The sequence below is a fragment of the Lissotriton vulgaris genome, chromosome 6 (assembly GCF_964263255.1).
Source record: "Lissotriton vulgaris chromosome 6, aLisVul1.2, whole genome shotgun sequence".
Classification (NCBI taxonomy): Eukaryota; Metazoa; Chordata; class Amphibia; order Caudata; family Salamandridae; genus Lissotriton; species Lissotriton vulgaris.
Window position 1 is genome coordinate 168,605,348 of NC_141694.1, and position 144,179 is coordinate 168,749,526.

A 144,179-nucleotide genomic window follows, 5' to 3' on the forward strand; every position below is an offset into this window, starting at 1 on the left:
TAGGGGATGATTCATCAAAATTCCTCATGGAAGCTTCACCAGTAGTTCTGGTACTGGCCAACGTCCCTACTCTATCCGATGGCCAAATAGAAACTACTCAAGGACTAAAAGACAAAGCCTTACACTGGCTCACTAATAATATGCAAATGGAATATCAGGGGACTGACCAGCTAGCAGGAGAAATTGTAATGACAAGGAGGGTATCATGTATTGGGAACAAGCCAAAGAAGTTTAAGGGGGACTGCGTAGTATTAAACTTTGCTAACACAGAGGTACTCCCAAATGTCCTGGCCAACATCTTCCCACCTCAACGAAGAAGTGGCTCCATAATCCCGCTTACTTTGAAATTCTTTTATAGCGAGAATCAGATCGCGACCTCCTCTAAGATCCCTAGACCTAGTAGGAATACAAGAGTCACTAACTGGGGAGGGGATACTCGACCCAGATATAACAACGACCGTTTCCATCCTATGATTAGTCGCGGGACAGGGCAATGTAACTACCCAACTGGGATAACTGCCAGAACACCTAGGTCAAATTGGCCCATTATAAACAGGTGGGGACCAAGCACCCCGGGATATGATTACAGAGGTCAGGGAAATGGGTTTATAGCCCAGACGGGAAATGAACAGCTCTTGATGCGCCCAAATACCCCACGACCCATGTGGAACACGACAGCAAGTGGATGGGGTCAGGCGGCCACCCCTTTTGACTGGGGATTTGGAACGGGAAATAGGTTTGGAGTCTTATCCAATTTAAATGATTGCGACTGACATATGGAGGACACTAATTTGGTAAAAGATGCCTTAGATCAGCAACTAGTTCAGAGCACCCAAATGATTAATGGCTTAGATCCCAGTGAGTTCATCTCCCAGATAGGGCAAGTAGACCAAGCTACATCAAAATAAGAACATCTCCCCACTTTAAATTCAAACTCGCTTGAGCACTGTGCGGATCAGAGCCTCGTAAGTGTTAACCTGCAGAGCCTTTTGAAAGTGGGATCCAATGAAGGGACCCAACTGCCACGAGCAGCTGAAGGAGTATTGGCACGGTACCCAGAGCCTAAGACACCCACAGATTCTTGCAAGATGATAAATTGGAACATAGCAGTGCTAACTGCAAAACGACAGGATAAGGCATGGTCAAGCTTTGTTTTAGACCACCATATTATTGCCCTCCAGGAAACCTGGGACACATCCGCCAATCTTTGGTGGGATGGGTTTACCAGTTTTACTAAAGCAGCTGTCCCCAGTCGTATGGGGAGAGCTAAGGGGGGCCTTGTAATTCTGTTTTCCATAGATCTGAAGGGAAGTTGTAGGCAGATTAGCACTGATTCCCATAACATCCTAATGGTAGAAAGAGTGACTAATAATACTAGCAGGACTATATATATAAACTTTTATAATTCTGGGAACAGCGACCATAGAGGATGTAACATTGCTAACCTAGATAGTATTTTAAAATTAGCCAGCCAGAATACCAAGTATGATTTAGAGTATATTTTATTAGGCGATTTTAACATTCACCCATGTAACCTAGTCTGTAGGAGAAGTAGTGATGATGGGGACGAAGATCAGAGGGACCCCACTTCGAACATACTACAGAGGGAGAGGAGTTAGAAGATTTTCTTGCCAACTTCGATTTGCACGAACCAGATGGTGGCCCTAGATTGCCAACTTTTACTGGTGTCCTCCAAGGTACAATAATAGATTATATCTTTGTAACCCAAGGTATTTTAAACCGGGTTATTGCCTATCGTACGGTACAAACACATTTTAGCGATCATAACCCGGTAGTACTTGAAGTGGCTTGGGGAGCCCACATGGGGTTACCCCCAATGTTAGCAAGGCCCGCTCACCCCCTGAGGACTTCTGATCAAGGCAGGCGCGTGAAATGGGCAAAGGTGGTCCCGGGAGAATTCTATGCAGAAAATTTCCTAAAGATTAAGGACCTGGTTGAGATTTGTAAAAATCCTCGTGCCCAGGGCAAAGAAATTGTAGCGGCATTTGAGGCAATATGTGGGCAGGTGTCACAGGATCTCTTAGTTAAGCCAAAAAAAGGAACCCCAGGAAATAAGCGCTGGTTTGACTCAGCATGTTCTAAAGCCCATAGATTACTGCTGGCAGCCCTTAAAAATACCCCCAGAGAAAAAGATGAGATCACCAGACTAAGGAAAACTTACAAGCTAGCCGTAAAAAAACGAAAGGAAACCATTAAACATTAAGCGTGGGATAACCTTCTTTCGGTAGCAGTCCTGAAGGATAGTAGGAAATTTTGGGAGATTATTAAACAGCCCTTTTTCTCAGATGATAATAATGAATCCATGGACTGTGTTATCCCTGACGAAAAATGGTTGTCTCACTTTAAAAATGTATACGGGGATACTGACGAAGTAATTAAAAGTGTTCCGCCGGTAACCTTAGCCGCCCGCCCCATCTTTTTCAACCATCAAGAAGTGGAAAAAGCTATCTTGGCTACTACAAAGCATAAGGCACCCGGTCCCGATGGAGTCCCCGCTGACTTTTTCATGTATTCACCAAAATTGTGGGCAGAGGTTTTGGCAAACGTGTTCAATGCAGTCAATGGCAACCCAGCACCTGCCTCATGGGATACCTCTACCATCGTCCCTATTTTTAAAAAACGCCAGCGGAATGATCCCGGCTGTTATAGGCCTATATCCCTCCTGGATTCATCTGTAAAAATCTTAGGTAGAGTCCTTTTATCTAGGTTAAGGGAAAATGTTGAGAGCTGTGGTGGGTTGTCTGAGATCCAATATGGTTTTAGGGAAAGAAAAGGGACCATTGAACAGTGCGCCAACTTACACTTGCTCATCTCCAAATATACCGTGGCCAAGGAGGGGTCCGTGTTCCTAGCTTTCATGGATCTCTCCTCGGCTTTTGATCTGGTCAATAGGACAAAGTTGTGGGCCATTTTGTTGGAGATGGGTATTGACGAGGCATTGGTTACCTTTATGGCCACTCTGCACCAAGAGCTCTTTGCGGCCGTACGCGTAACGAATGAGGGTAGGTGTACCCCCCTCTTTAAATCATTAAAGGGGGTTCGGCAAGGCTGCATATTAGCCCCCTACTCTTCACCATTTACATCAACGGCCTGGGCGCGCACCTAGGGGTGCAGGAAGCCGACGTCCCGCATGCAGGAGCCGTTAAAATCCCGGCGCTCCTATATGCGGATGACGCCGTGCTGATCGCTCGCACGGGTGTTGGCCTCCAGCGCCTTTTGAATGCCTTTGGTTCGTTTATGGAGCGATTGGATCTTAAGGTAAACGTAACAAAGTCACATACAATGGTAGTGGGCCGTGAGTGTTGTAAGAAGAGAAGCAAAACATTCACATGTAGGGGGGACACGGTTTCAAGGGTATCTACATTTCCCTATTTAGGCGTATTGTTTGATCAGAAGGGGACCTGGGGCCCGCAGGTAAGAGCCAAGAGGTTGGCTGTCATTAGATCATCATCAGCACTTTTGAGTTTTGCTGGTAGGCTAGGGGCGAGGCCTATGGAAGCTCTGTTAAAAATCTATAAGCGTAAACCTGTGGCCATTGCACTATATGGTTCTGCATTGTGGGGTTATGTAAACTTGGACCCAATCCAGAGAGCAGAGAATAGATTCATTAGAACCCTGCTTTCTGTACCACAGTCAACCCCAACCTACTCCATTCACAAAGAAGTGGGCCCAAACTTTTTGTCTGACATGCTGAGTATGGCTCCTCTGATCTTTTGGTTAAAAACGTGGATGAATGAAGAACTCCCATTAAACCATAAGATCATGTCCGATGTTCTGTCCCTGGACAAATCTAATAAGATCCCCTGGCTGGCCTATCTGGCTAAGGCGTTCTCAGACCTGGGACGCCTGGAGCTTTTTTCCTCCCCCGAGAACATCAAGGTACATGATATCGATTTTGTAAAAAAGTCCTTCATGGGAAGGAGGGAAGTGTGCCGTGAAGAATGTGAACTGGCAAAACCGTCAGTGAGGGAACACTGTCTTCTTGTTAACTCATTTTCACTAGCACCTTATCTTGGTTTTGTGACAATTCCTTTCCATAGGTTCCTCTTAACTAAATTCAGATTTAATCTATTACATTTTTATTTAGGTTCTTTTAAAAGTTGGCAGAAGCCGGAATGAGCCCCGCCTTGTAGTTGCGATCAGTTCTCTGTACAAGATACAATGCATTTTGTCATGTTTTGCGGGCTGTATCTAGAGCCAAGGAAAAAATACTTGTTGCCTATTCTTAAAGAGGCAGGCTTCACTCAAGTGAGACCGGCCCTGCTCTTTTTACAATTACTACCCAATCCCTACATCACTTTTTGTATAGCTAACTTCCTGGTAGCCGCTTCAAGGGCGAAAGCTGCCTGCCTAGATTCGCCTTAAAGCAAACGTTTTACTATTTATACTCATTTTTGAATGTAATACTTTTTAAACTGCCTGTAAATACTTTTTAAATTGTCTGTCTTTATCTACCGTTTTTAAGAAAAAACTTTGTATGAAATGTTTTTATTCTTTTTTTCTCTTTGTATGGCTTATAAATAAGCCAAATAAAGATATTCTGACTGACTGACTGACTGGCAATTTTCTTAAAAGTGGCATTTTCAAAATTGTAACTTAAAATCCGACTTTGCTGTTAAGATGATTGTAAATTACAATTTCTCAGACCCCAAACATGAAATCTTTACATATTTCCAATCAAAAGTTAGCGTTTATTAAATGTAATAAGGCAACCCAATGCTATCCAGTGGAACAGTTAGTCCTTACAGTAGAGAAACACAAATTTAGGAGTTTTTGACTTCCAGGACATGCAAATCTTAAAAGTACATATCCATCCTTTTAACTACAAAACATCCTGTCCTGCCCTATGGGCTACATAGGGCCTACCTTAGTGATGACCTAATAAAAGGGAGGTTTAAGGCCTGTCTAGCAGGTTATATTGCCAAGTTGAATTGACAGTTTAAAACTGCATTCAGGCTTCAATGGCGGGCCTGGGACATATTTTAAAGGGCTATGTAAGTGGATGGCAGATGTGCTGCAAACCCACTAATAGCATTTAATTTAGAAACCCTGGGTATATGGTATAACACTTTACTAGAGACCCATAAATAAGCCAATTGTCTATGTTTTATGGAGTGAGCACAAGCACTTAAGCACTGGTTAGCAGTGGTAAAGTGCACAGAGTCCTAAAACCAACAAAACCTAATTCAGCAAAATAAGAAGGTGAAGGCACAAAATTTGGGGGAATACCACCCTAAGTCTGACAACTCTCACAGGTATTCCTAAGGGAGTGTCAGGCAAATCCCTACTATTGCTTATGTTGCAGTGGAAATAGGAAATTTGACCCATCCAAATTCCAACTTTTTTTCCCTACGTTTGCTTACGTTGGCATGGGAATAGTAAATCTGACCCCTACAAAATGTCACACTTTCTCTACTATTGCTCAAGTTAGAGTAAGAAAAATAAATTTAGCCTTTCCGAATTCCAGCACTTTTTCTACAGTTATTTACATTGTTGCAAATTTTCCCTACTGTTGGTCAAGTTGTGGAGCGAGTAATAAATTTGACTCCTCCAGTTAAAATTTTATTAATCTGAATTTAAAAAAAGTGATTGTTTGGAAACTTTTTGTTTAACTTATAGTTAGTTCAATGTAACTTAATTATTATCATTTTTATTCACAATATTATTTTCATGAATTTAATTTTATCTTAATATTGTTATTTTTTCATATGTGGAGGATTATTTAAAAGTATATATGTTTGCTTTATGTTTGTAAGTTATACATTTTAATATATTTTTCATATTTTAAGTATATTTGTTTTTTTACTTTATATGGTGATTTGTAAGCGCATGGCACCCTAAAAATGGTTTTCCTATATACAAAATATGTAAAGTTGATATTTTTGTCCTTGATATCTTTTTGCAATATTTTTGTAAGCAATATTTCATCATACAACAATGGTGAGGACCATTTGCAACCAAAGACATTGAGGGAGACTGAGAAGCAAGTCAGGAATATGAGGACACTGCTTTCAGAATATATAACAAGAAATAGCCACTTGATTTCTCTGCCAACCATTCAGAAACTGAAAAAACTAACCCTACATTGTCTCTCAATTTAAGCTTTTTGCCTGAAAGTTCATTGGTACAGTGTGACTGCATTATCTTCGTCTCTTTCCTTATTGCACACCTGTTAGCAGCAGCACTTCATAGTTGTCCTGCTGGAGATAAACTATGCCTAGAAACATTTCTAAGTCCAAAGTGAAAACTTCAAGCTGAAACAATAATCACCTTGTATTCAACCACTTTCATTCCCAAAGTGTGCATAGGGCCCAATCAACTGCATAGAGAGCAATCTGTTATTTTTTCACAGTCATTACAATTCTCATCATATAATATCAGCACAAGCTGCAAAAGATAAATAGACTTTCTTTTTTGTGTTAAATTTTTTCATTGAGTTTTATAATATGATACAAGGTAAGAACAATGCAATAATACATTTGTTGATAAATATTATAAGAATGAAAGCCATTAATGGAGGTATAACATTTTGGTGTTGGATAAAACTAATACATATGGAGTATATAAATATATGATACATAAGTAGTTAAATAAGCAAATTCATAAATAATAAAAGTCAATGTAGACAATAAATGAATGAAGCATATAACATCAATGGATAAATATAAATGGATTGGATGTAAATGGGAAACAATGGCTATACACAAGAGCATCGTAGAAGGAGCATAAAAATGTATTATTATATAAAAATACACATCTATGAAAGGTTTAAGGTACAAAAGGAATGGGAGGATAAGAAAGTAAAAGGAAAATTAAAGTTGAAGAATAATGTGGAGAAGTGGAGCCAGAGTACAGAAAGAGAAAAAGAAGTAGAAATATAATTAATATGGTATGAGTATAACAAGATGAGAGAAATAAATAGTAATTGTAAGAGCATGGTGGGCAAGTAATAAAAGCAATACATTAGACTACTTGAATGAGAGTATTAAGAGGGACAGGAGAGGTGTCAGTTTCCACAGCCTTGACTTTAAGGAAGGGTGACCAGGTCTGTAAAAATATATCAACTTGATCCTGTAGTTTATAAATCAATCTTTCATGTGAAGCTGTCTGAATCCTTGCCATTTACCATTCTTCTAGAGAGGATGGTGATGATGATTTGCATTTGCATAAAATACAAATTTTAGCAGTCGCCAAAGCAGTGTGGAAGAGATGGTGTTGTGGTTGGGAGAATGACGCAGGTCATGCAAAAGAATGTTGGCAGATGTCAATGTTAAATCTAAGGGCATTGGAAAGTGTAATGGTTTACCAACATAATTCCAAAGAGATCTAATTCTTGGACACTCATAAATAATGTGAGTTATGTCACAGCCAGGAGCGGAACATCTCCAGCATTCAGCATTTGAAAGTAAACCATGTAGTGTAGTTCCTATTTTCCCTATAGGCCCTGTGCATTGGAATAACATAAACAGCAGTGTCGACGTAGGACTGCGGTCTTCTAGGTCTCTACTGACTATGTTAGACTTAATTTAGGTTTGCGCCAGCTAGCTCAGAGGTCACTGGAAAGTTCTTGACTGAATAGGAAGTGATCAGATTCCATGGCTCAGACAAGAAGGGATTCAGCTCCCAACAACCGCATAAACATGACAACTTTGCTCCTCAGAATAAGAGTCAATCTCTAGAGTCGTGTGAAACAATAGACAGCTATTTCACTCAGTCAGTTGTGCAGATTTACTTTCACCAGAATGCAGAGAATAGAGAGACTAGCGTTTTCAATAAAAGATATTATTTATTGAGCAGTCTTCCTTCTCATACAAGAGAAATGAATTGCCACAATTGCAAGACTTGTTAATATGAAAAGTGCGTACAGTAAAAGGAGTATTACGAAATAATACTGTAAAAGCATTGATATGGTTTCTTAGCCATAAGATAGTTAAAATGAATAAAAATATATACATTCATATATACATTGGCTAACGACCTCAACTGGTGCTTCTAACTGCGCCTACCCCAGTGCACCCGACCTAAGCCTAATACAAGGGAGGGAGTAAGTAGCAGTTTAAGTTAAGTTGGTTTTGCCAAGAGTTTGTTTCAAGAATTCTCTCTAAGGGTTTAGTCAGCACTGTACCTCTGGGATAGAATGCAGGAGGTCTGGTATGTCCTCTTTAGGACCCGATATCCCAGTCACCTGCAAGGGTAGGCTGGAAACACCGGAGCTGGATTTTCTTTCTCAGCGTGTCAAGGAGGAGGGGCGGCGTCCGTGGGCTTCTCGCATCTGCTGGGCTCTGCAAGGGGACAGCCGATCTGCTCCAGTATTCACCACCACCGTGTGCTTGCTTAAGGCAACATTGGTATTGCAGGTTGTAAGAGAGGAAAGCACTATCTACCAGGAACCCACAACCAAATTCCCAAAATGACTACTCTTATAAAGTACCATAACACATCACAGGCCAACTACCATCTGTAACCACTTTACATTTTAATTGCACAATCTAAAAAAGCCACCAGCTACACTCCTCCTCCCCCTAGCAGATACCAAGAAATAGAAATACATGAACATTAAAAAATAACCCATAACAAGCCCTTCCTTTTATACAACAACTTAAACAATGATAAATGAATCACAATATTTTCGACAGCAGATAACTTACTACAATTGAGGTATTGTCATACTTGGATGATGGATGGGACCATTAAAATGTGTCCCAAAATATTCACTCAGACATACACCATACATGGTGAATATCAAAACAGCAATATCCCTTTTTTAAGTTTCCTACTACCAAATTAATAAAGTAGCACTTACTATGAACTGTTAAACCACATTAAACATAAAACAAATAATTACTACCAACCAAAAATATTCATAGACTATGTACAAGCAATGACTCAAACCATTTTAAAACGTTATCCCCTCACAGCTATACAAGGCTGTTACTACCATTTCAAATAGTGCATATGGAGACATCTCCAACAATCTACACCAAGGCCCTGATTACAATTTTTGGCAGAGCGGTGGCAGGTGGTACAAACTTCCACGCCACCATTCTGCCAAAGGTTGCCCCTGCCCACCAAATTAGGACTTTTATGTAGTCTGGTAGGTGGGTGGCATGCTGGTCCCACAGCGGTGACTTATTCGAAGGTGGCAAGGCCTTTGAAAAAGGCACCGCAGTGGGACCCCACAACAATTTTCCTGTACGGCATGGACTTGAAAGCCCATGCTGTGTTGGAACCTATGTGCAGGCCCACAAGAGGGCACATGTTATGCTCCCCTGTGTGCATCCACATGTGGTGGAGGCACAAGGGGGCCCCCTTTTTTGCTGTTCTGCCAGGGTTTTCATGCAGGTGGAACCACCATGAAAACCATGGTGGAGCGGAAACTCATATTATGCTTGGCAGGACCACGGTGGTCCCACCAAGCATATTGCAACCTCAGGACTGCCACACTACCTCCAGAGAACAGCAGTGGCCGTCCCAGGGCAGTCCAACTGCTCAAGGCATAATTGGGTGGTGGGACCACCAGAGCGTCAGTGACTGGAATGCCACTGCCATGCCACCACAAGGATCGCCAGACTCGAAATCGGGCCCTAAGTGTAGAATATGCTACAAACAGTCAATTTAAAAAACAGGAATAGCATTAGCCTATGTCCCTATCACAGAGGTAACTAACCACTACAATTTACTAATAGAAAGCTCTTTCTACCAACAAAATGAAGAAAAACTAAGCCCCCTAATGTATTATTTCAATGGCACCTCAGTTGGCAGACTGCGTTGCTCTGGACACAGACGCTAACCCAAGTTTTAAATACCATGGTAGAATGTCTATGACAGCACCTTGGCACAAGAAGCCAAAACAAACAGTGCAGTGGAAGGATGGCACAATGTATTCCAATCCATGCCAGGCAGAACCCAACCTACACTAAAATTCATAGAAGCATAAAGAAAAGAGAAAAGCTACCAACAACTATGAATGGAGCAATCTGTAACCCAAATTGCACCTAAACTTACCTAACACACCAAAATAATGTAGGAGATACTACTGTTTAAAGTGAAACTCTTTATAACCAGCAAAAGAGTAGATTACTTAAAATTAATAGGTAAAAGCATATTACAAAATAAAAAGTAACCTACAAAAGTTTAAAAAAAATGATACCTAAATCGTAACCAGCATGACAAACCATGTTTATATAATTAATCATCATAATATTGTATTACATCAGTAAAAACATTAAATAACATTCCAATCCTAATTTAGACTGATATAATAAAATAATATATAAAATATTTACATGAGAAACGTAAACCTCACCAACCAAAAACCTCAAATAACAAACTAAATCTATCATCTAAAAATAGATACATCATAAACTACACACTTCCTCATAAAAATCAAAAAATAAGTACATAAACAATAAAATATAACATTTCTGAGAGAAAACAAATAAAATAAATCTGACTTACTATTCTGTAGCTACAGATCCTTCTCTGTATCCCTGTAGTCATAAATATTAAGCCTCCAAAAACTGGAAAAATAAAATGGAAAAAGGTTGAAAAAATGCTATATTGTACCCAATCCTATAGAGATCCCTTGAAGCAATCCAAAGTATATAGGAACCAAAAACGCCAGAGAACATGTTTTTAGAAAACAGATATGATCCTGTAAACCTAAATCAAAGGAAATCAAATTAAAAATATTGGTATATTATTAACCAAACGAGATTTCCTTAAAAAAATGGTAAATCCAAAAGCCCGTAGGACACATTCGTAGAAAAAAACGTGCAAAGTTAAACAGAAAAAAAACCTACAAAAGACATTACATTTCCCAAAAAATCATTTACATTTCACTTAATCATTATAAGTAAATTAACACAAAATAACATAACATAACAATACATTACTAAAAAAGTATTCAAAAACCCCAAACTATACACTAGTGAAAACAACCAAGAATACAAACTAAACGTAAAAAACCACAATCAGTATAACTAACCTATGGCAAAACTATAAGAAAAAACTTTCAAAAGGATTTACCTGTTCTGAGGAACACCAGCACCTTACTGCAAAATATAGCCCGGAAAATAGACTAAAAAATGACACAGATAGACTGCAAAATAGAGGGTAGCAATAAAAGAAAATGGCGCTAAAAGACTATTTTCCCATTTAAATGAAAAGGAAATAATTTAAAAAAATTGAATAAATGTATTAAATAATGTATACGATTATTAAACATCTAAAAACATGTTAAAAATGCTATAAAAAAGCTAACAGTTTGCGGAGTATAAATTAAATTATAATAATATACAAAATATACAATAATTTTGTATAAACTGAAAAACTTGTGTTAAACTGATTTTGAAAATATGCATAGGAAACAATTAAAAAATATGTTTTTTATTTAAACTAAAGAAAAAAGTGGAAAATGTGCAAAATATAATTCTATTTAAATATGTTTCCATTATTTTATTTAAAGATACGAATTTATTATGAATTGTTTTATTTAAATATATATAAAACTTTATCTATAAGTAGTCATAAATACGTAAACATTTACATTAAATACACTTTGAAAACACAAATAAAAATTATAAAAAATTTGAATCCTTTACCCCAATTTTCACAATCGGTTACCTCTGGTATGAAGTCTTTCTGCAAACTAATAGTGAGTATCCTTTGTTTTTCTACAGGCATAGTATTAGGGAATACTGCTTCCAACTGGTCAATTTTTTCAGCAAGCCAATAAGGTAAATCGTCCTTATTCTGGGGACGCTTGCACATAACCGAATTAACCATGAAGGGACGACACCCCGACCAGTCCAGCTGGATGCGCCGCAACCCAGGTGCTCCCGCTTGGAGATTGCGGGAAATGTATTGAACTAGAGCCTGATGTACTCCAGCTAAGGAGGTATGTAGAACACACAATTCACCTACCGGGACTGCTAGATAACGTGGATATGGTGTGCACCCAGCCAAAACTGGCCAAGCGGCCCCAGGGATCGACAAAGGGCCTAAACGGACCAGAGTCACAGAGTGGGGGAGATCACCATTAAACCAAATACGATGTTGCCATGCTGAAATCTGATCTTCGAGTGTCGTATATGGCCGAAATACTACAGGTATTGCTGTGGGAGTATATGAATGGAATAAGTTATCATCACCATTCACAGCCTAAAATGTAACCCAAGAGTAGAAAATATCAAATTGGAACTCTGAATTGGCACCAACCATAAAAATAATCGCAATACCTGCGTCAGGCACTCCGTATTGTGTCAAATGACGATGGAGTGCCGCACGACAATGCAGTGCAATTCCGACTGCCCTAACGACTAAGAAAAGGAAACTACTTATATGTGTGGTAGCAAAAAAAGGGTTAGCAATTCAATATAATAATGTGAACCATTTTAAAATCCCAAGATTGAATGAACTTATAACTCATCTATATAGGTAGGTCATGCCATCACAACTGTTTTCCGGAAACAGGAGTGAGGGCATTGTGGACAAGTATGAGCACTACTAAAGTGTCTAGAAAATAAGTACCAGACCAAATGTTAGGTGCGCCATGTTGCAGGGATTCTGCTCATGCACAGAACTATGCTCAGAAAACCAAGATCTCTGTGTATTGTGGTGTTCCATACAACGCACCTCAGTGCTTAGAACCCCGATCCGACTAGCATTAGTGTCTCATACGTTCTCTGTACTACAGCGAAGCTACCAATGATTGGACAACCTAGAACATGTGACTAAGTAAACTCTAAGGAATAGTGGGAATTATGAACACTCTTTCGCTCTAACATTCATACTAGTCCACAACATGAGCAAACAGACACAATATAGTTTAAAATGTTTATTTTAACTAAAGTGCTCTAAGGTGCAGTACTCTCGCCTATACTAACAAAAAGATGCATAAGAATAATACAATCGGCATTGTTACAATTCCATAAAACACAAAAGGGGAAATCATAATATAAATGACAGTGGAAACAGGATTATTGCGCCGCTACCACCCTCCCCTTGCTTGGAACTAGTCTTAATTAATAATAGAAGAAGACCTCTAGGTTTTGACGGTGGACCCCATACCTCCAAGATTAGATGGAATTAATCACATCCCAGAACAAGCACAGCTCCTCTAGGTTGGAAAAGTTGTATTCAAGTGCCTCCTCATTCATGCAATGCAATATTAAAAGCACCTGAGTTTGAGTTTGAGCAGCTGCGTTTTCTGTTCTGTCCAATGTGTGTGGGACTGATATACATGAATTAACAGCATACATTGTTATTCGACCATGGACGCGCTGTGCAGACTGAGGCACAAAGCGCAAGCAGGTTATTTACGAGAGCCATATAGTGTTGTGTGCAAAAGCGGCCAAAGCAGCAAAATGGCGTTTAAGCATATACCTCACTTATGCTAACATAGCAATGTCTGCAGTTAATCTCTTATCCTCACTACAGTATCCTGAACGAACCCCTCGACCCTCACCCACCCCGTGGGTAATTTTTGAAAGGGGCAGAGGATCCCCACATGCTCCCCTCTGGGAAAGGGGTCAAAGGCTGCCAAACTTCAAAATGCCATTACTCTGACCCTGTTGGGCAAATTTTGAAAAGCTTCTGCTCACCCTGGGAGATTTAACCAGATCTCCTCACCTACAAAGCAGTGTAATCCACAGAGCATTTCTACTTCTGGCTCCCTGTGCCAGATTTTTTTCTGATCTTTTTTTCTGGTAGGCCTGGGTGGTGAACTTCGCTCCATTCACAGAGTTTACAGAGTTTTCTGCACTCTACAGAGCTCACGAAGTGCAGAAAATTCCTCTTCACGATGTGCAACAGAGATTTTTGCCCGCTCGTGATCGTGTACTGTAAATTTGCGATCGCGAACGGTAAGCTCGCGAGTGCGAGCTGCTGCCTGGGTAGAATTTCTACCCGAGCATAAGGAATACCAGCACCAACTGCAGTTCGCACTGCACTCCGCAACTCGTTGAACTTCGCAGAGTTTTTTTGTTACTTCGAGGAGTTCTGCAAAGTAAAACTCTACGAACTACACCAAGGCCTAGTTTCTGGGTGCAGATGTCCAGAGCTTTCCCCCAGCTGCTCCTCAGGGAATTTAATAGGGCCAGATTAATGAGGCTGGCCCTTGGGGAGACCCACTGGTCCTTGGATGTACTGGGCAGTCGTTTGTGGGCATTAGGGTTTTTTCCTTCCAGTTGTCCATGACGGCCCCAGGGTTAAGCAGAGAAGTGTATAAAAGCACCAAGTGAGGGAACTGATGTGCAGGCCCTTTGTATACATGTTCACATGTAACCAGCTAAGTGCCCTTACCGTTACTGCATCGCAGAGGCCTTATCTTAAAAAGGGGCCACTGGCAGTAAACATGTGTAGTCTATTTGCCATGTTGTTACCAAGGCTGAGACACATGTAGTGAGACTCACCCCCAGTAAAAATTCCAACAACGGGGTGTACCGAATGGGAGAAGCATATTGCAATTTGTAACACAACTCCAAACAAAAAAAATTTGAGGAAGGTGTTGGACACTAAAAGGGTGAAATCTACTATTCACACTCTAGCCTAAACCAATTTGGGCAACGTGTTGGACACAAAAGTTATTACATTTACTATAGCCACTCCAATTTAGACCAATTTGCAGAAGATGTTGGACATTAAAGCTGTGAAATTTACTCTTCCCACTCCAAAGTAAACTATGTTGAAGAAAGATGCATTACTTTGGAAAGCTTTCCAAGACAAATCCTGCTGTGCATTGGATAGTAAATCCCACAGTAACACCTTTGCATCAGGTTTAAGATGCCATAGTAATAGAATCCTGGTGCAAAGCTTAGCAAATTTGGGCCCTGGTGTTTTAACCCTGAAGCACCCTCATCCTCAGCCATGAGAATGACTAAAGAAGATCTATGTGCAGGGAAATGCTCACCATTCAGTAGCGGCCGGTATTGTACGGGGGTGGCAGACAGTGAGGGGGAGGGGCTCAGAAAACAAAATGTCACTACCTGCTTGCCGCATCCCTCCTCCATCTCTCCCATATTGTGTCTCCTCTGCACGTCCTCCATGAAGCACCCAGGCTCCCCTGAACCAATCACAACATTTCCGTGCAGTGTTGTGATTGGTAAGCACCCAGGCTCCCCTGAACCAATCACAACGTTGCCATGCAGTGTTGTGATTGGTAAGCACCCAGGCTCCCCTGAGCCAATCCAAACACTCAATGCTTGAAATGGAAAAGTAGAAGTGCAGGTACTCTGTACTTAAGTACCTGCTTATTTCTGAGAAGTGTCAATACTCTCCTTTTCAATATATAGCATTTCTCTTGAGATGTGCCGGTACTCTCCCTCTCAAAATAAAAAAGTGCTGTTACTCGTACCGGACAGTACCGGCCATTTAAAGCACTGACAACACTGCAATGCAGCATTGTGATTGGTCTGAGCACCGTGGTTCGGTGCTCAGATTGGGCAGGGAGTCTGGCTTGTTGGCCCCCCAGGCTGTAATGCCTGTGTAGCCTGTGTAGAGAACACGCAAAGTGTTGGCCAAAGCATCATGCGCACTTTAGAGTGCAGCAACCATTCCTTCTCCCTGACGTCAGGTAAACCAAGCACCGCCCACCCTAACCTGACGATACTAAAAATAAAATGATAATAACTCCAATTATTATAAAAAAAAAATCTTTGACACTGCACCGTGAGCAGTGGGGCGACGCTCCTCCGCCTTAGTGGAGGAGCTGCCACTGCTACCATTGACACCTTTGTTTCTTAACAATGCAAAAAGGGGGCTAATGCCAACTGTCCTGGACAAAGAAGAGGACACCTAGGTTTTATAGATAATTGGCTTCAGAACACTATCCTGTATCTGCGAATTTTTCTCAATTGGATTTGGCTGCACGAACATCATCACATTTTAGCACCCTAATAGGAGCTCGACTTTGTTATGTTATGTTATGGTGAATATTTTATTGAACATGCCTGTTACCCTTGGGTGTCCTGGCGCTAACTGCTATCCTCATGAAGATAAAAAATTAACGAAGAGACTAAAACAACCAGGTCTTCAGCATTTTCCTGAATGACGGCAAATCAGTACTGTTCCTCAGATGCAAAGGAAGCTGGTTCCACACCTTTGCAGCACCTACCACAAAACTTTTCCCACCCCAGCGTGCTCTTTTTACAGGTGGAATTTTGACCAGTTTTTGAGCTGATAAACGTAGCAGTCTAGTAGGGGTGTACCATAGAAATTGTTCCCGCTGGTAGCGTGGTCCTTGATTGTGAGGCGATTTAAAAACTAGACAAAGGAATTTAAATTGCACTTGTTGCCTTACTAGTAACCAATGAAGTCTACGAATTTCATTGGGAATCAGGGCATATTTTGGTATGCCAGATAAGAGCCTAGCAGCGGTGTTTTATAAAATCTGGAGTCTGTGCATTAGGCTCTCTTGCATGTTTAAATAGAGGCTGTTACAGTAGTCCAGACGTGACATGATCAATGCAGGAACCACCGTCTGCCGACTCTCCTTAGGCAGAAAAGGAAGAATTTTCTTGGTGGTCCTGAGAGTGAACATAGTGGATGATACAATCGCGTTAACCTGCTTTTTTACATCCAATTTATCATCTAAGTACACTCCCAAATTTTTCACTTGCTTGGAAGGTGCTGGGAGGGGCCCAGGAGAATCAGGGGTCCACAAGGTTGAGGTCATTCCCAAATAGAATTACTTCAGTCTTGCCTGAATTAAATTTTAGGCAATTACTGGCCATCCAACTACCAACTGCCTCCATACAGTTGTGTAGCCTGTGGCTTGTATTCCTTTTAGATCCTGGAAGAAGTGATACCACTATCTGCGTATCGTCTGCGTAGGAGGTAAGATGGAAACCAAAAAATCTAATCAATGGAGCCAAATACGATACGTAGATATTAAATAAGGTAGGACTTAATGATGACCTCTGTGGTACCCCACATGGCAGGCAGAAACGGGCGAACAAAAATCACCTAACACCACTATTTGCTGACGATCGGAGAGAAAGGATTTTAAGACCCTCCAGACCGCCTTCCCTACTCTGCAGGCTGACAATCGGTCCATCAAAATACCATGATGGACCGTATCAAACGCTGCAGAGAGATCCAACATAATCATCGCCGCTCTGCCCCCCTGATCTAAGGTTTTCCTGATCTCATTAGTGGATTTCAGGAAGGCAGTTTCCGTGCTATGGCCCTCACGAAAGCCATATTGGGTACAATCAAGTATTTCAGCATCTTGAAAGTAAGTACTCAAATGACTGTTAATCCATTTTTCAAGCATTTTAGCTGGAAAGGGGAGGCGAGAAATGGGTCTAAAATTATGGACATTTTTAGGATCGAGATTAGTTTTTTTTAGGAGAGGAATAAATGATGCTCTTTTCCAACTAATGGGGATCCTACCTGCCTCAATTATTGAAATAAAAAGAGGGGTAACTTAGAGTTACAGTTCCTCAGACCATCCGCCTAGAAAAAGCCCCAGCTCACGGGCCACAGAAGGCGAAACACGTGTTGGCTGTGTCTCACAACATGATTGTTTTGTGATGAGCACAAGAAGACTCCAAATAAAACTTGGAGAAACAACGAGTTCTCAACTACATTATTTACTAGTTTCGTAGTGATGACGCCTATTGCTTATGGATACAATTGAATCTTTATAAATAACAGTACTTGTCTAGGAACCTCCTCCACTGCAAAAAGGAGACGTGTTTGTGCTTGCGAGCTAGTTAAACACACCAGTAGTAACAACAACAACAAAAAATACAGGAATGGCAAACAACTCATTAAAAATAAATAAATCCATGAAAAAATCAATTAAAAACTATAAATAGCAAGTATATTGCATGTATATAATACATTAATACATCCTACGTAGCAACCCTTGTTTATCAGCTTTGACTGCAAGGTCAACTTATTTATTACCTTTAATATAAGGTATACAATAAGGGTGTACCCTTGAGTCTTGTCAAGTAATTACATAAGACGTAATTGCGCACTGCATGTGCTAATTAGCCCCCTAATATTTGTTGTAATTGTAATTGCATTTATTTAGCGCTAGCTATCACTGACGAGGCGTTGAAGCGCTTGTAGGATTGGTGCGCTGTATATAGTATAGTCAGAAGAACATACATGCTAAAACTCCCAAAGTACTTGGGTCATGTCTGATTTTTTAAGCCAAAAATTACTTTATTTCATCTTTCTCCTACTTAATAAATATATCAATTGAATGGTCGACGACATTGCAGATCAACCGAACAAATAATTTCCCCGGCGTCTTCATATTCTCTTGACCAAAACATGGCATGTTTGAAGGAATGCTAAAAACATATGTATGTACATTTAGTAGAAACAGCACTAGATGCTGGTTCAGCTGTCTGTATACATTTGGGCATTTTGAGTTTTTGTGAGGCTTTAAAAACCACTTGTTTCTTTCTTTCTCTGTTATATTTTACATGTCACTGCAATAAAGTTGGCTCTGGCCCCAGGGAGTTCTGGTAAAGTACACTGCCCTGGGCTATAGGAGATGGAACCCTCGATAACTGATATGAAAAGGCCCTTAATTAAGCACTTAGCATTTCAAGGCAGTTATCACAGCCAGCCCACAGACCGAGCTGGCGGTCCGTCAGCACCGATAGGCCACCTCCATGGCTAACGTGACTTGAGTCGAGTCTTTTGTACTCGAGGCGAGGAGCCCCGAGGCAGACTGCTGATCCGGTGACCCTCCCAGACACACTTTCTCTGCCGGAAAGAACTGCATATCGGATGTGACAATGCTGGCAGGCTGGGGAGAGGATATGTTCCCTTCCCCCGGCCCTAAAGATCAAGCAGAGAGGAGAAAGTTAGACAGGCAGTGAGGGGCATATTCTTGCTCCAGCATCAACGTGAGCAAAGCAAAAATAATTAATTGCGTGTGCGGAAATGAAAGTGAAAGGAAAAACACTAAAGTGTCGGTGCGTGGAATTAGTAAAGAATCCGTACGTCAGCTTGAGGGGAAGGGAACTCAGCAGAATATCCCCTCTACGAGTAATGCTGTTTGGGCTGCGTGGACGGAGGAGCTGTTTTTGTCAAAAGTTTATCTCGATATTAAAGATACGGAAGACTTTGAGGCAGCTTTAAAAATGAAGGGGTTAATGGAATGAACTATATAGATTAAATTGTAAAGCAATCAAAGAAAACGAAACAGTTTATAGCAGACGAGCATCGGCTGGTGTTTGGGTCTGTGTCAAGGCATGGATGTGGAAAATTAAAGCCATACTGAGGCGGGAAATGAACCATGTCTAATACATCCCCGGCAATAAAATGGCTTCACTAGCACTGTAAAACTCTGGCTTACATTAGGAAAAAGAAAATCAAACTATATGTCAATTCCACATCATGGGACATGAAGTGTCCACAAAAATTTATATTACTATTTAGAAGTGTTTCATTCGGGTGTTTTATTGTGATTGGATGCGGCCTTTCCCTTATCTTTTGACTGGTATGAAAATGATTTGAACTAGTTTTTTGGCATTTATTTTACATCTATTACCTGTTCTATTACTTTTTATTATTTTATTGTGCTTGTGCGAAGGATTTTTTTGCACAGTTTTCATTATAATGCCGCATTAAGTCAATTTATTTGCGTATTACGGGCTGTATAATTGCACCTTTTTCTAGAGCAATTTGGTTTCCATTATCTAACAAGTCACAGTCCCAAAGCTGGATGTATGAAGTCAAGTGCGTTTTAAAAGCATAGAAAATGCAGAGGTCATGTTTTCACCAGCAGAGTTTTGAAATTATCTATTAATGCGCCCATCATTTATTCAGCAGTGGAAGACATGTTGGAAGGTTTATATATGAATTCCTTCAATGCATGCACAATTCGACTACCGTGAAAGAAGATTGAAGTAGTGCAATTTAATTTATAAAGCAATAAATAGTCACAATTGTGAAAGTATGCCCAAAATAGGACGTCTTTAAGCAGATGAGAGCTCTAATGCTATTTTGACAGTCTGAGTCAAAACCAATTTGTGTCTCTTTAGCAGAAATTAGAGTGTTCTATTGAAGAGTGCTTGAAAACAGACATTGCTCATTCATGGATCCTAATAGTGCTAAGATCTCCTACCAGGGACCATGGAGTGAAGTTCTGAACTTTGTCTACTTAAAAGCAACCCAGAATTTCCTTATACCATACATTTTGGACCATATATACAAAGATACTTGTCGTCAAAAGATGTTGCAATTTACTACCGGTCCTTTTTGTGAGCATGATCAATTTATGTAGCTAATGGGCCAGTTTGCAAACTTCCGAATCGGAGTGGGTTGCAGTACGAATTGCGTAATTGATATTCATTAGACAGGTCACAAATTGTGACTCATTCCGATGGGTTGTATTCAAGGCATGGTGGCCTGCAAAAATCAGCAAGCCCCTATGCCTGTGATTGCTTTTTAAGAAATAAATTCGATTTTAGAAGGCTCCATGTCATCCATTGATCCACGGCTCTGAGACAACTGAAAATTGGTGAGTTTCCGATGTCTTTGGGGCATTCCAGTTGAAGAAGTATTTGTGCGTCATCTGCATAGTTATATCACATGAGGTGAAATTGATTGAATGTAGATGTTGAAAAGCATGGGTGAGATGATAGAGCCTTGCGGGACCCCAGCTTTTGTGAAGTACTGTTTGGAAGAGAAAAGGTGGGTGTGGATGACATTAGGTCTGTTGTGAAGGTAGGATGTGCTTTTTAAAGCTGCCTGAATTCCTTAAAGGAATCATGGCTGCCTTAAATAAAAGTTTTCTTTAAAAATAAGTTTCAGTGAGAGTTGGCGGTAATCCCCCTGAAGCTGTCATCCCAATTCACTAGGAGGAAGGGATTGAAGGGGGCCCTTCTATTTTGGTAAGAAGTTATTGCCCCAACTTTGAAATCAGTAACTTTTGAATGCTTAGTGACCACAACCCTCAATACATCTGATACCGAAACACTATTTGGACGGCACACCCACAACACGTCACTTTCAAATTGCGATTCGCTATCCAGATGCAAACACCTTTTAGAAGTCGGTAAATCTTTACTGACTCCTAAAATTATTTTTATATTCACAAACTTCAAATTGGAGTGTTTGTGACTGCAGAGCAATTTCATTTATATGGCCCTTAGTTGTTTAACATCAGGGTTTAGTATAGATTTCCTTCATACATATTTTTGAAATATGTCTTTTTTAACATGAAGTATATCCAGATAACTTGATGTCATCAGGGGAATCATACTCCATTTATTCAAAAGACATGAACCAAGACCACAGCTCCCGCAAAGCTATAGCTTGTCAAATGATCACCCAGGACTGGAACATGATGTCCCCAATGTCAGTAATTTGCTAAATATTTACATATTTGTTTAAATCTATTGTTTAAAGGAATACGCTCCAGTTTTATAGCTTCTGTCTAACAATTTGTTGCAAAGCTAAGTACATAGTTTAAAAATGATGTATATTATATGGACGTAGTTTTATTTATTTATAAAATTTCATATAGCGCTAGCTAGACCCATGGATATCAGAGTGCTTTACATTCACAAAGAAAAAGAAAAGATTGCATAACATCACAGGACATGAGGATGCATAAAGATATAAGCAAAGACATAATACTTATGTATCCAGTGAAGGGAGAAGTTTGCAGGTGGCTGACACAGTCAGAAAGTCACCATCCTTGAAGGTCAAAGTGAGTGGGGATTCCATTCGTTTATTGATGCCTAGGAAGGTTTCCTTGGTCGGTAAAATATTGGTTGAGGAGAAGGAGATTTCAGGTCCTTTTTGAAGCAAGAGAAGGAGGGGTTGCATCTGAGGTCAATAGGGAGTGCGTTCCACATCCTGGGTACGTTGCCAGAGAAGGACCGGCACTGGGTCGTTTTCTTTTTCAGTTTCGGAGGATGAGAAGAAGAGAGTTGGTGCTTTTCAGAGTTCTGGATTTTACTGCTTTTACTTGTTTGCTGTTTAGGTAGTTTGGGGATTACGTGTGAAAGGCCTTGTGTGTGACCCAGGCGAGTTTGTAAATACATCTGCCTTCCATGGGAAGCCAGTTGAGTGCGTTGAGGGTTAGGGAGATGTGTTCAAATCTTTTTACACCTGTTATGAGTCCTGCTGCCATGACACCATGTGTTAAGCGTTAGTTGTGTCAAATGCCCATTTTGGTCTGTGCCTGCCTCAAGGTATATTGGTATCCTGGCCCATAAATATTTGATGATCAGGATGTATTTGGCACTGTCAGCGGTAATTTTACCAGGAAAGGGGGTGTGGGTGCACACATACACCTCACTCATATCCATTCACACACGCACTGTAAGAACTGGTGGGCTCTAGTTGGCAGAGGTAGGTACCACTGTCCAAACAGTGACCCTTGCTTCTAGTCAGGGTAAGTAGGAAACCCTCTGAGGTAACCCCTGCTCACCCCCTTGGTAGCTTGGCACGAGCAGTCAAGGCTTATCAAAGGCAATGTGTAAAGTATTTGTACCAACACTCACAGTAACACAGTGAAAACACCACAAACTGACTCCACAACGGTTTAGAAAAATAAAGGTATTTAATCTAAACTACACAAGACCAAAACGAGAAAACTCCAACGTACACAGTTCAAGAATATGGTTGCAAAAGAGTTCTCAAGGGTTGCGTTAAAATAATCCACAGTTGCGTGAAAACAGTTCACAGTTGCTTCACGTTTAGCCAACAGTACCTTTAGGTGCGACAAATTTCCAAAACAGAAGCTGGTGCGGTGGAAAACAAGCGATGCGTCACTCCTGAAACCTTGGGGAGGCAATGCGACAACCCCGCTGGACGCAACAGGCGTGTTGCGATGAATCCGGTCTGTATGGGGAGGAAAGCGATACCTTGTATGGATTCCGGTGCGAAGGTTCCGTAGGAAGAGGCTCGCAAAGGCACAATGCGATGATCTTTGGGGGACTGCGACGATCTCGGTGCGGCGGCGATGCGCGGCTCAGCGGCGATCTTTCTTTTGTAACTCCTCGATGCGATGGCTCTGCGACGATTCTCGCAGTGACGTGATGCGGTCCGCAAGCAAGCGGTGTGACAATCTCACCCAGCGACGACAGGCTCTGCGACGATGTTCGCAGCAATGGTAATCTTCCAGCAAACGAAGGATGCAACATCTCTGGCAGTGGCAGCAGGCGCTGTGACAATCTCCGTCTTCGTAGCGGCAGGATTTTCTCACACTGACGGGGATGCGCTCCACAAGCGAGCGATGCGATAAAACTTGCAGAAAGTTCCTTAAATCTTGGTTTCCAGATTCCCAACACAGGTACAACTTCAAGAGGCACCACAACAGGCCCAAGCACTCTAGGAAGGATAGACCTCTCTCAGCAGAGTACAGGGAAGCTGGGGGTGAGATCCTTTTGTTCTTGGGACTTCTTAAAAGGAAGCCAGCTCTTCTCAGGCTGTTGGCGGTTCCTTCAAGCAAGGGGACACAGCACAAAGCAAAGTCCTTCCCCTTTCCTTGGTAGCAAAGCAACAGGAGGGCTGTCCAACAGCGCAACAGCAGGACAGTCTTCCTTCCTCAGTTTCAGCTTTCTCCTTGGCAGAGGTTCATTCTTGATCCCAGGATGATCTAATTTTCTGTAGTCAGGGGTCCTTTACTTTACCCCTAAAGGCCTTTGTGTCCTTTGTGCAAGAGGGCTCTGAGCCCGGTCTGAAACAGTTCTGGGTGTACCATGAGCACTTTGTTTTCCTGGCTTCTTCTTTCCTTTCAGAGTGAGGGGCAGGGTCGCCAGCTGCCCAGCAGGAGGTGGAGCCAGCACTGTGGAAGGCAGCAACAGCCTCTTCAGGCCCTGGCGCGATCCCCTCCCACCACTCAAGATGCAGATGCAATCATTCAGCCTAGAGCTGACTCATCCAGCCTCCTGGGGGCTCCCCAGCCCCTGTCACTCTCAAACCAGACAGTCAATTCACAAACAGGCCAAGGCACACATAAAGGTCAGACAAGAGAACAGAACAGCCACTTTCTAAAAGTGCTGTTCTCAAGCACAGGATTTAAATAGCACCTTTCCTAAAAGATGTGTTCTTAAATTCTGAGTTCAGGGATACCAGACTTTTATGTCCTATCTTGCTCCTATGGGAAGATATGCTGGTAGCCACAGTAGCCAGCTTTCCCCATGATAGCCTATGGGACAAGATAGCCTTACAATAGTGAAAAACAAAAATGGCTGTAATTCACTTGCAGAGCATGTCACCTGCACAAGTACATGCTCAACCTTTCACATACACTGCACCCTGCCCAAGGGGGTACATTGGGCCTTCCATAGGGGTGACCAATGTGCACAGAAAGGGAAGGGTTAAGCCTGGTCAGTGGGGACACTGACCAGAAGGACATGGCAGTTAACAAACTTCACACAGGCACTGTGGTGGTAGGCCTGAGACACCATTTTAGGGCTACTCATGTGGGTGGCGCAATCAGTGCTGCAGGCCCACTCTTAGCATTTGAATCACCAGCCCTGCACTTTACTAGGGACTTTTGGTAATTCAAATATGCCAAATATGGATAACCAATCACAATAACAATTTACACAGGGAGCATTTGCACTTTGACACTAATCAGCAGTGGCAAAGTGCCCAAAGCATCTAAACCATCAAAAAACGAAATCCAACACAGCATCAAACATACAGGAGGTAGAGGCAAAGAGATAGGGGGAAACCATGCTTAGGATGCCAGGTCTAACACGTGTCCCCGACAGCTGAAAGTGGGGAGAACTACCCATTCTCTTGGGAGTTCTCTTCACTAATGCGGAAAAACCTGGACAGACCATCAGCATTGGTGTGTTCTGTGCCAGGGAGGTGTTCCACCATAAAGTCCATTCCCTGTAGGGAGATGGACCACCTCAACAGTTATGCGTTCTCACCCCTCATCATCATTAACCATCTGAGGGGCCTGTGGTCTGTCTGAACACGGAAGTGAGTCCCAAACAGTTAGGGCCTCAGCTTCTTCAGAGCCCAGACCACAGCAAAAGCTTCCCTTTCAATTGCATTCCACCTCTGTTCCCTGTGGAGTAGCCTCCTACTAATGAAAGCTACAGGTTGGTCCCAGCCCTCGTCGTTGTTCTGTGAGAGTACTGCTCCCACACCATGCGTATTTCTGCACTATGAACTCACTGGAGAATTCAGGTGCCTTGAGCACTGGTGCTGTGCCCATGGCAGTCTTCAGCGCATCAAAAGCAGTTTGGCAGGCTTCGGTCCAATTCACTTTCTTGGGCTGCTTCTTGGAAGTCAGCTCTGTCAAGGGGGCAACAATGGTGCCATATCCCTTGACAAACCGTCGGTAATACCCGGTGAGACCTAAAAAGGCTCTCACCTCTGTCTGGGTCTTGGGGGGCCTTCAAGCCAGAATGGTATCAATCTTTGCCTGTAGGGGCGCCACCTGGATGCTCCCTACCTGGTGTCCCAAATACACCACAGGAAAGGGTTGGAGGGGTGCCTTGCACTTCCCTCCGCTCTTACCACTGGCCTGACATGTTTGGCAAGTTCTACAAAAGGTACCAACGTGCTTCTTCATCTGGGGCCAGCGGAAGTGAGTGACAAGCCTTTGGAAGGTCTTGTCTTGCCCCAGATGTCCTGCGAGAGGCACGTCATGAGCCAGACCCATTAGGAAGTTCCTGAAGCGCTCGGGTACCACCAGCACATGGGCTGCACCAGGCTCAGCAAACTTAGGCTCACTATACAACAACTCATCTTCCCAGTAAATGAGATGATCCTTGGACTCTCCACCTGCTGCCTGGTCTGCATCCTGTTGCCGCACACCAATGAGGGAAGGGCACTCTTTCTGCGCCTTGCAGAATTCCTCCCTGGAGGGGCCACCCTCTTGCTGCCAATGGGTCAGCTCAGGTAGGTTTCCCTGTTCGGCCGCCTGTTCCCCTGTAGGGTCCAGGGCATCCCCCTCAGGTTCTGCTCCATCCTGGACCGTGGGAACGTCTGGGGCAGGTTTCCAGCGCCCCCTGCCTCTTCCTCTCCTGGAAGGTCTCTGGGCCACTGTTTTAGGCTCCAGTTCTGCTGAATCACCCTTACTGGCTGCCATAGCATGCGTGGTCACACAGATCCACGCAGGCAAACCCAACATCTCCAGATGAGCTTGGTGCTCCACATCCTTCAATGGAGAACTCTCCAGGTCATTACCTAGCAGACAGTCTATAGGCAAGGCTTCACTGACAACAACTTCCAAGAGACCAGAGACCCCCCTCCACTCAAAGGGAACACACACCACTTTGCAGCGGTGCACTGAGCTGTCAGCTGCAACTACTGGGTGGAGTACATTGGGAATGACCTGCTCTTCAGACACCCACTGACACCTCACGGATGTCACGCTGGCTCTTGTGTCTCTCAGAGCCTCTATCTCCCTCCCATTGATGGTCACCTTCTGCCCCTATTTCTTAGTGTTAGGGGGCAGGAAGGTTTCCTGGACAATCTCTTGGTCTCCTAAAGAGACAAGGGTCATGACTGCTAGTCCTTCCTCCCCACTAGAAATTAAATCCCCTCCCAAATCTGCACTTGCTAACCCTGGGGCTGGAGCACCAGTGGGTGCTGGAGGTTTCTTGGGACATTTAGGAGCAAAGTGGCCCACCTCATTGCAGTGATAGCAGGTAGGGGGACCACTGCTGTCCCTGTTGTCCCGCCTGCCCCTAAGGGGCCATGGCTGTTTAGGTCTGGGGGGTTGGGATTCCTTTCCCTGGGATCTATTTATTTATTTATTTATTTATTGACATTTGTAGAGCGCGGCGAATACCCGTGGGCGTCTCGGCGCTAATTAAGGGATGGATCAGCAACTGGGGTAATGAAGATATACAAGGCTATTGGTCAAATAACCACGTCTTTAGCTGTTTGCGGAATGTGAACAGGCAGGGACTTGCTCGGATATGTGCAGGAAGGGTGTTCCAGAGTCTAGGGGCGGCAACCAGGAAACGCCTGTCGCTCCAGGTGACTGTTCTAGTGCGAGGCACAGCCAAGAGGTTCTGAATAGAGAAACGAAGAGATCGGGTTGGGACATGATGGAGAAGATTCTGTTTGAGAAAGTGGGGACCTTGATTATTGAGTGACTTGTAAACAATACACAGCGATTTGAATTTGATACGGCTGCGTATCGGGAGCCAATGGAGATCCCTAATGATGTTTGTAACTGGTTTGTAATTTTGGGGCCCTTGTGAGAGCTCCTTTTGGTTACCCGTGTCTCCCTCACTCTTCTGCTGGGGACCCTTCCCACCTTTGGCTGTGGTATCCACAATTCCTCTGTGGTCCCTGGTACTGGTCCAGTGGTCCGCCTCTTTAGCAAGCTCAATGGGGTTTGTCTGCATGCAGTCTAAAAGATGCTGGCGCAGCTCTGGAAAACAAATACTACTCAAGTGCTCCCAACTAATTAAAAGCAACAACCCCTTATAATCAGTTACTTTGCTGCCCTTCATCCAACCTTCCAGTGCACGCGAGTACACATTCACACACTCCATCCAAGTCTCAGACTCTCTCTTCTTAGAGTTCCTAAACTGCAGTCTATACTGCTCTGGAGTAAGTCCATACCTGAGACATAAGGCCTCCTTCATATTGGGGAATGTCATGGTACCTGCTAACTTTAAGGACTCTAGAGCACTCCTCCCAGAAGACTCGAAATGTTTCCACAGGCCCGCCCCCCAATGTTGCTCAGGCACACCATTCATTCTTAATGCAATCTCATAAGAAGTAAACCAGGCATAGATATCCACACTCCTATGGTAATTCTGTACCAGATCCTTGAGAATATATACTTTACCCCCCTGCACTGGCTGTGCGCTGCCACCATTTGAACAGGTGAACAGGAATCCACCTGCTTGGCCTTGATATCCAGTTCTCTCATGCTCAACTCGTGAGCCAAAAGTAATTTCTTTTCCTCAAAGGCACGGGCATTTTTGCTTTCTTCCGCCGCCTTTTCTTTCTCCATTTCCAATTGCTTCATCTTTAACCTCATGATTTCCAAGTCATAGTCTCTTACTCTCTGCTTCTCCTCTAACTCTTCTGGAGTGAAACCCCTATTGGAATGGTTGCTGCCAGGCCTTGAGCCTGGTCTGCCCATAGGCAGATCTAGGGGTTGAAAACCATTCCCTCCACTTGCATCATTTTCCTCTTGTGCCTCCCACCAGGCCTTCAAGACGCTCTGCAGCTCCTCCTTCCTGAAGCTGCTCTTTATGGGGCACCCAAATTTGTTGCAGAATTGTTTAAGCTGTGTAACCTTGTAGGAATACAAATCTTCAATAACAAACTCTAATTCTGCTTCCACACTGGGTGCCTTTCCATTCACAGACATAATGCTTTGAAGAGTTAGTAAAAAATAGAACCAACCAAAAACAATAGTATGCGGTGGCATAGTGGTCTGCACTCACTAGTGATGTACACCTATCACTGTGGGTCTAGTACAAATACAAGTTCAAATCCCACCGATGCTACCAATGTTAGAACTAGGGGGCTCTAGTTGGCAGAGGTAGGTACCACTGTCAAAATAGGGACCCTTGCTTCTAGTCAGGGTAAGGCGGAAACCCTCTGAGATAACCCCTGCTCACCCCCTTGGTAGCTTGGCATGAGCAGTCAAGGCTTATCAAAGGCAATGTGTAAAGTATTTGTACCAACACTCACAGTAACACAGTGAAAACACAGCAAACTGAGTCCACAACAGTTTAGAAAAATAAAGGTATTTAATCTAAACTACAGAAGACCAAAACGACAAAACTCTAACATACACAGGTCAAGAATATGGTTGCAAAAGAGTTCTTAAGGGTTGCGTTAAAATAATCCACAGTTTGCGTTAAAATAATCCACAGTTACATGAAAACAGTTCACAGTTGCGTCACGTTTAGCCAACAGTACCTTTAGGTGCGACAAAGTTCCAAAACAGAAGCTGGTGCGGTAGAAAATAAGCAATGCGTCACTCCTGAGACCTTGGGAAGGTGATGCGACAACCCCGCTGGATGCAGGGGCGTGTTGCGACGAAACCAGTCTATATGGGGAGAGAGGTGATAACTTGTATGGATTCCGGTGCGGAGGTTCCGTAGGAAAAGGCTCGCAAAGGCACAATGCGATGATCTTTGGGGGACTGTGACAATCTCCGGTGCGGCGGCAATGCGCGGCTTAGCGGCGTTCTTTCTCTCGCAACTCCTCGATGCGATGGCTCTGCGTTGATTCTCGCATCGACATGATGCGGTCCACAAGCAAGCACGGCGACGACCTCACCCAGCGACGACAGGCTCTCTGACGATGTTCGCAGCGATGGTAATCTTCCTGCAAACGAAGGATGCAACATCTCTGGCAGCGGCGACAGGCGCTGCGATGATCTTGGCCTTCGTAGCGGCGGGAATTTCTTCGCACTGACAGGGATGCGCTCTGCAAGCAAGCGATGTGATAAAACTTGCAGAAAGTTCATTAAATCTTGGTTTCCAGCTTCCCAACACAGGTACAACTTCCAGAGGCACCACAACTGGCCCAAGCACTCCAGGAAGGACAGAACTCTCTCAGCAGAGTTCAGGGAAGCTGGGGGTGAAGTCCTTTTGTTCCCGGGACTTCTTAACAGGAAGCTAGGTCTTCTCAGGCCCTTGGAGATTCCTTCAAGCAAGGGGACACAGCACAAAGCGAAGTCCTACCCCTCTCCTTGGCAGCAAAGCAACAGCAGGGCAGTCCAGCAGAGCAACAGCAGGACAGTCTTCCTTCCTCAGTTTCAGCTTTCTCCTTGGCAGAGGTTCCTTCTTGATTCCAGGATGATCTAATTTTCTGTAGTGTGGGGTCCTGTTCTTATACCCCTAAAAGTCTTTGTTCCCTTTGTGCAGGAGGGCTCTGAGCCCGGTCTGAACCAGTTCTGGGTGTTCCTTAAGAACTTTGTTTTCCTGGCTTCTCCTTTACTTTCAGAGTGAGGGGCAGGGTCATCAGCCGCCCAGCAGGAGGTGGAACCAGCATTGTGGAAGGCAGGCACAGCCTCTTCAGGCCCAGGTGCTATCCCCTCCCACCACTCAAGATGCAGATGCAATCATTCAGCCTAGGGCTGACTCATCCAGCCTCCTGGGGGCTCCCCAGCCCCTGTCACTCTCAAACCAGACAGTCAATTTACAAACAGGCCAAGGCACACAAAAAGGTCAGGCAAGAGAATAGCCACTTTCTAAAAGTGCTGTTCTCAAGCACAGGATTTAAAAACCACCTTTCCTAAAGGATGTGTGTTGTAATTGAAGTAGGGAGGCGGATACCAAAGTAGAGATGGATAAAACGTATTTATTAAATGCTACAGAGAATAACTGGTGCTCCCATCAGAAAGCCAGGGAGCTAACTGACAAGCCAGAATCCCGACAAACCAAAGCACCATATGACATCAGAAGCATAGAATGTAGATCTTAAAGTGATACAACAAAATGCAAGTAAAGGAAATACAACATATCCTCTTCCCTTCCCATAAGAGGAAAATAAAAACAAGAAAAAAAACAAAATAACAAGCTCATGCCCTCCACTACGCAAACGACCATCACTCACAAACAAAATCTTGCAGATACCTCGGAGGTCTCCTTTCCCTCTGCTCTCTACCAGCATCATCACAACCACTCTTATTTGATTCCAACGCCCGGTTAGACTGAGACAAACCAAACCCCTCTTCTGCTTTCTTGTGCAGTGCCACCCGCCTCAAGTTCCAACTCTCTCCATTAAATAGAGTCACAAACCTCTTATGTACAGGCTTGGCCTTGAACGGGCCCCTGAACTTCGTCAATCCAACACCAACACGTCCAGGTTTCACTTTCACCCAATCATTCACCGCAAAATTACTCTTACTCACCGCCTCCTTTTCATCTTCACACTTCTCCAAAACTCCAGTACGCAAACACTCCTTCATCCATGCAGCAACAAGTTTGGTACCAGCTAAACGCCCTCTCATCATACAAAAGGGAATCTTCCCAGTCACACCATTCTTAGTAGTTCTATAGGCCCAAACTAGATCATTAACCAACTCTCTCACATTCACCCTAGATGACAGGGCCATCTGGATTGTCCCTTTAACCATCCGGTTCGCCCTCTCAACCATACCATTACCCTGTGGGTTGTATAATGATGTCCTCGAATGTACAATGCCACACTTCTCCAAAAAATTAGCCATCTCCACCGAAGTCAATTGTGTCCCATTATCAGTGATGATCTTCATGGGAAAACCTTCCTCCCTGAAAATATCCTTCAACATATCAATCGTGCTGCTCGTAGTGATTTCTTTCATAAACTTGACTACCAACCACTTCGAGCAAACATCTACAACCACCAAACCAAACCTCATATCTTGACTCACTTGATAAAAAGGACCAATAAAATCAAGGCAAATAGTGTGCCACGGACATCCTGGGTCCTCTATTGTTCCACACCCTCTCTGACCACCAACCTTAAGCCTCTTCTCACTCTCTAAGCAATCCGTACATCTTTCCACCCACTCGGAGATCTCCGGATCCATGCCCGGCCACCAAAAATGCTCCCTCACTCTCCTCTTGGTAAGAGACTTCCCCAGGTGACCCTCGTGAGCTATTTTGAATAGGGTGAACCTCACCTCCTGTGGGGGAATAAACTTGTCTTCCTTCAGAATAATGAAACCTTCTTCGTCCAAAATCGACAAATGTTCCAAAACCTTCAAGTACGGGCGAAGAGCAGGAGATAATCAACTCTCTCTCCTTGAACCCTTCACAATTAAATCCTTCACCTCTCTCAACACCTCATCCTTCACCATACAGGTATTCCACCAACTCCTACTCACTGCCCCAGCACACATATCCACCACTTCATCCACAGCTGCCACAGACCCCTCCGAATTAAGTGATTCTACTCCCGACTTATCCACCATCTCCCAAGGTAGCGGAAGTCTAGAAAGACCATCAGCTTGGCTGTTCCTCCAACCAGGAATGTACTCTACAGTGTACAAGTACTCCTGAATCCTCGCAGCCAGTCTAGCCAACCTCGCTGATCCTTTTCCAGCCCCGCCGGGTGATAAAATGTTAACCAAAGGCTTGTGATCCGTCAACAACGTAATCTTGAACCCCCACAAATACATCCTATAGTACTCTCAACCCCATGCTGCAGCTAGAGCCTCCCGCTCGATTATAGAATAATTCCTCTCTGCAGTTGTGAGAGTTCTTGACGCAAAAGCAACTGTCTTCAACCCGGAATCATGCATCTGAGCTAACACCGCACCAACCCCCACAGCACTCGCATCCACTGTCAAAACAGACTTACGATTGGTATCAAACGGTGTTAAGATACCAGCATCACATATTTCTCTCTTGATCTTCTGAAAGCAATCCTCCTGTTCCAAATCCCACACAAACTTACATCCTTTCCTAAATAGCACCTTAATCTTTTCCATTTTCCCTGCAAAATTCCTTACGAACTTCGCGTAGTACTCAATGAGGCCAAGGAAAGACCTCAACTGGTCTTTGTCACATGGAGCTGGTGCATCTCTAATAGACTACAACAGATCCCTCTTAGGTCTCACCCCATTAACAGACAGAGTATAGCCCAGGTACTCCACTTCCTCTACTGCAAACTTACACTTCTCTTTCTTCAATGTCAACCCTGCTGGTTCCATCCTTTCCAAAACTGCTTTCAAAATTAAATTGTGTTCTTCTACAGTCTCTCCAAAAATCAAAACATCGTCCTGAAAATATACTACATTGCTCACCCCCTTTAACACAACACCCATCATTCGTTGAAAGACCCCTGCCGCAGATCCAAGCCCAAAGGGCATACGCGTGAACTGATAAATTCCTTCAGTTGTTATGAAAGCAGTCAGTGCCTTTGAGTCATGGTGCAATTTAATTTGGTGATATGCACTACAGAGGTCCAGCTTAGAAAAATACCTCCCACCCTTTAGCGACAAGACCAACTTGTTGATATTCGGCAGTGGGAAGTTGTCTACGATAATGTTTTGGTTCAAGGTGCGAAGGTCCACACAAAATCTGAATTTGCCGTCAGATTTGGTTGTGATGACGACCGGAGAAATCCATGGTGAAGTCTCAATCTGCTCTATCACCCCTTGATCTAACATCTCCTTCAGCATCTTCTTCACCTCCTCTCGTGCAATAAACGGAACCTTCCTAACCCTGTGTTGCATGGGTACAGCATCATCACGCAACACAATCTTATGCACGTAACCTTTCAATTCCCCAATGTGTTCATCAAACAAACCTGTCATACCTTCAACTATTGACTCCGTAGTTATGTTGTCTACTACCATCACCTGCTGTTCAGCCCTCGGGTTAATAATAATACTGAGGTCATACTGTTGTCCCCAACCCAATATAGCAGGTCCTGACTTTGCTACATAAACCTTCCCCTTTGCAGAGCGATCTTTAAACGATATTTCACATACCATGTATCCAATCAATTCTATGCTCTCTCCCTGATATCCACAAGGGCTAATATCACTGGCCAACAAGTGTACCTCTTTCCAATTTTCTAAATACATCTCTTTTGGAATAATAGTCCAAAACGACCCGGGATTGACCATTAACTCTACCTCCTTCTTATCAATAATGAACTGCGCCTAGGGCCTCTCCCTTCTACCTCGTTCTCCTTGACATGTATCATCTTCACCCAAACACAATATCTTATTGGCGCCCTCAACACTAACCTTGCCTCTCCCTATTTCTCTTTTCTCCACAACTGCTACCTTTTCACTATTCACCCCTTTGCACATTTTAAAGAAATGACCTTTCCTCCCACACTTCCTACACATTTTGTCTAAGGCAAAGCATTTTTTATAATCTGAGGTATGAAACGTACTCCCACACCTATTGCACATCCTTCCCTGATATCTACTTCTCTCACTACTGGAATACCCACTATTAAATCTCTTTATACCTTTCTCTCCTGAGTCCACACTTTTCTTATTAATAGCAGCTACTTCTTCCTGTTCAACACAAGAAACCCCATTTCCTTGCCCACCCTCCTTTACACTATCTTTTTTTTCCATTTCTTTCATGCATGCATTCGATTCCTCGACCACCTTCGCTATATCTATAGCCATTTGAAAGGTAGGGTTTTTTGCTGCCCATAATTTTTCCTGCATTTTTTTATTCCTGTACTGTACCATTAACTGGTCTCTTATCATTTCATCTCTTATTTCCCCGAAATTACATTTAATAGACAGTTCACGCAATCTGATTACAAACTGGTCAACCGATTCCTCTGCTCTTTGCGGTTGCGTGTAAAATTTGTGTCTCGCCATAACGATGTTTACTTCTTTTGAGTATTGTTTTTTCATTCGTGCTTTTGCCTCAGTATAAACATTAGTTATCATTCTACCATCCTGGTTTAACCCTACTGGTAAATATTTGAAAGAGTGCTGACCCTCTTTCCCTAGTGCACTTAATAGAAGAGCTTTTTTTCTTGTGGCACTGAAATCCTTCCCATCCAGCGCCTCAATGTAGTTCTCAAAAATGTCTATCCATTCATCCCACTCAATGGGTGGATCTCCGCTTGTTTGTAAGAACATAGGCGGCATGATGACATTATGGTTCTCCATCACTGCTTCAGTTTTTGTTGTCTCTTCTAGTACTAGTCTTTAGGTTGTTCACAAGATACTATCCCTTGTTTACACGCTTGCAGTTTTTTTTAAGGTTGACACTTCGATGTCCTCTCTCTCTACAATGTTCTGCACACCCCTTTCAATAAGGTACTTCTTTCCTTTTTTTGTTTAGTGTAAACAAGAAGTCAGTCTTGCACTCTCCTCGATGTTCTGCACACTCTTCCTTTCTCTTTATTTAAAATTTCAAACAAGGAGTCAAAATCAGGTAAACGGCACTTATTTCCACTCCACTCACCAAGTTTTGATTTACTATTGCGTTCCTTCTCTGAGACGCGTTGTTTCTCCAAGACGCGTTGCTTCTTCAAGACGCGTTGCTTAGTAACCCAATATTGTCTTAAAATGGCCGCCACGTAGCGTGGTTACGTCAGTACCGCTTCCTGCTGTGATGCTTACCTCTTCTTCCTGCTTCCGCTGTCGACCGGATTCCACAGAATCCTCCAGCCTCACCAGTGCCAATGGCTCGATTCGAAAGATGCCGTCGCGTTGAAGATTCCAACAGTGAGTCAGTAGTGGCTCGCGTTTCTCTGCTCGAGCCAAACTTCCCTTAATTTTTCAAAAGGCGCTTTTGCTCACTGTCTCTGTCTCGAGCCACACTTTCCTCAAATTTTCAAAAGACGCTTTTGCTCACTGTCTCTGTATCGAGTCACACTTTCCTTAAATTTTCAAAAGGCGCTTTTGCTCACTGTCTCTGTCTTCACTCCAATTACAGAATTCTTACACATACACTGCTGCACGCAAATAGTAATTTGTTGTTAAATTACTTGCTGATTACAGTTTGATGTTAAAGTTCAAAAATAAAACTATGCCATCAGTCATTTCACGCTACGGTTTAAACAATCACACAAGCAGGTTGCGCAGAAGTTTCTTTGCTTTCTCAGACAGAGTCTATTATTTTCTCCAACTCACCAGTTGTTGGAGTAGATAACTGGCACTTCTTCCTTTCCAGCTTTCCTTTCAGGTCCTGGTAATTTCCTTACGGATAACATTTTCTATTCTTGGCCACAGCTTATCGTTATAAAACTTCTCCCTGCTACAGCTTCGCAATTCTTGCTTCTTAAAATTACGCCAAGTAAACAATTTTCAAACTTGCGTGGTTCTTTTCTCACCAGTGGAGTTCTCCTCCCTCTGTAGTCGTTCAGCTCCCTTCACTCATCGTCGCCATGTGTTGTAATTGAAGTAGGGAGGCGGATACCAAAGTAGAGATGGATAAAATGTATTTATTAAATGCTACAGAGAATAACTGGTGTTCCCATCAGAAAGCCAGGGAGCTAACTGACAAGCCAGAATCCAGACAAACCAAAGCACCATATGACGTCAGAAACATAGAATGTAGATCTTAAAGTGAAACAACAAAATGCAAGTAAAGGAAATACAACAATGTGTAATTAAATTCTGAGTTCAGGGATGCCAGACTTTTATGTCCTATCTTGCTCCTATGGGAAGATATGCTGGTAGCCACAGTAGCCAGCATTTCTGATGATATCCTATGGGACAAGATAGCCTTACAATAGTGAAAAACGAAAATGGCTGTAATTCACTAGCAGAGCATGTCACCTGCACAAGTACATGCTCTACCTTTCACATACACTGCACCCTGCCCAAGGGGGTACCTTGGGCCTTCCATAGGGGTGACCAATGTGCACAGAAAGGGAAGGGTTAGGCTTGGTCAGTGGGGACACTGACCAGGTGGACATGGCAATTCACAGACTGCACACAGGCACTGGGGTGGCAGGCCTGAGACACCATTTTAGGGCTACTCATGCGGGTGGCACAATCAGAGCTGCAGGCCCACTAGTAGCATTTGAATCACCAGCCCTGGGACACTCAGTGCACTTTTCTAGGGACTTATTGGTACTACAAATATGCCAATCATGGATAACAAATCACAATAACAATTTACACAGCAAGCACTTGCACTTTGACACTGATCTGCAGTGGCAAAGTGCCCAAAGCATCTAAACTAGCAAAAACCGAATCCAGCACTGCATAAAAAATTCAGGAGGTAGAGGCAAAAAGATAGGGGGAAATCATGCCAAGGATGCCAGGTCTAACACGCACACAAACCCATTCATAATTAAAGAATACACACACATTCATACATACATGCATGCACCCACAAAAAACTCATAAAACTTACCTCAACAGCAGCTTTCTTACAGGTAAGCCTCAAAGGTCCCGGGGGGACCACAGCAGTTCCAAACCTCACAGGTTCCAGGAAGGTTGGGAATGCTGACTTTCAATGAGAAGTCAGGAGTCCCAATTTTGATACAGAGTGGGATAAAGTCAGTGATACTGCTGACCCCACCCTCCTCTGTGACAAGATGACACTGATGGACACTTGTCCCTGGGCACTTTAGGGCTTAAAACTGAAGTTCCCTGGTCCAAGGCTAACCCTCCGCTTCATCATGATGGTTGGGGCCTTGAGGCATATTTGCCTGGCGAAGGTCAGCTGAGGCAGCCAGGAGCCTGAGCATTTAGAGAATGTCTAGCTGCTACCTGCCTGACCTGAACCAGAAGAGTTTCTGCCAGGCTGACCTTTCTTCAGCTTGAGAGACACTCTTATTGCCTGGAAAATGTGGGGTGCATAACCCTCAACCTGTACGGATGGTCCACTGCTGGTATTTGGCACATAAACATTAAAGCAGTCTCTTGAAAGTTTCTAGATTTCATGGCAAAGGTTTGCTTGTAGACTCTTTTCTATGTCTAAGCACTGCAGACTCAGACCAGCACTGGAATGAAGAGCAGCTCCTGCCAAGTTTGTCTTGCACTAAGTCTGTACTGGACCTTGTTAATCTTGACTTAATCTACTGGATAAACACTCAGTCAGAAGAGCGAATAAACCTCTGTCAGGGCTGCAGTCAGCCAGGCAAATCTGTGACCCTAACTACTGAGCTGGACTTGCTGTCGAGGGCATCCAGCAATTCACTGGGAGACTGGGTGGGGTCCGTTTTTTGGAGCAGTGGGTTCAGTTTTGTTACTGGGGGCAAGTTTGTAGTGGTGGTGCAATATCGGACCCCAGTAACAAAAGCATATTTGCTTCACAATTGCACACCCCCCCAACACCCACCCCTGGGGGCTGGTCTGGCAAAATTGCCAGGGCTGCTTTGGGTTCCCAGTCCTGCCTAACTAGACAGTTCATTTCCAGTGGCAATTTTAATGGGGTTGTTTGGTCTTCACCCAAGAAGCTATTACAGCCACAGGTGGCAGGGTAGGATGCTGACACAAGCACTGAAGAAGCAACATGTGGTGATCATCAGTGAATATCAATGCATTGCTTTTTCTTGAAGAAATGAATCAGTTGACATAGTGCTATCATAGTAAGTAAGTAAGTAATCAATATTGTAGTGATTATTTAAAATCTTACAATATTACACATCTAAAACGAGAAAACAGTAAAAGCTATGTTCAAATATAAAAACACTTAAAATACCTTTACATCGAATAAATTCATTTGGTTTCGTAGTAATTTACATATTAAAAGTAATTATTCTCCTAATTTCTTTTTAACTGTCAATAAGAACTTTACAAAGGTAGCATTCAACATTATATCACTTGATTGTAGGCACCTAATCAGGGCCTGCCAGCATGTCCTTATGCTGCGTTCATTAAAAGGTAGCTTAAGCAATTCTCTTCTCTCCTGTAAGAGCTCCTGGCAAATACATAATAGATGGAGGATATTCTCTTCACCGTTGTTACACAGTCTACATATCGTTTGGGTTTCCACTTTCTCCCACGGTGGAAGATGACACAGGCCGGGCAATATTCCAAATCTTGCTTTAAGGAGCACCTGCTTATTTCTTTCCGTCCAGGGTGTTTCCAAATATTGCTGTATTTCCTTTTTCTTGTACCCATCTATTATTGACCAGGCATGTTTTCTCTTTGTAAGGACCGTTTTGTCATTTACAATGGTTAGTTGGTTTGCAGTTCTATTAATTATTTTCTTAAACAATGCCTTGGGTATATTATTTTCCCAAATAGGCGAGACTGCAAACTCCCTTATTGCTTCCTTAAGATAGTGCCATGCGGTAGAGTTTGCATTTTTATTTATCTCCCTCCTTATTAGCTGTGATATTTCATTGTCATGATCATTTTTTATTCGATTACAGATTTTTATAAAGTGACCCTACCATACATAGTGCTGATTTGTTAGTCCAAACTCCAATCTTATTTGTACAGGTGACGCATTTGCTGGGAGATGAAAAAGGGTCCGATATGCTCTTGTTATAGCTTTGTTCAGGGTTTCAGTATCCTTGCCCATTGCTGCTTCACTACCATATGTGATGGTTGGTAGGAGTCTTGCTCCTATGATACTCAGGAGAGGGCCATAAGTTAGGCTGGGAAGTGACTTCTGTACAATTCTGTACGCTGCAGTCAGTGCATTAGTCTTCCTTTGAATGTCCTTTTTATGTAGCTGGTAATTACCCTTCTCATCGAATAGCACACCCAAGTATTTGTATGCCTCTACTTGTTCTAGTTGCGTTTCCTCCATGAACCATTTACTTTTGTATCTTGTCTTGATATTTCTATTTTTTGTAACTACCATGATCTTAGATTTTGTCTCGTTTATCACCATCCCATTATCGTTTGCGTACATGTGAGTCCGAGTGATTAAGCGCTGTAGTCCAACTTTAGTGTGGCTTAACAGTATGACATCATCCGCATACAACAAGTTAGTGAGACGCTTATCAGCTAATTTCGGGGGGTGAGCATTTACATTGTCCAGTATTCTGGTTAGGTCTGCCAAAAACAGATTAAAGAGGAGGGGGGCTAAAACACATCCTTGTTTTAAGGCTTAATTTGCTGGAATCTCCTTAGATAGTGTTTGTCCATCCCCCATCCTCACCCTTACCCAAGTCTTGGTATATAAGAGGCAAATCAACTTCAAAAGGGCTGCCGGAATTTTCATTTCCTCAAGTTTTTTCCATAGTACATTTCTATTGACACAGTCAAATGCAGATTTAAAATCAATAAAACATAGGTAGAGGGGTTGCTTGGCTCTGATTGATTTATCCATAAGCAGAGCTAGAATCATTATATTTGTTGTTGTCCCCAAGCCTTGTATAAAGCCTGTTTGGTTCATAGGCAGTAGCTTGCTTTCTCTGACCCATTCGGAGAGATTAGTCAACAAAATCCTGGCAAACAACTTGGCATCCGTGTCTTGCAGAGTAATCAATCTGTATTTTTCTGCAAGCGCCCAGTTTCCTTTTTTAAAGATTGGGGTGATTAAGGATCCTTGCCATGACTTGGGTACAACTCCTTTTTGAATGTCGAAAGGTAAGTCGCCCATAGTTCCGGATTTTCTCTGTAAAGTGCGAACGGTATCCCATTTGGTCTGGGAGCACCGTCCTTCTGTTTTTTTATTAGCTTTATTATCTCCTCTTTTTCTATTTGTATGGGTGTGTCCATGTCGTTGTCATGGGAAGAGGTTTCCTTGTCCGTATCGTGTTTGCACCTGGGTTGCGTTTCCATTTGCCATAACTGTGTATTATCCTGGTTTAGATGCTTCCTCAAAAACGTCTCCCATTCCTGCTCGGTTAATGGTGATGAGACCACATGCCTATTTGGTCTTGCAAGTCCGTTGATAATTTTCCAGAATTCCCTTGGATTCTTTTGCTTGCTAGCGTGAAATAGTTTTGCCCAAATTGCCTGTTTTGCTTGGTTTTTCTCGCTCCATATGAGTTTCTTCAGATTTTGATTTAGTAATTTCATCTTTCCCAGGGTTTCGACTTTTATCCCAGGTTTCTTTGTTAGCCTAATAGTCCTATTTCGCTCTTTTTTCAATTTCATTATTGTGTATGGAAAGTTTATGTATTTTTCCTTGTCCCTATTTTCTTCTTTCCACTTTGGGTCCTTTTTTGTTTGTGGTTGATTTTGCGTTTTAATTATCTTCCCAGCGAATTTTTCCCACTGCTCTACCACTGTTTCTGATGTGGTGTCTTCAAAACATACCTCCAAAAGACTTTTCACCCCTTCATTCATTTCTTCTTTATTTCCAACATTCCAGAACAGTTTTTTATAATTAGTTGTTCCAATTGCGCCCTGGGCAGTTTGGTATGCTTTATTTGTATTCGTTTCGATATTCATTGTAATTATCTGCTGGGCGTGGTCACTCTCATTTACTTTGTGTAATTGATACGAGATAATGCTATGAAACATATATAATGAGGTCATAGTATAGTCAATCCTGGATTTTGCCTTATGCCCAAAATAACTATATGCTGGTGGCACATCAGTTTTTAATCTACAATTGAGAATTCGCAATCCCATCGCTTCAATGTCATTGACGAATTGTATACCCATTCAGGTCGTAGTGGAGTTAGTCTCTTTCCCTACGTCCTGCTGGGGAATTAGCCATTGGTGATTTTGCGATTGTGTTATGTCGTCTCTTGCATGGGAAGACATTAGGTTAAGATTAAAATCGCCAGTAATCAGGAAATCTGCGAACGGATCCTCCAACATTTTATTAATTAAAAAATTGTTCAAAGTTGAACAAGTTGTCACCCTACTCGTATGAGTTGGCAGGATATATATGTTAATCAAATATAACGATTTAGATTTTTGGTTATTTATTTTGTAGTTCAGTTTAACTATTAGGATGTTCAAACTACCTACTTCCACTTGCTCGTGGTATGCCTGTATGAAATAAATATTGCCTGACCCCCACTTGCTTGGCCAAACCTTCGCTTTCTCTTTGCATTTTTGTAGTAGCCTGCGTATCCGTGTAACAAGAATGGATTGGTTTCCCATGTTTCTTGTAACATAATAATCTGACATGGTCCCACTATAGAATCTATATGAGCATTCTGGATCTTACCTCCCAATCCATTAATGTTCCATGAACACATTGTTATTAGTTCCGTCTCATTGCTATTAAACGCTACTTGCCTCGGTCTATCGTCTCATTGTTTGTTGTTACTATGTAATGCCATATTTATCCATTTTTCGTTTATTTCTAGGTTCCCATCTACAGCACTTTGCGGAGGGGTCCGTATTTTTTTCGTAGGGGATCTACCAAGTGCGTTTTTTAGGACTGAAACGATCTTTGTATCTACCTTTTCATGTTTTAGTTTTGTTTCATCCCCAATAAAAGGGGTAGGGTATACCTCTGGGGTTTGTTTGGTTATTGCTATACCCCAGGTTTTGAATGTCTTTTGCTCATTCATAATCTGTTCAGCTACTATTGGTGATATCAATGTTATTAGTGTTGGAGTCTGATTGCTATGTTTCCCCTCCATAAACTCAATTGAGACAATATCCTCACTTACAATGTTAATTAGTGGTGCCATTGATTTGAATAATCTGAGTAAATTCCCACGGTTTAGTATATCGTGCCTACCTCTAGACTCAGTCAGTCAGTCAGTCAGAATATCTTTATTCGACTTAATCAAAGTCATACAAAGAAACAAAAGCAATAAAACATGACATAAAAAGTATACTTAGAATTCCTAGCATCTAAAAAGCATCGAGCTCAATGCACATTATAAATACTATTTACACAATTTAAAAAGATACATTTATATATAAGACAATACATATAATCTCATTACGGTTAATAATCTCTTAGGGCGGAGATTGGCCAACAGCTTTCGCCCTTGCTGCGGCGACTAAAAAATTTGCAAGACTAAATGCTGTACGTGGGTTTGTCATAAGCTGTAAAAAGAGCAGCGCGGGGCGCACCTGTGTGAACCCTGCATCTTTAAGTATGGGGAGCAAATATTTTTTCCTCTGCTCATGATATAGACTACAAAACATGACGAAATGCATTGTGTCCTGCACTGAGAAATGATCGCAACTGCAAGGGGCGGCTAATTCTGGCTTCTGCCAACCCTTAAAAGAGCCTAGGTGAAAGTGAATAAGATTAAACCTAAGTTTAGTTAATAAAAACCTATGGTAAGGGATTGTTACAAAACGGAGGTAAGGAGCCAAATAAGGATCGCTAACCAGTAGATAGTGAGCCCTTACTGCAGGTTTCTGCAGCTCAACTACCTCGCGGCATGCTTCCTTCCTTTCTTTGAAGGCTTTTTTTGTATAAGCTATGTCCTGAGCCATAATTTTCTCTGGGCAGCGGAAAAGTTCTGGGCGACCCAATTCTATAAAGGATTTACTTAGATAGGCCAGCCAAGGGATTTTACTATGGTAATCCAGAGATAGGACATCCCTCAAAATTTTGTGGTTCAATGGTAGATCAGCGTTTAGCCACATTTTCAGCCACAGGATCAAGGGTGCAACGCTTAGTGAATCCGACAGATATGGCAACCCAACCTCCTTATGGATGGAATAGGTTGGGGTTGATTGGGGGACAGAGAGGAGAGATCTTATAAATCTATTTTCTGCTCTCTGAATGGGGTCAAGGTTTACATAACCCCACAGAGGAGATCCATATGAGGCGATGGCAACAGGTTTACTCTTATATATCTTCAACATCGCTTCCATGGGCCTGGCGCCAAGCTTGCCGGCAAAACCCAAGAGTGCGGAGGCAGATCTAGTAACTGCCAGCCTCTTTGCACTTATCTGTGGACCCCAGGTGCCTTTTTGATCAAACAACACTTCCAGATAGGGAAATGTGGTTACCTCGGACACAGGGATCCCACTACAAAAGAATGATTTATGTCTTCTCTTCACGCACTCTCGGCCCATAACCATTGTGTGGGATTTGGACGCGTTGACCTTTAGGTCCAGGTTTTCCATAAAGGAACCGAAGGAATTAAGAAGAACCTGCAGGCCAACACCCGTGCGGGCGATCAGCACGGCGTCATCCGCGTACAGGAGTGCCGGAATATGGGTATCCCCTGCGCGTGGAACGTCCGTGCCCATGCCCCGCAGGTGCGCCCCCAGGCCATTAATGTAGATGGTAAAAAGCGTGGGGGCCAGAATGCAACCTTGCCGTACCCCTTTCAGAGATTTAAATAAAGGGGTACACCTACCATTGTTGGACACACGGACGGCTGCAAAAAACTCCTGGTGCAGTGAGGCCATGAACATAACCAGGGCTTTATCGATTCCCAGATCCAACAGAATCGGCCATAATTTGGACCTATTAACGAGGTCGAAGGCTGACGAAAGGTCCATAAAGGCCAAAAACACTGAATCCTCCTTAGCCACTGTGTATTTAGAGATGAGTAGATACAGATTGATACATTGCTCGATCGTGCCCTTACTCTCTCTAAAGCAATATTGCAGTTCGCACAGCCCACCACATCCCTCAACATTCTCCCTCAACCTAGATAAAAGGACTCTCCCCAGAATTTTTACGGTTGAGTCCAAGAGGGATATAGGCCTGTAGAATGCTGGGTCGTCCCGCTGACCTTTGTTTTTATAAATGGGGACGATGGTGGATTTGGCCCATGAAGCTGGCGCTGAATTGAAGTTAACTGCATTAAACACGTTGGACAACACCCTCGACCACATTTTAGGAGAAAACATAAAAAAGTCGGCCGGAACTCCGTCCGGACCAGGTGCCTTGTATTTGGTGGCTTCCATGAGCGCCTTTTCTACTTCCTGGGGATTAAAGACAATAGGGTTTATAGTCCCGCTAGGCAGTGGACGCCTGTTAATGTCCTCATCGACTACATCACCCCCATATACATTTTTGAAAAAAGACAACCATTTTTCCTCGGTAATCACACAGTCCATTGGTAAATTATTATCCTCCGAAAAAAGGGGCTGCTTAATAATTTCCCAGAATCTTCTGCTGTCCTTCAGCACCGCCGCTGAGAGAAGGTCATCCCAAGTTTCACGTTTAATGGATTCTTTGCGGCTCTTTACGGCAGTCTTGTAAATTTTCCTTAATCTCACGATTTCCTCTTTTACTCTAGGAACAATTTTTAGAGCCACCAGCAAATCTCTGTGAGCCTTCGAACATGCAGAATCAAACCAACGCTTGTGACCATGAGTTCCCTGAAAAGGTTTAGCTAAAAGATCGTTGGAGACCTGTGCACATAATTCCTCATAAGCTGATACCATGAGGCTCCCTTGAGTGTCAGGGTTCTGACACAGCTCGACCTGGGTTTTAATCTTAGGGAAGCATTTTTTGTAGAAGTTTTCTGGGATCACCTTCGCCCATTTTACTCTTCTGTCTTGATCTGTGGTCCTCAAGGAATGGGCTGGTTTTACAGTTGATGGTGCTGCACCCATCTGACTGCCCCACGCCACTTCAAGTAGTACTGGGTTGTGGTCACTGAAGTGGGTTGCTACCGTACCATATGCGGTGGTAAGAGTTAAAATGCCAAGAGAAACAAAGATGTAATCTATCACAGACCCATGCTGACCGCCGGTGAAAGTTGGCGTTCTCGGACCGAAGTTGGGTTCATAAAGATTATAATTAGCAAGTAGGTCTTCAAGCTCCTGGCCCTCTGCCGAATGTTCGAAGTGAGGCACTACTGAAGCGGCATCATCATCTTCACATGCTCCTCTTCCCTTACAGGCTAAATTACATAAATGTATATTAAAATCACCTAGTAAAATTGACTCGGCTGCAAATGAGATATTCTGTAAGACTGAATTTAAAATACAATCTAAATTGGCAATATTACGACCGTCATAGACGCAATTACCAGAGTTATAAAAATTAACGTATAAGGTCCTACTAGTTTTATTGATGATTCTTTCGACAATCAGTATATTATCAGATTCGGACCTAATCTGCCTGTTACTTCCTTTTAAGTCCAAGGCGAATAAGAGCGCCAGACCGCCTTTGGCCCTACCCATTCTACTAGAGACAGCAGGTCTTATGAAGCTAGTATACCCGTCCCACCAGATATTATTCGATGTGTCCCAAGTTTCTTGCAGCGCAATGATGTGGAACTTTGAAATAAAGCTACACCATACTGGGTCCTGGCGTTTGGTATTTAGGCCTGCCACATTCCAGCTTATAATCTTACATGGCTCCCTAATGGTCATAGGCTTGCTGCCACTCACTGAGTCTCCTTCCGCTGTTACTTGTGCTAAAGGGGCCCCGGTTATATTCGCGTGACAGCAGCGCTGTGTCGTCTCTCTAGACGTACCCATGTTAGGGCCAGCCTCAGTCCCTAATGAGATAGTTTGCTGACCTGGGATAGTGGGTAGTTGGGGCTCAGTGACTACGTTAAACATATGAAAACTATGGGGATCATCGGTGCTAAAGCCCTTGTTACACGCAATTAAATTGATCAAACCAGCATTATTTTGGTCAGTTCTTGGTTCAAGTCAATCACAGGTATTGAGGTCAGATAAGGGACCAAACCTGTTACCTGTAGTGAAGCCCCAAGCAGATGGGGTGGCTAAATGAGCCTGACCAGCGTGAGCTATATTCCACAGGGGATGTGGGGTGATTGGGTGGACCAAAGACGGGTCCATTCTCTGCCACCGTGTTGGCCTAAAGCCTCGTACACTATGATCGTACCCTGGTACTCCGTTCCCCCACCCGTTTGTTCCCAACACCTGCGGGTGAGCCGGCTGAATGTTTCGCTCGTACGAGTGAATGGGTCTTCCTGACACTTGCTGTGCTACAGGCAGGAACCGGTCATTTACGTATCGCGAGCCCGTGGTCCCTCCCCAGCTACTATTATTCCTATACTTATTATGCCTATTGGTGTTAGGTAAAGTAGCGGATTGAGACTCGTTATTGAAAAACCTGAGAGTTAGAGGGACTATAGAGCCGTTACGCTTCGGAGGTGGGAAGACGTTGTTCAGGATTTCAGGAAGGACCTCGGCATTAGTAAAATTTTTAAAGACACAATCACCTTGGAACTTTTTCGGCTTGCTGCCAATCCAGGGTACCCTCCTAGTCGAAACTATGTCTCCTGCCAGTTTATCAAACCCTTCTTGCGCCATGTACATATTGTTTGAAAGCCAATGTAAGGCTTTGTCTTTGAGATCCTGGTTGGACTCTGATTTGTCTTGTGGCAGAACTGGAACATTAGCCAGTACCAAGACTACCGGTGAGGCTTCCGCTATGAATTGAACTGGGCTGACCTCTTGATGACTTACCACTGTTGCATCAGTGGGGATGGTATGAGGGACCCCAGTTACGACGTTCTGATCCGGGACAGTTAATGTTAAAGATAAGGGTGGGTGTAACAACCCTGGTTGAGTGGACTGCGCGTTACTGTCAGTAGAAGGGGCCTCCTCGTCCGTAGATATTAAGTCTGCGACGAGGGAAGATAAATTCTCTAGCTCCTTGGTCAGGTTACTATGAACCCCTCCCAATTTCCTAACTTCAGCAGTTAGTTTGTCCACTTTCCCGATCAGGGGCTTAATGATAGTCTTGATTTTAATATCCATCATGTCTTGGATCGTGTTAAAGAGATCATCGTCGATAATGCGCTTAGACTCAAGGTCGACCTCGTGATCTGTGAGTTTGCCCAGCCGTCTGGAGGGAGGGGTGGCAGGCTTCTTCCTTCCCAGTTGTTTCCCCCCTCGTTTTGCAGCTGTTATCCTACATGCTCTAACAGCACGGTTAGGTGGAGACTGGAGCTGAGGGCCCTCGTCTATAGCTTCTGTCGGGATGCTTGTCTCGGTAAAGGCATCGTCAGCTAAATCGATGAGATCTGCTCTGTCCTTAACAGGATCAGAGTCTTCGGTGGCTTCAATGTGATTGGCTAAAGAGTTAGAGCCAGAGTCTGCAGGATAAGGCTGTGCGTTTCCTGTCAGGGAATCGGACATAGCTGTGCTTACAGTGCTTGTAGATGGACTATCTGCAAGCAACACAGGTGATTGGCTTAGGCCCAAGGATTGCCTTCGCTTGCTGTTAATGCTGGTTACCACTTGAACAAGGTATGAATCAAGAGTATTCACAGCCTCGGTAGGGGGGGGAACCAGTTTTTTCCCCATACTTTGAATTCTTGTATAACAAAGTCACAAATCACGCGCTCCCAGCTAGTCTTAGGCCGGGTAAATAGCTGGTCGTGGCAGGTAATACTATAGGATTAGGGCGGCTCAATGGTAATAGCTGCTGACTGTCTTAATGGCTGATGTTAACTCCAAAAATGAGAAACCGGAAACAGTACCTCGAATCCACGCAGTTGTTTTCAGGGGGATAGCCTTGCCTGGCCTTTCCCTGCCTCGGAGGGCCTCAGAGGGCCCGCCCTTTGCCCGGGCTTAGCCCCGGGCGTCCCGCGTAGCTGAGGGTTTCCTGCTTTTACCAGCCCCTCCTGGCGCGTTGGTGACGCGTCAGGGAACGCGCCTCCGCCGCAAAGGCTGCCGGGATCTGTAGTCCCGGAGCGGCGGTGGCGTGCCTGGTGTACGCGGTGGTTTGCTCCCGCTGCGAGCCTCTCCTGCTGCAGTTCTCCTCTGCAAGGTAGGTGTCTGCTCTCGTGCGTGCTCCGCTGGACACTGCCGAAATGGTGCTACCCCCGCTTCACCGAGGGCTTCCAGCTTTTACCAGCCCCTCCTGGCGCGTTGGTGACGCGTCAGGGAACGCGCCTCCGCTGCAAAGGCTGCCGGGATCTGTAGTCCCGGAGCGGCGGTGGCGTGCCTGGTGTACGCGGTGGTTTGCTCCCGCTGCGAGCCTCTCCTGCTGCAGTTCTCCTCTGCAAGGTAGGTGTCTGCTCTCGTGCGTGCTCCGCTGGACACTGCCGAAATGGTGCTCCCCCCGCTTCACCGAGGGCTTCCTGCTTTTACCAGCCCCTCCTGGCGCGTTGGTGATGCGTCAGGGAACGCGCCTCCGCCGCAAAGGCTGCCGGGATCTGTAGTCCCGGAGCGGCGGTGGCGTGCCTGGTGTACGCGGTGGTTTGCTCCCGCTGCGAGCCTCTCCTGCTGCAGTTCTCCTCTGCAAGGTAGGTGTCTGCTCTCGTGCGTGCTCCGCTGGACACTGCCGAAATGGTGCTCCCCCTCTAGACTCAAATTCCGGTGTGAATATAAGTTTTTCGTTAATCTTAGGAATTTGGTAATTAGGGACCTCACTTTTCTCGCTCTGCTTAGGTTTGTAGCTAATTGTTTTTACCCCTTCCCGACTTTCAATCAGCAGATGCTCCCTTTCAGGCATTTTTAATGGCCCATTCCCCACCTCCCTCGCTGTCAGTTCCTCGTCTTTTATTATTATTTCATTAGTACTTTGTTTTTGGGCGAGAGTAGTTATTTGGGTTGATTTAGTGGGGCTACTTTTGTTCGTTTTTTTAAAGCTAGAGTTAATTGACCCACTTGCTTCATCCTCTCACTTTGCTTCGTGTTTTACTACCTGTGGCGGGTTATCTAGGGCCCTATTGGCGACTCGCCCTTCTACTAATCTGCTATCGCTCCTTATTGGGAATTGTGGTTCATTCATTTTGGGGTACTTTGTTGGGCTTGGTCCAGTTGTTGGCTTTTGAGCAAAAATAGAAAAGTACTTGGTTCTACCATTCTGCGTAGCAGCTGTAATTGATGGCATCCGGTCTTCATCTGACTTTATTGTGACACGTAGTTTCGATTTTTCATTTTTTCTTGCTTTGCGTAGTTTTTTTCTTTGGCGTTTTGACATCACAGTAAAGCCATCTGTGTCGTTATCATTATGGATCTGATCATCTTGCATCTCTTTGCTTATAGATCCATCTCCAGAATGATCCGATAGTTGCAGGGCTGATAGATTTACTATTTAGTCTCCAAGATGTTCCAGTGGTTGGAGAACTGGTGCTATCATAGAAACGCAACAGGAATGATATGCCTACTTAATTTAATGGTAACTTCTATGGATAAATATTGTTCATCTCTATAAATAGCAAAGTCATGGCTATCAACTCTGCCACTCACCCAGCTATACAGTGACAGGTCCTCTTAGATACTCAGCCAGCTCTTTATTCATTAATTTACACTTTTGTCTGATTAAGGGTGAAAGACGTGGTCTATCACATGGTTTTTACATTATTTGCTAGCAAAGTGGTAGAACAGTAGCAGTGTTGTATTATTGCCTCTGGTAGTGGTAAATGGTTGTTTTTGCTGGTACTTTAATGAAATTTGCTGTTTTTGTCTGGGAAGTGAACAGTGTTTGTTGTGGTCTATGAAGGAACTACACAATATGACAGAGCTCCATAACTGCTGTCCTACTTTAACACAGTGTTAGCAACAGTCTTGTAATCCATTTTATAATAACGGCCACAACTGTTATATAATTATGGTCCCTTGAATTATGTGGCAGACCGGGCCGAAATTACGTGGCAGGATTGAGTAGCAAGAAAAGTCAAATTATGCAGCAAAATGCGGCATATTTTTTGACAGTATTAATTATTTTAAAGGAACAATTGATGGACGGAATGCTGAGCAATGCAAATATTCCCCCCCCCAGTTGTGTTGTAGTATTAATTATTATGTCATCTTGACACATGCTAACACTGTCTGGGAAAAGGTTTCGTCTCATTAATATTAACTTATTCCCTAACTACATACACCAGTTAGAATCTGAAAGGTGGTCACTTAACCTTTGCAAATGGCCGTCCACTGCATATCAACAGTGTTTTTCATAACTTTTGATTCATTTCATCTAACATTGTGTTAAAATCTGTTAATTATGCAGTAGATGATGGGTTAGGTCTCAAATACAGTAATCCCATATTATATGTAAAACGCCACAGAATCACATAACTCCAATGGGCCTGCGTGCATCATTTAATGTGCATTCCTGTCAACATTCAGCTATCCCTAGCATCATAGTGGCCCATTCTTGTGATACAGTGAGCATTCTGGGCAACCTATGGATGGCATATTTGTTGCCTCACTGACTTTTAATGACCATTATTGAAACATTTTGGCTGCCTCTGCTGCAAAGTTCCTAATGTTTGATATATAATGTGCATTCCAGGCAAGACTGCTGATAACCATAGCTGAGTAGTGGCCTTTCCTGATCTGTTGCATATATTAGGGGCATCGTTTGCCCTGTAACTTTAAAAACAAAACTTTTACAGAGTTTTATAAAGCGCAAACTTGACCCGAATCGGGTATGAGAGCGCTTTATATAGCACCAGTTGCATTACAAGAGGACACATTCATGTTTTTGTTAAGCAAGGGGAGATTAAGTGATTTGCCCAGAATCACAGGATGTTCACCGTCATTGCTGAGACTCGAACCTAGTTCCCCAGATTCGAGGTCGACCGCCCTAGCAGTGAGGCCAACTCCTTTCCCCTACCTGGCATGATATTAGTATATTTTTAACATGTAGGGGAAACGTTGCTGATCCATGGTGTGTTATGGGCTGTCTCAAAACATCCTGGCTGGTGCTTGCATAACTGTGGCCTTTATTGAAAATACTCTCAGTGACATTTTGACCATATATGCATAGTATTGTCTGTTCGGCGGGCAAGGGTCTTCTGAAAGTTCCTCTTATTAGAAAGGCCAGGATGGGAGGCCGCTCTTTTAGGGTGCTGGCCACTACCCAGTGGAACAGCCTTCCACTTGGGATTAGAATGGCTAAAAATGAAACCATGTTCCGAAAAATGCTGAAAACACATCTGTTTGCCAAGGAGGGATAGTTGGCTCCTCCTCCTGTATGACTCTTTCTCCACAGCGCGGGGACACGCCGTGATGGCGTCACCAGGCGCTTTAGAAATGCCTTTATTATTATTATTATTATTATTAGTTGATGCATTAATAATTACACTCACGTACTAGTGCCACATCTTTAACACATTGTTGGAATTCCTGGCAGTATTCTTGCTATTTCTGCATAGCTGTGGCCCATCATTTAGTATAGAAGTCATTCTTGTTGATAATCTGTGTATACATTGTATAGTAGTGACCCACTATTGACATATTGAGTTAATTATTGGCAACAATTTGTTGTTGTAGCATGCTAGTCGCACATCCTTTACCTATAGTGGATGCAATTTGTTAATTTCAGCTATCTCTAAAACAATAATTTTTATAGTATAATATTGTAATTGCATTCATATAGTGATTACTACCGTTGAGGAGGTGTCAATGCGATTTTAAGGCGAGTGGAACTCGAAAAAGGATTAGTGGTGAAATAGTATAGTAAAATATGAGATTAATTTGTGCAGTGGATATGTTAGTCTGTGATTTGGATTGAGAAGGATAGTGGAGGGATAGAAGAGGAAAAGGTTTGCATTTATAAAGCGTTTGCTACCCCTGATGAGGTGTTGAAGCGCTTTTCGGCGAGTAACACTGTATTCCAGGAACCAGAAAAGGATTAGTGGTGAATTAATATTGCTAAATATGAAATAAATTTGAGCGGTGGACATGTTAGTTTGTTATTTGGATTGAAAAGGATAGTGGAAGGTTGGAGGAGGGAAGTATTTGTATTCATATAGTTCTTGCTACCCTTATGAGGTGTTGTAGCTCTTTTAAGCAAGTAGCAGGCTACTCTGGAACCAAAAAGGATTAGTGGTGAATTAGTGTAGGAAATATGAAATTAATTTGATTTGAGGGGTGTACAGAAGAAGGAAGGGTCTAGAAATGTTTCTATTATTTTTGGGAGTTCATAGAAGTAGGAGGGGTTTTGGATGAGAAAAGGAGAGTTGAAGGGGAAGAGTCAGAGGGAAGGGTTTAGAAAGGCTTGTTTTGGAGATCTGAATAGTAAAAGAGGTTTGATATGATGCAAGGAGGGGTAGAGGAGGAAAGATTCTGGAAAGGGTTATTTTGGGGATCATAGTAGTGGTATGGGGTTTGGGATGAATGGGAGAGTGGAGGTGGACTATATATTGAGAGAGGTATAGGGTGAGAATGAGAAATAGGATAGTGCATTGCGAAGAGTAGTAGAATGAGGTTTGAGATGAGTCAGAGTTGAGGTAGAGCATATACTGAGAGCGGTTTAGGGTGAGAACTAGGGTAGTGCATTGTAGAGAGTAGTGGAATGAGGTTTGAGATCAGTCAAAGTGATGGTAGAGTTTATATTGCAAGAGATATAGGGTGAGATATAGAGTAGTGCTTTGGATATGATGAATTAGAAACAAAGTAATAAATATAAAGATACATAAGTACCTGGAAGGTATATCATAAGTACCTGGAAGGTATATCATAAGTACATTGAAGGTATATATGCATAAGGAAGGTAATATATGTAGATTGAAGTTGCATTCAATAAACTCAGACTCTCAAGTGTTGCTGTACTTTAAATTATTTGTTATAGCAATAGTGAAGCAATTGTAGATAGTTATGATAAAACATTTAATTATTTATGCAATCACGTATGCACATGTTTAACATAGAATAATGAAACTATAAGTAATATGTACATTTGTTAATCAGAAGTGTCAAATATCTATATCTTTAAAAACAAAAATTATTATACATGTTTATATAAAGCAATACACATATGTAGGTACACAACTATAGCCCAAATTATTGCTTATATACAAAGAGAAATGCTGAATATTTATGTTTGAGTATGGTGGTTATGTGGGGAAGAGGCAATTATTGAGTAGTCTTCTGAAGATACAGTAGATATCCATTAATCTTATGTTTGGGGTTAAAGAATTTCATAGTTTGGCTGGTTGAACAAAGAAGGATGCGCCACTCATGATTTTGTTCTTGTACGGTGGGATTTTTATTCGAGGTGCCACTTTAGAGTGGAGGTTCCTTTTTTTAAAGTATTTTGGGATTTTATTCCTAATGGAGAGTGGTCCTGTTCTATGTATCGCTTTGTGAATGAAACAAAGGAGCTTGAATGTGGATCATCTGGTAACCGGTAACCAATGTAGGGCTTTCAAGGTAGGGGAGATTTGGGCTTGCTGTTTTTTTTATCTAAGAGTAGTCTGGCAGCAGAGTTCTCACTCCGTTGTAGTCTTTTCATAGCTGTTAAAGGTGATCCATGGTAGAGGCTATTGGCGTACTCGAGTTTGGACAGAGCAAGAGAGATGGTAGCCTGGACCTTTTGTGGGAATCCCAGGTAGGGGAAGATGAGTCACAGAGTTTTTATAGTAACAAAGCTTGATCTTGCTCATTGGTCCACCTGGGCATTCATGGATATCTTGAAGTCTATGGTCATTTCACATTTTCTTACTTCCTTTGATACTTTAGGTGGTGTTCCCCGATCATCAGGTCTTGCTGCGAGTGGGTCTTAATTTTTCCAATTGCCAAACATGAGTATTTCTGTTTTGGAAGCATTCGATTTTAGATGGCTCCATGTCATCCATTGATCCACGGCTCCGAGACAACTGTAAATTTATGAGTTTCCGATGTCTTTGGGGCATTCCAGTTGAAGAAGTATTTGTGCGTCATCTGCATAGCTATATCACATGAGGTTAAATTGATTGAATGTAGATGTTAAAAGGCATGGGTGAGATGATAGAGCCTTGTGGACCACAGCTTTTATGAAGTACTATTTGGAAGAGAAAGGGGGTTTATGGATGAGAATTAGGTCTGTTGTGAAGGTAGGATGTGAACCAATTGAGAACAGTCCGATCTTTGCCAGCTTTGTAGTGTCTTTGACCAAGAGTATCATAGACAACCTTGACAAAGACAACTCAGAGGTCCAAGAGAAGTAGCGCAGCAATCCTGTTCTGGTCATTTGTGTTCTTGAGGTCATCCCAGATGGCAACGAGGGCAGATTCTGTCCCTCCTCCTGGACGTAATCACGTTTGGAAGTCTTAAAGTATGGCATTATCTTCAATGAAATGTGACATCTGGGCGAATGTTGCTCTTTCTATTAGTTTGCCCAGAAAAGGTCCATTTGTAATTGGTCTGTAGTTGTTGGGGTTCAGTGGGTCCAGGATTGTTTTCTTCAGTAATGGACGTATGACTTTTTTAGTTCTTCTGTAAATATTCTGGCAGTTAAGAAATTGTGGATGATTCTTCTTAATGGTGTGGCAGCAGAGGTTGTTAGAATAATATTCTTGAAGATTTGTGGTGGGCAGGGGTCAAAAGGACTGCTGGCAGGCCTACTTTCTTTGACCGGGTCCATAAATCAATTGTGTGAAATTTGTTGAAAGAAATGTAGAGACTGGGGTAGAGTACTCTTGGATTGTTGTCTTGGAAAAGGGTTGGTGATGGTGGTTTTTCTCTGTTTTAAAAAGGAGTCCAACTTATCTGCTTTGGCCGTGGAATGATTTGCCAGTTTGTCTGTGAAACCTTGAGTAATGGGATGAGCTCTTTCTAGGCAACTGGTTTGCGAAATTCAGTGCACATTTTATAGAATTATTTATATGCACATTTAGCATTTTGAATTCTGTCTGATTAGTATCTTTTTTTGCTTTTTTAATAGCTAACTTGTATAATCTGTTACGTTTCTGTAGACAAAGTTTGTTTTGATTGGTGGTTTGTTTTGAGCCAGGCAAGTTACAGCTTTCTAATTTGAGGTGTCATCTCTTTTAGCTCTATATTTCTCTAAGGTGCCTGTTTTATGTTTGTTCTGTTGAGTCGTTTTTAGTGTCATATAGTTTTGGAATGGAATTTATTGTTTTTAGATCTGTTCTGAATGTTAGCTGTGTTTCTACGTGTTCAAAATTGAGTTTGTTCCAGCCTATAGGTGGATGCACGTAAGGTGGATGACCCATCTGTTGCATATAGTGGATATTTTTTGCAATGTTCTGGCTACCCTTGGCCTAATGGAAATCATCTTTGACAATCTTATTTACATTTTGGTGAGGTCTGACAATATCATTTAATGGTCTACCTTTAACACATTCCAAGTGTTCTTCACAGAGCTATGGCTATCCATTGCCTAATGGTGACACTTTCAGAGTGGTGCTCATTCTCGACTGTTGATGTCTGGGGGCAAAAACTCTTTAACATGAAAACGGCAAGCATCTATATGGGGAAACTGAGCTTCTTCACCTTCACTTACAATGTTGCTTTTGTGTTTCATGTGGAAATGTTAGTGTTTTCAGAAACTGATAAGTTGATGTTTGGAAAACTGAGTGCATTTGCGAAAACCTATTTTAATTTGGTATCTGATTGGTAATTCATGCTGAGTTCAGGGTGCACATCTGCTATTTTTTTTGGTGTCAGACAGCAGTTACTGCTACAACTATTATTTCCTTGTGTGTGTCGATGCATTCAATCCTCTATGATAATTTTTACTTTCTATGATTTCACTAATGCTGAGAATGTTTGGGGTCATACCGAGAAAGTGTGCTATAACCTGTGTGATGTATGATCATGTCATCTCAATGAAAATGGGTACTACTATTATCATATGTGCCTGTAGCATTTGTATAGCTCGTCTTTCTATGGCTTGTATTTTTTTAGATTTGTATATCATTTGATTTTTACACACTGGCCCTTCCAAGTAGAGTTGCAGCAATGATAAGTGACTGAGATCCATAAGGATGGACATTGAACTGAAATTAGATGCTCTATACATTTTTTGAAGAGGGCAGGTCATGTAGCAATACACTTTAGCCATCTTGTAGGGAATTGTGCCAAAAATCCACATAACAAAGGATATGGAGGGCCAGCACATAGACAGCTTGTGTGGCTAACCATGAAACAACAGTTTGACTATCAGAACACTAAAAGTTTCTAGCGGGGCAAGGCTGAAATCTTCAGTAGAATAGGGAACCATGAAGATGGACATGGTCAAGTTTCTGCAGTAGCCTAAAACTTTGCAGTCAAAAAATCTGAGTGGCACAAACTGCACAAATGTAGCTCGGAAGGTTAATATTTTTTTAGCTTTGCTTTTCACCTTGTCTAGACTTCTAGGGGTAAGAACTTGTCGTTGAAACTTCTTCCCCAATGCTACAAACTTTAAACTTTCAGCAGAGAAATCTTGTTCAGGAGTCCATGGGCTCAAGTTGTGTGAGTGCTTTGACAACTCCAGTTCAGGACCACAGAAAACACCCAGTTTGAAACGCACTCCTAGTGTTTCTCTGGAGCAGCTCTGAGAGGTTTGTGCCTCCACCTTCAGGAAACAAAAGAGAAGTGACTGACTAAAAAAAGTGTCCAGATGATACTGTTCTATTAATTCTCTTCAAGGTAGATGCAACTTTTAGCAGTCTCCAAGCCTTTTGCATATTTCACACTCAGGAGAGAAGTCCCATATGCAGTTGGTCTTCACTGGAGTGGAGAGTGCATGGATCCTCAGATCTCCATGGGTAAACAAGATGCTGTATTCCTTAGCCCTTGAATCAGTTTCCAGTTCTGAAATTCAAAATAGAGTTGGTAAGGCAAAGTGCTCTATACAGTCCTCCATCAGGCTGGTGGGAATTCGTCAAGCAAGTAACTCCTCTTTTCTTCTTTCCCAGGCGGCTCTCCCTACGACATTTTTTCGCCAGAGTTTATAGAAATCAGATTTAGTCTATGAGTAGTGACAACCCCAACATAGTTCCCTTCCCTAATATAATATCTTCAGTGTGACAGTGCACACCCATCCCAGAGTCTTTTTACAACAGCCAACAAAGATGTCATCCACCTGATTCACTTCAGTTCCCCTCTGTCATGTAACTTATATTCCAAGGGACATCAGGGGCTATGTTACAAAGAGTGCCCTGGTCCGCAACGGGTGTTTGGGCCCACTTTGTGCACCCCGGGGCCCTTTTGTGTTACAGAAGGGGCCCCTTCTGTAATACCGATAGCCCTGGTGCACATAAAACGCCAGCGCTATCTGCAGGTGGTGTTCCCTCATTTGCATGGGGGCATGTCCTATGCAAATTAGGGTATCCTTTTGCCTCTGTGCCTGGGCAGGATTACATTGCTCTGACTGGCACTCTACACCTTCTCTATAAAACAGACACCGTTTTGTGACAGAGAGATATGTCTGGGTGTGAGGAAGGCAGAATCCATACCCCTAATAGTGCCATATCCTGATGGCCTTTGACATCAAACAATTGGCAAATGTAGCTAAGAGGGAGATGAAGCATTAATTGGGCTTCCTAAGTGGAGAGCCACAATAGGAGGCATTAGAAAAGTTCTAGCAGGCAGTAGGATAAGTTATAATAAATGGGCAAGTGGAGTAGATATTCAAAATGTAATGCTTTTTAAAATTGTTATACTTACTTTCACAACAAATTTGAAGTTTGCACCATTGTCTTAACAAAAGATCGAAAAATAAGGATCTTAAGTGAAATTTGTAGAGCGCACTGACACCATAAGTTTCCTGGCGCTAAAAGAAAGAGTGCTGGGATTGCAGGGGCGGACTAGTTAGTTAGAGTGAAGAGCCGGGTTTTCAGAAGTTTCCTAAAGTTCAATAAGGAGCAGCTTGACTTGACTGACAGGGGGCAAGGATTCCATAATTTCGGGGTCAAGTAAGCAAACCTACGGCCGCCAAACTTTTAAAGTTTTACTGTAGGGGCGACCAGCAGGTGAAGATGAGCCGAACGGAGGTTGCGTGCCGGGCGATATTGCATGATCAGTGTTTTGAGGAATATAGGACTAGTGCAGTGAAGAGCCTTAAAAGTCAGGCAGCCAATCTTAAAGGCCGCCCTTTGCTCAACTGGCAACCAGTGTAATTTGTGCAGTAGTGGTTTCGCTGATTGCCACTTTGGAGTTTTATAGATGAGTCTGGCAGCCTGATTTTGCACAATTTGGAGACGGCGAAGCAGTGACTGAGGGAGTCCATAGTATAGGGAATTCGAAAAGTCAAGGCGGGATAGAACCAGAGAGATCACCACCTGGACCAATGCCGCATGTGGTAGTAGGTGGGCTATTTTGCTGATTTTACGCAATTGGAATATGCTGGAGGAGATCACAGCCCCTACTTGAGCCTTGAGAGAGAGCTCCGCGTCAATGATGACCCTCAAGCTCTTTACCACACTTGCCGGGGTAGGGGGAGAGCCCAATTCCTTTGGCCAGAATTGAGGGCCCCAGTATGCTAGGCTATTTCAGGAAGGATGAGCTCCGTTTTCCCTGGATTTAATTTCAATTGGTTGTGGTTCATCCACAACTGTATATGAGTCATCACTGCTTGAAATTTTTTAGCGGCATCAGGGGAGTCGAGAGGGAAGATGATTTGCAAATCGTCAGCGTAGTTGAACACTGTGATATCCCACCTCTTGAGCGAGTGGATCAATGGCCGAAGGTATAAATTAAATAAAAGGGGGGAAAGAGAGTATCCCTGAAGGTCTCCGCAAGTCGTGGGTACCCTAGCTGCCGTAAAAGAACCCAGATGAACAGCTTGTCCCCTACCGGCGAGGAAAGACTCGATCCAATTAAAGGCGGGCCCCTGGATGCCGGCCTGTCCGACACGGTGGAGAAGGATGTTATGGTCCACCATGTCGAATGCAGCCGACAAATTCAATAACACAAGGGCCTGAGGTGCCCCTTTGTCAGCATTCCCCCTCAAGGCATCCAGTACTGCCAAGATGACGGCCTCAGTGTAATGGGCCGGCCTAAAGCCCGCTTGATTAGGTTTGAGATAACAGGAGCTCTCGATGAAATTTGAGAGACAACGAGTAACATGAGCCTCGAGGAGCTTGGACAGGTAGGGCAGGAGGGAGATGGGGCAATAGTTGGAGGGATCAACAGGATCCGCACCTGGTTTCTTCAGCAGGGGCACTAAAGTGGCCTCTTTGAAGCAACTGGGGACCGTGCCGGTGTTGAGAGAGGCGTTCAGCAAGGGCAATATGCAGTCCGGTAAAGTGAGACAAACGTCCCGAAGGACAGAGGGAGGGCAGCAATCATTGGGGGACCCTGATTTAACATGGGCCGCAAGCTCAGCCAAGGAGTTAGGGTTAAGAATAGGAATCTGATTGAAGGACAACTGATTGAAGGGTGAAGTGTCTGATAGCCCCACAGGAGTAAGGGGAGGGATGGAATTCTTGATGTTAACTATTTTCTCGATAAAGAAAGAGTTCAGAGCATCACATGTCTCTTGAGATGGAGCCTGAGTGGGGAGGATTCTGTCATCCGTGGTGAGCTCATTTATGATTTTAAAAATGTCTTTGGATTTGTTGTTGGCTGCAAGAATTCTACCAGAAATGTGTGTAGATTTGGCCAGGGAGATCGCACCTTTATAGTCTTTACGGGCCGCTATGAAGAGCAATCTGTCAGAGTCGGAGTAATTGCGTCTCCAGATCCGTTCTAATTGACGCACCTTCAGTTTCTGTTCTTTGAGGGCTCTAGAGAACCATCTGTGAGAGTTACTGTGACTGGTACATGGAAATTTGATGGGAGGGGAAACTGATCACTAGCCGCCTTTAGCCAATTGCAGATGTTCCATTCCATTGTCTCGACATTGGTGTCAATGTCAGTGGTAGGTCGAGTCTTGGTCAAAGCAGTAAGAAAGGCTTGGGAGTCGTAAGAACTCCATTTGCGTGATGACCCGCCTGCCAGGATAGGGGCCTTGGCCCTGCCACTGACAGTAATAACGGTGTCAATTAGATGGTGATCTGACCAGATGCAGGGGGAGATAACTGGTCAGGATAGTGCTAACTCGTGAGTCCAGATGTGGTCGAGGGTATGACCCTTAATATGAGTAGGCGCAAAGATTTGTTGGGTAAGATCGAGGCTGGTTAGAGCGTCAAACAATTCAGTTGCAAGAGGGCCAGCTTTATCATCGTTGAACCAATAGTTAAAGTCGCCGAAAAGAGCAATTCTGGTGTGATGTATCATTAAATTGAAACAAAGAAATCAAGCAGAACCGTTGCACCATAATAGTTATATATTATACCACATTTTTCACCACGTTAATATGGCGTCTACTGGGTTCTCTCTGGAGAATCTTCTCAGTTTCTTAGTCCATCGTCAGTTTTCACTTGTGCGCGTGATTGGCCCGTCAATTCTGTAGGTGGGTTTAATAGTCGCGTAGTAGGATCGGTTTGTTCACCGACTGCCGGGATTATCACGAAGGAGTTGCGACCGACGGAAGAACTTAGAAGTTTAAACGGAGTGGAGTACAGGTAGATACTTTTTCGAAACGAGGCTAGTAGGAAGATTTGTCTCTCGGCGTTATATCTTAGTTAGAACCCGTTTTCTTTCACTTTTTGTAGCGGACCACGAGCGAGTCCGAGGACTCTGACGAGAGATTGTTTGTAACGTTAAAGCCTGCAGCGGCAGTAAAAGAGGTACGCTTGTTATTATATAGTTGTTAACGCTTGGGGTATGTTGGAACGTGAATGCAATGGTGCACGTTTTTCGTTAAGCAAAGGTCAGAGTCACACATTTTTAGTACGTGTTTACTCATCCTTTTTCAGTTTCACTGAGTGCACCCTTCGTGGCAAGTGGTTGATAACCAAAGTCCGGTGTGACCCGTTTCTATTCGTTACGTTGAGGCTGGCACCACCATCCGAGTGTTGACGAGTAAGTGATGAGGGACCCCCGTTGTAGTTTCTGGCAATCTGTTCCCTAATGTTGCAACATGCCACTAAAACGAGCCATTTTTATTTTATAGAAACTGAGGGAATCTTCTACAATTACACACTCGCATTGTTCCGTCCTTTTCATCTTTATACATTTGAGTTAAAGTGAGTATGATCACACAAAACTGTTTAGAGAATTACAGGACATTCCAAAACCAATTGTATTAGCATGTTTAATGAATGCACACAGTGACTTGCGGTGTACTTTGCACATTTTAAGAAACCTACTACACTAGAGTAAAAGCATTTATTTTTCCTGTTTTTTTAGGTATTGCCCCTGACGAAGGGCCGGGAGGCCGGAAATGCATTGGGCAGGGAATATAGGACGAGTATCCCATTGATGAATTATTTTTGATTTCTGAAATGAAGTTGTTTGAAATTTATTAATTTTTGCACCAAATGAGAGTTGTACACTTAAAAAACGTCATGAGTTGATGTAAATGACATGTCAGTAAAGAAAAAAATCAAACACATGTAACTTGCAGCGTGTCTTTTGAACTTAAAAATGTTTAACATTTATATACATTTTATTCATTAATCCCACCTTGGGGAATTGCAACAGTGCGCAGAGGGCAAGCGGTTCTGCTTGATTTCTTTGTTTCAGTATTCAATTGATGGAGTTTGGACTATCCATTTCCTTCTGCAGCACGCATAGATAAAGTTGTGAATTAATTAACTGTGAATATTGTTAGCAACGGAGTGCCTTTCCCATCATTAACATTTTGTATCATTAAATTGGCCAACTGTTCTGTCAGAGAGATAGTAAACGAGGGCATGGGGTGAGGAGGCCGATATAGGAGTATAATTGTGAGGGCTCCAGCCTTGGTTTCTAGACTTATGACAAGATTGTCCACCTCTGGAAGAAGAAGAGAAGCAGAGGAAATGAATTTAAGCTGTTTCCGTATAATGGCTGCCACCCCACCCCCAGTATGGCCTGGTGGACAGTTGACGTGGAAGATGTAATAATCTGAGGGGAGGGCCGCACGGATGTCGGGATGAGAGTCAGTAGTAAGCCAGGTCTCTGTAATTAGCAGTAAATCAGGATTTTCAGTAGTAAGGAGGATGAAGATGTCTAAGTGGTGCTTTACCAGGGAGCGTGTATTCAAATACATCACACAAACAGAAGTCACCCTCCTTACAGGCCCTGCACCGTACTTGCTGCACTCCAGAGTACTAGATGCGCTGTGAGCTAAACCAGCGGAATTGATCCTCCCTGCTACACCAGGGGAGAGCGGCAGATGCGTAGTTTGTAACTGTCTGAGAGTGTTAGCTGAGTAGGAACGGAATTGGCCAGCGTCCCGGGCCCCTTGGCCCGGCCTGGCGCAGACTGGCTTGCCTTTGGTGCGCCTTGTCCATTTATCACACTTTTTAAACGCAGACCAATTGGGTGTGTACAAACATGTTCTTCTAAGTATATACTTCCTATATACATATATATAGAACGTGTGTGCACTTTTACAAGAAATGTAGCAAAGTATCAATTACAGCAATATAACCACAAAAATATGCTTTAAACCTCTTGCTGACTATTGCATAATTTACATTTTTAGAAGTATTTGGAGAAAACATCTCTTTCAGTCTTGCATCCCAGATTTGAACTTAGTTCAACTTTTCAAAGCTTTTGCGTACATTCATAGCTGAATTAAATATGCTAATATAAATACAAAACCTCTTTTTTCTTTTCAGGATAGATCGCATGCAGCTGGGAATTGATTGGCAGGCACCAGCTGTTCCATGGGCAAAGTAACAGATGTCCATACTCCAAACAAGATGGATTTCCTGCAAGTGGCAAACGTTATTTGTATCAAACACTGTGCTATTTACCACCAAGGGAATGAAACAGAGTGGACCAAAAATCTTTTGATGCGGTCCAGTATGTATTGATAAGAGGAAAGGTTGGCTAGCATTAGATCTGCAGACAATATTATCTAAATAATTTACAAACTCAGTTATTAATTAATATTATTTTTATTGCAGTATTCTAGTTCAATGAAACCTGTAGTCATATTTTTGATGATATGAGACATGCAGTTTATTTAATTGTTAAGCTAAAGCAAGCTGGAAAAAGTGTTGGTGTTTAAGCAATCATTTACAAACAAAATAGCCTTTGCTCTGCCTAACCCTTTATAGCAATTGCAGGTTGCATTGACTTTTTACTTCAAGTTTTTGAGTGATTTTCTTTTATTTTTTTCTCACCTCTCCTGAACCTCATCAAGTCCTGGTTATTAGTGTAGAAAATGTTCTATTTCTACTAATTATGTCACTGAATGATAGCACTTGAACTATGACAATCAGTAATGGGCCCCATCCCTGAGAAAGACATGGACAATGCATTTTTTCTACTAGCTAATTTATATCTCTCAATGCTCTTGTATGTCTACAGTCTTTCTTTCACTTTAAAGATCTGCGTGAACTATCAGAAATCTAATATAGACTTAGAGCCCCCTGTAGCGCGCTCTACCGGCCAATAAAGGCCTGCTCCAGCATTAAAGACCTGAGCCAAAGGCTTTAATAAGGGAGCAAGGTTTTAATGAGCGGTAAAGCTCGCTACCGAGGGCTCTAAGGCTATTAGAACATTCTGCCCCTAGAAGGCAGAATGTTCTAGTTTTTAAGACAAACGCCTCAGGGAGCCAGAGGGGGTTAAAATCCCTCTCGGGCTCTGTGAGTCCTTTATTAGACATTGGGATGTTGATGCTCCTGGCTTCTACCGGTCATTAGAAGCCTGGAGCACTCCATTGTTTTCAATGGAGCTCACAACATTCCAATGTTTTAGTACCTATTAAGGCACTAGTAAGTGACAAAGTATCAGAGTTTCACTGCTGGAAATTATTATGGCGTATCCTCACCTCATCAGTCTCTCATCAGTGACTCTCCCAGTCTTTCCTAGTAATATTAATAGTTCTTGGAGCTCTGACTGATACTATTCCACTAGTATATAATTTTTCCAGTGAAACTGTCAAAAAGCTCGATGTACTACTGTTGCAAAAGAAGACAGGACATAGGTGGTTTGAAGGGTCTTTTTTTATTTGTACCTTTCACCATCACAGGTTCCAGTCAGCTGGAGTCAGCTGGAGTCAGCTGTGGAATGTTTACAACAATGTTTATGAACATACCAATGGGGCCAGGGGGACGGGGTGGCGGAACGTACCATATATAAGATTATAACACATCTCCTTACATAGAGTAGGTTAAAAGGGGAAGAAAGGCAAGTAAGGTCACAGAAGCAAAATATTGTTGGGGTTCAAGGGGGCCTGGGTCCTTCTGTCTAGTTCCCCGTTAGTGATAAATCCTTAGAAGTGCCAAGTGCATATGTGAATTTATGGACGCTCCCTAGAACTTGCTTTAAAAGGGGGCTGCCAACAGGAAACAGGTGCTTGGTTTCGTTATTGGTCCCTTGCCGAGTGATTCCTGTTCCTGTGTTTCTACCTTGTTTCCCTTCCTTCGAGCTCCCTTCCAGCGGTCTTTTCTAGTGCTGGATTTTGATCCCCTTTTTTCCCTGCCATGCCCCCCCCCTGTTTTCCTATTCCCTTGGGTATTTCTGAACCCTTTTTATTGGGACCTGTTTTTGATCCTTGGTGACGTTCCAGGATTCGTGGCTGCGTTTCCTTGAGTTGTATCGTCCTGTAATTATCCCCTTTTTGTATCCTAACCATCTTGTTTTGCGCATTGTTTGGGTGGTTTCACGAAGGAGCTGAATAACGGCCGTTTTTGTGCTACCTTCGTGTTCTTTCTTAGATTGCAGGTTTTTTTTTAGTTATCTTACATATTCCCTTGATACCATTTTTCTCCTGTCCCTTTTTTGTCCAAAGAATTGTGAAATCCACCCCCTTAGTCATTCTCGGTGTTTCCCGAGGGGGAGTGGTTGCTCTGGGGTTACGCATAGTAACAACCAATACGATTGCAGTGGATAAAGTCCTGTTTCGTATCAAGCTACACCCGTTTGTTATCCGGGGTAAGCAGGGAGGTCGGTGGTTTGTGTGTGTACTTGGCACTGGTCATAGTAATAGGGGTGTGTTCAATCTTGTCCCCTTTTTTCATTTTAGCGGTCTAGTCTGAGTCAAGCTGTCAGCTGCCAAGAAGCCAGAGGAGACGAGTTGTGTTCCCCAAGACCTTGGGTTCCCTTGTTTTGTTACCCACCTTCTCCCGGTGTTGTGTTCTCCACCATCCGTTTTGATTGCGGGTGTTAGGGGTCACGGTGACGGTAGAGGATTGGGACGATCTTCACTCCTGCGGTGTTGGGCCGGTCGGTAACGGAACAAATATAAGCTGAGCAGTGCATAACAGAGTAAACTGTAAACCAAATCATTTAACACAATAGTCTCTTATCTACACAGGTGTGGATTTGGTTCTTTGAGATCTACTGGGGGCAACAATTTCCATCTCACTTCCTTGATTAGGAACAACTACAGTTCCTACATCATGCTTATGCAGGACTATCTTGTCCATGCTCCAGGTTTGCCCATTTTCTAGATGGACCACATTTCTGTCCACTTCAGTCACTTTGATAGGTTCAGAAAGTCTAGTAGCCTCCTCCTGCGTGGTTTAGGAAAGTGCACCCAAACCCACTCTCCTTCTTTGAACATACAGGATTTGACATGTTTAGTTACATCATACCTGTTCTTATACTTAGACTGGTGTTCATCCACTCTCCTGGTAATCTCATTATGATCCACACATACCTTTTTTCCTCAACCCTGGAGGAGAGAGTTTGGTTTTAGGGACTCTACCTTTCAAGGAGGTAAAAGGGGAATCCCCTGTGATAACATTGGGGGTTGAACGATAGGCCTAAAAAGTATCTTGTAAAGCATCTTTAGAGGGGATTCCCAACAACTCTGCTCGATGTAAACATTCTTTGAATACTCGGTTTATTCGTTCAACTAATCCATTTACACTGGGACAATATAAGGCAGTTTTGTGATGGGTAATGCCAATTTCAGTTAAGAATTCTTTCATGTTTTCTGAAGTAAATTGCACCTCATTATCAGTAACTAGGATGTCTGGGATACCCTCATAAAACAAAACGCCTTTCAGAAATTGAATGAGTACATCCGTGTTTATTTGGTGCACACACTTGAAGACCACCCAACGAGTGTAATAGTGCACCAACACCAAAATATAGTATTCATTTAATGTTTTAAGATTGAGAGGACCAATAATGTCAAGAGCTAGTTTTGACCAGGGGCAATCTGGGACTTTAACAGGGGACAAGGGGGCCTTCCGGGATTGGTGGATTTTATCTGAGCGACTACATTCCAGATAGACTCTCACCGTGTTCTCCGTGGGTTTGGTATGGTTCCCTAGATGCCCGTCGAGCACGGGGCCAAAAACCCAGGTGACCCTCCTTGCAAAAGCAGGTAGTTTTGAGATAGGCAATTTTGATGTCGCCTCACTACGTTCTGGGCCCTTGCCTGTTACGGATACTTGCACCTCCCACACAAGTGAGGCACCATTATTATCGGGAGACCTGGGGGAACGCTGGGTGGTAGGACATTTGTGTGAGCCCCGTGATGCCACACTTTCCCACACAAGAATGTGTGAAAAACTGATTTTGTCAACTAAAATTGAGGTTTGCAAGGGATTCTGGGTAAGGGGACATTGGGGGATCCACACAAGCCATACCTCCTTGGAAGCCCCAGGGTGTCTACTTTTCAGAAATGTGTGGGTTTTCTAGGTTTCTCTAGATGGCCATTGAGCATGGGGCCAAAAACTAAGGTGACCCCCTTTGAAAACCAGGTGCTTTGGAGATAGGCAAATTTGATGTCTCCTCACTACGACTTGGGCCCTTGTCTGTCGCAGGTACTTGGACCTCCCACACAAGTGAGGCACCATTTTTATCGGGAGACCTTGGGAAACGCTAGGTGGTAGGAAATTTGTGTGAGACCAGTGATGCTACACCTTCCCACACATACATGTGAGAGAAAAGTGATTCTGTCAGCAAAAATCAAGCTTTGCAATGGATTCTGGGTTAGGAAACGCTGGGGGATCCACACAAGCCATACCTCCCTGGAAACCCCCAGAACTCTAGTTTTCAGAAATGTGTAGGTTTGGTAGATTTCCTTGGATGGCCGCCCAGCACGGGGCCAAAAACCCAGGGGACCCCCCCTAGCAAAACCAGATCGTTTTGACAAAATTAGTTGTTTAGTTCTGCAGCATGAGAATTTTGTTACAATATTGCAAGGAAAATGTGGCAGACATTGTGAGGTTTGCAGGACATTGTGGATAAAATAACTTGTCAGAATTTAACAGAGAGACATCATCCAGGAACTCCCATGGGTTTTCAACAATATCTACAGTTGGTTGCTTATTCTTAGGTGGAATGTACACCTTGGCAGAGAGACTAAAAAGACAAAGATTCCTTCACAGCCTTCTATTCCTCAAACACACACACATACTGGTTGGATTTGCCACGAGGGCGAGTGATGGTTCAGTATATAAAATGTTATTAACAAGAGATTTCTCAAAAATGAAATGCACTGTCTATTAAATTGGCAAAAAAAAACGAACCAGTGACTTGCAGCTCGTGAGCTGTAAAGCCACTGCAAGGCACCAACCGCTTTACAGGCCATTAACACACCTTTCACACTTGATACACAGAAGACCATTCACACCACCAGGCACAAAAGCAACACATCACAACATTCACAAAAAAGGACAAGGGGCACCCTGCTTCAAAAATACAAAAAGGACAAATATTGCTGCACAGCCATCTATTCCTCAAACACACACAGATACTGGTTGGATTTGGCACGATGGTGAGTGATGGTTCAGTATATACAATTGTATTAGCAAGTGATTTCATAAAAATGAAATGCACTAGTAATAACTGAAAGGACGAGAAACTGAACCATTGACTCAGCTCATGAGCTGTAAAGCCACGACAAGGCACCAACCTCTTTACAGGCCATTCATACAACTTTCATACGTGTGACACATACAAAACATTCACACCGCCAGCCGCGGGCCCATCACATTACACTTCCATCAGCAGACAGCGCCATTAAAGGGCCCATCACTTTCACACGCCTACATTCCTGACACAGCAACTACACAAACTGATGGATTGCTTGGAGTGGCACTCAGCTAGCAGTGTGTGTAGTGAACAGCATCATGTCACTACTCACACACTGCCAGCTGAGCGCCAGCCCACGCACACCGCCAGCCAAGCACCAGTCCACACACACTGCCAGCCAAACGCCAGTCCTCGCACACCCCCGCCAAACGCCAGTCCACGCACACCGCCAGCCAAGCGCCAATCCACGCACACTGCCAGCCAAGCGCCAGTACAAACACACTGCCAGCCAAGCGCCAGTACAAGCACACTGCCAGCCAAGTGTCAGTAAGAACACACCACCAGCCAAGCTCCAGTCCACGCACACTGCCAGCCAAGCACCAGTCCAGGCACACCCCCAACCAAGTACCAATCCAAACACACAGCCAGCCAAGCGCCAGACCACACACACCACCAGCCAAGCATCAGTCCACTCACACTGCCAGCCAAACGCCAGTCCACACACACCGCCAGCCAAACGTCAGTCCACGCACACTGCCAGTCAAGCGCCGATCTACACACACTGCCAGCCAAGCACCAGTACAAACACACTGCCAGCCAAGTGTCAGTTCAAACACACCGCCAGCCAAGCGCCAGTCCACGCACACCGCCAGCAAAGCACCAGTCCAGGCACACCGCTAACCAAGTACCAACCCAAACACACTGCCAGCCAAGCGCCAGACCACGCACACCGCCAGCCAAGCACCAGTCCACGCACACCGCCAGCCAAGCGCCAGTCCACGCACACCACCAGCCAAGCACCAGTCCAGGCACACCGCCAACCAAGTACCAACTCAAACACACTGCCAGTCAAGCGCCGATCCACGCACACTGCCAGCCAAGCGCCAGTACAAACACACTACCAGCCAAGCGCCAGTGCAAACAAACTGCCAGCCAAGAGTCAGTACAAACACACCGCCAGGCAAGCGCCAGTCCACGCACACCGCCAGACAATCGCCACTTCACGCAAACCACCATCACATTTAGGATTTTTTACATAATTTAATTTAATTTAATTTAATTGTGGGTTTATATAGCGCTAGGAATCGACTCCCGGAGGAGTATCTCCGCGCTTCGACCGCTGGGGAACCCGTCCTAGCTCACCCTGAGAGATGGTCCCTAATGGGTATCCCTAAGGTGCGACCAAGCATCCCCGGCGGTCTGGGGGGGCCGTTGTGAAGGTGAGGCAAGCTAATGCCCAGAGTTGCCGAGTGTGGTCCCTGACTGGAGTAGGCACCGAGGTGAGAATTATCGAGCCCGCTGACCATGGTCCATGACCCTGCCGCGTCGGGAATCGAACCCTGGTCCCGGGCCGTCCTCTGCTTACGGGTCTGCCGCCTCTAACCATTGATAATTACAACAAGGGGTGGTGAGGGACAGAGTCTCTGAATTAAGCAGAAAGCTCTCACCCAGTCAAGAGATCAGGGCTAGATCCAACACCGTTTTTTAGCTCACTGCACCATCCCAGTTTCAGAACCTGGCTGTATGCAAATTAGTCTGTTCCTGTCCCAGTGCATGATGGGAACAGGGCAAACCAAACTACAAAAGCCAATTCTTACACTGGGAAGGAAACAAGCTCCCGGGGACCGGTTTCTGGCATTACAGCCGTCTTCGGCCCGGTTTGCTTGAATCCTGATGGTGCAATGAGCAAGGGTCTCACATCTGAGAATACCCTTCCACGCTTAGGGTGGACAAAAATAATTACAACAAGGGGTGGTGAGGGACAGAGTCTCTGAATTAAGCAGAAAGCTCTCACCCAGTCAAGAGATCAGGGCTAGATCCAACACCGTTTTTTAGCTCACTGCACCATCCCAGTTTCAGAACCTGGCTGTATGCAAATTAGTCTGTTCCTGTCCCAGTGCATGATGGGATTCAAGCAAGCCGGGCCGAAGAAGGCTGAAATGCCAGAAACCGGTCCCCGGTAGCTTGTCTCCTTTCTGGTGAAGAATTGGCTTGGTAGTTTAGTCTGCCCTGTTCCCATGATGCACTGGGCCAGGTACAGACTGATTTGCATATAGCCAGGTTCTGAGCTGGGATGGGGCAGTGAGATAAATAACGGTGATGGATCAAGCCCTGATCTTTGGACTGGGTAAGAGTGGTCTGTTTAACTCAGACACTCTGTTCATCACCACCCCCTTTTTGTAAATCGTTTTTGGCCACTATAGGTGTGGCAGGGTATACTCAGACATGAGTCCCTTTCTCACTGCTCCATCAGGATTCAAGCAAGCCGGGCCGAAGATGGCTGAAATGCCAGAAACCGGTCCCCGGTAGCTTGTCTCCTTTCTGGTGAAGAATTGGCTTGGTAGTTTAGTCTGCCCTGTTCCCATGATGCACTGGGCCAGGTACAGACTGATTTGCATATAGCCAGGTTCTGAGCTGGGATGGGGCAGTGAGATAAATAACGGTGATGGATCAAGCCCTGATCTTTGGACTGGGTAAGAGTGGTCTGTTTAACTCAGACACTCTGTTCATCACCACCCCCTTTTTGTAAATCGTTTTTGGCCACTATAGGTGTGGCAGGGTATACTCAGACATGAGTCCCTTTCTCACTGCTCCATCAGGATTCAAGCAAGCCGGGCCGAAGAAGGCTGAAATGCCAGAAACCAGTCCCCGGTAGCTTGTCTCCTTTCTGGTGAAGAATTGGCTTGGTAGTTTAGTCTGCCCTGTTCCCATGATGCACTGGGCCAGGTACAGACTGATTTGCATATAGCCAGGTTCTGAGCTGGGATGGGGCAGTGAGATAAATAACGGTGATGGATCAAGCCCTGATCTTTGGACTGGGTAAGAGTGGTCTGTTTAACTCAGACACTCTGTTCATCACCACCCCCTTTTTGTAAATCGTTTTTGGCCACTATAGGTGTGGCAGGGTATACTCAGACATGAGTCCCTTTCTCACTGCTCCATCAGGATTCAAGCAAGCCGGGCCGAAGCAGGCTGAAATGCCAGAAACCGGTCCCCGGTAGCTTGTCTCCTTTCTGGTGAAGAATTGGCTTGGTAGTTTAGTCTGCCCTGTTCCCATGATGCACTGGGCCAGGTACAGACTGATTTGCATATAGCCAGGTTCTGAGCTGGGATGGGGCAGTGAGATAAATAACGGTGATGGATCAAGCCCTGATCTTTGGACTGGGTAAGAGTGGTCTGTTTAACTCAGAAACTCTGTTCATCACCACCCCCTTTTTGTAAATCGTTTTTGGCCACTATAGGTGTGGCAGGGTATACTCAGACATGAGTCCCTTTCTCACTGCTCCATCAGGATTCAAGCAAGCCGGGCTGAAGAAGGCTGAAATGCCAGAAACTGGTCCCCGGTAGCTTGTCTCCTTTCTGGTGAAGAATTGGCTTGGTAGTTTAGTCTGCCCTGTTCCCATGATGCACTGCGCCAGGTACAGACTGATTTGCATATAGCCAGGTTCTGAGCTGGGATGGGGCAGTGAGATAAATAACGGTGATGGATCAAGCCCTGATCTTTGGACTGGGTAAGAGTGGTCTGTTTAACTCAGACACTCTGTTCATCACCACCCCCTTTTTGTAAATCGTTTTTGGCCACTATAGGTGTGGCAGGGTATACTCAGACATGAGTCCCTTTCTCACTGCTCCATCAGGATTCAAGCAAGCCGGGCCGAAGAAGGCTGAAATGCCAGAAACCGGTCCCCGGTAGCTTGTCTCCTTTCTGGTGAAGAATTGGCTTGGTAGTTTAGTCTGCCCTGTTCCCATGATGCACTGGGCCAGGTACAGACTGATTTGCATATAGCCAGGTTCTGAGCTGGGATGGGGCAGTGAGATAAATAACGGTGATGGATCAAGCCCTGATCTTTGGACTGGGTAAGAGTGGTCTGTTTAACTCAGACACTCTGTTCATCACCACCCCCTTTTTGTAAATCGTTTTTGGCCACTATAGGTGTGGCAGGGTATACTCAGACATGAGTCCCTTTCTCACTGCTCCATCAGGATTCAAGCAAGCCGGGCTGAAGAAGGCTGAAATGCCAGAAACCGGTCCCCGGTAGCTTGTCTCCTTTCTGGTGAAGAATTGGCTTGGTAGTTTAGTCTGCCCTGTTCCCATGATGCACTGGGCCAGGTACAGACTGATTTGCATATAGCCAGGTTCTGAGCTGGGATGGGGCAGTGAGATAAATAACGGTGATGGATCAAGCCCTGATCTTTGGACTGGGTAAGAGTGGTCTGTTTAACTCAGCCACTCTGTTCATCACCACCCCCTTTTTGTAAATCGTTTTTGGCCACTATAGGTTTGGCAGGGTATACTCAGACATGAGTCCCTTTCTCACTGCTCCATCAGGATTCAAGCAAGCCGGGCCGAAGAAGGCTGGAATGCCAGAAACCGGTCCCCGGTAGCTTGTCTCCTTTCTGGTGAAGAATTGGCTTGGTAGTTTAGTCTGCCCTGTTCCCATGATGCACTGGGCCAGGTACAGACTGATTTGCATATAGCCAGGTTCTGAGCTGGGATGGGGCAGTGAGATAAATAACGGTGATGGATCAAGCCCTGATCTTTGGACTGGGTAAGAGTGGTCTGTTTAACTCAGACACTCTGTTCATCACCACCCCCTTTTTGTAAATCCTTTTTGGCCTCTATAGGTGTGGCAGGGTATACTCAGACATGAGTCCCTTTCTCACTGCTCCATCAGGATTCAAGCAAGCCGGGCTGAAGAAGGCTGAAATGCCAGAAACCGGTCCCCGGTAGCTTGTCTCCTTTCTGGTGAAGAATTGGCTTGGTAGTTTAGTCTGCCCTGTTCCCATGATGCACCGGGCCAGGTACAGACTGATTTGCATATAGCCAGGTTCTGAGCTGGGATGGGGCAGTGAGATAAATAACGGTGATGGATCAAGCCCTGATCTTTGGACTGGGTAAGAGTGGTCTGTTTAACTCAGACACTCTGTTCATCACCACCCCCTTTTTGTAAATCGTTTTTGGCCACTATAGGTGTGGCAGGGTATACTCAGACATGAGTCCCTTTCTCACTGCTCCATCAGGATTCAAGCAAGCCGGGCCGAAGAAGGCTGAAATGCCAGAAACCGGTCCCCGGTAGCTTGTCTCCTTTCTGGTGAAGAATTGGCTTGGTAGTTTAGTCTGCCCTGTTCCCATGATGCACTGGGCCAGGTACAGACTGATTTGCATATAGCCAGGTTCTGAGCTGGGATGGGGCAGTGAGATAAATAACAGTGATGGATCAAGCCCTGATCTTTGGACTGGGTAAGAGTGGTCTGTTTAACTCAGACACTCTGTTCATCACCACCCCCTTTTTGTAAATCGTTTTTGGCCACTATAGGTGTGGCAGGGTATTCTCAGACATGAGTCCCTTTCTCACTGCTCCATCAGGATTCAAGCAAGCCGGGCCGAAGAAGGCTGAAATGCCAGAAACCGGTCCCCGGTAGCTTGTCTCCTTTCTGGTGAAGAATTGGCTTGGTAGTTTAGTCTGCCCTGTTCCCATGATGCACTGGGCCAGGTACAGACTGATTTGCATATAGCCAGGTTCTGAGCTGGGATGGGGCAGTGAGATAAATAACGGTGATGGATCAAGCCCTGATCTTTGGACTGGGTAAGAGTGGTCTGTTTAACTCAGACACTCTGTTCATCACCACCCCCTTTTTGTAAATCGTTTTTGGCCACTATAGGTGTGGCAGGGTATACTCAGACATGAGTCCCTTTCTCACTGCTCCATCAGGATTCAAGCAAGCCGGGCCGAAGAAGGCTGAAATGCCAGAAACCGGTCCCCGGTAGCTTGTCTCCTTTCTGGTGAAGAATTGGCTTGGTAGTTTAATCTGCCTTGTTCCCATGATGCACTGGGCCAGGTACAGACTGATTTGCATATAGCCAGGTTCTGAGCTGGGATGGGGCAGTGAGATAAATAACGGTGATGGATCAAGCCCTGATCTTTGGACTGGGTAAGAGTGGTCTGTTTAACTCAGACACTCTGTTCATCACCACCCCCTTTTTGTAAATCGTTTTTGGCCACTATAGGTGTGGCAGGGTATACTCAGACATGAGTCCCTTTCTCACTGCTCCATCAGGATTCAAGCAAGCCGGGCCGAAGAAGCCTGAAATGCCAGAAACCGGTCCCCGGTAGCTTGTCTCCTTTCTGGTGAAGAATTGGCTTGGTAGTTTAGTCTGCCCTGTTCCCATGATGCACTGGGCCAGGTACAGACTGATTTGCATATAGCCAGGTTCTGAGCTGGGATGGGGCAGTGAGATAAATAACGGTGATGGATCAAGCCCTGATCTTTGGACTGGGTAAGAGTGGTCTGTTTAACTCAGACACTCTGTTCATCACCACCCCCTTTTTGTAAATCGCCTCTAACCATTGAGCCACACCACTTCACTAAATAAATAAGAAAACACAAACAAATTGCAAATTGATACAAATCTACTAGCACAACAACTATAACTAAATACATTGCACAAATGCCAACCTTGAAACTGAACAAAAATTATTAAACAATAGAGGCCAGGGAGTTCACTTTACCACTCATGGATGCTCCCCAAAAATTATTTTGCGTGTGGCACATTGTAAAACAAGCAGGCACACACAGCCCGGGGTTAGAAGGACACTTGGGGTAGTACATACGAAGCTCCTTCTGCATACCTCTTCACCAACAGACTCTACATCTCCTACTGGGAAAGTCTTTTGAGCATGTAGGAGGAATGTGATCAGGAAAGTGGCAATCTTTCAATCTAGCAACAACCTCCACCACTCCAACTCTAGGAACACTTGCCTGTTCCACTAAAACAAGGCTGCCTATTACAGACTCCTGAAACTTTACAAAAGTCATCTTTGACTCAGGACAAGATTCCTGGAACACAACAAAGCATTAAAAATTGGCAAGTGGAAAAGATGGATGTCCAACTTCTTGTACCAAATGTAAGCCTTATGAAGGGCAGCATAAGGTTCCAACCCCTGATCTACTCTGTCAACAACACCACCCATGTGCCTATTATAGTCTAAAATGCATGCAGGTTTGCACGCTTCAGCATCCACACCCCAAACAGTCACCGGTTCAGTGCTTTCATCATGGATGGTAGTCAACATGTAGACATCTCTCCTGTCTGAAAACTTCACAGCTAAAAGCTCCTCGCAACACAATGCACTGCATTGTCCCCGCACAAGCTTTTGACAAACAAGTTCTTTTGGGAAGCCTTTACGGTTACAGCAGATTGTGCCACAAGCAACCATGTCCACTTTGGCCAATTCCCTGAACAACTGCACACCAGTGTAGAAGTTATCTACATATAAATGGTGGCCTTTGTTAAATATTCCTCTACCAAGCTCCCACACAATTTTCTCAGTCACTCAAAAAGTAGACGGACAACCAGGGGGGTTAATCTTGGATTCCTTACTGGTGTACACCCTGAAAAAAGAGACATATCCAGTCCGACTGCCACACAGCATTTACAGCCTAATTCTATAGCGTGCCCTCTTACTAGGAATGTTTTGCCTAAAAACCAAGCGGCCCTCGAACAACACCAAAGACTCATCCACTGCAATTTCTTTCCCTGGAGCATAGATCTCAGAAAATCGATCAACCAAGTGATCAATGACAGGCCGAATCTTGAAAAGACGGTCACAATCAGGGTGATCTAGTGGCAAAGCTAAACCATTATCGACAAAATGCATCATCCGAAGCAGAAGCAAATACCTATCACGACTCATGACTGCCGGAAATATAGCAGTTGCCATCAAGGGACTAGTAGACAAATATGAAGCCATTGATGGCTTCCTTAGCATGCCCATCAAAAAAGTTAAACCCAAGAACTTCTTCATCTCTTCCAGATTTGTGGGAGTCCACCGGGTAGCTCTAGAGTGGGGCTTAAGGCTGGCACTGTTGTCCCTCAAAAACTGTTCGGCATACTGTTAGTCTGCTTAACAATCTCTGCCAAAAACACATCATCCATAAACAACTGAAAAAAATCTATCGGCAAAAAGTTTTCAGTGTTCACCCTACACCCTGGAACACCAGTAAAGTCTAGCAATGCCGGCTGCACCATGCCTGGGGCAACCCAGAGGTCAGTACTTTCAATGGGAAGCCTTGCAGCCCCTGACTGCCGCCCCGCTGCCTCTTGTCTCGCTATACCAACAGGAAGTCTTGCAGCCCCAGACTGCAACTCAGATGCCTCTTTTTCTTACTATACCAATGGGAAGTCTTGCAGCCCCAGGCTAAAGGCCAGATGCCTCTTGTCTCACTATACCAACGGGAAGTCTTGCAGCCCCAGGCTGCAGCCCAGATGCCTCTAGTCTCACTATACCAACGGGAAGTCTTGAAGCTTCAGGCTGCAGCCCAGATGCTTCTTGCCGCACTATTGGCACATCAATGTCCTCCTCTAACACAGGCACTTCATCCGCACCAAGAGTAGCTTCATCATCTGCACTGAGAGTATCTTCATCATCAGATGATGCCATGTGGAGAGAAAACTCACTTCCTGAATCTTCCCCTTCCACCTCTGCCTCAGAATCAGAGTCAGTCTCTGGCCCATGGCCAGAGGAAGAATTAAAAAGCATTCCAACACCCTGGTGAGCTGTAATCTGGCGGCTAGCCATTATCCTTAATAAGAAAGGAGACTGCACAAACAAGTCAACAACCAACACTGTGCAAAGTAAGTAAAAAAAGTGTGCCTTTATCGCAAAGATCTATATACACAAAAACTATACAATTCACTTACAAGGGACAGCTACACTCACCAGCACCTACTCTGCAAAGACACAGCAAATAGTCAATGATATCCCACTAGAAAGAAGAAAAAAAACCATTAATCAACAGAAAACAAAATACACATCAAGCACAAATGCAAAACATTTTAGACACTCAAAAAACAGAAACCAAACATACTGGTATTTTTACACACTTTGCAAAAAACACATTTACGTTTTAATTGTACAAAAAAAGTCTCTTACCAAACACATGCAACTACACAAACAGCAGAACTACCAGTAACGAAACCGCAACCTGCAACAGTCTAAAAAGCAAAAGCCTTGAACTAGACCAAAAAAGGGGGAAATAAAACATTACAATTCACAAGAAATAAAAACAACACACATTATAACAGGCTATGTCACTACACAAATAGGGGCAGAAAGGCCAAATAAACGGGCTGAATGCACATAAACAAATATATGTCCCCTGGAAGCAACCAATTTATTATTTTTTTTTAAATCCCTGGCACTAGTGGGCTTTTCTGCCCCCTACCGGGCCAGAAATGCTAAAAATATAGGTAATCTGTCCCCAAGGGGGGATGGGGGTTGGGGGGGGCAGAAACGTCTTACAAAATAATTAGGCCCATAAAGAAGCAACCCTTACCCAAGGGTCGCTTCCATTAAAAATTTAAAACACTCCCTGGTGTCTAGTGGGGTTTTCTGCCAAATAAACAAACCGATCTGCCCCCGGAGGGGGGGCAGAATATACTTTAAAAAAAGAATATGGCCCCTGGAAGCGAGGGGTCGGTTCCAATTTAAAAAAAAACTCTCTAGTAGGCTTTTCTGACCCCCCCCCCCCGGGTCCAGAATCGGCCAAAAAATGGGGGGAAAAGTCTGATGTGCCCCCGAGGAAGCCACCCTTGCCCAAGGGGTCGCTTCCTTTTATGAAAAAAACATCCCTGGTGTCTAGTGGGGGCATTCCTGGTGCATGATCGCAACGCTGTGCGCTGTCGTGCACCAGGAATGCCCTGCATTGGAACATCAGGGGATGCCTCAAGGCACCAAGGAATGCCCCCCCCCGCCCCACCGGAGGCCCAAACCTACCTCCTCTCCCTGGACGCGCTGAAACAAATGGTTTCCAGCGCATCCAGCGCTTCCTGATGACGTCGGCGTGAGCTGTGCGCGGTGATGTCATGGGAAAGCATGGGGGGGTCGGGATGGCATCGCAAATTCTTTCACTGCCATCCATGTTTTTGGGGGCATGATCGATGCCCAAGGGGTGGAGCGCCAGTGGTCCCCCCAGGGGCTGTGCTGATGACGAGCGGTTCCGTCATCAGCACAGTCCAACCGATGCTGATGATGGAACCGCTCCGTCATCAGCATCGAAGGGTTAACTGGTGGAATAATTTTCTCGCCCCTACAAACAGTTCCCTCTTGAATGTTTAGTTCCAGTCTTACATCCCAGTATTTACTCAATGGTATTGGGACTTCGTTTTTAGCAGCAGACCAACTGTTTTTATGTATCCTTTAAGAGCCTTCATTTCCTCATCAACAGTAAACAATTTTTCCATTCCTCCATATTCAATCATGACAGTTTAAGTATGACGTCATCAGATTCAACATGGTCAGTACCTTCATCAACTTCAGATGGCGAGCAAGATAGAAAATCAGCTACAACATTTTTGACTGTAAAATTGTACCCTTCTAGACCCAGGATCCATCTAGCAATTTTTGGTGTAGTTTTGACTGACCCTTTTGTGGTGAACACATACATGAGGGGCGCTTATGGTCAGTCTTTACAGTAAAGAGTATGCCCCACAAGAAAAAGTGGAAATGTTTAATTGCCCAGGAACAGGCAAGTGCCTCTTTCTCCACCACTGAGTAGTTTGCTTCTGCACCTTTAAGTGCAAGAGAAGCAAAGACAACCACTAGTTCTTTGCCATCGACGTATTGGGTGAGACTTTCCCCAATCCTTTATTACTGGTGTCAGTGCAAAGAACAGTGGGTTTGGTGGGATTGAATCTACCCAAGGACGGGGCAGATATAATGCTCTCCTTCACCTTAAAAAAAACATCATGACAGTCATTGTTCCACACAAAGGGGGTTCTTGACTTAAGTAGGTTTCGCAATGGTTCCAAAATGCTGGCATAATTGCAAACAAACTTAGCGTAGTATTCGGATAAGCCCAGGAACTGTTTAAGATCTTCAACACAAGTCAGGGCAGCGGTATTTTGGATTGCTTTGACAAGACCTACTTTGGGCTTGCTACTATCTTGAGAGATGGTGTGTCCCAGGTATTCAACAGATCCAACTCCAATATGACATTTTTCTTTTTTTAAGGTCAGACCAGCTGTTTCAAGCTTAGCCAACACACTCCTTAGTATGGTATTGTGTTCTTCCACATCTTTCCCATAAATGAGGATGTTGTCTTGAAAGCAAAGGGTAGTTGGGAGGTCCTTGAGCATGTGTTGCATAATCCTTTGTAAGGCGGCGGCCGCTGAGACCAACCCAAAGGGCATGCAAATGTATTGGAATGCCCCAAGAAGGGTTACAAATGAGGTAAGGTGGCGGGAGTCAGAGTGAAGCTCTACCAGGTGGTATGCGGAAGATAGATAAAACAGCTTGCACCTTTGATGAGGGTGAGGACCTCATTTATGGGTGGCAAGGGATGTCTGTCAACCCAGAGGTTTTCATTTAAATCTCTCAGGTCAACGCAAAGGACTTGATCAGGACTGTTGGGATCTAACTTGATACCCAGGTCACTTTGGTGCTTCCACCCCAACAAATCAGACCCTTTTTGTGTGACGTAAACTTTGCCTACTGTGCTCCTCCCTTTGAATCCTATATTCATGGTAGTTATTCCTAGCAAGGGTATGGGGTCACCATTAGAGCTACCAGGTTGAATATTTGAAGACTGCATGTCCTGTTGCCATGAGGGAGCCCATTTAGAAACATTTTGGCTTCCACCAAGGTGTAGGAGGGAACAAGAGTCTGCAAAAACAGTCACCTGCTTTTTATCCAAGGTGTTCATACATGAAGGGAAATTGGTGGTATTGTCAGTATTTTGTAGTTGGAACACTAATTTAGTATCCAGAGGGGAGTCATGTTCAATAGATACTACAGATTTGGAACGTTGATCTCTACAGACCTTAGCCAAATTATCCTTTTTTCCACATGTGTGACATGTAACAGGTCTGGATTGCCAAGCCACATTATCTGCTAAATGGCTGGGACTCCCACATCTGTAGCATTTTAGTCAGTCAGTCATAAGCTTTTATTCGATACGCAGAGATATCTTATAAGCACATACATAATACAATCAATACAAATATACAAAAAATTTTATGCCATAAGAAGTCAGTAGAAATGTTAGAATATTAAAAGTGATAAAAAGGTGTAAGGTCCATTAATAAATTAGCTAAAACAAGTATTAAACAGCTACTGACAATCTCTTAGATCGAATGAGCCAAAACTGTTTTAAAAATTTAGCTATTCCACAGACTATGGGAGGGGAAGTGTCCGTACTTAGGATACGCAAGGCTACTAAGTGACTGCGTGTGCCCATGTTACGGCAGAGTGGTTTCAGCCAAAAACTCCTAGGCCTTGCATAATCCGGGCATTCGAATAAAACGTGCACAATAGACTCAATCTTACTCGGGCAACATGCACAGTTGGGAGAAGTGCGATCCGCTGTAGACCATTTCGATACCAGGGCACCTAGCGGAAGGGAACCAACTCTAAATTTAAAATAAAGAGCACGGTCAAAGGGGAGAGTGATCAGGTCCAGATAAGGTTCAATGGCCACAGTGTCTTTAATTTGTAAAAAGGTGGCTGTGGACCTGCAGTGATTGGAACTGGAGATTAGACGCTCTGCAGTCCATTTCCAAAAAAGCGCCTTGACAACTTCTTTTGGAGGGGCTGAGCGGGATGACCAACAATCCCCTAGTCCTATATTCTCCAACAGCTTTTTGGTGTCCTTTAACCATTTTATCTTGGCCCAACCCCCCTGGCTCATTATGTCTCTCAGGGCATCAGCATAGGATTTTAATTCTTCGCACCTCCAGATCCGTGTCCACAACAGGAGCGGACGAAGCTGGGCCTGATCTTTAATGTTTTTACATCCCGTGTCCATCCTCACAGGTACTGACGGTGTGCTCAGAGGAACAGCAATGAAGGATTTTAGTAGCTTGCTCTCAGCCGTAACTAGGGCATCCAGACGGCAATGGCCCCACAGTTCTGCCCCATACAAGGCTGATGTCACTACTTTGGCCTTGTAGATGTCGAGTACTGGGGTAAGTGATCTCCTGGTTGAGGCCCTGTATTCCCTCATGAGAGCTCCTCCTACTCTCCTGTGGTTAAGGACCATCTTTTCAATGTGGTTTGCCCAAGTCATCCTGTCTGTAACCCGAATGCCAAGGTAGTCGAATTCGGCTACTTTCTCCAGGGGAATAGAGTTGAGTGTAGGTGGGCGGCCCAATTTTTTAGGTGGGTTAACAACTAGGTATTTTGTTTTGTCCACATTTATTATTAGCCCTTTTGCAACACAGAACTCCTGAAATCGTGTTAGAAGTTTCTGTAGTCCTTGTGGGGTCTTCGAGATCAGGAGCGTGTCGTCCGCAAAAAGCAGGGTTGGGATACGGACACCTCCAAGACAGGGGGCGTCGGCTGGTTCTTGTTGAAGGTGTTCTACCACCCCGTTCAGATATAACGAGAATAGGGTGGGTGCCAAGACGCAACCCTGTCTTACGCCCCTAGACACTGGTATTTTTTCCGTGAGCTCTCCGTTACTACCCCAGCGGACCTGTGCAAAAGTTTGGGCGTGAAGGCTTATAAGAAGGGACAAGATGTAAGGTGGTAGCCCCAACTCACAAAGGACCCTCCATAGCTCTTCCCGGGGAACTAGGTCAAAGGCAGTCTTCAAGTCTATAAAGGCTAGGTAAAGACTACCCTTGCCTAGTTCCACCACCTTCCACCCCAAAAGGGACAACCTAAACACCTGCTCTATAGTCCCCATACCAGCCCGGAAACCTGCCTGAAAGTCTGATAGGATTTTATTCTCCTCCACCCAATGGAGGATCCTACCAAGGATAGCTTTGCCAGCTATCTTTTGGGTGGAGTCTATCAGACTTATTGGGCGATAGTTACCCGGGGTTTCCCTACACCCTTTTTTATAAATGGGGACAACTACCGCCCCCTTCCAGGATTCTGGTACAACTCCTCCCCTCATGATATCATTTAGGAGAGCTGCTATAATCCTTCCCCATTCCGCCGGGTAAGCCCTCATCAAATCACCCGGAAGGCCGTCCGGGCCCGGTGCCTTACGTGGTGCCACCCAGCCTATAACACCCTCAATCTCTAAGGGAGTGAAGAGGTCATAGGCATGAGGTTTGATTGCTAGAGTGAGATCCATCCTCACGGACAGTTCCCCCTCTGGTGGGAGGTATAAAGACCCAAAGTGTTTTGCCCAACTTTGAGGCGGGATGCTGCAGGGTCTCACAACTGCATCGGATTTGCTCCGTTTTCTTATGAGATTCCAAAACACCCCTGAATCTCTAATTTTGCTAGCCTGGAGTAGGTCTTCCCAGTAGTTTTCTTCCCACTCCCTTCTAGCCAAACTAAGGGTCTTTTTGTAAGCCTTCCTAGCTTCCTGGATCGCACTTTGGGATTTAGATTTAACTGCCTCAACTAGCTTTGCCTTATGAATCCTGCATGCTTGGGTATACCACCCCTCAACAGATTTTTTAGCTCCTGTATTGCCTGGCTTTTTAGAATTCAGGGTAAAGACGTTGGTTAGGGCTTCAGTCAGGGAGAGAAATAACCCACTCACTTTACCCACCCCTTCTAGCGAGGATTCCAGAGATGTTAGCGCGTGGTTTAAATGGGATTGGATTTCCCCAACCTTCGCCTCGGATAGGACCAGTTTCGCCCATTTGATTCTTCTACCACATGGGGAGACTTCAGATTCATCTAGTGGTACGAGTGCCTCTTTAATGTTGGCCTTCCTTAGGGGTTGCCACCATTGTTCCATTTCTAGGGAGAGAGGGTTGTGGTCGCTTTCTGTCGAAGGGACCACCTGCATGTCCCTTACGTAAGGCCATAAGCACATGTCTATTAGGACATAATCCAGCCTAGAGGTGTGCCCTGGTCTGTTGTAGGTATGTGCACCCCCCCTATCCAGGGAAGTCCTCCCATTCGCTGCCCTTAGATTAAATTCAAGGGTTAGGGAGTATATCTGGAGCGCCACTTCTGTCCACCTTTTAATCGGTGCGATGTCCAGAGCCGGGATCCCCCACCTGGCGTCCTCCTCATCCTGGTCGAGGGAAACGTCCGAGCCCAAAGGCTCGAACGTGCAGTTCATGTCTCCTACAACCAGGGTGCGGGACTTATGGGGGGTGTTGTTTAACAGGGTCTCGAGGAGAGCTATTACAGGAGACTTTCTCCCGCCCTTTGTACCCCGAGCGTACACATTAAAGATGTTTAGTACAATTCTTCCCCTTTGGTCAATAAGAGTAATATTTTGGATGTCCGGGGAACCTGTGGGATAATCCACTACTCTGCAGTTTAGAGAAGCCGCGACCCAAATAAGAAGGCCGCCCGCTGGGCGGCCTCTCCCGGATTCCGAGACCCGCGCAGGGGAGGAGTATGAGGAAAAACCCAACCTATGGACCGGTATCAGGCTCCAGGTTTCCTGGAAGAGGCACAAACAGTGCTTATCAACCCATGCAGTAAAGTCTGGGAGGGCCAGTTTTCCAGCAATCCCTGCAATATTCCAGCTGAAAACCTTGAAGACTAGGTCCGTCACAGCTGGATGGTTGCTGGGCGCTTGAAAGCCCCTGTCTAATGGGCTCCCCCTATGTATCCGAGGGGAGCAGGGATCTTGTGGAATTATTATAGGGTCTCCCATTCCACTTACGAGGTTTATTTGGGTTGGTGGAGCTTCTACTTGCTCTGCTCTGCTCTCTGTTTCCAGTCACCAGGGGCCAGTCGCCCACGTTTGTTTCTCCCTATCTCCTCCTACAACCCCAGCCCAGTTTTGGCCAAAATTAGGAGAACTTCCACTTCCTCCGTTTGGGCCAACAATGTGCCTAGGGTAAAAATATGAGAGGTCTACCAGTTTAACCCCCGGGGCCCCCATGTTTTTAATAGGAGTACAAATGGATGGCACCACTCTGTAATCTTGGAAGTTTATAATTACACAGTCTCCCTCCAACATTTTTTTGCCTTGCCCTACCCATCCCACTCTACGGACACTTAGAATAATGCCGTCCATACCCGGGGGGATTGGTTTATTTGCCTTCAGCCAGTGTATACACTTGTTCTTGAGTGATTGATGGTTTTCCAGCTGACCATCCTTTAGGGGAGGCACATTAACCATGACTGCGACAAAAGGTTGACAGTCTGGTGGGAGATTAATTGGGGGGATCCGTCGTGGGGGGATAGAGGGGGCCTGTGGGGAGATAGTTGGGGCAGAACATTGTGTTGCAGGCTTGGGGGTTTTCCTAATCGTTGGGCCGCTGGGTTTGCTGCTGCCTTCTAGTTTTTGTTTGCCTTCCTTATTACCGTCAGTTGTCTGTTGCTGTTTTTGAGGAAGAGATTTTGGCTTATTTATCTCAGGCTCTTTATGTATTGGGGGTCCTTTGTGGCTTGGACCTGGTTTCAGATGGGGAGGAGATTTGGGAGTTGGGATTCCTGGATTGTTAGGAGCAGCTTTGTTTTGGGTTGATGGGGGCTTAGGGCCTTTCTGCACTGGTAGATCATTCCCTTTTACACCCACATCCTTATTTACAGTCACTGTAGTTGCTAGTTTGATTGTTGTTTTAAGTGAGTGTATCCCATCCAGAGTTGACTGCTCTAATTTGTCAATCCTCTCCCCTAGGCCCTTCACTTGAGTTAGTAGCGGTTTCAAAAGGGTATAAACCTTCTCCAGAATATTTTCGACCGCTACTAAGTCAGCTCGCTTTGAGACCTTGGTTGTGTGAGGGCCCTTTGGAGAGATCAGTACATCCCCTTCTGTGACGGTTTCATTCAGCATAGGGGCACCCCTTATAGTTCTTGTAGTAGGTACAGGAGACTTCCTTACTCCTCGGTAGAGGGCGGCCTGCCTCACTAACCTACCCTTCTTATGTTTGCGCGATTTTTTACCTACGAGGGGAAGCTCCTGCCTAGTGTCCGGAGTCACGATGATAGGTGAGGCCCCAACTAGGTTTCCATCTGGTACAACTGTGGTAGGTGTAGGGGAATTTGGGGACTCGAGATCTTTAATGACTTCACTTGACGGAATAAGTGGTAGTGATATGGAGCAGTTACTGAGGCCACCGTCATCCATTGTGACTATAGGGAGGAGAGCGGCCAGGGTTTCCAGCCTATCTATATTTTGCTCAATACCAGACAGATGGAGGGGTTCTGAGGGAGCACTGACCGTACTAGAGGGGGTACCTGCTTGAACCTGGGTAATGGCTGGTGTGAGCGACTTCCCCCAATGATGAGCGTCTTGCAGGGAGGTATACTTCAGATAGGCGCCGCTCAGACATGGCGATCTCCTTTTCAATCACCGCCGCTACCCTGGTAATAAAACGGTCCATTGACCCTATGACAGGGCTGGCGACAATAGATCCCCTTTCGACCTCACCCCTGAGAGGCTTACCGGAACGTGTAGACATGGTTTAGACAACAGTAGGGCAACAGCACCAAGCGTGAGTCGTCACGGGTGGTAAGAGGAAAGGGACGGGGCCCAGCCCAGCCTCTGTCAGCCCCTGACGGCCACAGACGGCCCGCCCTTTGCCCGGGCTTCGCTCGGCGTCCCGCTCGCGTCCCGCTGAGCGTCGTGCTGTTCTTAAAATAGGGGGCGTTGCAGGCGGGGGGCGTGTCTGATTGTGGGCGCGTCCTCCTGTGCAGCTGGGGAAGCAGGGACTCCTGGTCTTCCGAGTCCCTGCTTAGCGCCGACAAGATGGTCAGTCCAGGCGCCTCCCAGTGGCAGCGCTTCGTTTCCGCCTCTCCCTCCTTCAAGCCGCGAAGCGGCACCCGCGGAGCGGGTGCGGCGAGAGGCAGCGGCAGCAAGGGGCAGCCCAGCAGAGTTGGACCCGAGAGCACAGGGTCGAATGACAGCCTCCAACAACTTCCAGGTGAGTCCCACTGAAAACAGAACAACCCACGCCTTTTCTCTGGTCAGGCGGGGGCGTGTCTGATTGTGGGCGCGTCCGCCTGTGCAGCTGGGGAAGCAGGGACTCCTGGTCTTCCGAGTCCCTGCTTAGCGCCGACAAGATGGTCAGTCCAGGCGCCTCCCAGTGGCAGCGCTTCGTTTCCGCCTCTCCCTCCTTCAAGCCGCGAAGCGGCACCCGCGGAGCGGGTGCGGCGAGAGGCAGCGGCAGCAAGGGGCAGCCCAGCAGAGTTGGACCCGAGAGCACAGGGTCGAATGACAGCCTCCAACAACTTCCAGGTGAGTCCCACTGAAAACAGAACAACCCACGCCTTTTCTCTGGTCAGGCGGGGGCGTGTCTGATTGTGGGCGCGTCCGCCTGTGCAGCTGGGGAAGCAGGGACTCCTGGTCTTCCGAGTCCCTGCTTAGCGCCGACAAGATGGTCAGTCCAGGCGCCTCCCAGTGGCAGCGCTTCGTTTCCGCCTCTCCCTCCTTCAAGCCGCGAAGCGGCACCCGCGGAGCGGGTGCGGCGAGAGGCAGCGGCAGCAAGGGGCAGCCCAGCAGAGTTGGACCCGAGAGCACAGGGTCGAATGACAGCCTCCAACAACTTCCAGGTGAGTCCCACTGAAAACAGAACAACCCACGCCTTTTCTCTGGTCAGGCGGGGGCGTGTCTGATTGTGGGCGCGTCCGCCTGTGCAGCTGGGGAAGCAGGGACTCCTGGTCTTCCGAGTCCCTGCTTAGCGCCGACAAGATGGTCAGTCCAGGCGCCTCCCAGTGGCAGCGCTTCGTTTCCGCCTCTCCCTCCTTCAAGCCGCGAAGCGGCACCCGCGGAGCGGGTGCGGCGAGAGGCAGCGGCAGCAAGGGGCAGCCCAGCAGAGTTGGACCCGAGAGCACAGGGTCGAATGACAGCCTCCAACAACTTCCATGTAAATGTAGCATTTTAGTTTGGTGATCAATGGAAGTGTGTTAGTTATTTTACTCTTGCTCTCCTTTCCCACATCATGTTTACTTATCACATTAACATCAGCATGTTTGTCACCATCCTCTTTCATTGCCACCACACAATCTGCAGTATGTTTGATTCCAGCTGCTATCCTAATGGCTTCTTTGAGAGCTGGGTTGGCCACCAAGTCTCTCTTGTATTTTTGGGTTGTTGGTGCATCTGGCCAACTGATCCCTGATGAGGGAATCTTGCAACACTTCAAATTCATGCGTTGACCAGGTCCTTTATTGCCACCACAAAAGATTTGACTTCCTCACTTTTACCCTGAATCCTAGAAAATAACTTATGTCTTTCTAGTACAACGTTAATTGCCTGCCCAAAATATTTTTTGAACTTGTTAACCACAACCAAATACATATTCTCCTCTTCATCACTATCCTCATCCCCTCCCAATAAGACAGTAACATTGTCATAGGTTTTACGGCCTTCAATACCTAAGTTGTGGAGCAGGGTATGTAGTTTGGGCAAAGGTGAAGGTTTCTCCCCTCCAATGGAAATAGGTATAATTCCATTAGCACAAACCATTGTTTCCACAGTAGAAGGGGTGCACCTACTTTGTTGAGGAAAGGGGGTGGTTGAGACACATTTGTTGTGGCCATAATGAAAAAAGTTGACTAAAAAAAAAGTTAGTATAGAGGAAAAATAGAATAGGATAAATGGCAGTGAAGCTGTTGATGAGAACGTCCGGACAGCAAACGGCGTGAGAAAACACCGGTAGATGTCGGATGCAGTTCCCCACAATGCCGAAACGATGGACCCCTCTGGCGGAGACCCGTGACCACGTCACGAAGGAGAGAGCAACAGGTGTGAGGAAACACCTCACCGAGCCGCGGCCGCACATCAACAAACAGAAGGTGGCTGGAGCAGTGCTGGCATTGTGCAAGCAGTTCCAGGTACCCAAGGGCATTCGGTGAAATGGAGGCCAGGCTCAGACCTAAACGGTGATCAAAAAGACCCCGCAGATTGGCTTAAAGAAGTCAAAGGGTGAAAAGCCAAGTAACAAGCAGTGGCTGAATGTAGAAATAATGCAGCTCACAGCCTGCCTAAATGCCACTGAAACACCCAATTAAATGCATGCTGTAGCCGCTGAAGGGAACGCAGACTGAAGGGAAACAGGACATTTTCCATACAGCGGAGAATTTCCTAAGCTGCAGTCTCCAGAGAACAAAGAGCCAGGGGGCAGCTGAAAAGGCAAGGAGCAGCACTGAAGAGTGGCAGCACAGGACGTGAGGTAAAGTAGTACTCACAAATTGACCAGTAGTAAGGTTGAAATTAACAGCTGTCACTTGAGAACGCGTTGGGGGTGATGGTGAACTGTCCCCACATGGTGGATCGTCGCCAATGTTGCAAAAGAAGACAAAACATAGGTGGTTTGAAGGGTCTTCTTTATTTATACCTTTCACCATAACAGGTTCCAATCGGTTGGAGTCAGCTGTGGAATGTTCCCAACAATCTGCAGGCACATTCCAGTGGGGCAGGGGGAGGGAGTGGCAGAGCATACCATATATAAGATTATATTAACTACACATTTTAAAATTAAGTTGTAATAAACATTCCACATTTGAACAGTCTTCCTCCAACTTGTCAGAAGGAACATCCCTTTTTATTAACAACATTTTAATTCCACATTCTTAATACATTGTTCTATAAATGCTACACAAAGTTTCCCCTTCTCTAATTTGACTTTGATCAGTAAATTAGTACTTAACATATAAAAGAGATTATTAACATGGCTGAAGTCACATAGCACACCCAAAATGAATTCAAGAGCACTTGGAACCGAAAAAGAGAATCATCAGCAATCACACCACAAATCATAAAACAATAGGCACAATAAACTTGAGCAACACACAGTTAAACATCCTTAGAATGTCAATGAAATCTTGACAAACCTGTCTTTGTCCCATCTGTGTCCTCCTTTACAACCACATATTTTTCCTACTTTCACAATCATCAGGGATCCAACCATTCAGACTCCAGTAACTGTCCAGAAACTGTCACATAATCTCTCACACTTTAAGTCCCAGCTAAACGTTTTCTTGTCATGTCATTTCTCATACCTTTGTTGTCTAGCTTCCACCTTTTTCAACACTTTAACCATGATGACTTCTATATCTTCATGACCGGACCATGCAAAACACATCATTTCCAACTTAAATCACTTACTTTGAGTTACTAACTGCGGTGTAGTCTGATACCCCACAACCATTTTTCATATACTTTTCCCTCAAACCATCTCATTCCTAACTTCCAATTTTAATTTATCAACCATTATTCTATTTATACTTTATACTAAAACATTAGCCTTAGATTAATACACAGTGGAACATCTGGACATTTAATTACCCTTAAACATAAATGTACACCATTATCAGTTATGATACCTTGTGGAACCTCTTCCCTCAGGAACATTTTCTCCAAAACTTGAATGGCATCACATGTTGACACGTTAGCCGGAAACTCATCTTCAATCTTAGATGAATAGTCCACAACTATCACCATGTACCAATCTATCTACTAATTGTGTTGGGCCCAGTATATCCAAAGTAACTTGCTGTCAAGCTTTAGCTGGCAAAATAAAAGGATTCAAGGATATTTTAACACTTTATACTCCTATGACTGATGGCACACACAACACAATGTGTATCTGTATCTTCAATTTATTTATCAATACCTGGCCACCAATACATTTGCCACATTCAATGCTTCTTTATGCTTTTTCCTTCATAGTCTTCTTGGAGTATATCAGGTATCTTCTTCCTAACATGTGCTGGAGATTCAATCCTGTTTCTCCAAACTCCTATCAATTTAGCATATAGTTCATCTTTCACAAACTTGAACTCACCAGGCTAGCCTTCCATTACACTTAATCTGGCCTCCACCAATTCTACATCCTTGTCCATTGGAGCACAGCATTCATCTTTTACAACTGCTGTGTTCACTACACTTTCATATCATAATATTAATGGTAAGTATATTGATTTATTTGGTGCTAACTGCCCCTGACAAGGCATTAAACTCATACATATCACCCACAAAACCCACCTGGTCAAATGGCTATTTGACTTCTTTTCTGGATAAATAATCCCCCACTACAAATCTGTACTAGTGACAGGTTCTACTTTGAAATTGTAGTCTTGTAGTGACATAATGCATTTTGCAATCTGTAGAGTTGCACCCACTGCGTCCTTGGTTAATAATAGTTGAACTAATGGCTTATGAGTTGTACAAGACATATAGGATTTACCCCAAACAGATGATTCGAAATGAATAGAAGCCCACAGACATACTAAGGATGTACCATGTTACAACGCATACCATTACAACTACCTACCATTACAACGCTACCATTACAACGCATACCATTACAACGCATAGCGCTTAGAGGTGCTGGATAGTGGTAAGTATAATTTACTATTCCAACTCCAGTCCCCGTGGACACTAGGGATGGTGTTGGATAGTAAATTAAACTTATTCCCTATCCTAGAGCGCCCCCCAGCGCAATGCGTTGTAATGGTATGCGTTGTAAAAGTTGCGTTGTAATAGTAGGTAGTTGTAAAGTTGCGTTGTAACGGGTGTATACCACATACTAAGTACTCTCTCTGTGTGCCAGAGGATATATCTTCCCAGTCCCATTCATAGCTTGGGATGTAAATGCTGTCATAATCTCATCCCTGTTTTGCAACTGTGTTAAAACAGCCCCAATGCCATCACCATTAGTCACCACGGTTGAATATTGTTTACACTTTATGTCAAAAATACACCGAACTAATTAGGTACTTGTAGCCTTCTTGGCCTTTTCCAACTTCCTTTGAGGTTCTGCATTTCAAATCTATCCCATGCCCTTTTTAAGCAAATCCCTCCCAAAGCTTGACTTGTTTGAAAAAAAGTGGCATCAACCCTCATTGTACTCTAGCAAACCTTACAATGAAGTCAGTGTTTTCTTGTTAGAGAGAGCAGGTGCATTTAGAATCACAGGCAGTTACCATCCTATCTCTTGGTTGAATTAATCTTTAGAGATTATGTGACCAAAAACGTTACTGATCTCACTCTTATCTTGATCTCTTGACTGGTAACCTTCTCCCCTTTAGTGTGGAAAACCTAAATAAAAAAAATAATTATGCTCACTTATCAAATTGATATCTTTGAAACACATTATTCCTTTAACACTTTTGAATAAATCATCCCTGACCTGTTGGAAAACCACTGACAAAGATGGTATCTCCATCAAACAAATGACTCCCAATGGTGTCATGAATTATGTAATGTGCTTTGACTCTTTCTCCAATTCACTTTGATGATAAGCTGATGACATAGTCACAGAAATTGATAGTACTAAACCGCTGCGCCTAATCCGACATCATCAGCCTGTCTCCAATATTTGGTAGAGGATGGCTGTCTACATAGATAGCTGAGTTTAAATCTCAGAGATCCACACATATACTCATTGAATTATCCCCTTTCTGTACAGTATCAATAGCACTCAGTGACCTAGTTGTTTCATAGTTCTAAACCATATGCGCTGCTTTCAATTGCCTCATGAATGTCACTGGTATTGTTTGTAAGAAATGCTTCACTCTTTACATAAAATAATTTAATGTTTGCATCTACACAGCTTTTGAAAATTATCTGAAAAAATCTATGGGTAAAACCCACACACATTCTTGGTCGAAATATTTCACACAATTAGCAATACTGGTTCCAACCTATCTGGTTTAAATACTGTTCCTAAGTTGACTGACATTTCCATCCTAATAATGTGATTTCTTTCTTAGTAGCATACGAGTTACTTGCAGTCTTCCTATCCTTAAATGTTATGCTTCTTACTTTATGCCCAAACATTAAAATAGGAACAGGACCATATACCCCGGTGTGAATATTAAGTGGCTTCAAAATATCCTTTTGTTTGCTCTTTGTAAACGTCTGGTGACAATATACGGTAAGGGGAACCCGAATCAGCCATTGATTGTATTAGAAACTAATCAATAAACAAATCACGAAGTGAGGTGAGGACCTTTCATCATTACTATCATCGTAACCCAATTCTTCCCCTTGCTCACACATTTTTTTGTGACAGAATATTTGCAAGTACCACTTGCTAACTGACATTGTACATTTGATCCCCATTATCAAACAACCTCAATCCTTATACAAATGCACTCTTGTCTTTTAACTATATTATTTCTTGCATCTCTTGCATGTTTATCCTTATCCACCTACATCCCCAGAATAAAATCTAGGAACATATTCACTTCATAATGGCCAACCTTGGCAGATTCGCAGTTCTATTTATACATCGTACTTGTTTTAACCCGAGCACTGTGGCGACTTTGGCAAAATGCTCCTTTTGCGCTAACGTATGACACTAACACTTTAAAGCAGGGCATTTCATGTTATTTGTATATGAACAGTGTTTTCACACCTAAAGAACACCCTCTTGCATTGCTAGCAGCTCACAATTCTTTCACCTTTGTTGTTTATGTCTTTGACTCCCCTGGATTTTTCAATTTCCCTTTCAACAAATGTCAAGATTGTGCTGCAGGTATAATATCAGTAGTGCATTATTTTGCACCTGTGAATTATACCGCCCCTTAAAAAAATCGTAATTATTTTTAGGTATGCCCCCTCTGAAAAAAATTCTGTGGACGCCTAAGGTGTAGGGCGCTGAACAAAAGGGGATGATGGGCAGAGCGTTTGAGCAAATCAAACACTCACCACCAGTCAACTGATCTGGGTTTAATCCATCACCATTCTTTAGCTCACTAAGCCACCCCAGTTCAGACATGGCCATATGCAAATCAGTCTGACCCTGTGCCTCATGGGAACAGTCCAGCCCGAACTGCCAAGCCATGTCTTCCCTGAACCGGAAACAAGCATCCTAGGACCGGTTTCGGATTCATAATTCTCATCAGCCAGGCTACCTTGAATCCAGTGGCCAAATGAGCAAGGGACTCACGTCTGAGCATTCCCTGCCAACTTAGGGCGAACAAAGCGAAACAAAAGGGGATGATGGACGGAGCGTTTGAGCAAATCAAACACTCACCCTTAGTCAACTGATCTGGGTTTAATCCATCACTATTCTTTAGCTCACTCAGCCACCCCAGTTCAGACATGGCCATATGCAAATGAGTCTGACCCTGTGCCTCATGGGAAGAGTCCAGCCCGAACTGCCAAGCCATGTCTTCCCTGAACCGGAAACAAGCATCCTAGGACCGGTTTCGGATTCATAATTCTCATCAGCCAGGCTACCTTGAATCCAGTGGCCAAATGAGCAAGGGACTCACGTCTGAGTATACCCTGCCAACTTAGGGCGAACAAAGCGAAACAAAAGGGGATGATGGACGGAGCGTTTGAGCAAATCAAACACTCACCCTTAGTCAACTGATCTGGGTTTAATCCATCACTATTCTTTAGCTCACTCAGCCACCCCAGTTCAGACATGGCCATATGCAAATCAGTCTGACCCTGTGCCTCATGGGAAGAGTCCAGACCAAACTGCCAAGCCATGTCTTCCCTGGAACTGAAACAAGCATCCTGGGACCGGTTTCGGATTCATAATCCTCATCAGCCAGGCTATCTTGAATCCCGTGGCCAAGTGAGCAAGGGACTCACGTCTGAGCATACCCTGCCAACTTAGGGTGAACACAGCGAAACAAAAGGGGATGATGGACGGAGCGTTTGAGCAAATCAAACACTCACCCCCAGTCAACTGATCTGGGTTTAATCCATCACCATTCTTTAGCTCACTCAGCAAGGTGTAGGGTGCTGACACAGATCACCAGTTTGACAGAAAAATCTCGTTTCAAGGTACATATGTGTATGAAGCTTTAATAAACACACCTCACTCTTGAACCATATGCCTTGAGCTGGCCAGAAGGAACATCCCTTTTCATGAACAAAGGGGCCTTTTATGATAGAGTGCGTATAGCCACTGCACGACCGGCGGTGGTGATCCGCACGCCATTTCTCCCCGCCCGCTCGCCATTTACTTCCCGCCATATTACTACGGCGGGGGTTACTGCGGTGGCCGGAAAGACCGTCCACCACTTTTCCGCTTGCAGGCAGTCATCACAATTGCCTGCCGGGGGGAAAAGGCCCACAATATTGTGGCGGTGACTTGCAGGCACCACCATTCATAATATGATGCGTGCGGTGTCCATGCCTTTCCAGGGCAGAGACTCCGCCATGGAAAGGCATGCAGTGAATGACATTGGGTGCCCACTTGGCTCTCCCGGGTGCTGGGGGGTGGCTGGCTGCACTGGGTGATACCTATGATACCCTCCTGCATTGCCATACACAAGGGGGCAGGCACTGCGCAGTGCCTGTCACGTTTTGAATTGCAATGCACAACATGCTCACTTAACGTTGCGGCGGGTGCTGTTTATACCACCACCCACCGCAATGTTAATGGCAAGAATCTGCCCGCCAGTGTGGCGGACGCATCCTGATTAGCCTTGGGGGACAGCCGCACCTCTGATGGTCGGTCCCGTTTTGTTTTATGGTGGCGGGCGGGCCATCGTAATGGGGCCATAAATTCGGATTCTATATTCTTAATCCAAAACTCTATAAATACACCACAGTAGGAACCTAAAACTTTGTGAAAAATGGTGTTCTATCAAGCTGATAAGAGTCTGAAAATATACTTTGCCAGCTGGAACATGCTTCTTATAACATATTTTTTATTGATTGATTGTATCTGTAAAAATCTTAGTGCAGTAACATGGATTGATGTATTAGTCAATATGTACCATTCAAACAATTTTCTGACATATGTTAAATGTATACTAATTATCATGTTCTAAACCTCTTGCACATTTTCCTATCCATGCATCATTTTTAGCTTGTAACAACACTCAACTGTGAGGTCTGAATCGTGGTCCATCTGGACGTAGTAGGGCATTATCACAGTAATCAATTACTGTATACATGTCTAGGGCACGCCATTCAGGGGCACCTCGTACCACTTCATCCCCACAACCTGTATGAGAGTCACTATTAAATTCCAGGCTCTGACCAGGATTCCTTTTTTCCAATTTTGCTTCTCTGTGTAGCAAGACCCCTTCAAACCCTGCCCATTTCATAACATCTTTATGCCAGCTTCCTAGTTTCCGTCCTCAAGGGACCTATGAATTCATTATTGTTGTTCTTTTGACAAGGTCATGGGTCAAGCCCTATTATACAAGCCTCTATTTGTTCAATAATATGTCTGTCAGTAGCCTCATTAATATTCATGTACTGTGGAGAAAGTCAGTATCTGAGTGTAAGGCATGAAGCCTGGACATTCTGGTATATTTTATTAGTTCTTTTGGGTGTGAGCTAAGCTCCATGTATGTTGTGGGAGAGTGACTGACCTGAATTGTGTGTTTTTGGAAAAACATGGTGCACTTCCCAGTAATCTACTCCAGTCTTCTTTGGTAATTGGGTTGATCAGGCTCCTTTCCCAAGTTTGCCTCAATGACCCAAGAGAACATTTGGATTGATGTGGCAATGTTTGATACATGGGATACATCGCCCAATATTTTCTAACTGTGGAGCTTAACAGTTTTAAACACCTATGTGTGTGTGTGTGAGTGTTGGGGGTGAGATTTGTGGAGACAATTATTTTCAAAATGCCATATTGTAGTTCTAATGGTACCAGGTAGCAGGTAGTGTCCCAATAGTACTCCATACTCCTCGTGAATGGCTAGCAAGCTCTTGAGTGCCTCCCTATTATACGAGTGTCTCACTATCTCAATACTCTTTAGTTCCCATGTTAACAGCCCTTTTCAGACCCCTTGCCCTCTTTGATTGCTTAGAGCTGTATCAAGGACAACCAAGGCATATGAGACGCCAGACTGTGTTCTAGGCACTGCTTTTGTTCAGCAATAGTGGACAACTTTCCCAAGATATTTCTCCTCTCTGCCCTTTTTTTGAAGATCTCAGCAGTACATCAGACTAAGTACCTATTGATTGAGTGAACAGATAAGCTTTTCATGGGTATTGCAGTTTCTGTTGACCCACCTGGTTATTACATGGAGGTGTGCTGCTAAGTTCAAGTAGAGTTCATAGCCATGGGTTACCATCCCTCCCTCTTGTGTTTTAGGGCATAGTTAAGTTAATGCTACTCTTTGTTTGCCTCAACCACAGATAACATTTTCTATTATTGCAACAATATCCTTGAATTCATCCTTGAGAACTTTGATCAGGTTGGTGATAACATTTTATAATAATCGGGGAAGGAATATCATTTTGTGAGGATTTGCAACAACCATAATCCTTTCCAGAATACTCATTCTCATTACTCTTAAAAACAATTTATATTGCCTTCTAAAGGATCCTTTTGTGAACTCTAAATTGCACCTAACGGAAGATTCATGATGCAAGATTCCAATTTCCGTCTACATGCAAATGTGGGGTGCTATGTGTTAGCTCTGCTGGTTTTTGAGTGATCATACAGGCATAAAAGCATGGCATCCACAAAGGTATGTGATGGTGGGTCGGTCAAACATGATACCTCTAAAAGTGCCATCCAATCTCACGCCTTATGCTAAAAATTCGGTCAGAGAGCCGAATGATAATGGATACAGAGGGTGCCCTGTCTCATTCCTCCCATATGTTATGCACCCTCAATATCCTCACACTGATTCTGACCCATACTGTAGGATTTGTGTATAGTAGTTCTGTCCAGACATTGAATCTTCCGAGTCCCTTACATCCCATGGTGTCCTACAAAATCTTTCCTTAAAGAGTCAGACCCATTAATGATATCTGTGGACAGAATAAGGGCTTCCAGGTGGGTATTTGCTGGGATATAAGACAGGTATAAGCCTCCTTATGCTCACTGTTATACTGCGCATCCCTTTTACCCTCCCAGATGCACTCACTCTGCTCTGGTTGTACAATCATTGGCACATGGGACAGCTTTCTAGAAGCTAATAACTTGATCAACCCTTATTATCTGTGGCGAATAATCATAGCGGTCTATACAAATCCATGTCAGTAATGTTCTTGCCCTATTATGGTGAAAAAAAATTATTAGCCTCCCTAGTAGTGATGGGGATAGTCGAAGTTCTTTCCTTGCAGTGCTAAATACCTCAGTTAGGATTGGGGCTCAAATGTCTATATAGGATGCAAACAACTTAATTGGTAGGCCATCTTACCTGAGGTACTTTCCCTCTAGCCACAGCCTTTACTACTGCTTTTACTACATCTTTCCATCCAGAGTCTCTGTCTCTTCTTGCATCATAGTCTGTGGGAAACTTTAGCTCTATAATCCTGAATTTTATTGGTCTGGATCCTTGTTTTGTGCAACAATGAAAGCAAAATTAACCTCATCTTGTGAACAAATAAATCTCTCTATTGTCTGTATGTTAAGTGTAGGAGATGCTCTGTTAGTAGGATTAGCCAAGAACACAAGAGATGTACCCGCCTTATTGACCTCATCATGTGTTCATGCTAATGTTTATTTGTAGTCAAAACATTGTATTTTTTGTCAACTTTTCTTTTTTCATTCCTTAACGGAGTTCTGAAGTTCTGGGTGTTTAGGTCTCTCATTCTCCAATTGTTCTCATTGTTTTACCTGCATGTTAATTTCACCTAATAAAGTCAACCAAACTTCAACCATCATGTCCCCTAATTAACTCATTAAAGGCTTCCCATTCAACTAGTAGTGAGGATGTCTTGTCTCGCTTTTCCTTCAAATAATTTTGTATTTCCTCTCTATGACCCACCAGGTCCTCCAATGCTTTTGGCTTTAGCTACCAGTTTGGGATCACCATTCTGACCTTGCCCATCTATTCTCATGGGAAGTGGGCTGTGATCAAAGTAGGTTTTTTTAAGGTAATCTGTGTGGGTCACTTTTGCATGTGTCTGAGAGGAACATGCAAACATTTCCAGTCAGACATGCAATTACTGGAAGCTGGATATGTATGAGTAATTTGTAGCGTCTGGGTGATGCACCCTCCAAGAGTCTATTATTTGCCACTGTGAAAGCCACTTGGTTAGCAGTCTAGCTCGTTTATGCATTAAAGCTGGTGAAATATGCTGGTATGATTTATCACAGTCTAATTCTCCTATGCGGTTAACGACTCCCCCACTATTATTTGGTTATGTGTTAAAGTGGCCAAGAGTTTCAACAATAAGCACAGGAAGGGTTCCTGTTTTGTGTTGGGAGCCTAAAAGTTTATTAGATTGATACTCTCACCATCTAATCTGCCACTTACTATCAGATATCTCCCATCCTTGTCTTTAACTTATGTTGTCACTTTCAAGGGGACTAACCCTGGCCTAATCCGTATTACTACTTCCTTATCATTTCCTGGTCCCTCCAATGATTCGGTAGAGCTAGATTGCTATTTCTTGTAAGTGGGTCTCATCAAGGAACACTATTTGTGCTCCCTTCGTTTAATATAAGTCTTTACGTTATATCATTTAAACACAATGAAGAGCCCTCTGGAATTCCAGGTTAGCATCTTTATTGATCTCCTTTCATCGGCTAATGTAGATGTGTTAAATCTTCACATCGCGTATCTGTTTCCCCACTCTTCTGCTTGCCCTGATTTATTTATAATGTCTACTATTTCAATTGTGCCTACAATCTGCTCCAAGCAAAAACCTCTGTAAACAAAGAGCTCATTAATTTCAGCAACAGTTCAACTTCAGGACAAAAGAGCAGTGACTCCTCATTCAAAACCCCCAACATTTAACCACTCTACATTGCTACCAATGCTCACCTGTTGGAAGTAAATGTGCAGTATCTGGCAATTAAAGAAAGTTAGCCAATACTAGATGAATCCTGCTCTCACCATGGCCCTGGAAAATGATTTTGCCAAGCGTCTCAGAGAGCCAGTTCCTGCAATATTATCTGCATACTTGCACTTCCAGTGATGCTGTGTGCTTCAGAGTAGTTCATATGCTGTGCTTGGGGTTAATTTAGACCGCAGCAGATTTTCATTAAAACTTTGTGATAGTTCTGAGCCAGAGTTGATTTTGGGAGTGAAATCAGTGGAATCTATTCTCAATGTCTATTCTGATTCTGTTCTCAAGTTGTCAGCCGCAGGGACCTGCTGCTCACCATCCTGTTGTGATTGTAGCTGAGTTGGGCGATGTGCTTGGAGTCTTCTCTCCCATAGCCACCATCACCAGTAGCGTTAATATCTTGATTTCTTGGAACACAGTTTACATTCCATACTTTGTTCATGGACCCAATCCCATACTTCTTGAGGGTCCGTAGTGAAACAATTCCCTTCTTCTGTCATTACGTTCAGTATAGCTGGAAACACTTTTAATCCTCAATTTTTGCAGTCTGTGCTTAGCTTTTGTAAATGAGGCTCCCTTTTGCTGCACACCAGCAGTAAAACAAGGGCATATCATGACTTTCTTGTTTTCAATCCCAATATGGCCTTTTTCTGTAAGATATGATACCTATCATGGTAATGTAGTCTTGCTACTACCGTCCTCCTGGGGAGGGCGGCTACTGCTGGTACTCTGTGTGATATTGTCTATGGCGAAATATGGTGATAGACCTTCAGGTGCCAACTCCTATTTAATTCATTTCTCCAGGATTATACCATGTTGCTATCCTCTATTTTTTCTGTGAAACCCACCACTCTTATATTGTTTCTCTTTGCCCGCCCCTCTGAGTCATCTGCTGTGTACTCCAGGTAGCGGTTGCTTTTTGTCAAGTCTCTCATTTGCTCCTGCAGGGTATCTATGGCAAGGTCTCATCTCAGTGAGGGCTGCCTCTGTTTTGCTCACTTATCTTGCCATCTTTTGTAGATCATCCCTATGCATGCTCAAATCATGCATACCTGTGCCAATGTTAGATTCTAAGACTCCCTGGAGGATGTAATAGCCTCTAGTATTGTATCTAACTTACCTATGTCTGCCTAAGGTCTTCGGAGCCATTCATGCAGCTATGTGTGGTGTCTGCTTTTAACTTATTGGCACATTTTCTTTAGGATTATTCTATGTCCCTATTGGCACTTGGGGTCAAAGCTACGGTCGACATCTGGTAATACTCCAGGGAGGATGAAGAGGGTAGGTTTATCACTGATCCTAATTCTGATCTAAGCAGCCTCCTTTATTTTCCATTGTTTCCATTCTTCCAGGGCTACCCTTAACAAGTCTCTTGTCCTTTCTTGTGGTTTCCCAACATTCAATAGCGTTGGGGTAAGAGAGGAACATTGATTATCCTATCCAAGTGCTGCCCACGCAGGACCAATTGTGCAGAAAAAGGCGTGTATTTTTTCACCTTAGTCACTCGAGTCATATTTTTGTGTCTTCATTCATTAGCATTGTTTCAGCATTCTGTGGTTTGTTCATCATAGAGTTTGAGCACCTCAGTGTTTTCCTCTTATGCTGTTCCTGCTATCCTACCATGTACTCATGGCTTCCGGTTTAACCAGGTTTCAGATTCATGTGATAGATTTACAGCTGTGGAACGATGACTGTTCCCCTAAATTCTGGTAGTGTTGAAGTGATACTTCCACCAGTTTCAAGCGCTATATTCAAAGTACAGGAACCTGTCTGTCTTCCAAAGCGTCTCCTACACAGCCCATAATGTGGTTCCTGGATGCCTCCAAGTGAGCACTGCAAAGGGCCAGTCTCAAGTAGCAAGGGTCAGTCTTAGGGCGAGTGCTGCCCCCTCCAATTTATTTCCATCTCTCACGCCACTTCTTCCACTCCCGCTGTGTGCCCGGTGTGAGGGACTCCATTTCCAGGTGGCTTAAGTCCTGTCACTCATGGTGGTAATATTTTCCAGGCGGGGTTCTCAAACAGTGGTTTGCATCTGATCCCACACAGGAGCTCGGCCCATTTGTACCATTGGTAAGGCATGTGCAGGGCCTTTGGTGTAGATCTAATTCTCATTTGGCTCACTTCGCTCCTACCTCACTTGGACCGTCTGTGTTGTTGTGCCTAGTTGCTCTTTCAGGATTCCCCTGAATTCACTGCTGATGAGGGTTTAGGGCAAGGAGATGCCCGGGATTTCTCTTCAGATCTGTTTTGGTCAAAGGTGTGTTAAGGACCAATTGGTGGAGGATTCACCCTGCTTCTCTTCTGCCATTCCAGCCGTCGACACCATGACAGAAGACCTCAGAGAGGTTGGTTATAAAATTCTCATTCAGCAGCTCTCAGCAACTAAAGCTTTTTAAGGGGCTCAGGGTCTGGGAGCTTGAGACTTCGGACTCCAGGCATGTCTTAGCCATGCCCCCAGCTGGAAAATGCTTGCTGCAAGTCATTGATGTCTATAGGTAAACTAGCTTGACTACTACAGGGCAGATTCTTCAAGAGCCTTATACAAAAAGGCTGTATCTGTATAGTTCTGTGCATCTACGTACTAAGTACAGTAGGTAAGTGAACACACATCTGTACGAGTTGATTCACAGAATCAGGATCTGCACAATATATGCCAACAGATGGAACTTGATAATGCAGAAGATCTGTTAGAACTGCAGACCTTCTGCAGTTCTTAATAAGGGTTAGGGACTGGAAAGAGGTTGCGACACAGAAGCACTTCCAAGTGTGCCTTGCGACCTTTGATCTCCTTTGTGATTTTAACGCCCACGGATCCAACAGCCTCTTCGGTATTGAAAATGTATGGGCTGGGAGTGCCATTTGTTTGGGTGGCAGGTGTGTTTGGGCCTGAGACCACTGTAAGTAGAGCCATGACTGCTCCAGGGCCCAACTGCTACCGCTCAGCAATTCACAGAGACATCGGGGAAGAGGCGGGGAATGGTGTTGGGGGGGTGGGATTTTTGATCTCTTATCTGATCACTCTAGATCTAAATCCCTGCTCAGGTCGACTGAATCTTTGTTGCCTGTCATTGAGTAAACAGGTAATCCACTACCAGGTTAATAAGCCCAATAATTGCACGACTCTGAGGAACCACTTACCACAGATCAGTTTAAAGTTTTATTGTAAGGCCAAAGTTAGCTGAAGGTATAAACATCTCAATATCAGGTTCAAAAGGTATACTGGCATCAATAGAAACATGAATTCTTTGAATGATCTTAAACAACAGAAAAATACAACCAACGCCAATTCAAGGATTAATTGATTTGCCAATATAGATACAAGCTGAAGCTTGCGAGACATTTACAGAATGAAGAAAATATCTGGTTAGACTGTCCCTACCCTAGACTAGGTGACATCCCTACTTAGCAGAGTCTTACCCTAAAAAGGTGTCAGCCGTGGTGACTTCCAAAGAAGTTCACGCACTTCTCTTAGTCTTAGATGAAAACCTATGTATCGCAATCATGTCCTATCTGCCTACCCATCCGCTCTCTTAGGGTCCTCAGGCCATCTGCTCTCTCCACCCCAGGGTGCTGTCCCTAATACAAAATCACAATCGAAATTTGGAACGCCCCTCTGAGACGCCCCTCACGTGGTTTCAGTTCTGGTTTCTTCCATGATGGCTCTTCTCTGGGCCTCTCGTTAGCGTTGACCTTGCTTCCCAGGCTCTTTCTCCAGCTCGCCGGTACCCCCCAGAACATTCCAATACCCTCCTCCAGGCCTGTGCCTGGCTCCCTGGACAGAGCTCTATTCATCACCCTCTTGATTGAAACCCCCTCGCACCTGCAAACAGACACCCATGAATAGGGCCCCAAATTCCACTCTCTTGTTATCTATCTCCGGCCATAAACTTTACAAAGGAATGACAATTTATGCTTTAACGAGACTCGATTCTAACTAACACGTGCAGATCAAAGAAGCCACTTTATCTTTCCAGGCCTACTAAATTATCTTGCAAGCGGTCTGTACCTCATGAACCCTTATTTCTAAAACTAAAACAATTCTAGTTAATACACTCTGGTTATATAAAACACTTCTATAAAACACGAATATATAAAACACTTCTATAAAACATGATTCTTCACATATGAGCATCAATTACTGAGTAATGGTAAATCCATGTCATGTCAGGATGTAAGTACACGTTGTTGATTTTTATACACTGCCATGAGGCCTGCACATTTCTACGGTTTGTAGTATTACATATACTTCAGTAGCAGCTACATAACATGGATTCTGATTAACACTTCTAATCAATTTAGTAATTACACACATTTCTACATTAGTCTCACACTCTATATATGATTCTCTATATTAACTAAACAACATTCAGATACATATGTGATTATATGATTTTAATACTTTGGCTGCTTTAGCTAAGCCCGTGCATCAAGGTCGTAAATAAGGTGCACTTATACGTTTTCTCAGATTTGCACTCTCTCAGTGTCTTCAAAACCACCTAGCGGCTTCTAGAGGGTACCATCCAAATATTGTAGGCACCATTACTGCCGTCTTAAGGTAACATTTCTGTTAGTGCTCACTTAAATATTAAGCTGATCTGGGTACTTCCAATTCTTCCATTGAAGTTGGCATCACCGACTTGTTGATTGGCCACAGGGTCATCGTTTTGCACAACATCTTGATTTACTTTGTCACTGTAAGCATTGCCTATCTATTTTTCAGTAGTTGATTAAGATAGCCCTGTATCACTGTACCAGAACTTGTGTAGTATTTTGTTGTGCATAGAATAAATACCCTTTTCATATCCAAGGTAACACACTGACTGAACAATCTATTTACTTACAATTATATTGTGTCTTTACTGGGTTTTAAGGGCTTGATTTAGAGTTTGACTGTGGGTTACTTCAAACGTAACCAGTATCCATCTGCCTTATTTTATATTCCATAGGACATAATGCAACACCACTACTGATTCGATGGTTTTCATTATGGTGTTGTTTTATTTATAAAATCCTAATCTATTTTTCTAACCTGGTGTGGAGTATTTTTATAGTGTTTTTACTGTGTTACTGTTTGACGTGTTGCACCAATACTTTATGCATTGACTCTGAGTTGAGCCTGACTGCTCTGTGCCATGCTACCCAAGGGTTGAGCACAGGTTAATTTAGTGTAGGCTTGTGACTTCACCCTGACAAGGATTGTGGTTCCTGCTTCAGTAGGGTTTCACCCCCCACCCGCAACCCAATTTCTTACATATACCCTCGCCCTGTAGAATTGATTAAGAGGAGTCCAAAGATTAATCAGACATTGACACCAGTATTTCCTTTACCTCAGTTTTTATCTTGTCAGCTAAAGGTCTAAAGATAAGGTGGGCAAGATACCTATTTCCAGAAGCCTGGGCATGCCTCTTGCTGTCTGATTGTCTTTCAATCCCTATATGCGTGCCAACTTGTGATGTTACCTGACAGAATCTGTGTTGCACTGGAGCATATGCCTGTATGTTTGCTTTTAAAGGGTGTTAACATGTCTTTTGGTTTGTGGACACTATGCTTCCTGGTGTGTCCTGGCATCCCCCTAACAATCTACCTTTCTGAGATCCATCAGAGTACGTGATTTTTATTTCCTTCCATCTCTTGCCCCCCGCTCCATTCCTTCACCTGCATACTGTTCTTCTTCCACTTTGCCAACCAGATGCAAAAAATGGCTACTAACTAGTGCTCAATTTTAGAAACCAATCCATGCACTAGTCTTTTTCCTCATTCTCTCTTCCTCCCTCCTTACTGCTGTGTCATATCTAGCATGTTGAGGTTGAGATGGCTTTAAAATAGCAGAAGGCACCATACAAAAATCATCATACTGCAACACGTCTTTTGGCCTGTTTGTCTGTGTCACCTCATGTCTGCTGGTCTAGGTTTATGGGCATCTGCAATGTGGTGTATATTAGTACCTGTTGATCTATGTCTGGGGTTGTCTGTCACTGTGTTGGTCTGCATGTGCATGGATGTCTATGGATATGCTGTTCTGCCTGCACATTTGCAGGTAGGTGTCTTCTATTCGAATCTGTTATGTAAATGTTAAAAAAGAGTGTGTAAGCTGTGTGGATGCTTGAGTAGACAGAAGAGTAGGTGGAGTGAGTTTTGGAGGGACTGAAAGCATGACATCAAGTGGTGTGTGTTTTACAGGGCGTCAAATGCACGGCATTAAGTATGGCATATGTTTTTAACAGTGCTTAACTTGTAAAACATATAAAATTAAAAACAAGTGCAAGATCCCAACGCTTTTTTGAGGAGCCCAATGCTATTGCTGAGTTCCAAGGCTGTCCTCTCTTGATTCTGCCTCTTGTCTCTTACTTTCGCTGCCCTGCAGGTCTTGTCTGTTTATCTCGCTCTTGCAGGCTCTATTTCATCCATGTTTCCCTATCTTTGTATTCCTCTGTCTTTCTCTCTTTTCTGTTTTATTCTCTCTTGCACTGGGTTAGAGTCTGATGTTGAAAACTAAGGTTAGGTTTAGCTCCAGTATCCACCATCAGTACCCACCAGATCAAGTTAAATGTATCTCTTTGAAGGTGAGTAGAGTTAGGATACCAGGTAGGAGTGTGTTTTGGAAGATGAAAGAAAACGTCATGTTACATGAATCTGTCGTTTAGAGTAGAGCTACAGGCATCAAATGAGCATATTTTGGTGGCTGGGAGGAGCAGAATGCTATAGGGTTGCGGGCTTTGCAGGGAGACAAGGAAGCTGAATGCCAGTTAGGGTAATAGACTGATTAAGGAAGTAAAGCAAATTGTAAGGTGCCACCGAAGCGTGGCAAAGTCAACAATCCAGAGTTTTGGTGTTTTGCAATTAAAGCAGGTAAATCACCAGATGATATGTGCTTTGAAGTGTGGGGGGTGCAGAATACATGGTACGGTTGTGTCTTGGCGGGGGAGGTAGGACAACACTCTGGGGTGTATTTTGGAGAGAACAGATCAACAGGTAGTGGTGTATTTAAGAGCTAGGCAGCTGAGTTGCGGGTTGGGAATTGTTTTGAAGGATGAGGGAGGCAGGGCACTAAATAGGGTATGTTTTTAACTGAAGACAAGGAAGGATGACCGGTAGCTTTGTGTTATGGTGAGTTGTGATTGCATTTCATATCGCTTACTACCTCTGATGCGTTGTAGGAGTGCTTTAAGCCGGGTAGCACTCTGCTCCGGAACTAAAAGTTAGTGGTTATTCTACTGTTATTGGTTATTGTTGGCTTTTGAAATTAATTTTATGTGTTTGAGATAACCACCCCATACATTATTTACTCCAGTTTCTTTTTGTTGGATTAAATTGATAAGAGTTAGCTTTGATCATTAGTTCGGGGGGGGGGGGGGTGATCTCATGCAGATGGTTGGTGGGATTAATAGGTGAACTAGAGGGGATTCATTATCGCTACGTTGCGTGGATATGCTTTTTAGAGAAGGAAAGGTTATGCTCTGTTGTAAATGAGTTGTCAGCAGTTTCCAGAAACACAATAATAGAGATTAAGGCTCACAGGTTCACCTGTGGCCCCACCTTATCTTTAAATGCTCCTATATATTCCTTGCAACATGCAGTTACGCCTACATTTAGTAGTTACCTGACTGCTTAAACCAAAATGTGACCTTTACTGTTGATTAGAATTGTTACCTGCAAAAGCTTCCTGGGCACATTACCACCCTCTACACCAGTCTTCTATGTGGGAGAAATGGCTGCCGCTGAAGAGACTTTCAAGGCACATCACACACTTTTCACGAACCTCGTCAGTTTCGCAATCTATGCTGAACTTCAAACTTTACCTAAAGGTGCTTGTTAAGAGATTGTGCAAACCAGTGTGTAGGAATCTACAAACATTTGTGAAAAGCTGCAGGAGAGCTACAACTGAGAGCTAATTAGTGGTTAACATTCTAATAATAAAATCAGTCAAGGCTTGCACAGGTAAGAGTGGTAGGGCGGGGCAGGGTGCGGGTGGAGGAAGTCAACAGACAACGGGTTAAGTCATATTAAATAAATAAATAAAACCATATTCATTGCGCTCGCCGCATCGCTGACTCGGCGATGCAGCGAGCGTAAGGTAAGTGGTTTTATTTATTTATTTAATTTGACTTAACCCAACGTCTGTGGAGTTCCACCACCCCCCTTGCCTCCGCCCCACCCCACCGCTCTTACCTGTGCGACCCGCTACTGAACAAAGTAGGTTGTGATGAGCTTTGGATCCAAAGCTGGATGCAAACCCTGGCAATTTAGTCTACCACAAAGAAACTGCAGCAAATGCGTAGATTGGTTTCCTTAAAATCACAAGACTAATCCCAATTACCAGCAATAACCATGGATGGTTAACTACTAACGCTAAAGCGCTTCAACAAAGCTTCAGGGGTAGTAAGCACTATATAAATGCAATTATACTACAACACAATTCATAATCCTTCTTTCCTGAGATGGAGTTTATTTATGCCAGTCCCCCAGTGTAGAATCCAAACAGCACATTAATATTCTATTTGAATGTGAACTTCACTGAAAAGCATCTAGTAAATATGGCTGGGGAGGAAAACGACCATGCTGAATGTGGGTATATTTGGCTAAATAATTCTGTACTGCATATAGAACCAAAACAGTAATTTTTTCCCACACTATATGCTATCTAACTCAAAGGTTTCACTTCATGTGATGTAAAAAAAGGTAATTGTGTCAGTAGCTGTGAGAATGAGTCAAATTAACGCAACCCGGGTTCAAGCACGCAGGAAGCGGCCTCTCTGAAGTGGGTTTCCAGCAGCGCCTGCACGTAGATTTTTTTCCCTCTCTTGTGAGAAAGATGGGAGCTGACATGTCAGTGCAATTCTTTGTCAGAAATATACATCTGCATGAAGGGAGCAGAGTTAAAAATTTAATCTCCAAAGCTATTTACAGAGTGGATAAGCCTTGACAGGCCTCCCAAATGTATTACAAGAACAAGAACAGCAGAGATATGGACAAAAAAGCTGTTGCAGCAAACAGAATGAAACTAAGCTTTTTTGACAGAATCAGTTTGCTAAATGACTTTAAACTTAAACTTGCACTTTGTCTTGTAGGGTTTTTTCTTTCAAAAACTGACTTTAATTTACATTTTGTGTAGTGAAAAAATTTACAGTCCTCAGCCTAAAAAAAAAATCTTTGTACGCCTAGAGTTCCCTCAACATTTCGAAATGCAGATCATGATTGCATTCTGGGATACCATACACAGAAAGCGGTAACTTCATGCCACACATTCTCCACTAAGTGACACTGAAATAGCGAACAATAATTAATGGTGAGAGAGTAAGTGCCACAGTACTTCCCTCATCAGGTTCATCTGAATTATGGAGTTTGTGGGAATTATTGATAAGGGTGATGAGAACGACGTAAAGCGGTGGGCAAATTTCTATGAGACTGAACAATAAAAAAAGGCTCTATATCTTCACATAGTATGTTGCCTCTCACTAGACATTATGCTTTGGGATTTAATGGGTGAGATTAGCATTAGAGCTGAAGTTGTGACACAAGCAACAAATCTCTCATTGAACATTAGTTCATGGCAGCTGCAGAGTACGTTGTAAACCAATGTGATATTAAAGTGATTGAAATAGAGTTGAGTGGTAAAGAAAAGTTCTACCATTTCAGAAGGAAGAGCTAAGTCTGGATGAAACTCCAACGGTGGACTTCCTCCATCATCGGGTCTGTAGGGTGGAGAAAATTCCACCTGTGGATTCGTCTCAGGAAATAGTTTCTTTGGATTATCTTAAGCTTGTAATCATTTCTGCAATAATGTTAACACCTTGTAAGTTTAGAAAACATCAAATATGATAAACCTGACATAATAAGAGTTAGCTTACTTTCAATATCCCACTTAAAAATGCTAAAATGTCACCATTACTCCAAGTCAATATGTTCAGGGGGACTCTGGGAGGAGTGAGAAAGACTGCAACGCTGTTGGACAGTCATTAAAGTCTCAATGATGCCAACATGTCCAAGAGAGGTAACTGGTGAAGTTGGAACAGTGGAAATAAAGTTTTTAATTCCATTGAGTCCATTGATAGTGAAGATTTAGTACTTCCTCCACAACATGGAGATTTTGTATGACCTTCCAAAACTAAATTAGACCAATAAAATGAGGCAATACCACAAGGTACTATGCACCTACCAGAGGTGTGTGGCGAAGAACACGTTTAAAACCTCTGATGCAATGTAGAGCAAAGTAGCGGGCGCTTGAATGTGCTGCATGGTGCAAACAACTGTTTCAGCCGCTGTTGCCCAAGATCACCCATGTTGTCTGCCATGTTCTCTCCTTGCCGGTATCTCAACGCAGCTGGTGCTGGCAATGCTGATGATTGTCACAAATCAATGAAAAGCCCAGCATGAAAGAGATTGTGGATGGAAGAACATGCTGTATATTGTGGAGTTATCCAAGAGACATTCACATTCTCCTTGAAAACATGCATTGCATTAAGATATGTATGATGCATTTAGTGGTAATATCACCCTAAAGGACTGGGTTATGATGCCTCATCTGTAACTGACACTGGACCAATTAGCACCCCACTAGTTACCCACAACGTCAATGTGAAACACATTTTAAGTGGCTTGTGTCATACTCAGCAAAGTCTATTTCAAAATTTAAATAACCATTTGTATGTCCTAAGGCTGTCCCCCAGAATGGGGAAAGATGGCCTTATAGAGCGTGCAACAGGGTTGGCTGGGGCAAGTTGGCGGGCCATCAGGCAATCACCTAGATGGTCCTAGCCTGTCACCTATCCATGCAGTGCCCATTTGTGCAATGGGATCTCGCAATGGATGGTGGTGGCAGGGGGCATGGCCTCAGCCTGCCACCTTAGCATGGCGAGGTAGGGCTCGGACTCTTTTTTCATACCTCCTTGGCGTTCCACTGTCTCCAACAACAATGACCCTTTAAAGCCACTGCAGGGTGAGGATTATGTTTCCCCACTAACAATCTCTGTTGATCCTGCAGCTCCTCAGGCCGCCTGATCCCTTTATGCCCAAGTGTGACTGCCTTGGTGGGCTTGGGCGGCGTGTTTGTGTTTTACTGGCGGCGGTTTCTGTTGGTCCTAAAGCTCCTCAGGCTACCTGCTCCTTTCTGCCACAGCATGGAATCTGGGACTGGCTTGGGCGGCGTGTTTATTTTTTGCCAGAAACCGGTCCTCGGAAGCTTGTTTCCTGTCCAGGGAAGACATGGCTGGGCAGTTCGGGCTGGACTGTTCCCATGAGGCACAGGGTCAGACTGATTTGCATATAGCCATGTCTGAACTGGGGTGGCAGAGTGGGCTAAAGAACGGTGATGGATTAAACCCAGATCTTTTGACTGGGTGTGAGTGTTTGATTGATTCAGATGCTCCGTCCATTACCACCCCCTTTTGTACCACTATTGGCCGCCATAAGTGTGGCAGGGTATGCTCATACGTGAGTCCCCTGCTCACTTTGCCACTGGATTCAAGGAAGCCGGGCTGAAGACGGCTGGAATGCCAGAAACCGGTCCTCGGAAGCTTGTTTCCTGTCCAGGGAAGACATGGCTGGGCAGTTCGGGCTGGACTGTTCCCATGAGGCACAGGGTCAGACTGATTTGCATATAACCATGTCAGAACTGGGGTGGCAGAGTGGGCTAAAGAACGGTGATGGATTAAACCCAGATCTTTTGACTGGGTGTGAGTGTTTGATTGATTCAGATGCTCCGTCCATTACCACCCCCTTTTGTACCACTTTTGGCCACCATAAGTGTGGCAGGGTATGCTCATACGTGAGTCCCTTGCTCACTTTGCCACTGTATTCAAGCAAGCCGGGCTGAAGACGGCTGGAATGCCAGAAACCGGTCCTCGGAAGCTTGTTTCCTGTCCAGGGAAGACATGGCTGGGCAGTTCGGGCTGGACTGTTCCCATGAAGCACAGGGTCAGGCTAATTTGCATATAGCCATGTCTGAACTGGGGTGGCAGAGTGGGCTAAAGAACGGTGATGGATTAAATCCCGAAATTGTGCCCTGGTCCGACCACATGCTGATTAGATTTTCTTGGACCCTGACACGCCCGGCCAAGACTAACGACCCAACTGCTCATAAACAAAAAATGTATGTAGAGACCATGTCTGAATATCTTGACACCTCCCGCCCCACTCTACCTATGGAAATTGAGTCAGCCGCTAGCACATTCAATTCCTGGATTGAAGGAGGGACGGCCGCATCTATAAAAACAGGCCGGGTTTGCAGACTGCGTACCACCCCTTCCAAACCCTGGTTCACCCCCACCCTCCGTGATCTTAAGTCAGGTTGTAAAAAACTTGAACGGACATGGAGACAAGCCTATCTCCCTGAGGCTAAAAAGAACCTAAGAATGGCGCAAAAGAAATATTATGCGGCGATCAGATCCGCAAAAAGCCAATATTTCGAAGGGCGCATAACTAAGGCCAATAATAATAGCAAAGAGATCTTTGCTATAGTGAAAAGCTTCACCTCACCCTGCGCTGCCCAACCCATACTTCCCTCCACGGAGAAATGGTGCGAAGAACTTTCCGTTTTCTTCGTTGACAAAATCACCAAAATCCAGGATGATCTACTTACTGTATGCAACAGTTTTTCACCCACACTGGTCATTCCGTCTCCTGTGTTACCTACCCCCACGGAACGGTTTCACCAGTTCACCCCAGCAGAAAACACGGACATTGTTAGCATCCTCGCCTCCCTACAATCAGGATCCCCTTCTGACCCCTGTCCTGCCAGAGTGCTTGCGCGTCTCGCAGACACAATCGGCAACGAGGTAACGCATATTATCAACCGCTCTTTCCTCACTGCCACGGTCCCGGCCTGCTGGAAGCAAGCTAAACTGCTCCCACTTCTAGAGGAAAATGGATTAGATCCTGCAATCCCGCTAATTTCCGGCCCATATCACTGCTGCCGGCTCTAGCAAAAGTATGTGGAAAGGTCGCTTTCACTCAGCTAGACAAATTCGTCGAAAACTCCCAGGCTCTTCATCCTGCGCAGTCAGGCTTTAGAGCAGCCTACAGTACGGAGACGGCGCTGGTTGAAATATCTGAGGCCATCCGGGAGTGTTTGGACGAAGGTGGGAGAGTGGCTCTGATTTTATTAGACCTCTCTGCCGCCTTCGATACTGTCCCTCACTCCCTTTTGCTCACCAGATTAGCGGTCATAGGCATCACGGGCTCCGCCCTTGACTGGCTAACGTCTTTTTTGAACAACAGATCCCAACAAGTCTGGATGCCGCCTTTTGCCTCCTCCCACAAGAAACTTGCAACAGGTGTACCTCAGGGCTCCACCCTTAGCCCCCTGCTCATTAATATATATCTAACTCCGCTCATTTACCTCGCTGAACAACTGGGAGCAAAAATAATGGCCTACGCTGACGACACTCAACTCCTGTTCACGTGGCCCAAAAACAACCTGGATACATCTGGAGCCCAAACCTGCTTGTCATCTGTCTTTCGCTGGCTTGCCCTCGCCCAACTAAAATGCAACGAAAGCAAATCTGAAATCCTGCTATATGGCTCTTTCCCAGACAAATTTGGCAACTCTCTCTGGCCGGCCGATCTACCATGCCCCAAATCCATCGGAGGCCTTGCCAAAAATCTTGGAGTCTGGTTCAACAATGACCTCAGATTCGAGGATCATTTAAAAAAACTTACCGGGATCTGCTTTGCTACACTTAAAACTTTACGCAGGTTCTTCCCACTCCTCCCGAGAGCGGCCAAAGAGACCGTCATCCGTGCCCTCATTTTATCCAGACTGGATTACGCAAATGGCCTCTTCTGCGGCCTTCCTGCCTACCTGATCCATCGCCTCCAAGTTATACAACATGTCGCTGTACGGCTTTTGTTTAATATCCCAAAAAGTTCAAGTGTCCGTCAACCTCTCCGTACCCTACACTGGCTCCCAGTTGCCCACAGGATTTTATTTAAAATCCTTGTCCTCGCCTATCGAGCTGTCCACCAAGCTGGTCCAGTCTACCTGAGGAAAAGATTCTCCTTATATGTTCCCAACCGCCCCCTCAGATCATATAACCTGCATCAAATGACTGTCCCAAAATTCAAATACAGCAGGCTTGGAGGCCAATCCATCTCAGTCAGAGCGGCGAGAGCATGGAACACCCTTCCGCAGCAGCTAAGAACAGCCCCATCCATCACTCTGTTCAAGAAGGGACTGAAGACCCACCTTTTCAACATCACTGTATAGGGTCCCCCTTTGCCCTGCCTTTCATCCCTTTCGCGCCAGGATACTATTTTTTTAGTAACAGAGCGCGCTACAAAAGCCTCTATAATAATAATAATCTTTTGACTGGGTGTGAGTCTTTGATTGATTCAGATGCTCCCGTCCATCACCACCCCCTTTTGTACCACTTTTGGCCGCCAGAAGTGTGGCAGGGTATGCTCATACGTGAGTCCCTTGCTCACTTTGCCACTGGATTCAAGCAAGCCGGGCTGAAGACGGCTGGAATGCCAGAAACCGGTCCTCGGAAGCTTGTTTCCTGTCCAGGGAAGACATGGCTGGGCAGTTCGGGCTGGACTGTTCCCATGAGTCACAGTGTCAGACTGATTTGCATATAGCCATGTCTAAACTGGGGTGGCAGAGTGGGCTAAAGAATGGTGATGGATTAAACCCAGATCTATTGACTGGGTGTGAGTGTTTGATTGATTCAGATGCTCCGTCCATTACCACCCCCTTTTGTACCACATATTTTTTGCCTGTGACTCCTGCAGTATTTGCCCTGATTGTGGTGCATGGAGGCTCCTTTACTGGATTTGGTGAGGTAGGCTAAAAGCAACTTGGGACCCCCTTTTGGTTTGTTGGTGTGTGGTACAGAGCCAATGAGGCAACAGTTTTTGAATGTTTAACTATAGGGTGGAAAAGCCAGGGCTTTATATTTGGTTGTGTGTGGTATCAAGCACTCTGGGAGTTCATATATGAAATAATTCCTGGGTATGTGGCATAGTTGCCTCTTTGTCCACTTCTCTTGAGCAGGAGGAACCAGACCAAGCTCCTGGGAATAGAAGAGGGAGTACTCTGCGGTGCTTCTTGCCCAGCAGCCACTTGCAGTTTTAGTCACCTTCACCTCTTGTAGCCACACGGGGTTGGGGCCTACAGTTGTTTTCTTGGAAGCGTATATTTTACCATACCTTGAGCCCCCTACTTTGGTGGCATCACTCTCTAATACTTAGTAAGGAAAGGGGATAGGTTTGGAATTGTTTTGGCTGTGTTTTCATTGGGGTCAGGGCTTCGGTTTATGTTTTGTGGTTTTATGGATGGACTAGTCATTTGGAGTGGTTTGTTGTGGAGTTTCCTTAATATGGGTCAGCATTTCTTGTGCTGCAGTTATGCCTTACAAGTCTACCTTGAGGCTGCACTAGTTGGGAGTGGGACATGAAGAAACTCATAAATAGGCTGTATTAATTGGAGGATTTTCTGGCACTATTGAAGCCGACACTCGTGGCTAGGCAGGTTGGTGCACCACTTGCTATGTTGAAGGTTTCAGAATGGATTTGGATGACCGGGATGCCCCGAAGGGTAGCAAATTTGCCCAGAACAGGGCAGAGATGAGGAGGAACTGGTGCTAGCTCTAACCTATCAGGAATTGCATAGGGCCCCAGTGGAGCAAACACTGGTACAATAATGGAACACGGCTCTAGATTGGTGGTATATAGAGTCAGGCGGCAGTGCAGGTGAGTCATCCATCACTAATAGCATTGTACAAAGAGGTGATAACTGCATATCTGTGAGCACGAATGTTCCCCTTTCTGCGTTTCTGTATAATGGTATTGGGTAACAAGTATTATCCCTCCCAGCACTTTAGCCAATTTAGCAGCCAGTATATAAAGTGCATTCCCATGATTGTCCAAGGTGGGGGTTGTCACCGTCCTCACAGGTGGTATGTCTTCATTGGTACTAGTGTTTTTTTGAATGGTGAATAGGCAGCGGCGTTGCTTGGTCAATAAGATTGGGGGAATGCGAACTTCAGATTTCCCTGCAGTCATGCCAGGATATCTTGTTAAAAAACATTTTCTGAGAAGCAGGACATGAGGGGGGACTAAGGGCAGTGGAAGGAGAGAGGAGGGCGGATTGTTAGGGGCACTCTAAATGCAACATATTTAAAACTAATCAACATTTTTTGAGGCCTTCAAAACAGAGACAAGAGACACAAAGTGTGTGTGTTTTTGTCAGTGTGGGCATGTAGAAATTCCAAGTGAAACCTGGTAGACACTTCATCATACCCAAATGAGAGCCCTTGTACCAAATTACTTACTACAGATTCATTTTTTAGAGTGCTGTAACACCCCAAACAGCCCCTCTGAAGCTACACCTTTGTGAATAGGGACAAGGAGCAGAGGTCCCACTGACACCGCAGTTTACCTCCACATTTTGGATTAGTGGCTTTACACCTGTGCCAGTGCTCTAACGGGCCTCCCAGGTGGCAATGGCGGTGGCAAGCATAGGACCTGCTACTCGTGAGAAAGCTGCACGGACTGGCAGCTTCAGGCCAGATGTCTGTTGCCTAGGTGGCAGGTTCAAAAGGTACTGAAACTCCCTCGCTTAGTTAGAATGGGCCATAGTTTTGTACAGTGTGAGCGGGATCATTTACGTGTGCACTTGTCGAAGGGAATGGAAGGAAAGATTATAAATATGTCTTATGTTGATATATTTGACTTGATATTGAAATGTCCAGCCAGGCACGAGGCCAAAGGTTGTAAGGGGTGCCATTATTCAAGAGATTGTCTAAACAGGCAGCTCAGACCCAAAGTAGACACACCTTCGGCGAATTTGGTGAGTGGTTTCATGATTTTGCAGGCAGGATTCATTGGAAAATTCACTGAATATAGACCACACAGGTCATGTTATCAAAACAAGATTGTGTGTGCGCATCAGAATCTTGGGGGCAACTGTTAGAGTAGGATATAGCCTTTAGAAGGAAGAAGGCCGAATGCTAGAGTTTGTTTTGTGATCAGACCGGATCAGATGTGAATTTACAGTCAGGATTCCAATGCAGGGAACTGTTGGGCTGCCAATGTCCAAGAACCACTAGTCCTTTCAGCTTAGCATGGTTGTGGGCCAGGTGAAAGACTGAGGAAGAGAGGTGGTTAGGGTGGATAGCGGGTCCTTTCAGTGTAATAATGCTAGAAAATTTTGTGTGTTCACCTCTTGGTGTTGTACCCAAAAAAGAACAAGTTGAATTTCACCGCATCCATAATCTTTATGTCCCACATGGGAACTCTTTTAATGAGACTATTGATCAGGCCCTAGGCTCTATGAAATGTGCTTCACTTGACCAGCTATCATGATGATGTAGGCTTTGGGCCCCAGGGATGTTGTTGGCTAAGTTGAGATTGATTTCTGGTTGTTGCCAGTCCACCCAGATGACGTCCACTTGTTGAGTTTTTAGTTTTAGGGATACTATTACTTTAACAAGTGTATTCCTACATGCTGTTCAGTATTATGCTCTTACTTTGAAAAGTTCATCTCATTTTTTGAGTGGGTGCTTAAGAAAGCAACATGGATCTTGCACTACCTGATGATTTTCTTTTCCTAGAGCCCCCAGTATCAGGTTATTATGGGGAGAAGCTATCATTTTTTATTCAACCACTTTGCCATTTCAAGGTGCCGTTGGCACAAGAAAAAACCTGTGGGCTCAGCACAATTTTAATGATTGTGTTAGCTTCTGCTAAAGGTCTGTGCAGGCTTCCGCATAAGAAAGTGGTTAATTTCAAAGAAAACATAAGGGTTTGTTTGGAGACTAGAAAGATATCAATGCTGCAGCTACAGATGTCGGTTGAACAGTTGAATTTTGCTCTGTGCTGTATACTCTTGACTCCCCATATTTAAGATCTATTATGCAGGTTATGTCTGAACTTAGGTTAACACATCACTGGGCAAGGTTGTCAGAAGAGGTAAAGTTGGATTTGCATATCTGAGTGACTTTTTAGAGGAATTCAATGGATCTGTAGTCTGGCACTCTCCACCTAGTCTAGCTAAGAGTGGGGCTGTTCACAATTCTGTACAGAATCTCTTCAAAAACAATAAATGTAAACACTCTAACCTCAAAATGAAGGACACGAGTATCTTACAACGATTGGTTAATAACACCAACATCACATGTGTTAAAGCAGACATTGGTGGTGCATTGGTTATAATGGACACATCATATTACAACAAAAAGATTGATGAACATGTTCATGAAGCAACCACACATTTAACAATTGAGCACAACCCAATGGAACTGTTTCAACGTGAATTAAAAGATATAATTGTTGCTAGTGGTACGATCGTGAAAACTAATCATAGATATCTAATACAAGAATTCCCAAGAATTCCTTCTTTAAAGATGTTACCTAAAATTCCCAAAGACCTACTGAGACCCCCTATGAGACCGATTGTTTCAACACGTGGATCAATGCATGAACCGGTAGGCAAATATTTAGATAGTCACCTGCAGACCTTTGTACAGAAAATGTCCACATACATTAAGGACACCACGGAAATCTTAACAAAGATTCAGAATCTAACCATTGAATGGAATAATGAAATGCTCTTATGCACCATAAATGTGACAGCCCTTTACACTACAATACCGCACGATTTGTGCATTGAAGCGATACAATTTTTTCTTTTACATTCTGATCTTGATAAGATTTCAAAATCTTGTTGCTAGAATTGCTTCAATTTACATTATATAGCAGTTATTTTACCCATAGAGATCAGTTCCTTTTGCAACTAACCTGAACATCCATGGGAAATTGTGCAGTCCCCAGCTAGGCGAATTTGTTTATGAAAAAATTCTAAGTGTATTGTTATTGCATGTATGTAGCGCTTACTACCCCTGACGAGGCGTCAAAATGCTTTTTCGGCAAGTAGCACGCTACCCCGGGACCCATAGAGGATTAGTATTGAATTAGTATAGTAAAACATTCAAGTACATTTTAAGTGGTGTATAGGTTAGTCAATTATTTGGATTTGGAATGATAGCAAAAGGATAGAGGAGGAAAAAAGGTTTGTATTCATATTGTGCTTGTTACCCCTGATGGGGTCTTGAAGCACACTATTCCGGAAGCCCATAAATGATTAGTGGTGATTTAATATGGTGAAATATGAAAGTAATTTCAGTGGTGGATATTAGTCAGTTATTTGGAGTGAGAAGGAAAGCGGAGGGATATAAGGGAAAGAAAGGTTTGCATTCATATAGCACTTGTTACCCCTAATGGGTGTTGAATCGCTATTCTGGCGAGTAGCACGCCACTCTGGAACCCATAAAGGATTAGTGTGGAAAATTAGTATAATAAAATATGAAGTATTTTGAGTAGTGAATATGTTATTCAGTTATTTGGGTAGAGAAGGGTAGATGGTGGGATAGAAGAGGGAAAGAGGTTTGTAGTTATATAGCGCTTGCTACAACTGATGGGGTTTTGAAGTGCAAGTAGCACGCTACTCTGGAACCCATAAGTATTAGTGTTGAATTAGTACGGTGAAACATGAAAGTAATTTTAGTGGAGGATATGTGAGTCAGTTATTTGGATTGAGAAGGGTTTGGGAGGCGTAGAAATGGGAAAAGGTTTGCCTTGATATATCGCTTGTAACCCTGATGGGGTGTTGAGACGCTTTATTGGCGAGTAGCACGCTACTCTTGAACCCATAAAGGATTAGTGGTGAATTAGTATAGTTGAATATGGAATTTGAGAAGTGAACATGTTAGTCTGTTAATTTTGATTGAAAAGGAAAGTGGAGGGATAACAGAGTGAAGGTTTTTTTTAAGGTCTTAGCAGTAGAAGGAGGCTTTTGGATGAATAAAAAGGAGTTTTGGAGGGGAGGAGTCAGAGGGAAGGGTTTAGAAAGATTTGTTTAGGGGAACAGTATAGTAAAAGAGGTGTCAGATGATGCAAGGAGGGGTAGAGTAGGAGAGACGCTAGAAAGGGTTATTTTGGGGATCATAGTAGTGGTATGGAATAAATGAAAGAGTGGATGTGGAGTATGTATTGAAAAATGTATATGATGAGATATAGGGTAGTGCATTGGAAAGAGTAGTAGAAAGAAGTTTGAGATGAGTCAGAAGATTGGGCTAGAAAAAATATTGAGAGAAGTATAGGTTGAGAAATAGGGTAGTGCATTGGAAATGCTAAATTAGAAGAGAGTGATAAATATATAGATCCATAAGTAACTGTGTTTTAATGTTCTTGACAATCATGACTATGCGCTTTGTGTTAATGCTTTTAAATTAGATTATCGATGAATAGACTAAAATTTGTAAAACATCGCACTTTGCTACACCTTTGTTCTAGTGAATCTCTATTTTAATGCTCTTTGATGATCATCTATTTCTCGTTTTTAACTGTATATTTACCTGTGCTTTTGTGATTTTCTTTCAATTGAAATCGAATAAAGCTATTCTTGAACTTGAACTTGAGATCCATAAGTACATTGAAAGTACATAGATACATAAAGTAGGTAAGTATATGTAGAATAAAGATATTGATAGAGAAATAGGGTAGTGCATTGGATATGCTTTTTCAGGAGAAAAGTAACTGACACACAGATCAGGTTACATAGATGCACAATGGAAGTAAGTACATGTAGACCAAATACGATTTTTATTTATTATTATTATTATTATTATTATTTTTTTCTCTCAACAACATAATTATTCTACATGCTTATGCAATGCAATACACAAAGATAGGTACATATCTATAGTGAAAACAAATGCTTATATACAGAGGGATATGCTGTAAATTTCTGTTTGCATATGGTGCTTATGTGGTGAAGAGCCAATTCTTGAGTAGTTTTCTGAAGATAAGATGGTTGTCGGTGGATCTTATGTTGGGGGGAGGGGTAAAGAGTTCCATAGTTTGGCTGCTTGAACTGAGAAGGATGTGCCACCCATGGTTTTTTTCTCGTATCTTGGGATTTTGAGGTGAGATGCTCCTGTAGAGCAGAGGTTCCTCTGTTGAATGTGTTTGGTGATTTTATTCCTGAGCGGTCCTATTCCATGTATTGCTTTGTAGGTAATACAAAGCAGCTTGAACGTGGATCTTCTGGCAACCAGTAACCAATGCAGGGCTTTTAAGGCAGGAGAGATGTGGTCTCGCGGTTTGATATGCAAGAGTAGTCTGTCAGCCGAGTTCTGAATCTGTTGTAGTCTTTTCATTGTTGTTAAAGGTGATCCCTGGTAGAGGCTATTGGCGTAATCGAGTTTTGACAGAACAAGGGAGATAGTAGCTTGGACATTGTGTGGAAATCCCCAATGAGGAAAAATTCATCGCAGAGTTTTCATAGTGACAAAGCTTGATCTTGCTGGGTTGTCCACTTGGGCATTCATCGACAGCTTGGAGTCCCTGGTCATTCTGAGGTCTCTTACTTCCTTCAATACTTTAGGCGGTGATCCCAGTTCATTAGGCCATGCGGCAAGCTGGTTGTAATGTTTCCAATCGCCATACGTGAGTATTTCTATTTTTGGAGCATTCAATTTGAGATGGCTCCAAGTCATCCACTGATCCATGGCTCTGAAACAGCTGAAAATGGATGATTTTCCAATGTCTTTGGAGCATTCCAGTTGAAGGAGTATTTGCGTGTCATTTGCATAGTTATAGCACATGAGGTGAAATTTATTGTTCAGTACTGGTAATGACTTCATGTAGGTGTTGAAAAGCATGGACGAGATGATATAACCTTGAGGGACCCCTGCTTTTGTGGAGTACTGTTTTGACAAGAAAGATAGAGAATGGATGACATAAGTTCTGTTTCGAAGGTAGGACGCAATCCAATCTAGAGCAGTTCCCTCTATGCCGGCTTCACAGAGTCTTTGTTTCAGAGTGTCATGGTCAACCGTGTCAGAGGCAGCTGAGAGGTCCAAGAGTCGTAGCGCCGCAACCCCGTTGCGGTCAACTGTATTCTTCATGTCATCCCAGATGGCAAGGAGGGCAGATTCAGTGCCTCTCCCCCGACAGAATCCTGTTTGGAAGTCTGAAAGTATGTCATTCTCTTCAATGAATTGTGACATCTGGGCAAACGCTGCTCTTTCTATCAGTTTGCCCAGGAAAGGTCCATTTATAATGTAGTTGTTAGGGTTCAGCGGGTCCAAGTTTGTTTTCTTCAGTAAAGGGCGTATGTGTGATTTATTGAGTTCTTCTGGAAATATTCCGGTAGTGAAGGAATTGTGATGATGTTTCTTGCTGGAGTGGAAGCAGAGGTTGTTAAAAGAATTGTCTTGAAAGTTTGTGGTGGACAGGGGTCAGAAGGGCTGCGAGCAGGCCTGCTTGCTTTGACCAGGTCCATAAATTCATTCTGTGTAGATTTGTTGGAATGAACAGAGAGGCTTGTTTAGAGTATTCTTGGATTGTTGTTTTGTACAAGGGTTAGTGATGGTGCTTTGTTTCTGTTTTAAGTACGAGTCCAACGTGTCTGCTTTGTCCGTGTTATGATTTGCCAGTTTGTCTGTAAAACCTTGAGTAACAGGAAGAGTTCCTTCTAGGCAATTTGGTTTGCGAAATTCATTGAGTAGTTTATAGAATACTTTATTTGCACATTTAGCATTTTCAATTCGGTCTGAATAGTACATTTTCTTAACTTTTTCGATTGCCGACTTCTATAATCTGTTATTTTTTTGTAGGTGAGGTTTGTCTTGTTTGGTGGTAGTTTTGAGCAAGGTACGTTGCAGCTTTCTAATTAGTTTTTTTATGTCTTTTATTTCTATGTTTCTCCAAGGCGCTTTTTTTCTTTTGTTCTGTTGTGTGGTTTTGAGTGGTATCAGGATGTCAAAAGCTTCCTGTAGCCTCTCATATAGATTTTGATCAGAATTTATTGTTTCCAGATTTGTACTTGATGTTAGTTGTGTTTCTAAGTGTTTCAAATTGAGTTTGTTCCACGGCCGATAGGTGGATGGATGTAAGGTAGTTTTAGGTGAGTCGCTTAGTGTTGTTTTATGTTGGAAAACGAGCAAGTGGTGGTCAGACCATGTGACTGGAGTTATAGTTTGAAAGGTAACTAGCTCAGTATTAGCAAAAAGGACATCTAGGATATGTATAGCGGTGTGTGTCGGTTTGTGGACAATCTGATGCAGGTTCAGTGTGTCTAGGCCAGTGATTATTGTTTTTGGATGGGTCATTGGGTTTGTCAAACCAAATGTTGAGGTCACCCAGAATGCATAGGTTGAAGTGTATTATTATCAGGTTTGAAACTGTGTCTAGATTGTCGCCCTGCTAGGTGGACGTCTGAAAGGAGCAGGAAGTTACGGGAGGAAGACGGTGTAGGATTGCATCTTGTTAGAAGAGCCTCACAATTCTTTATGGAGATGTCGTCAATTTTGGATAATGTCTTGAAAAACAACACTTGGCAGGATCATCTAGTCATATACCTACGGTATATAGATGAAATGTTTCTAATTTGAAGAGGGCCAAAGGAACTATTGGTGGAAAATATGGATCGTTTGGATTCGGTCAATGAAAGATTAAATTTCACATTTAACATAGACAACACCAAAAAAAGTTTTTGCGTTTTTTTGCTTTACATCAAAAATCAGAAGATAGAAACCACAATACACCGTAAAGCCACAGATCACAAGTTTTCATCAACATTCACTCAAATTACACTTGCCTTACTCACAAATGCTCAGGATAAAACGAATTGTATCTGAACAGGAATTACTTACGGAAAATCTATCGAACATGAAGGACCGTTTTTTCAAATGCGGGTACCCCAAAGAAATCCTGATTAAGGCCAAGAACGTGTAGCTTTAATAACTCGCACCGAGCTATTGACCACAAAGAAGAAACCCACTGAAACATCACGAGCGGTCATTGTAACCAAATTTTCCATAGAAAGTAAGAATATCAAAAAAATTATCTCAAAGCATTGGCCAATGCTCCAAATGGAACCTGATTTTATTTAAAAAAATCAGACAAACCGTTATTTGCCTATGAAGGAAGCAGAAATTTGGGGGAATCACTAAGAATGAAAAAACAGTTGCACAGATTATCCATACTAATATAATAAAGAGAGAGCCCAAACCTTTGAGGCGGGTAATCTCAGGAACCACAGCACCAATCACAACACCCAATACAGCATTGAGAAGGGCAGTTGCAGCAGACGTACATAGGCTATGCAGACGCCCACCATATACATTTAACAGGTAAAAGAACAGTGCCAGCAAAGTAGTCCCTTGTGGGCGTTTCTGCATTGTGCTGTGGGCGTGACAAACGCTGGGGGCATGTGGTACGTTCCGCCCTTTATGCCATGTCTCATATCATGTGCTAATGCCACCCTGTTCCCTTTTTAAATACCCCTGCACCCCATAATCATAACCCAACCTTACTCCTTAAAATACCCCAACACCCTTAAACACTAACCCATCTTAACCCTATAAATATACCCTGTACCCCAAAACCCAAACCTATCCCTAAACCCTAAAAATACCCCTGTACCCCAAATCCCAAACCTAGCCCTGAACCCTATAAATACCCCTGTACCTCAAAACCCAAACCTACCCCTGAACCCTAAAAATACCCCTGTACCCCAAAACCCAAACCTATCCCTGAACCCTAAAAATACCACTGTACCCCAAAACCCAAACCTAGCCCTGAACCCTTAAAATACCCCTGTACCCCAAAACCCAAACCTACCCCATAACCCTAAAAATATCCCTGTACCTCAAAACCCAAACCTAGCCCTGAACCCTAAAAATAACCATGTACCCCAAAACCCCAAACTACCCCTGAACCCTAAAAGAACCCTGTACCCCAAAACCCAAACCTAGCCCTGAACCCTAAAAATACCCCTGTACCCCAAAACCCAAACCTAGCCCTGAACCCTTAAAATACCCCTGTACTCCAAATCCCAAACCTACCCCTGAACCCTAAAAAAACCCTATAGCCCAAAACCCAAACCTAGCCCTGAACCCTATAAATACCCCTGTATCCCAAAACCCATACCTATCCCTAAACCCTAAAACGACCCCTGAACCCCATAACTCAAAACTATATCTGAACCCTTAATATACCCAAACACCCCAAAACATATACCTCAGTACCCCAAAACATATACCCCTATACCCATACTTACCTTATCCAGACATTAAAAAAACATGCTTTTACCATTCATGCATTTACAACGAATTTCGTTGTAAATGTATGCGTGGTAAAAGCATATAAAATGTAATGCCATGCGTTATAATGGCATTGCGGAGTCATAGTACTTTCGTAATGAAAGTATGCGGAGTGATGGTATCCGGAAAGAAAGTTGCAGAATAATGGGTGTTTACCCTCCCCCGGTAAGAACATTGGTGGCACGGCGGCACGCATCTCCAGCAACGTATGCATATTTTTTCACCACCCATTTGAAAAATGCACAGGTCTCTCTAGTAGTGGTAAGTAAGTAAGCTTTATTCGATTTTTCAAATAAAATCATAAAAGCACTACAGAGAAAATTTATATATACAACAATTAAAATCTCATATACGTGATTGATACAAATAGGCGCTTACTTTAACATTTAAAAAACACAATCATTTCGAAAACAGAATAAAACACCATATTTGCAAAAGATTCAATATTAACAGTCAGCGGTGTGTCAAGGGGTGAAATATTTTACCACAAAGATTTTCTGTACCTTATTACCAATTTTAAAAAACATGAGACGGCAAAAATAACATGGTCATCTACTAGCTATAACATTTTTTGGAAAGCTGGTCTGCATTTCGTAGCCCCCATCTTTTTAAAAACGGCTTCAGAAATTGTTGTCTGGGGTTTGTGTAAAATTTGCAGAAAAACATTATGTGTATATTTGATGGCCAGCACCGACATACACATTTAGACACACCTCCCGCCACAAGCTCTAGAATTGCTAACTTTAGAGCTGGGGAGCTACGTTTGAATCTCGGCATCAGCTCAACATCCTGTGATTCCAGGCAAATTGCTTTGTCTCCCCGTGCCTACCACAAATGAATGTGTTCTTCTGTGGAGAAGTGTGGCTCACTGGTTAGAGGAGGCAGACTTGGAAGCAGAGGTCAGCCCAGGACCAGGGTTCAATTCCCGGCTCGGCGGGGTCTTGAGTCCTAAAATGTCCATGGACTCGACAATTCTCGCTCCAGTGCCTACTCCATTCACAGGTTCACACTCTGTGACTCTGGGCAATAGCTTACTTAATCTCCACAACGGCCCCTAGCGGTGGGATGCCTGGCTTTCACCTTGCGGATACCCTGCCGGGGTTATCTCACAGGGGAATACAAGGACGGGTTCCCTAAGCAAGCGCTTAGAAACTGCTCGGTGATTTGCGCTATATAAATTCCTGTACATTTACATTTACATGTAATGTAAATTGTGCTTATGCCATGGTGTCGAGTTCACGCTATATAATATTGCAAGGAAAAATAGGCGTTTCACTGGCCTGTCCCAGATAAGAAATGCTATCAAAACAAAATCCTACAAAACAATATACTACTGGCCGGCAGCAATTCATACCCGGACAACGTCGGGACGGGCTGCTAGAGTCATATAAAGGCACAAAACCATGTCACTATTGTGGGAACTGTAATAATGTGATCAAGGGAAATGTCACCAACCATCCCACTAAAGGCTACAAGATCAAACTGTACACAGCAGCAACATATGATTCAAAGAACTTAGTATATCTTTTAAAATGCCCCTGTGGACTGGTATACATCAGAAAGACTGAAAGAAAGATTAAGATTATACTTAATGAACTTAAGAGCAACATCAGAAATAGAAATTTTAAAACAGTTGTGGCAACGCATTTTACTAACTTCAATCACAATGTCAGCCAGTTGCCGTTCTTAGTGTGTGAAATTGTTGACATTAAGGAAGGAAGAGACAATCGGAGGTTTTTACGGCAACGTCAAACTTTTTGGATCAAGAAGATGAACTTGTTGGTACCTCACGTTCTGAATGACCGGATTAAATATAGTTGCTTCCTATAATTCTTTTGATCATGTACAAATGACATGTGTTTCTCGAAATGTTGAATTTTACTTTAGTTTTACATTTTTTATTTTTTTATTTGTCAGACAATTAGGATAATTGCTTGAATCTGTAAATTCATCGCACGTGGTTGCGATTACATACAAAGGCATTTCATAAATCTTATTCTGTTTTTAAAATTGTTCTTTTTTGGTTTGGGACGATAACGTTTTGCCTCCACGTCGTTTGCACACTCTTTGCACACTCTTTGTCACTTTCCATCACCGGTTTTTACCCAGTCCAAGATGGCGACCCTCTTTTGAGTGAATGGTACTTCTTTATTGTTTATGCACTTCACGAACACTGCAGGGAAACCCTTTGTCACTTTCTACTATCATTAGCATATATGGCGCTATTGATTTGGGTTTGGTAATCGCATTCAGATTCAGATGATTGTGTGATAGACGCACGAACTTCAGGTAACTCTTGCTTCACCATTTAAAACTTCCATCTAAGAGGTTGCGGCATGTTCACTTGTAATCATCAAGGTTTACCGCTACGTTCACAAGGTATTCTTTAGCACATGCACTCGGTTAATTTTATCTTGCTTCACTTTCATAGATGAGGTTTCTGTTGCAATCACATGGCAAATCTTTCACTGCATTGATTCGTATGTTTCTAACCTTGGCCACTCGTCAGGCTCATTTCACGAATGGCATGTATCCACCCTCTTGCACCTTTCATCTAACCACCGGTTTAAGGACTCTTTCACTGTATCAGGTTTTCACATTGTCTTTTCCCGTTTGCACATTGGGCAGCCTTAACTTTTGGTGCAATCATACACTGATATAAATTGAGGGAACCATGTGCGTTTTTCTTCCTCCTTTAGGAATTTACCCCCTGAAGAAGGGTGGGTCTCACTGCCAGAAATGCATTGGGGCTTAAGTTAAAAATGACACTAATGACTAGGAGAGTCAACTTTGGATTTATGCTACAACCTCATGAATTCAGTGAGCAGCGAATATTGTTTAACAAAATAAAGAAAGAATTGTTTGCAACTGTGGAATACTTTTGGAATACTTGGCTATAATTCCATAAAACTAATCACCAACAGCTGTGCGCACAGAGGGATACCACCCAGGAGGGAGGTGCAACTTTATGAACTTAGGTTGAAACATCACTGGGCAAGGTTGTCAGAAGAATTAAGTAAGTAATATTTTATTTGTATATGATTAATTAAAATCTCTACAAAAGTATAAAAGCCATATGACAATAAAAAGTGAGTTAACTTTTTTTTTTTTTAAATGCAACAATTACTGTGGTCAATTCAAGGGTTTTACTAAATCCCAATGAGTCTTTCAAGTGTGCTTGAGTCTTTCCTTTGTTAGGTCAAAGAACTTCACAACCTGGCAGTTCAGTTTGATGTTGCTGGTGGTGAAACACAGTTTAACTGCCTGCCTACTGGTCCGAACAGCTTGTGCTCTAAAAAATGGTAGCAGCAGGTTGTGCCTCAGATCCCTTAATCTCGGGCATATGCATATCACATGGACAATGTCCTCCTTGCCAGATTTACACAGGCGACACAAGTCCGAAGCATGAGATCTCTCCCGGGGCAGGTGCGGTAATATCGGGATAGCCCCAAGGCGCAGTTTTGGAAACTTTTCTTTAACTTTTATTTTCATCCCGATGTTAAGATAGGCTTGTGGCCGTATTTTACCGTAATCTCCCACCGTTATCCATCCGTGCGCTCTGTTGGCTAGATCTTTCTTGTCTTTATTGCTGAGATTATCCGAGCAGACTTTTTGGCCAATTTTTTGAAGGACTGAAGGTCTATGGCTGTTTCCCAAATGTCAGATAAACCTAACACTTCAAGAGATCCAAATAAGCAGTCCCTAGGCAGTGAAGTGCGACATCTGAGTATCTCTTCCCAGACGCTGGCATTTAGGGAGTCAGAGTCAGAATCGTGGATCTTGCGCCAGTTAGCTACATATGCACTCCGTCTTTCTAGAGCTTGTTTGACAAGCCCAATTTCTAAACGAGTTTGGGCCAGAGAAACATATTTGGGGAGGTTAAAGATGGCCCTGTAAGAGTTGGCTATAACTGTATCCAACAGTGCAGCGTCCTTCCCATGCAGAGATTCACTCCCGTAGGTGAGCGTTGGTTGAAGTTTTGCTCTGAGGATTTCAAGGAAGGGTTTGAGGGTGAGGTCAGGGAGTTTGGGCTTTAATGATTTTAGAGCAAGGTAGGTCATTGTTGCCTTCCCTCGGATGGACTGGAGCTGAGGCCTAGACGTATTCCTAGAATCCAGCACAACACCAAGGTACTTATATGTGGCTACCCGTTCAAGCTTTTCTCCGTTCAGGTGCAAACAAGGGATCCTTTTCTTCCTATAGTTCACCATCATGACCTTGATTTGTTAAGGTTTATTTGTAGGGCATTCTTTACCGAGAAGGCATGGGTACAGTTCAGGAGATTCTGAAGGCCTATTGGCGACCGGATTATCAGCACTAAGTCATCCGCATATAGCAGACTTGAGAGGGTGGCTTTTCCTAGCTTGGGTGCATGATTGCGGCATTTGTGGAGTTCTCCAGGTAAATCCGAAATAAACAGATTGAATAAGATGGGCGCTAATAAGCACCCCTGCTTTAGTCCTTTAGTTGTCCTAATCGGCTTTGAGAGGTGTTGGCCAGTTCCAAGTTTGATTTTAACCCAGGTGTTAGAGTGAAGCAGTATTAGGATATCCAGGAGGTGTTTCGGAATGCCCCAATTAGATAGGTTTTCCCAAAGTTTGTTTTGGTCCACATGGTCAAAGGCAGCAGTATAATCGATGAATGAGTGAAATAGCGATATCTTAGTAGTTTTTACTTCACCCATCAGTAGGGACAAGGCCATGATGTTGGTTGTTGTCCCTTGGCCTTTACGGAAACCCGTTTGATTGGGAGGGATAATGGCTTTTTCGCTCGCCCATGCCGATAGTTCCTCCAAGATGAATCCAGCGAAGTATTTTGCTTCTTTGTCAAGCAAAGCAATGAGACGATAGCTATTCGGATTACTCTTGCTTCCATGTTTATAAATCGGGCTTATAACGGACCCATGCCAGGAGTCCGGAAGGGTCAAAGTAAGTCTTGCCTCGTTAAAAACTAGCCCCAGGGATGCACTCCAGAAAGCTACGTCAGATTTATACAACATGGGAGGGATTCCATTCGGCCCCGGAGCTCCATTCGGTCGCCCCTTGGAGATTCGCCGTCCGATGTCTGCTGGGGTAAATCCTGTGAGCACTATCTCCGCGTCCTTTACAGATCTTCCTTCCCATTTTAGATAGTCAGGTTGCGGTGGGGTGATACCCTTACCCTCCCGCATTCCGCACGTATTTGCCCCCCTATGGTTGTTGAAGTTACCATCATGACCAAGCTTTGTAATTTTTATGCAGGGTGACTTTGTTGTCGTGTCTCCTGTATTATTGTCATTATTAAAATGTGACAATAAGTATTTGGTCCATACAACCTCTGCTATGTGCGAATTTTGCTCCAGATGGTCAGGGTTCTGTATTCTTTTCACCATTTGCCAGAACCTAGAGCTGTTTTTCTGCTTCCCTTCATAGAGAAGTTTCCCCCAAAGGTCTTCGTTTCTTTGCTTTTGACTTTCCTATTTCAGCCGTTTGAGTTGCTTTTTTGCTTCCCTCAGCACTACTTGCAGGCTAGGGTTTCCCTGGTCCTTTCGCATCCGCCTCAGAGTTTGATTAATCAAATGTTTTTGTATTTTCATATCCAGCCGTATCTGTTTCGTGCATGAGGTTCCCCTCCCAAGGCGAGGGTTAATAGACCTGGTACTTCCCATTGCTCCCCGGTGGTGTTAATGAAGTCTTGCCAGACGTTCGCTAGTTTGGATGAGCAATGAACTTGGTGGAAGAGGGTTTTTGCAGTGGTGCTAATAAAGTCGATGTTGTGGGGTTGCACCGTATCCGCTTTAGGTTAGTGCTGACTTCTGTCCCTGTGCCAGTATAGCGTTGTTTTTCTGCCGAGCTGGATCTTATCTCAGCCACAAGGGGCAGATGGTCGCTGAAGTCGGTCGCATCTATTTTAAATGATGTTATCCAGCTGAACATGTCTAGAGACATGAACATATAGTCCAAATGTGAGGATTGTGTACTAGAGTGGAAGGTGGCTGCGGGTGGGTCCTCTTCCGCATAACGTCCGTTTAGGGCCCTTAGATTATGGTTATCCAGCAGCAAAAGAAAGTTTTTTGAATATTTCGTTAAATTATTGTTTTTTGTTTGGCCTTGTGGCGGCACGCCCCATGCTGTGTCCAGTTCGTAAATGAGATCAGTGCCTTGCTCTTTGCTGATGAGAAGCATGTTGAAGTCACCAGCCAGAATGAAGGTGTCCGACACCCTAGAATCCCTTATTTTTTGTAGGACGTGTGCCAGCTCTTTCACCAATTTTTGTTTCCGTTTGGGGTGGATGTATGTATTTATAATAATAACTTCCTGATGCTGCTTTGTTAAGGGGAGTGAGAGCTTTGCCACCTGTATGACACTTGGGGGGGTTATGTGAAAGTCCAGAGCCCTAATTTCGCCTATTTTCGTTGTAGAGGCGAGACCATCAGTCCTCCTGAACCGCGGCCAAATATTGAGTTTTTGTTTGCCGGCATACAGAGTGACGTGAACCTCTGGAGGTCAAATGCTTTGTCTTCCCAGGTTTCTTGTATTAGCAAGAGGTCAAATGAGGTTAAGTATGATATGAGTTCCGGGTCGTTCCTTTTGCTAGCTAAGCCATTGATGTTCCAGGAACAGATTCTTATGGCCCCGCGTCTCGCAGAAGGGTTGAAGGGCACTTGCCCATTCTGTCAGACGTCAGCAGTCGTTGTGACGATAGTGCGCTGGATACATCTCCAATTAGGGTCAGTAGATAGCAAAAGGTTCGTGTTTTGATTATGGTTTTGACCCAATTGAGGGCTTTTAGTATTTCGGGAACGTTGCCCCGGTGAGCAGCTCCTGGCTCCCTTTAATATTGAATTAGGGGTTTTTTGAGGCTGAAGTTGAGTGGAAGGTAAAAGGGGAGTTGGATAGCGGGGTTGCCTTTCCAGCTTCAAGGCAATTGTCAGAAGAGGTAAAGTTGGATTTGCATATTGGAGTGACTTTTTAGAGGAATTCAATGGATCTGTAGTCTGGCACTCTCCGCCTAAGTGTAGCAAAGTATAGGGCTGTTCACAATCCTGGACCAGGTATGGTAGACACAGAGTTAGCATCTGAATTGGTCGAACCCAGTCTGTGGAAGAATGTGGCTATTCTAGAGTTGTTTGCCATTTTGGTAGCTTTGACTATATGGCCTACTAATCTTTGTGATCAATTAGTGATATTCTGCTCAAACAACATGACAGTGGTGGAGTTCATAAACCAGCAGCACACAAGTTGAAGTTTGGTGCTTAGGGTGCTGAAAGAGATCATTCTACTTTGCTCAAAGAATAATGTTACATTTAAATGTAAACATGTACCAGGGTTGCTAGTCCTGCTAGACTTTGGGTTGTCTTCCTCCAAATGTTTTACCTACTCACCCCTTGCTGCTGAATTTCGTTTTGTAATCTTTAGGTCTCTGTGACCTTGGTCACTGCTAAACAGTGCTAAAGTATTAAACATGGTAATATTGGCTTACACCCAATTGGCACATTTAATTTACTTATAAGCCCCTAGTAAAGTGGTGCAACATGTCCCCAGGGCCTGTAAATTGATTGCTACTAGTGGACCTGCAGCGCTTATTGTGCCACCCACTTAGGTATTGAGGGAAAGGGTGACTAGATGTTGGCAGGATAGGCCATCTTGCTAGCATGGCAGGAGCAGCGTTGTTCCCTGTCCCAATTGCCATTCACAGAGGCTGCCTCCAGAACGCTCACAAAGAACTTGACCCCAGCCTATTGTCACCCCTTGGAACCTGGGAAGGGGAGGGAAGGAAACTCCAGAGCCAGATGGGGCGGAGGAAGTCTCTAGAAGTTTCTCTCACCTCAAAGCTGGTCCCAGATATAAATATTGGACCCTCAGGCCAACGCTTCAGTACACTCCTGTGACTGGGGATATTATAGACAAAGGACTGCCCTGCTGACAAAGGACTGCCCTGCTGAGAAAGGCCTGCCCCGCTCTCTGATAAGGAGGACTGGGCCTGCTCCCTTCATCCCAGACTAACCTGAATACCTCCAAGGGTCAGTTGGCTGACCTTTATTGAGATACAGGGGCGCAACAAGTTCCAGAGGCCTATACCTGCAACTGCCTAGTTGACCTGCTGCAACTGGACCTGCCTGAGCCCTACTAGACTCTGCTAGAGTGAGTCCCTGATCATCAAGAGGTGCCTTTCCTGGACCCTGGACCCTCTGCTGGCATTCAAGTGCACTCCTCTGAAGAGAAGGGAAGATTCGTAACGTTTCGGATCCTGTGTACTCACGAACTGGGTCGTTCGCATCGAGTTCCTGCCACCCACGAGGACCAGCATCGCAAATCTCAAGTAAACCCGACTCTTTGTGCTACAGTGGCGACTAGAAACATGAGATCTGCACTTCCTACTACGGCGACAGCATGCGTTGACTGCCAATGCTCCAGGAATGACTTCCACAACACCCAACAGTATCTACAGCAATGACCTCCTCCACAGAGAGCTGGACTCTTCATGCCAGACTTTGAGAAGGTAACTCTTTCAGCAGGACTACTGGCACCTGTACGCGGCCTGCGCTCCTTCACGGTCAGCTTGAAAATCTGACTTTTCCCTGTTCTAGCACAACCAGATGACCAGAAGTGGGGCATCATGTTTTTAGGTGCCATACTTAACTAAATCTTTGAAATTTCATAATCCTGTTCTAGTAATTGGAGTTTTGTCATTCTGGTGTCAAAATATTTATTGAAATGTTCTCTTTCTTTAAATTGTTGTGGGATTTCTCTTGTGTTGTGATTTCACTTTATTACTGTTTGAGTGCTGCATAAATACTTTACACATTGCCTTGAAATTAAGTTTGACTGCTTTTGTGCTGATTGAGCACCATGTTATTTAAAGGATTGTAGGTGTGCATTATAACCGCAAGTAATTAGGACTGTATTAGCGTGTGATCATTAGAAGTGTAGTACTAAATCGAGTATATTTCAGTGTGTATTAGTGTGCTCCTATCATTTGTAGACTGATGTAATGCTTTAACTGAGAATATTTCTTGAGTAGTGTAGAAAATTATTGCTTTCGTATAAAATGTTGCATTAGGATTAAACGTGCCCATATTAAAGTTGCACGTGAAGGTTTGCTATTCGTTAGATGAAGAAATGCTTTTACTAAAAGATGTAATGCTTTAAGAAATAAAATGAAACATAATGCTTTCAGAATGATTTTGAACGTAATGCTTATGATGTTATGATGGAAATGCATTTAAACGTGTAAAGGCCTGGTAACGAGCAAACACCAGAAGATGCCTAATGGAAAATTCTACGTTGACCACTTGCTGTAGGCCTGAAATGTATTTTCTTTGGGAAAGGCTCAGTTCTTAGTTGGATTTTAAATTGTTAATTTGTGTGCCTGCAAGGTTGCTTTCTCACAAGCTTTCTGTTGCAGGTGCAAGAACACATGCTTCGTTAGGTAAAATAACTCTTTGTTTTAGGAGTTAGGCTGGTAAAGTCGATTATCGAGGGAGTGAAATGGAATGTATAAAGTATATATTTGGCTGAGAAGGTGCCTGGGACCCAAGGACACAGCAACGGGTTTTGAATGAAGCTGGAGACAGATGGAAAAACCCAGAAGCAAGAACCTGCCCGAAGGGGTGTGTTTAGGGCGTGTTCACTGTTTTTAGGATTTTGTGTTAGGGACAGTGCCACGAGGGTTGAGCAGAACAGAACCAGGCAAAGGGGATTAGTGGGTTTCGAGAAGAGGACCAGATGAGGGAAGAGAGCAGAGGGAAGTAGGGAGGAGCATCTTAGAACCAGCTCAGTAGCTTAGGCTACTTACCTCTGAAAGTGAATGTCCTTCTTAGTAAGTCATCACTGCTGACGCCATTTCTCTTGCCTTGGAGGGATGCTAAGTAGGGATGTCACCTTAGAGTTAGTGTAGGGACAGACTAACTTTTTCTTTCCTTGAGTAAATGCAGTCAAGGCTTCAAGTTGGGACTGTTATTGTTTGCCTGATGCTTTTGGAGCTTATGCTAATCTTCATATTGAGTCGTCTGAGACTCTTGTGTAGGATTATATTTGTATTAGTGCCTGTCTATTTTCTAAAACTCTTGATGAGTTGCTTGTATGTACAGTTATTTCTGGCTTTGTAATAGATCTCTAAAATTTTATTTTGTAGTCAGGGGTCCTTTCAAATTTGGATAAATTGCTTATTCATAGAAATTGTGACGAATTATGAATTTGGTGATCTTCCCTTCACACTTCTTAGCAGACTAACCGTCCAGTCAACCGGGTTTTCTAAAGACTGCTAAGGTAAGGAAAATCCAGACAGAATCCCGGCTCCCCCAGTGCCAACCTATCAAAGGGTTAAGCCCAGGATAATGTAGTGTTCACTCTGACAGGTATAGTGGTTTCTGCTGTAGAAGGCTTCCCACCCCCTCAACAAGAAACCCAATTTTGTACAGAACCCATCATGGATAGATTGGCCACTCTACCACAATGGCATTTTCCCTACGGGTGGCAGGATGGGAGCTACTGTCACTGGATGCTGGGCCCCATGACCCAGCCATGAAATACCACTTAGCCCTATAATAGTTGTTTCGTCCCACAGTGTGGGGCTGGCTTAGACATTTTTGCCAGTCTGATTCTGGATTTCAGACTGTCCATTAGCCCTACACCATGCCAAAATCAGTTCTGAATTGAAGTCTTGGATTAGTTTGGTATACAATATTGATGCCACACATGGTGCTCTATAAAATCTATAATGTGTGTAACTCACAGGAATACTGTATGTGAGATACAGTTTCTAATATTTTCGGTTCAATGATTGCAGAAAGTGGAGTGTGCTGCAGCTGGTTTGGAATAAGTACCTGTAGATTGGCTGTAATGTTTGGAAAGACTGATGGCTTTGGCGGGGGCTTGAGGGGATTTGGTAAAAGCACAGGAAGATTTGGTAGTTAATTACTGTCTTGATATGTTCACTATGGTGATTAGATGCAGGGCCGGCTTTGGCGCTGGAGGCACCTGGTGCTACAATCTTTTTGGCACCCCGTATTCACCATCTCCACAAATTCCTTCACTACCACCCTCCAACAGTGCCCCTCATCTCTCCATTGCCCCACTCTGGGATACATTTTATTTTTTATACCACTTCTCATAGTTCACTCACACTCATTACCCCCAGGTCCCTTATGTCCTCGGCCCATTCAGAACTTATAAAGATAACCATCTCCTGACAGAAAATAAAAACAAGAGGAATGCTGGGATATCCCTACTGCCCCTTCCCTCGGGAGTACAAAGGTAGGATCTACCCAGCAGCCCTCCTGTTCTTTTTTTCTGTCTTCGACAGAATGGCTGATGGATGCTGTTGATGATAGGGGCTGCACCGGCTCCTGCTGGGCTTGAGTGGCGTGCAGTCCTCTTTTGGCTCCTCCTGCCCGGCTGCCTGGCTTCACGGGCAGGGGTGAGGTTCCTGATGTGTCTCCCCCCCGGCCTGCCGGGCTTGCTAGGGGGGATTGACTTCTTTGCAGCCGTTGTTCCAGTTTTCCAGCCCTTTGCGGCTTGTGCGCCGCCTCCCGGTTCCTTCCGGGTCGCTGTGCGTGTCTCCCCGAGCCTGGCCGGGTGGGAAACGCGCTGCGCTGGATGGTCGATCCCGCATCCGGCTGTTGGTGTGTGGGGGCCTTGCTGGTGCTGCTCAGGCCCCCGCTCCGGGTGAGTCCCGCTTTTGCTGTGTTTTTCCTCCCTCTGTCGGTGTTATGCTGTTTGTTGAGGATTGTTGCTTGCCTGGAGCGCTTGTGTTTGCGCTCCTGCCTCGGATGTCTCGAGGCTGCCGCTGCTGCTGAGGCCTGCCTGGGAGCGTGGTGCTCGGTCTCCGGCTGCAGTTCCCTGGCTTCCCCCGGAGGGTGCTCGGAGGCGGCATTTCTTGTTCCGCATGTGGTGCCTGTGATGGTGGCGTTACAGCACTTGCTGCCGACTTTGGTGCTGGTGTCCCATGTTTGGTCCTCGGCATTGGTTCTACATCCTGTGATTTACTGTTTACAATGTGATGTTTTTTCCCTCCGTCAAGCGTTTTGGCATTTTGACAGGGTTAACTGTGTAATGACACTCTCTGCTCCCGACGTCAGTGTGATGTAGGCCTGTGGATTTCTGTCCAGGGTGCGCACTGTACAGATGTTATGCTTTGTACTGACACACTTAAGTGGCTATGCACTGTTGGGAGTGTGTTTGCTGCTACAGTTGCGTGACAGCTGGCCCGATGCTCTGTCCCTTACTCTCATCTGGGGGCGGGGGGTGTGCTACCTACCTCAGTGGTGGGGCTGCTCTGTCCCTGACGCTCTGCCTGTCGTGCCCTTTCGGATTGGTCTAGGCGGGGGCGCTCTTCCTCCGGTGTTTCTCGGCGGAGCTCCTTTTCTCGGGGTTACTTCCGACTTGGCAGGGTTCCTCGGAGTCTGGGAGTGGTTGTGTTCTGTAGGCTGCCTCTGCCGTCTTTGGTGCTGCCACCTTTGGTTCGTGCCTCCCATCGACTCGCCACGCTTCTGGGTGGGGCGCTAGGCTTTGGGTCCTGGTTTCTGGGGTGCTTTCCTGGGCCCGGGTCTGGATGGGTGTGTGCGCTGCTGCCTGCCGTGGTGGCTGGTTGGGCTGTTCTTTGGCCCCTGTTTTGTTCTGGGTCTGGTGGCTCTGTGGTCCTCTTCCCTTCTGGGTGTGCGGTTTCCTTTGGCCTTCCTGTGCACTTGTTGTGCGGGGGTCTGTGTGAGTAGCTGTGCGGGGTGCTTTCCTTGTTCTTATTGCCTGTTCCGCTGCGGCTGGGTGTGGGTGCCTTTCTCCTTGTTGTGGGCTCCTCTCTGCCGTGCTGCTGCTCGTCCACCTCCTGGGTTGCCTTGGCTGATACTTCCTTTTGCTGTGTTGGTTGGCGCTTTGCCCTCTGTCGGTCCTCCGGTCCCCTGTGCGGTGTTTGGTTGGCCTCCGCTCTGGCGGTTTTTGCGCCTCTGTTTGGTGTCGGGGCTTGCTTGTGGGCTCTGTGCTGCCTTCCCTTTTGGGGTTTCCTGCTGCTGCTGTTTCAGGGGTCCGCGCTACCTTCGGCTGGCCCCGGTTCTCCGGTGGTGGACATTCCGTGGGTCTGTTCCCTTGGTCTCTTCTTCTGGGGTTCCCCTGCTCTTAGCGCCTCTGGGGGTGTTTGCCCTTTCTGTTTCTGGCTTGGGTTCCGGTCGCCTCTGTGGTGGCTGGTTCTTTTTGCTGCTCCGGCCTTCGCTTGCTCGTGGGTTCCCTGTGTGGTTGGGGTTTCCCTGCCTGCTGGTTTGCGCCTTGCCCTCTGGTGTCGGTGTCGCTTCTTTTTCTACTTCGGCGGCCTGTTTGGGTTGCCTTCTGCTTCCGGCTCTCTGCCCCATCTGGTGGTGGGTCGTTGTTCCTGCTTCTTGGGCCTCTGCGCGGTGGGTCCTGTGGGCTCCCCTCGTTCAGGTTGGCCTGCCGTCCTGTTCTTCCTCGGTGGTCTTGCCTCCTCTACGGGCTGGCTGTAGTGGCCTCTGCCCTGCTTGGGGTTCCTGGTTCTTCCCTTCCGGGTTCCTGGTCCTATCCCTCCTTTGCCTTGGCTGCGCCTGGTTCCTCTCGTGGGTGCCGTTGGTTCTTTGGGGTGCTCTCTCCCCTCTGCCTCTGCTTGGGGGGCTTCTGCTGACTTGGGTCCGGCAGTTCGGTTCCTCCCGGCATGCGCCTGTTGTCGGGCGTGGTGCGTGGTGGGGGCCTGCTTGGTCCTTCTGGTGCGGTGGCCTTCCCTTTGCTGGGTGCTGCTGTTTCCTGGCGTCCCCTCCTGTGTCTGCTGTGTTGACTGCATGGGGCCTCCTGGCGGCTGACGGGTCCTGTCATGCCTCCTGTTCTCGGGGTTGGTGTGTTGTTCCCACGCTCCGCTGTCAGCTAGGTATCTTGGTCTTGCCTGGTTGGTTTCTGCCTGGCTGCCTGGAGCTGCGGTTGCGGTTGGCTTCTTCCTTTGGTTTTCTTCCCTGCCTCTTCTGGTTTTGGTGGTGGTGAGGGGTGGCCGTTGTTGTTGCCTCTCCTGGGCCTGTGGGTTTTTATCTCGCAGGTTGTCTGCTGGGTCTGCCTCCCGGCCTGCCGGGCTTGCTGGGTGGCATGGCTTCCTCCTGGCCGGTGTTCCGGTTTCTCGGCCCTTTGGGGCGGGGCGCCGCCTCCCCGTTTCTTCCGGGTCGCTCTGCGCGTCTCCCCGTTGCTTGGCCGTGTGGGAGGCGCGCTGCGCTGGTTGCTATAGCCTGCGTTTGCTTCTGCTTGGCTTTCGGCCGTGGCTTTCTGTGGTGGCCTGTTGCCTTGGGCTTCCTCCCTGTTGGCTCCGGTTCTGGGCTGGTCTGCCTTTTGTTTGTGCGTCCTGCTCTGGGTTGCCTGGTTGTGCTCTTTCTGCGGTCCTGGGCTGCCTGGTTGAGTCACTTCTGGGAGTCAAAAACAAAAAAGGTTTCTGTTTCCAGATACCTGAGAGCCTTGCTAGAAGAAAAGACAGCCAATACTCAATGGGGTTGGCTGTTGGGATTGTGTATAATGTATAAAAAGGAAAAATTGTTCCTTTTTTAGGTGTCCCCTCACTCACCGGGGTTGCCCCACGGTGACATGCTTCAGCATTGGGGCCATCCCAGTCCTCTACGGGCTGGGGCGTGCTACGACTTGCGAGATTACGTAGGAGCACTTAATGGACTATGTGTGGTGCATGTGTATTTGTGGGGAGTGGACTATGTGATGAGTTAAAAAATACCTGCCCAGTAGGTTACTAATAAACTTTATTCTGACCTCTAGGTGGTAGTATTAAAAACGGGGTGGGGAGATAGGCTGTACTAAACTTAATGTGTCCAGATGTACCTATCAACTCCTAAGTCGACATGTTTCGTGCATACCCCAAGCACTTCTTCAGGACTACACAGGGACCAGCCCTGTGTTCGCCACTCCTTAACTCTGTCACTGAGATATTTACAAAAGAAAGTCTTTCAACTGCAGCAAACTCTACTAAGTGCATGCATTTATACCTACGTATTTTGTTCCAAAAACACGTGGTTCCTGAAAAATAGAAAACAGCTTTAAAAGTCAAGGGGTGATTAGCCCCATTAGTTATCACACACAGTTTTTTTGCAGAAGTGATGTACTCTGTGAATTCGGAAGCGGACTCAATGGCCGTGCTTGTTTTCATGCACAAAAACGTGATTCTTTTTGTGCATTTTTCGAACGTGGTTTTTAAAAAAACACCTTTCTCAGTGTCACACCCATACATCCATCAGTCATACACACTCATACATACTTTTTTATGAGACCTAACTGGGCCCCATGGATTCGGAGGGGTATCGGTATCCTAGCAACTCTAAGGGAGAGAAATAGAGTTGTTAAATCACCCAGCACTGCTCGTTTTCTTGGCGATGTTCCGTTTCCGCATCGGCAATCCTTAGTGCCCTACTGTCACTTACTTGTGCTCTGGTTACCTCCTGCATTCAGGCACCTACTCTGTCTCCCTCCGGTCCGGATGTTATCGGACTGGGGGATCCGTGATGTTTATATCTTGAAGCCTTTCGCGGTTTCCCAGAGTTAGCGTGGGAACGCCCTTACGCACGCTAGAGCGTGTAGTTCTCCACCCGTGTTCCGCCTACATGGGGCCATCTTAGGGGTATCGATCTTCGCTCTTTGTGTGTTATCAAGTGTCTAGTGTGACTATTATTGCATTAATACACCCCTAAATTAATTTAGGGTGTTATACAGGGTATTCAGAATATTACCAGGGTGTTAATCCGCCGATTTAGAAATTTGAAAAAAAGGTGGTAATTAGTTCATAATTAAATCGATGTGACGGGCTCGCTAGTATTACCCTTCCTCAATTCGGAGGGTAATACTAGCGAGCCCGTCACATCGATTTAATTATGAACTAATTACCACCTTTTTTTCAAATTTCTAAATCGGCGGATTAACACCCTGGTAATATTCTGAATACCCTGTATAACACCCTAAATTAATTTAGGGGTGTATTAATGCAATAATAGTCACACTAGACACTTGATAACACACAAAGAGCGAAGATCGATACCCCTAAGATGGCCCCATGTAGGCGGAACACGGGTGGAGAACTACACGCTCTAGCGTGCGTAAGGGCGTTCCCACGCTAACTCTGGGAAACCGCGAAAGGCTTCAAGATATAAACATCACGGATCCCCCAGTCCGATAACATCCGGACCGGAGGGAGACAGAGTAGGTGCCTGAATGCAGGAGGTAACCAGAGCACAAGTAAGTGACAGTAGGGCACTAAGGATTGCCGATGCGGAAACGGAACATCGCCAAGAAAACAAGCAGTGCTGGGTGATTTAACAACTCTATTTCTCTCCCTTAGAGTTGCTAGGATACCGATACCCCTCCGAATCCATGGGGCCCAGTTAGGTCTCATAAAAAAGTATGTATGAGTGTGTATGACTGATGGATGTATGGGTGTGACACTGAGAAAGGTGTTTTTTTAAAAACCACGTTCGAAAAATGCACGAAAAGAATCACGTTTTTGTGCATGAAAACAAGCACGGCCATTGAGTCCGCTTCCGAATTCACAGAGTACATCACTTCTGCAAAAAAACTGTGTGTGATAACTAATGGGGCTAATCACCCCTTGACTTTTAAAGCTGTTTTCTATTTTTCAGGAACCACGTGTTTTTGGAACAAAATACGTAGGTATAAATGCATGCACTTAGTAGAGTTTGCTGCAGTTGAAAGACTTTCTTTTGTAAATATCTCAGTGACAGAGTTAAGGAGTGGCGAACACAGGGCTGGTCCCTGTGGAGTCCCGAAGAAGTGCTTGGGGTATGCACGAAACATGTCGACTTAGGAGTTGATAGGTACATCTGGACACATTAAGTTTAGTACAGCCTATCTCCCCACCCCGTTTTTAATACTACCACCTAGAGGTCAGAATAAAGTTTATTAGTAACCTACTGGGCAGGTATTTTTTAACTCATCACATAGTCCACTCCCCACAAATACACATGCACCACACATAGTCCATTAAGTGCTCCTACGTAATCTCGCAAGTCGTAGCACGCCCCAGCCCGTAGAGGACTGGGATGGCCCCAATGATGAAGCATGTCACCGTGGGGCAACCCCGGTGAGTGAGGGGACACCTAAAAAAGGAACAATTTTTCCTTTTTATACATTATACACAATCCCAACAGCCAACCCCATTGAGTATTGGCTGTCTTTTCTTCTAGCAAGGCTCTCAGGTATCTGGAAACAGAAACCTTTTTTGTTTTTGACTTGAATGACTGGAGGGCGAGCCGAGCTAGTAACCCTCTAACTCCCTTCTTCTTTTCCTGTCACTTCTGGGAGTTTCATGGGTGGCTTGGCTCTTCTTTGCGGGTGCCCTGTCTGCCTGTGGGGTGGCTGGTCCCTGTGTCGTGGGGTTCCGGTTGCTTGTGAGTGTGGTGTGTTCCGGTCTGATTCTTGTTTCTGGCCGTCACGCTGTTGCCTTCTTGTTTTCCCTTCTTGCCTCTTCTTGGGTTCATTGGGGCATCGGCGGGGCTGTTGGCTCTCGGGCCTGTGCTCTGTTGGGGTCTTGCCCTCTTTGTCCTTCACTTGTTTCGGGTTGGTTCTGCGGGTTGCTTTGGCTTCGGCTTTGGCTTCCTATCTGTATCCTTGGTTGCGGCTTTCGCCGTGCGGGGTTCGTCCCCTGTACGTGCCCTGCCTTGGGTCTTGCCGGGCTGTGGGATGTGGTTTGCTTGTGCTTTTCTCCCTGGCTGCGGTTGCTTCTGTGAGGTCCTCTGGGGTGATTTTGCCTCTGTCTCTCTGGCCTCTGGGTTTCTGCCCCGGTCCTTTGCTTGGGCTGTTTGGGGTCTTTGTGCCTGGCCTGTCTCTGAATTAGCTTGGCTTGGCGGTGGTTGTTGTGTCCTTCGTGGTTCCCTTGCTGTTGTCTTGGGTCCTCCGGGTCCTTGGCCCTTACAGTTGCACTCCTGCTTTGGTGTTCAGGTTTGCCTTCTTCGGGCTGTTGCTTCCTGCTCCCGTTTCCTGCGCTTTGGCGGGTGTTCTGTTTTGGGGTTCCTTCGGTTCCCTTTCCTCTTTTTCCGGGTCTCTTTGTCCTGGTTGGTTGCCCTTGTTGGATTTCCTGCTTGGGTTTCCTGGAGGTGCTGGTTCCCTTTGCCTTGTGTCCTCGTCTTGCGGGACCTGGTGGCTTGGCTTCCTGGGGTTTGCCTTTCGTTCCCTGGTGTCTGGGTTTTCTCTCTTTCCCTGGCCTTGGGCTCGGTCTTGCCTTCCGGGTTGGGTTCTGGTGGGCTTCCGCTGTTCTTCTTTGTTGGGCCTTTGGTTCCTCTGGTCCGCTTGTCTCCTGCCTGTTCTTGCGTGGGTTGTCTTCTGCCCTTTTCTGGCTTGTGGGCCTGGTGGCTCTTGGCCTTTCTCTTGTTGGGCCTCTCTTCTGCTGTTGTCCCCTTGCCTGTGGTGGCTTGGGTGGCTGTGCTCTCCCTGTCACTGGTTGGCTGTCGGGTGTTCCTGCGGTGGGCTGGTTGGCCTCTGTGGTGGCCGGTCTGGTCGTCTGGCTGTGCGCCCTTGCTCTTGTTGGGTGTCTGCTGGTCTGGTGGGGGTCCCTCTTGTCGGGGGCTCTGCCTGGGGTTTCCCCGGTTCTTCCTTTTTCCTTCTGCGGTTGCTGCCTTGGTGTGGTTTCCTGGGTTGGCTTCTGTTGGGTTGGGAAGGCTGGCTTTTTCTGCTTTGGTATTTCTCCATAAGTTCTGAATGGGCCGAGGACATAAGGGACCTGGGGGTAATGCTCTATTACTTACCGGTAATCTTCATTACTCCTGGTCCCGTTGTCCTCGGCCCATTCATACGCCCCTCTCTCCCTCCCGGGCAGCCGGCCTTCCTGTCTGGGCTTGTTTGTACAGGAGGGCTGCTGGGTAGATCCTACCTTTGTACTCCCGGGGGGAGGGCCAGTAGGGATATCCCAGCATTCCTCTTGTTTTTATTTTCTGTCAGGAGATGGTTATCCCCATAAATTCTGAATGGGCCGAGGACAACGGGACCAGGAGTAATGAAGATTACCGGTAAGTAATAGAGCATTTCTGAGCTGCATGGTACACGTTCTTTGCAGCAGGTACATTAATCCGCTGCACTACGTTAGGATAAATCAAAACAGCCCTAAACAAAACCAGATCTACCTCCAGTAGGATTATTAATCACCAGAGTTATCTTTATTTTTGTATTGTTGCATGTTGACTGCAGGATACGCAATAAACACTGCAGAACATGCGTTTAAACCTATAACTAATTTTTAAACACAGCACCCACCCCCCAGGTCACGCTAGGTGTGGCTGCACTGGTGGCACCGCCCTCAGGCAGGCCCTGGTTGGCTGTGATATGTAAACTTTCTGCTCCTGGACTAATAGACGATGAAGAGCTCCATGCTCTGTGTCTTGTTCCTGAATGTAGTTTTATTGAGAAGGTGGGAACTGACAGACTCACAGACCTGAACAATATAATGTCACATATTTATTCAATTATGTCTTGAGGGTGGCTCTCAGCCATTCCTGCTTTTATCTCAGTAATTCTAAGCAAGCTGAGACTACTCCAATCTTAATTCTGGTACAGTTACCTCAAAGATGGCAAAACATCAGCTAATTCGAATCATTATTTGCACATGATTTTCAAGCAAATCTTTGGAGAGGGAAACACAACGCCACTTATTTTGAAGAAGGCACTTTATGCTCGCTTTAATATTGAGTTGTTGCATGTCTGTGGAGCACTTAATAGCAGATGCAGTTCACAGAGACTGCTCCTCGCCATTCACCGAGGACTACACTTAGGTTGAACATTCCTAAATTCACCTTCTGCTTTAAGGCCAGATACATGCACAACTGTGTGTCAGAGTATCAAGACCAAAAATGCAGTCTGAAAGAAATGCCATACTTTAGATATTGTTTACAAGCAATTAACGATGACTAGCAGACAATTTGCTTGCCCACATCCTCAGACAGCATCCCTAATTTTTACATTCATGGTATCTCTCTCCAGTGCCTTGTTATTTGAGGGTAGCCTTATATAGTGACCAGTAAATATTACAGCCAATAGCTCAGACCACAAGTCACCCATTTGTTTCTATCTAGAGGAGAAATGAAGAGAGAGTCCATATTATTCTGTCACGGTTTCACACAAAGTCCAATATTAACTGTGCTTCACAAGTCTTCCCCAACTGAGGCAATAGAATCATTGTGGCAAGCTAAAGATTTTAACAGATTCAGCCCAAATATTTAGGTGATTTGTCACCAGTTGGGATGGAAACACTGAAACCAGGCTTGATTATCAAAAGACACATCCCCTGAACCCCACAAAATAGGAAAATGTTAAAGTTTCATAAACCCCCAAGAAGATGTTATTCCTCGAGCTGTGCTTTAGGGAGGGATGCTGTAGGAAGAAGCCGAATGAATGATTTACAGTACATGGCCGATGCCTCTATATGAATAAGCTGCTCTTTACACTCTTGCCAAAGTCGATCATATAAGTTTAGGCGCAATCAGACCAGGGAAAGCAGCATTCACGCATCCCTCTTGTGGGAATCATATTTTTCTTCAAACACTCGGAATAATGTGGTCCAGCACTCTTGGAATATATCACAATATACTTATGTATTCCAAAATGTCCAAAGACGAGTAAATGCCGACAGCTCGCGGCTTTTCCCGAGTGTTACTAGGCAACGTGTTCGAAAAGCTTGGGTGACTATACCAGTATATTAAACGTGGCAAGAGGATGGCTGTTACCAGGACCTTACAATGTCATAACGAAGCCCTGATGAAGTGTGCATAGATTGAAACGCGTCGGCTGCAGAGAAACATACTTGGGAATTATTCTATCAATAAA